Below are 144179 nucleotides of genomic sequence, written 5' to 3' on the forward strand. Positions count from 1 at the left end.
GGCTTCTTTACTAAGCATCTGAACTTTAGGTTGATCAGGGCCCTGTTTAGCTTTTGGCATTTCTTCCTTAACTTCTTGTTACTTCTTTGCCACAGGCCCAAATGTAACATGGTGTTATCATGAATCATCTTATCCAATTTGGCTTGCTCTTTCAACTTCTCATTTTCTTGCATGATATGTCGATTTAGAACCTCAATCTCAAAAATTTCCTGTTTTAAGGAGTGGACTTGTTGTTCTAAAGGCTGAACATTACTTGGGCCAGCGGCTGCTTGCTCCAATGTTTCCAGATAATTATACACTTTTTGCTGCTTCGGGTCCACTTCAGGTGACTTTTTGGGACTTGGTTCATAATCAAATTCAGATCCATGTTCATGCTCAAGTTCATGTTCAAACGGACTTTCCTCACGTGGAGGACTAGTCTCAATATGCTCATCGTGTGAAGGACTTTTCTCCAAGTCAGGACTTGCAGCACCTTTTTGGGGTGAGCTTAAGTCAATGAAGAATGACTGTTTACCCTTTGTGGCCCCTACTTTTCTATTTTGTAATCTGCTGCTCCTTCTTACAGAGGTACTCTGTTTTTCTTTTGGTGCTTTCTGCTGTTTTTCTTTTGGTACTTTTTGCTTCTGTTTTTCCTCCTTTTTGGAAAGGGCAGTTTTGTGAAGTTTGGCCATTCTTTGAGCTAAGGGTTGAGTGTCTTCCTCACTAGTATCCTCAGGAGTGAGGTGAGTTTCTTGGACTACAGATTTACCTTTATCTTGCTTTCGTTTCTTCTTCCCTTCTTTTCTTTTCTGAGCAATTTCTTGAGCAAGTTCTGAAAGAGTTTCAGAGATAATTCCTTGGGCTGCTTGGTTATCATCTTCAGTAAATCCAGGATCAATATCCTGTTCAGGAGGCTGTATATCAGTTTCCTCATCAAACTGGTCTTGAACAGTTTCCTCTTGGGCAGTTGTTTCAGGCATAGTAGTATCAGGAACAATAGTTTCTGTTTGGGCAGTGGTTTCTTGGTTAACCCCCTCTCCTCTTTTTCTTCTACTTCTTTTTGGCACTTGAGGGGATCCTCCAGAAGTTTCTCCTAATTCTTGAAAATGATTTCTTATGAGAAACCTCTCCCATGTGTCTCTTTTTTATTTTAATTGTTCCTCAACCAGCGATTTCACAAGACCGTGATGACATAAATGTGCTTCAACATTTCTAGGGTTCTTTTGGACCATTGCACACATCTTCTTAAGACTTGAAAATAGAAAGTAAGGGAGGTTAATATCATCTCCTAGAAAATGCATCATAACCTTTGCATGATAAACATATAAGACCCCAAATCTTCCTTCACAAGTGAAAAATTTCTGCACTAACAAGAGTAAAGTGGTCCACTCCTCCTTAACATAAGAAACAGGAATCCCTTTGGTGAAGATACTGGTGTCCATACCTGGGTTTTTTAGGATTCGTTTCCACTGCTGATCTTGAACTGCCCGGTTCTTAAACCACCTTTCTCCGGTCTGTGGAAGTGAGGTAGCTTGTGCTATGCTGCTTTCATTGACTGTGAATTGTAAGTCCCCTATCTCCACGTGACCATCTTTTTCTCTGAAGGACCTTGCAAAGGCCTTTGTCACCTCCCTATGGTAGCCTTTGAACTTCTGTACGCATTGTAACCAATTTGCCTTTTGTAATTCCTCCTTGACCTGAGGATAACCCTCCAAAAACTTTGAACCTTCCGGTTCTACCCTCAAAAGCTTCCCCATTGGCTCTTTACGGCTCTGTTCTATTTGAAACACGGCTTCAAAACGGCTTCACACAGTCAATTCACGGCTTTGGTTTCAGAACACGGCTTCAACAAGGGTTTTACACAATAAATTCACGGCTCTGTTCTGGAACACAGCTTCAACAAGGGTATTACACAGTGAATTCACGGCTCTGTTTTGGAACTCGGCTTTAAAATGGCCTTACACAGTGAATTTACGGCCTCAACACAGTGGATTATGGGTTCAACTTTGAATACGGCCGTAATAGACCTCCACTGGTGGTTAGAATTAGCGGAGAGGAAAAAAATAGAGTATGGTGAGTGGCAGCAACGTAGTAAGCACAGCATAACAGAGTGTGGTGAATGATAGCAGCGTAGATGGAATGAAACATGTGAGTGGAAATGGGAGTGAAATGAGCGTAAGAGGGTAGAAGGGTTATGGAATAACGAAATGACAACGGCTATGTCCTTAGATCTCGGTTTCTGAGTTACACTTGGCTGCGTGAGTTATGTCATCTAGAGACGTAGTACGTTAGGTTACGTCACCTAGGTACGAGATCTTAATGGAAGAAGCAGCCACAAGTGAAATTCAAAATCGTGGTAATTAAGGACTGATAGTTGTGGATGATACGTGAGTATATGGTTACATGACTGGTAATCATTACACTTAGTGGCAAGAAACATAACCTAGAGAACTTTGCATAACGAAATAACTGTAAGCTTAGGATTTGAACCATACCTCAGATTCCCGCTTAGATTTGCCTTTGATGACTTGCCACTAACCCTTCACTGATTTTTGCATGACTATTTTCCATTTGTTATTGATGACTACTGAGCTATAAAGAAATTTCAAACAGACTGTGTTGTTTTTTTTTATGCAGGTACAGAGAGCTGCAGAATCATTAGATGGCTGCAGAATCCTCAGATGGCTGTGGAATCTGCAGTAGTAGCCTCCGACTGCACAAAAGCAACTTTAGTTGTAAAAAAAATGACTTTATTGATGAGATGGAGTGTAGTGGGTGGATGGATGAATGAAAACAAATGAGGTGGAGTGAAAATGAATGAAATGGTGGTGATTGACGAAATGAGATGAAATAGGGGAAGAAAGAGAATTTTTTTCTTTAGAAAACATGAGGTGTCAGGTGACCCTGATTTTCACCTCAGGTTTTCTGTATGAGACTGCCAATCAGAGATTGGTTTTCAGGCTCATACATTTATTCTTTTTCCTTTTTTTCTTTTTTTTTCTTTTTTTTTCTTTTTTTTTTTCAAAAACCAAAGCTTTAGGCTGGTGGAGGAGAAGAACCCTTCTCCACCAGCCTGATTGCAGAATCTTCCTTGAACAATTTGACAAACTCTTCTTTTGAGAATGGCTTCTGGTAGATTTTCAAGCGGTGGCCATTCACAATGAGAGGAGTATGAAATTCATCGATAGTTTTTACTCAAACTGCTCCATTGCTGAAGACTTCATCAATCTCATATGGCCCAAGCCAATGAGTTTGAAACTTTCCTTTGAAGTCTTTGAATTTTGAATCAAACAATAGAGCCCAATCTCCTTTCTGAAACTTTCTTTCTTTGATATGACGATCATGCCATTTAGATCTTTGGTGCTGAACTAGATCGGTCCTTAGAATTGCATCTTGTCTTATTTCATCTAGCTCATTTAGCTGGTCCATTCTGTGTCTTTGAGCTTCTGAGAGGCTTATTCCCAACTGAACTGCCATCTTGAAGGTCTTGATTTGGAACTCAATAGGAAGCAGGACGTCCTTCCCATAAACAAGTTCATAGGGAGAATGTCCTGTGGTGTTCTTCCATGTAGTCCTATAGGCCCATAAGGCTTCAGGGAGCCTTTCCGCCCAATCGCTTCTATGAAGATGAACAGTCTTGGTGATAATTCCTTCAAGAACTTTATTGGTAGATTCCACTTGACCATTGGATTGCGGATGGTAGGGAGTAGATGTTCTGTGCTTGATCTTATATTCCTCCATCAGCTTCTTGTTACACTAAAAAATGTCACCATGGCTATTTACAGTTGGTATGGCTCTATCAACAGTCATACTACCCTCTTAAGCAAGTCTTATGCCTCTGCTATTCATGTCAAACTCCAAGAAAGAGAGAAAGTCTTTATAAATATGTTTATCTCTGGGTACGCAGGTTCTCTCAAACCTTGCCTGTGGGTACGCACCTATTGTTCATAAGGTCTGCGTCCAAGGACGCTCTGTATCTAAAGGGGCAGGTGCGTCCCTCTGAAAAGGATAAAATGCGCAAGTTTTATCTTCAAAAACTTACTTGTGGTCATTTCTAGAGCATTCTAGAAGGTTGTTTGACGTGTATTGAGCGCCTCCAGATGGTTCATGCACTCCTACCAAAGAGGAACTTATCCCATCAATAAGGGAGTGATCCCTTCCAAAGAGGGGACTATCCCATTGATGGTGGACCTGATTAACTTCCTCTTGAGCACTATAAATATAGGCTTTGGGCCAGAAGGAGAGAGGTTGAAAGCTATACATTTCTAAGGGTAAATGCTGCAGGAATTAGGACTCCCATTTAGAAGCTTGTGAGGAGAGATTGCCATCTTTACTTGTTCTATTTGGAAGTGGGTGAGCTTTGTCAAAGTAGAGGAAGACTCTTGTGGACCCTGGAAGGAGCTTGCACAACACCAAGGCTCAGGTTGTAATGGTTCCTTTTGATTACCTTTAATGCAAATTGGTCCATTCTTCTCAATAACTTGTTGTTTATGGGTTATTTCATGTACTCCTTGGTCTATATGTTGAATATGCTTTGTTTTATGTTATAATCAGGTGCTATTTAATTGTTTGACTGTTGGTGATTGCAGGTTTTGGAGAAAAGGAGGAGCTCATCTGAATCAACAAAGCTTGGACTTCTACAACAGCGTTTGGACAAAGGTAAGAATGAAACACTTGATTTCTCATATCATAATGTATGTTTAGAGAAGGATAGCTCCAGTTTGTTTTGTTTGTCATTAGAATGTCTTAGACTTCTAGGAAGGTTAGTTGTGTCCGCACCCTTGACTGATTCCGTGTGACACTTCTCCATCAAATTAGATGTAAATTGGCTGCCTTGATCTGTCACAATTTCCCTTGGGACACCAAAATGAGTGAAGCTATCCTCAAAAATAAATTGAACAACTGAATTTTCAATGGCAGAAGGCAATGCTTTTGCTTCTACCCACTTAGTAACATAATCAGTACAAACCAGTATATATTTCTTTTGCTTTGATGGTGGATTAATTGTTCCAACGAAATCTAGAGCCCATTTCTCAAAGGGTTCGATGCATACCTGAGGCTGTAGAGGCATTTCATTTGAAGGAGTTGGTTTCCCAACTCTTTGGCAGCTGTCACACCTTTTAACATACTGCTTTGCATCTTTAAAGAGAGAAGGCCAATAATATCCTAGAGAAAGGATTTTATAGGCTGTCCTCTTGTCCGCAAAGTGCCCGCCGCATGGTTCATCATGACATGCCTTAAGGATGTCAGGCATTTCATCTTCCCGAACACACCTTCTGATTATACAATCTGGCCCTGTTTTGAACAATTCATTAGAAATCCAAGAATAATGTGAACTCTCCCGAATGATTTTCCTTTTCTCATTAGGAAATAAGTGTAGAGGAAGTTTCCCTGTAACAAGATAATTAGCCATATCTGCATACCAAGGAGTCTTGGTAGTCACTGCAAACAAGTATTCATCTGGAAACTTATCTTCTACTAGAGAATCCTCATTAGTGTTTTGGATTCTAGACAAGAAATCAGCTACTGTGTTTTGCTTTCCAGGTCTATCTAACACAGTGATGTTGAATTCTTGCAAGAGTAAAAGCCATCTTGTAACTCTACCATTACTGACAGGTTTGTTCATTAAGTATCTTATGGCAGAGTGATCAGTGTGGACAAAGGTTTCATAGCCGGTTATGTAGCATCTAAACTTGTTGATTGCATGTACCACAGCTAAGAACTCTTTTTCTGTGACAGTATAATTTAACTCAGTAGGAGTCAAATTCTTACTTGTGTAATAAATGGCATAAGGGATCAAATCCTTTTGTCCCAAAACAGCTCCTAGAGCTGTATCTGAAGCATCAGTAGAGATGTGAAAAGGGATTTTCCTATTTGGTCCCCTTAGGATGGGTGCTTCAGATATTCTAGACTTTAAAGCTTCAAAGGCAGATTGACACTCAGGATCCCATTTAAACTCACAGTCCTTGGTAAGCAATTTGAAAAGAGGGGATGCTATCCTAGTGAAGTTTTCAATAAATCTTCTGTAATACCCAGTAAACCCAAGAAAACTTTTGACATCCTTTTGGCAATTTGGAACAGGTAACTTAGAGATGACTTCAACTTTGGATTTATCAACCTTGATCCCATCTCCTGAAATATGATGTCCTAAAAAAATCCCTTCAGTAAACATCATAAAACACTTTTCATGACTTAAAGAAAGATTTGTTTCCTTACATCTTACCAGTACTTTTTCCAAATTTTCCAAAGCTTCTTCAAATGTATTACCATAAACTGTGAAATCGTCCATGTATACCTCTACACAATCATGAATCATATTTGAAAAGATTCCTAATACAGCCCTTTGAAATGTAGTAGGTGCATTGCACAATCCAAAAGGGAGTACTCGGTAGGCAAAAGTTCCCCAAGGAAAAGTAAATGTGGTTTTGTCTTGATCTTCAGGTGCTACCTGAATTTGATTGTACCCACTAAAACCATCCAAGAATGAGAAATACTTTTTACCTGCTAAAGTGTCTAGTACCTGATCAATAAAAGGTAAAGGAAAATGATCCTTTAATGTTGCCTTGTTCAATTCTCGATAATCAATGCAAACTCTCCATTTACCATTCTTTTTGGGCACTATAACCAAGGGAGAAACCCATTGGCTATCTGAAATGGGGTAAATGAAGTTTACCTTGAGCAATTTCTGCAGTTCTTCTTTCACAATTTCCCTAAGGTTTGGATTCATCCTTCTTTGTGGTTGCCTAATAGGCCTGCTATTCTCTTCAATGTAGATGTGATGAATACAAGTCTTAGGATCGATTCCTTTCATGTCAGTGTATTCCCATGCAAAGGCAGTGGAATGTTTTTGCAACAGTTTAGTTAATTCTTCTTGTTGTGGTCTTCCCAAGTTTTTGTTAATGTTCAATGTTTTTCCTGGGAGGATTTCAACTGTAGAACTACCAAACTCTTCCATTGAGAAGAGAGACATTTGTCTAGAGGAGAGATATTCAATGTCTGCATCTATCTGAAAATGTTCAGAGTCATATTCTAAAGATACTTCAAAATTTTCTAATGTATTTAGAATTTGACTATCCTCATTGATCTCAGAGATGGTTAAAACTGGTTGTATAGTATCTTCATCCTCTACCCATTCATCTTCTCCTATTTCTGTTATAGCTTTTGCTGGGGGATACAAGTTGAACTTCTTGGTGGAATTACCATCTGATATATACATGTCTCTAGACCTACAGCTTATGAAAGCATCAGCTGTGGCCAGCCAAGGTCTTCCTAAAATAAGAGGATGTCCTCCTAGATTGTTCTTGGGAGTTAGAATCATAAAATCAACTGGATATTCCCAAGAATCTAGAGAGACTGGAATATCTTCTAATACACCATCAGGTTTAATGATTGATCTATCTGCAAGCTGCAGCAAAGTAGGTGTAAAGAGAAGGTTAGGAAGCTTTAACTGATCCATGGTCTGTCTACTCATGATGTTGATCGCGGCCCATAAGTCAATCAGAGTATTTGGGATTTCAACCCCATTAATATGAGTTTTGACAATAGGGCTACCTGGATCTACATACTTTTGCATGGTAATCTTACCCATCATTATGTCTGCAATTTTTCCAACTAGATGTATCCTTTTAGTATCTCTGGTTCTTTTTACTGTTTTCTTCAAACTCAACTCCTTTATTGTCTTCGCTAGAATGGGAATTTCCTTAATGGCTTGTAACAAGGGGATCTTGATACATACATTCTTCAATTCATCTAGGAAGTTATAGTCAGGCACCCATATCTGCTTTTCCACCCCTTTATCAATTTGCAATCTTTCAGGAAAGGGAGGTGTAGCTGCAGGTGTAGGTTGCTCAACTAGGGGAGTTGTAGAGATTGATTCTTTTTCTTTTTCTTTTTGGGTATTTTGGTTTTGAAGTGATACTTCAGAACCTTTATTGACTTTGAGAGATTCCTCCTCAGAAATGCTTGGTTGTTGAACACTTGTGGAAGGTTGATCTAGGATTCTACCTGATCTAAGTTGTACTTCATTAAGAGGAACAGCCATATAGGTAGGGAATGGTTGACCTTCCATCATGTAAGCATTTTGAGGGTTCCTATTATTTGGATTTGGTAATGGCTGAGAGGGAAGTTGATTAGATTTCTGCTGGGATTGAAGCGCTAATTGTGAATTTTGATTTTGTGGAGGAGTTTGTTGTTGTTGAGGGTATGGCAATGATAGTTGTTGACCTTGGTTTGGAAGTTGGGGAGCTTGCTGATTCTGAAATGATGGAGGATATTGATAGAATTGTCCAAATCTCCCATAAGGTTTTTGCATGCTTTGCATCCATGCTTGGAAAGCATTTTGAGGTTGAGGCCAAGGTTGTTGCCAAGGATTCAAACTTGGTTGGGATTGAGAATTCATAGAGTTGTTAAACCCTTGATTCTGTTGTCCTTGCCAAGGTCTCCTTGCAATAAAGCAGAGAGATTCAAGTGTATCTAGATCCTCTTGAAAGACTGCTTTGAGGCCAGGGATTGAAGGACAGTCCTTGGTCTCATGAGTTTCTGAGCAAATTACACATGTTTCTACAACGTGTGCATCTAAGGGACATTCCCTTAAAGCATGTTTCTTTCTACATTTCGGGCAAAAGATAGCCAAAGCCTCAGCTTCTACTTTTTGTTTATTGTGAATCTTAAGGGTATCAAGTTGTTCACTAAGACTCCCTAAGATGTCAGTTTTAAATTCATCAAGCATACTGCCGATTTCAGCCCTACTCACTGATCCTGTTGCAGATTTATTCGCCCTAAGGAGAGAAGGATCTCTAGGCCCTTTTTGAGTTTTTGATTTGCCCCTTGAGAGATGGATACAAAGTTCTGCTATGTCATTGAGAGAAAGTTGAGAAATATCCCCTTTCCCCATCATGTTTAAGATGTCTATCCATTCATCCCTGATGGCTTTTAATAAGAGGGCTTTTAAGGTCTCTTCATCCAAGGTGTTCATTTTTGCTCTTTTCAAGTTATATTGAAATCTTTCAAGTAAATCTTCTAGACTCTCATCTTCTTTTTGTACCATTTTAAAAACCTCGTCCTTGTGATTAGTAGGCATGCAGTAGTCTAAATACCTATCCAAAAATGTCTGTTTCATCTCATCCCAAGTCCTAATGGATTGAGTGAGTAACCCCATGAACCATTTCAAGGCTTGATCCTTCAGTGTTGAAGGGAACAACTTGAGTTTCTGAGAGTCCTCCAGGTAGTCATAAGTTCGACACACCACTTCAAACTCAAATAAGAATGTTTCAGGGTCCTCAGTCCTTAACCCATGGAAGTTAGGGAGGACAGATGGTGATATGTTTTTCATAGTGGCTCGGGAATCCTCATCAACAATGGGAAACCCAAATGAATTATCACCATTTCTATTTCCTCCTCCAATGGGACCTCTACCTCCATTATTGTTATTGTTATTTCCTCCTCCTCTACCTCTACCTCTACCTCTACCTCCTCCTTCTTCCTCTGCCATGATGATTCTCCTAGGGATTTCAAAATCTTCTGGTTCCTCTACAAAAGGTGAATGAGAAGAGATTTCTCCTTCTTCTTCAGATGATTCCAATTCCTCAATTACAATTGGTCTTCTTGTAGGAGAAAGAGAAGAGTCTCTTCCTGGTTCAAACTCAATAGCAGGTGTAGGAGAGTCAACTCTTGGCTCTTGAATTCCAGGAATTCTAGGACTAGGAGTTTCGGTTGGGGATAAGGGAGGTGTCTCTTGTCTATCCCTTGAAGCAGATGGACTTGTAAAAATTGAACTTCGAACTCTAGCTAAAAATCGTCCTCTAGAATCTCTAGCTCTATGCATGTCATTTTTATTTTTCCTTCAAGTCAAGTTAATAGTTCTTTTTCTGATCTTCTAGTTCACTCTAGGTGCAAGAAGAGAGCATACTTAAGAAACTACTAAATCAATAACTTTCTCCTTTCTGATCCTCCAGATCACTTTGAAGTGCAAGAGGAGAGCATACTTGGATAGGTTATTAACTTCTTTCCTTGAAATTTTTATATATTTTTTTCTCTAAGTATGGCTACTTAATTTCACTTCCCCGGCAATGGCGCCAAAATGTTTAGTCAATTTAGTGTTCCTAAATTGATGTCATTAATTGTCAACCCGGGGCTCGTAAGCTGATGAAGTGAGGGTGTACTATATGTACTTAAGCAACTTTCTTAGAGCTTTTGTCATTTGGGGGTTGTTTATGGTTAACTTATCTTCCTAAGATGGAGTGATGATTATAGACAGATGAGTGCAAGTGTGTGAAAAGTGAGTTCTAGATGAGTGAAAGTGTGTGATTGGTGATTTCTAATTACTTGTTGAATTTGTAAAGGAAAAGAACTTGAAAGAAATGAATAAATTGAAATGACTTGAAAGTAAATGACCACGTTCTAATGGCATTAGTCTCTATCCATATTGCTGCAAATAAAAAGAAACAAGAAAATCACTTCAAGGATTGATGATAATGGTTATCTCCTCCTAACTCCCTTCTTCTACCACATAGTACTGCATAAAACACGATTAGGAGGTAGTTGAAGACAAATCCAAGAATTGATAAAAACTCTAATTGACAAATTGTAACACTACTAAGCCTTTTCCATCTTACTGCTTCCTACATATGTGATTATGTGTAACAAGTGGAAAAAGTATTAGTATTACAAGCCAAGACTACTCAAAGACAAGCTGCAATTAATTAGTGTTCTGTTCTCTTGAAAGATAAGCCATTCATGATAAAGAGAGCATAAATTAGTTAGCATCCAGCTTGTAAAACTAAGCTAAAACTAATCTAGAAAACAGAGTAAAAAGGGTAGCATTATGAACAAGACAACTGCAACTACCATCAAATATTAAAGCAAACACAACACACTTAATCCCGGGTAAAAACCTGCAAAGAAGTAAATCTGATCAGTGAAAATAAAGGCTGTAGCAATGAAAAGAAATCAAGTTGTACATAACTTAAGAAAGGAAATTCTTTTTGTAAAATAAAGAAATTGCAGAAGTATAAACATAAAAATACTTTACAAGGCTAATACGAACAGGGGCCCTCCATTCATATCATCCACAAAAACTCAGATGCTCTTAAGTCTTCAAAACAGCACTGTTTCCATTACTTTATATGTAGAAATACATAATCAAAAAGTGCTGGAACAGCTCTTATAAAAACAAAGTTTATACACGTGCCAAAATTCTCACAAGTGCATAAGCTACAGCATCTCAAAGTTAACATAAGCGTACGCAGACGCAAGTATATATAGGCATCTGCAAGATGGCCTAATACGTAAACATAAAACAGAAAATAAACTGATTGTCATGCGTATTAAAGGTGCAGGTAACACGTCATAGGCTTCGTGGTCAAGCTGGAGGTCCTGGTCGATATGGGCAATGAATCTAACATTAGATCATGTCCCCCACAGCTTCCAAAACATGGACAAGTCACCTTTTCCACCGACGTGATCAAACAGCTTACGTATCCACGTTAAGCTGCCTTTATTTGACTGTAACTTGACCCCCTTTGACCGGAGGTACAAATGACATGGCCAGCTGAACTGATGGCACAGGAACCTCGAGCATGTATATTCCAACATGCCCATGTGGCTCGTTCTGCAAAATAGCACGTGGAACCTTGAAATCAACAAAATGGTTGTGGGATCATCAGATGGCTGCGGAATCAGCAGATGGCTGCGGAATCAGCAGAAGGCTGCGAAATGCCTGCAAATATGTCAAAAACTAAACAAAAAAATTACCCATTAGCAAAGCTCACTTGATCATGTTTAATGACAACTAATGTAATGATCTTGGTGGAAAATGAGGCAAAAGAGAGAGGAAAGTGATGAAAACAGTAGGTAATGATGGAGGATAAGGTGTAAAGTAGAGACTCTACAGTATTAACTAATCCGTTTCCAAATCCAGGAACAAATATGGTTGCTAGTGACAATGCTTCCCGATCCCAAGTACTTATGCTGTCCGTTTCGAAGCACCAAAATGATGCTTTGATATTGACAAGGAATAAAGATTACGGGAATCCATAGTTGTCAAACAATAAGGCTAAAGATCAACCTAGTAGTTCGACAACAACTTCAACCGAAGTTGTGCCACCCATCATTCCTGAGCTAATGATAAAGCTGCCAAAGGGAGTAGTACACAAATCGACATTTAATCCTCGTGCCAGAGCAGCACAACATTATAATATAGTAGGGGACTTGGCCTAATCGCCGTCCGCTATGTCGACACTTGAGGTACCGCAAAATTACCCCTCCCAAAAGCAAGCTTTATTATCAGAAATAGGTGGGATTGACCCAATGGATTCCAATCTTTTGGCCTTTTATCATAAAGGATATGACCCTCAATTACCAGCTCAACTAGCTTTCCTTATTCAAGTGAAATCCCTAAACAAAATTGTTCATCGAACAATTATTGATGAGGGGGCATCTACATGTATTATGTCGATGAGTTGCTGGAAAAATTTAGCCTCACCACCCTTGTCGAGATCGTCAACGACATTAAAAGCATTTGATGGACTACCATACACTCCATATGGGATTTTAAGTAACTTGCAAGTTGAACTGGGGGGAAAAATAGTAGAAATTGATGTTGAAGTAATCGATGGAAACCTCGATTACAACATCCTACTGGGAAGGCCCTGGATATATGCCATGGCCGCAGTTGTGTCGACCTACTTCAGGAAGATTGCATTTCCCTTCCAAGGAAGAATTACAATCGTTGACCAACAAACATTTCTCCCCAAAAGTTCACAAGTTATGGGAAGCATTCCAATGATCCATGGAAGCCGCCATACGCTTCAAAATATTAGAGTAGGCCTCCTAAAAGACCCTACCTTAATGGGTACTTTTGCCCTACCGCCTCAAAGTAATCTGGCGAAAGTGGCCACAGTGGAAACCTACAATATGAAATCTTCTATATCTAATGGATTCAGAAGATTCCTAAACATTTTGTTAGCATGGACCATCGCCATTTTAGAAATATTGTAGCAATCAATTTTATTGGCCTGGGGGGCAAACCCAAATCAACGCTCATCAAGTGTTTGAATAAATAGGTCTAAGGAATATGGCACCTCTTCAGATCCTTGGTCGCATGTACATTCTACAGATGAAGGAATCATTCAATCAATGATGATAGGAGAGGCACCATGGGAAGATTACCACCATCACTCCCATCTTCCGGATTACCACGAAGATTATTCCAGCAACCTTAATCATCCTTCAGTTTTTGAGTTTCTATCAAATACTGTAAATACCATGGATTTTGAGGATGGTTCTTATCTCGTGTCGACCTCGTTAAAAAATGAAACAAGGAGTCATGAGGATAGTTATTTTACTGTGTCAACCTCATTAATAAATGAAATGACTCCCATTCCAAATCGAGTCTTTGATTATGATATTGTAAAATCAAAGTCGAGTCTTTCGAAGATCTCGAAGGTAAACCTTCATTCCAACCACCGAGATGAATGCAATGAAGCTTGGGGGGCATGCACCTCGATTTGCGTTATTATGCTGGGGGCATGCAAACTTATCATGAGCAATGTTACCGTAGGGTTAAAGCTCATTAAAAAATAAACCTGCCACGAGCAGTGATACCGCAGGGTTAAAGCTCGTTAAAAAATAAACCCGCCTCGAGCAGTTTTAACGCGGAATTCAAGCTCGTTAAAAAATGAACATAAGCAATGAGCAAGTGTTTCCCCCAACGTTTAAGCTCATTAAAAAATGAACCAATTTCCGGTAAGTAACCATCGTGAATGTATTACTTCAACCTTTGAAGCCTTGGTCATGTTCTCATCATCACCTCCACTCTGTATTGGCCGATCATTCACCTCCACTTGATTGTTTAGCCCTTTTGAGGAACAGCTGTGAAGAGTGATCTTGGTAGCCATCCTTGTGACACTGCCATGATTGGAAAATTCCAAACCTTACTGGAATCAGCCGCTACCCGAATCTATCACTCGTTCCTCAAAAAACGAGTCTCCTTTAAGCTCTTTCCAACTGACTCATAAAATATGAAAAGATTGTCGAGCCATTGGCCTCTCCAGCTCATTAAAGTGACCGGAAGTGCTATCCCTCCTTTAGATTTTAATCTTTTTGGACCTGAGGGATTATTACACAAAAAGATCGAGTGCTTGTTTTGTTCGACTTGTTAAAATTACCAAAAATTCATCCCTTTTGTATTATTTTATATTTTTTTCAGACTTAAGGGATTAGATGACGAAAAAGGGTTTTTGGAGTTTCCTTTACGTCCATTTTCAGACTCTCTAAAATTGAAAAGGACTGAGTTATCTTTGTCGTTAAACTCGTTAAAACCTAATAGCGACAAACTTGTCCATAACAGACAAGAACGAGTTTCACTATTGCTAGGCTCGTTAAAACATAGCGATGGGTTTTCCCGAAGGGAAAATTATAGAACAAGCATATGTTATCCTCCTCAAGCTTGAAAAAAATAAAGAGGTACTGGTCAGGAATGACCGGGGAAATTTTGGGAAGAAAACTTGAAGAAACTTTGTTGGTAGTAAGTCGCTCTTGAACATGACACTTTCACTCCACATCCGAGTCGGGTTGGGTTGTTCCATTCACTGGTCACATCACCATGGTTCCATCACACCATCCACATTTGGGGTTAATGCTACCAATCCATCATGTTAGTGTCTCCGATATGTTCAAGAGAAGTCGCTCAGAGAATTCACCTGTGTCTCACCCACTATAATACATTTTCGCTCCATTCTTTCATGACCGCCACCCTGAACCGTATATCACCAAATCATTTTCACCTCCATTAAAATCATTTTCTCTGTTCTGTGTCATTGATGTGGGATTCACTAAGGCCCTCCTATGACAAATCGCTTCTTGTCGACATCAGCTCAGTATCCAAAAAGTCGATCTAGGAACAACCCTTTCAATACTTTGAAGCTTGCATGCCTCAATGGCAAGTTTCTCACTTCCAGTGATAGGTTTACATCAATGGCCTTCGACCGAAAGATTTTTCATGGTGTTTGACGCCAAGTACCTTATTCACACCACGTGAATTGTACTGCAGTACCTTGAGGATCATTATCATTATCGGTGATTCCTCTCACGCCTATTAACAACTTACATCATTGGTTGGTAATCAGGCGATGTCTTTACATGTTCGACCCCAGAACATCTCTCACATGGATCGACTTGTACTTAGAGTGAAGATCGAATGAGATTGAAGACCCCAGATCTAGTTTCATCCATCCGGGTTGCGATATATATTCAGTAAAATAAAGACATCAATTGTACATCATTGCTGCACATATAATCATCCAATCTAAGGGATGGTGGCTCTACCAGAATCATTAGTCTACACTCAGACGATTGTCTGTCCTATGTACATGAAAATGAATTTATAAAGCTGAGCATGGGAATGCCCACCTCAGCTAGATCATGAAAATATTATGAAGATAATGTATTGTATTGTATCTTATTACAGGTCGCCTTCCAGCTTGAAAAAACTTCGAATCCTCATGATAAAGCATTTCACCCGACATCAAAAGATTAACGACCTCATGCTTTAGGGGGCAACTATTATAGACATTTTTGGGCACTACAACCCCAATCATAAATTTCCATAAACTAAAGGATCCTAAGTCCCTAAAGGTGTTGTTTCACACCCTAAAAGAACAAGGTCAGCTGATTACATCATCTCCCAGAAGTTCTCCATGAAAAACTACTCAGAACTGGTCAAAACTGGATCATTTCACTTGCTCCATGGCCAGGGTGCGATGCATCCCACCTAATACACACGGGAAGTGTGATGCATGTTGAAAATCCCTTCTATGGGGTGCGATGAACGAGAAAAGACAAGTGGCGGAGACAGTTTGCGAGGTGGATGATCATGGAATTTTCCATAAACTTCCCCAGGACACTTGTCTCTCTAAGTTCACCCAGGGATGAGTAAGAGATCATCAATCTCCAAGTGGAATCAAGAACTATCAGAGAGAAGACACCAATAAAAAACCCAGAGCTGACTCACACCTCTGCAAATATCTATATACAGATCTCTCATCCCAGAGATCTGAAGGTTGGAGGCTGGAATTTTGTATCTTGTAAGGAAGTGTTGTTGGTTTCTTGGTGCAATATCATAGTGTTGGGTGATCTAAGCTTTTCATGAGGTGAAGAAGGGCTTACTTGCTGAGAGGATGATGCTAGGTCAGAACAATTGGTTGTAATTCTCTTGGCTCTTTCTTGATTATCAATAAAGCTATTCAAGTTTTCCTCCACATGTTTGTATGATTAATGTTTTATGCATTTGTGTGGTCAATGTACATATGATCCTATATTTTTTATGATAATAGATCTATGTTCTTGGATAGTATTATGCTGATTTGATTCTGCAGGTGCCCTGTGAAGCTGGGTGGATAAGGAAGCGAGTAGCAAAATATCTATCAGAAGAGAGAGGAATCAAACAAGGAACCAAGCGCAAGACAGAGGTTGGTCTCCTTTATTCTTCTCTCATCTATCTCTCATAAAGGAAAATGAAAGTAGTTTTAGTTTGCTTGTTTCTAAGGTAGCTACCAACCTTAGTGGGATTAGCAGCTCTGCATAGAACAAATGATTCTTTTTATAAATGTTGCAAATGTCTATCTAACACATAATTTGCCAATGAGTCAGTTAATGTGTTTAAGCTTCTGGAAATATGCTGATATTGAATAAAATCAAATTTCCTTTCCAAAATCTTGACCCTTAGGAACATGCGATAGATAGCTGGATTTCTGATGGAGTAGATACTAGTGAGTTGTAGTATGACGAGCTGTGAGTCTAGCCTGACGACAAGTCGGCGTATGCCATGTGTGATGGCATCAGAGAGAAGTTCTATCGACGTGCTATATTCAGCGATGTTATTCATTGATTGACCAATACATACACCTCTGAAACTTACCAACTCACCGCTTGGATCAAAAAAGGCCCAGGCCGCAGAAGATAGGTTTCGCGAACTACGACTTGCTCCGTCGGCATATCCAACAAAATATTCCAATAGGTTCAACATCTGTGACAAATGTAAATATTGGATCTACTTGACCAAAACGATTACCCTTAGCGAAAAAAAAAATGTAAGAAAAGCATATAGGTTACCATATTGATTATGCATAGTAACGCTTAAGGTACAACCCGTTATGGGGTTGCGCCAGTGGAATTCCATCGTAGTCCATTAACTCGTAGGCTCCTTTTGCTAATACACGTTTAACAATATAGGGGCCCATCCATAAAGACTTGAATTTACCTGCTCCCAATTTATCGGATTCTTGGTCGTAAAGTAAGACCAGGTCACCTTCTGAGAAGACACAGGGTTTGACATTCTTGTCGAACTGCGCCTTGACTCGTTTCTTATGGGCTTCGTTAGCCAAAGCAGCATCACTATGGGTTTCATCCAATTGGACTTTGACCGAAAGATTTTGCGTGGTGTTCGACACCAAGTCCTTTATTCACACCACGTGAATTGTACTGTAGTACCTTGAGGGTCATCATCATTATCGGTGATTCCTCTCGCGCCTATTAACAGCTTACATCATTGGCTGGTAATCAGATGATGTCTTTCCATTTTCGACTCCAGAACATCTCTCACATGGATTGACTTGTACTTAGAGTGAAGATCGAACGAGATTGAAGACCCCGGATCTAGTTTCATCCATCCGGGCTGCGATATATATTCAGGAAAATAAAGACATCAAATGTACATCATTGCTGCACAGATAATCATCCAATCTAAGGGATGATGGCTCTACCAGAATCATCAGTCTACACTCAGACGATTGTCTGTCTCATGTACATGAAAAATGAATTTATAAAGCTGAGCATGGGAATGCTCACCTCAGCTAGATCATGAAAATATTATGAAGATAATGTATTGTATTGTATCTTATTACAGGTCTCCTTCCAGCTTGAAAGAACTTCAGATCCTCATGATAAAGCATTTCACCCGACATCGACAAATTAACGACCTCATGCTTTAGGGGGCAACTGTTATAGACATTTTTGGGCACTGCAACCCCAATCATAAATGTAAATAAACCAAGGGCTCTTAAGTCCCTAAAAGTGTTGTTCCGACCCCTAAAAGAACAAGTTCAACTTATTACATCTTCTCCCAGAAGTTCTCCATGAAAAACTACTCAGAATTGGTCAAAACTGGACCATTTCACCTGCTCCATACGCAAAGTGTGTTGCATCCCACCTGAATACACACAGTAGGTGAGATTCATGTCAAAAAGCCCTTCTATGGGGTGCGATGAGCGAGAAGGGACAAATGGCAGGGTCAATCCGCAAGGTGGAGGAGCATGGAATCTTCCAAAAACTTCTCCTGTGACACTTGCCTATCTGAATTAGACCAGGGATGAGTAAGAGATCATCAATCTCCAAGTGGAATCAAGAACTATCAGAGAGAAGACACTAATCAAATCTCAAAATCTAACTAGACCCCCTTGTAAACATCTATATATGGATCCCTCATCCCGGAGATCCAGAGGCTGGAATTTTGTATCTTGTAAGGAAGTGTTGTTGGTTTCTTGGTGAAATATCATAGTGTTGGGTGATCTAAGCTTTTCATGAGGTGAAGAAGGGCTTACTTGCTGAGAGGATGATGATGGGTCAGAACAATCAGTTGTAATTCTCTTGGCTCTTTCTTGATTATCAATAAAGCTATTAAATTTTTCCTCCATACACTTGTGTGATTGATGTTTTATGCATTTGTGTGGTTAATATACATCTGATCCTATATTGCTTATGATAATAGATCTATGTTCTCGTATAGTGTTATGATGCTTTGATTCTACAGGTACTCTGTGAAGCTGGGTACACAAGAAAGAAAGTGGCAAAGGACTATCAGAAGAGAGAGGAATCAAGAAAGGAACCAAGCGCAAGACAGAGGTTGGTCTCCTTTATTCTTCTCTCATCTATCTCTCATAAAGGAAAATGAAAGTAGTTTTAGTTTGTTTGTTTCTAAGATAGCTACCAGCCTTAGTGGGATTAGCAGCTCTGTATAGACACTATTCCCGGTAACACTCATTCCATGCCACACCTGATAAGAAATACTTTCATGACTATGTTCAAGGAGATTTTGGACAAGTCTGTTTGGGTGATGATAAACCCTGCAAATTTTTTTGAATAGGTAAGGTTCTTGTAAAACGGCAACATGGAAACCAATGGCTACTAAAGGAGGTAAGGCATGTTCCAGATCTGAAGAAAAATCTGATTTCAACAGGGCAGTTAGGCAGTGAAGGAGCCCTGGTAATAGAAAAAGGTGAAAAGGTTGGTACATTGTATTTATGCAATGGTATTTCCAATCTGTTAATGCCTTAACTTCCAAAGGAGCAGATGCAACATTATGGCATCATAGGCTCAGACACATGAGTGAGAAGGGGATGAAGATCCGCCACTCAAGGAATTTGTTGCCAGGTTTGAAGAATGTTGATTTGGACTTCTATGAGAATTTCATTTATGGAAATAGAAGAGATTTAGATTTCTCAGAGTTGGGAAAGAAAATAAGAGCAAAAAATTAGAGCTTATGCATACAGATGTATGGGGACCTGCTCAGGTATCATCTCTTGGTGGCTCTCATTATTATGTTACTTTTATTGATGATGCAACTAGAAAAACTTGGATCTATTGTATTAAGAATAAATCTGATGTATTTGATACTTTCAAGAAATCAAAAGCATTGGTTGAGATTGAGACAGGAAAGAAATTTAAGTGTCTCAGATCAGACAATGCAGGTGAATATTGCAGCAACGAGTTTGATAGGTACTTTTTAGAGCATGGAATTCATAGAGAGAAGACAATTCCAAAAACACCACAATAAAATGGTGTGTCAGAAAGGATGAACAGAACAATCATGGAGTGTGCAAGGTGCATGAGATTGCATGCAGGATTTCCTTTACAATTTTGGGCAGATGTTGTAGATATTGTTGTTTATCTAATAAACAGAGGGCCTTCAAGTTCCTTGGATGGTGGTGTTCCAGAGGAAGCGTGGACAGGTAAAAAGGTAAACTACTCATTTTTAAAGCCTTTTGGTTGTACGGCCTTTGTCCATATTAATAAAGAAAATAGAACAAAGCTTGGGGCAAAATCAAAGAAATGTACCTTTATTGGATATGGTGTTAATGATTTTCGTTATCGTTTATATGATTATGAAAATCACAAAATCATTAGGAGCAAAGATGTAATATTCAATGAAAAGGTCTTGTATAAGAATCAGTTGCAGGAAAAGAAACAAGAAAAAGAAAACAAGGAATACACAGTTCTTGATGAGATCACTGAAAAAGTAAAGTGCCTGAAAATAATAATAATCAACAACCACCACAACAGCAACAGGAACCCCAAACTCCTGAAAGTGATGTTAGAAGATCTACCAGTATAATTAGAACCCCTGAACGATACTCTCCTTCATTATATTATTTATTGTTGACTGATTTTGGTGAACCTGAATGTTATGAAGAAGTAATGCAGGTTGAAAGCAAGAAGAAGTGGGAGCTAGCCATGGAAGAAGAGATGGACTCCTTAATGCATAACCAGACTTGGGACTTAGTCAGGTTTCCTGTAGGTAAAACTACATTGCAAAATAAATGCGTTTACAAGCTAAAGGAAGAAGATGGAGGAAAACAGAGGTACAAAGCTAGACTTGTGGTGAAGGGGTTTGCACAGAAGAAAGGTATTGATTTGGATGAAATATTTTCTCCTGTTGTTAAAATGACTTAAATTAGAACTATTCTAAGTCTAGTAGTAGCTGAAGATTTGAATCTTGAGCAATTATATGTAAAGACAACCTTTCTCCATGGGGATTTGGAGGAAGAGATATATATGCAGCAGCCACAATGATATGAGGTAAAAAGGAAGGAGAAACTAGTGTGTAGGTTGAAGAAGAGTTTGTATGGATTAAAACAGGCTCCAAGGCAATGGTATCTAAAATTTGACAAGTTTATGTCTAAACAAGGTTATACTAGATGTCACTCTAAACATTGTGTTTATCTGAAAGAGAAAAATGACGGCAGCTATATTATATTGTTATTGTATGTGGATGACATGCTTGTTGCAGGGTCTAACATGCAAGTAATAAATGTGCTCAAAATAACATTGGAAAATTAATTTGCAATGAAGGATTTGGGAGCCACAAAACAAATCCTTGGTATGAAAATAACTATAGACAGAAAAAATCACAAATTAACATTGTCTCAGAATGAGTACATAAAAAAGTTGTTGAAAATATTTAGTATGCACAATGCAAAACCAGTCAATACACCTTTCTCTACCCATTTTAAACTTAGTAAGGAAATGTGCCCAAAGACCCAAGAAGACATGGATTATATTTCTAAAGTTCCATATGCATCAATAGTTGGAAGCTTAATGTATGCAATAGTCTGCACAAGGCCTGATATTGCACATGCAGTGGGAGTTGTAAGCAAGTACATGAACAATCCAGGAAAGGAACATTGGATGGCAGTGAAATGGATTCTCAGATATTTGAAAGGTACCACAAATCATGAATTATGCTTTGGTGGTTCAAACATTTCTCTACAGGAATATGTTGATGTAGATATGGCAGGTGACAGAGATAACAGGAGGAGCACTACAAGATATGTATTTACTGTAGGTGGAACAGCTAACAGTTGGGTTTCAAAAATCCAAAGTGTTGTTGCACTTTCAACAATAGAAGTACAGTATGTTGCTACTATAGAGGCTAGTAAAGAAATGATTTGGTTACAAAGGTTTATGGGTGAATTGGGTAAGGTGCATGATATGGGTACATTATACAATGATAGCCAAGGTGCCATTCATCTTGAAAAGAACTCAGCATTTCATTCTAGGACTAAACACATATAGCTCAAGTACCATTTCATACGAACAATGTTGGAAGATGGAGAGTTGAAGTTGGAAAAGATACACACTAGCTAGAATCCTACAAATATGCTAACAAAAGTTGTAACGAGGGAGAAACTAAGAATATGCTCAGTTTCAATTGGTCTTCAAGTATGATGAAGAAGATGAAAAACAGCCAGGTCCAAAGAGGAACCATTGTCCAGCAAATGAAGCAGTGGTGGAGTTGCTATAATCAGTCTCCAAGTGGGAAATTGTTGGGTGTGGAGCCTCATTATCTTATGTATTCAAAGGTATCGCCACATTGGACCCTAGTTCAAAATGGGGTAGCAATGCCACCCGTAAAATATTTGCTACAGGGGGGGTCCGGGGGGGCGGCTACGACCTTTAGGGAGCCCCCCCCCCTAGCGAGGGGTTTCGGGGGCAACACCCCCAAAGATAAGAATAGATGTAAAATTGCCTTGTAAAAGTATAGTAATTTCTAGTCAATCTGGGCGTTCATTAGGTGGAGATCTGACGGTAGAAATAATGTTTAATTTAGGGTTTTTTGCCCTAGAAGGCAACCCCTAACTATATATGAGGGAATTGTATTGTGTCTATGTAGATCTGTATTCTGACTGAGAAAGAGAGAGGAGATTGAGGGTGAAGAGGGTGTTACAGCGGATCTGCTATAGGTTGTATCTCTTCAGTTTGCTGAATAATATAAAAGGAAGGATTGGTTGTTTCGCCGTGGACGTAGCCCAAACTGGGTGAACCTCGTATATCTTCGTCTCTCTTGTTTTATGTATTTTCTGTGTTTATATTTCTACAATATCTTATGTGTTCCATTGCTCGGTAATATATAATTTTCTAACAACTGGTATCAAAGCTGAAGGTCTTTTTTTTTGGTTGACAAACTCGCAGGAGAAAAGGATTCCTGGTTCGAGTGGGAGCAATGGCGGAAGATGGTAAGCTTAGGGTCAAGAAATTTAATGGTAAAGACTTCTTGCTGTGGAAGATGTAGATGGAAGATTATCTGTATTAGAAAGATCTATACCAACCATTGAGCGGAAAAACAAAGATGCCAATGGGTATGACAGATGAAGAATGGAACCTTCTCAATAGAAAGGCACCCGGAACAGTATGGTTGTGCCTCGTAGTGTCAGTCGCCTTCAACATTTCGAAGAAAACAACGATGGACGATTTGATTAAGGCATTGGAAAAAGTATATGAAAAACCCTCCACCTCAAATAACGTATTTCATATGAAGCGTTTATTTAATATGAAGATGTCAGAAGGTGGATCTGTTGTAAACCATTTAAATTATTTTAATATTGTTACAAGTCAGTTAAGTTCTGTAGGGGTAAACTTTGATGATGAAGTTAGAGCTCTGTTATTCTTGTGCTCATTGCCAGAAAGTTGGAATGGTTTAGTAATGGCCATTAGTAACTCTGTTTCTGGATCTAGTACTTTAAAGTTTGATGATGTTGTCAGTGCTATCCTTAGTGATGAAATGCAATGGAAAAGCTCGGGTAAGACATTGGGTAATGCTTTGAGTGCAAAGTCTAGCGGAAGAAAAATGGAAAGAGGAAAGAGCTCAGGATATCACGGTAAATCAAGGAAAGGCAGATCCAAGTCCAAATCAGGGATAGTCTACTGGAAATGTGAAAAGAATGGACACCTAAAGAAAGACTATAGATCTCGGAAGGGAAAAGAAGGAGATGCCCAGCAAGAAAACAATCATGAAGCAAATGTGATAGGTGAGGTGTTACAAGATGCTTTGATTCTTTCTTTCGAAAATATTATTGATTCCTGAGTGGTAGATTCAGTGGCCTCATTCCATGCCACACCTGATAAGAAATACTTTCATGACTATGTTCAAAGAGATTTTGGACAAGTCCGTTTGGGTGATGATAAACCCTGTAAAATTTTTGGAATAGGTAAGGTTCTTGTAAAACCGCAGAATGGTAACCAATGGCTACTAAAGGAGGTAAGGCATGTTCCAGATTTGAAGAAAAATCTGGTTTCAATAGGGCGGTTAGGTGGTGAAGGTTGTGTGACAACTTTCACAGATAAGGATTGGAAGGTCAGCAAAGGAGCCCTGGTAATAGAAAAAGGAGAAAAGGTTGGTACATTGTATTTATGCAATGGTATTACTAACTCTATTAATGTTTTAACTTCCAAAGGAGCAGATGCAACATTATGGCATCATAGGCTCGGACACATGAGTGAGAAGGGGATGAAGATCCTTCACTTAAGGAATTTTTTGCCGGGTTTGAAGAATGTTGATTTGGACTTCTGTGAGAATTGCATTTATGGAAAACAGAAGAGAGCCAAATTTCTCAAAGTTGGGAAAGAAAAGAAGTGCAAAAAATTATAGCTTGTGCATACAGATGTATGGGGACTTGCTCCGGTATCATCTCTTGGTGGCTCTCATTATTATGTTAATTTTATTGATGATGCAACTAGAAAAACTTGGATCTATTGTATTAAGAATAAATCTGATGTATTTGATACTTTCAAGAAATGGAATGATTTGGTTGAGCTTGAGACAAGAAATAAATTGAAGTGTCTCAGATCAGACAATGGAGGTGAATATTGTAGCAAGGAGTTTGATAGGTACTGTTCAGAGCATGGAATTCACAGAGAGAAGACAGTTCCAAAAACACCACAAGAAAATGGTGTGTTAGAAAGGATGAACAGAACAATCATGGAGCGTGCAAGGTATATGAGATTGCATGCAGGATTGCCTTTACAATTTTGGGTAGATGTTGTAGATACTGTTGTTTATCTAATAAACAGAGGGCCTTCAAGTTCCTTGGATAGTGGTGTGTTACACTAAAAAATGTCACCATGACTATTTGTAGTTAGTATGGCTCCATCAACTGTCATACTATCCTCCTTGGCAAGTCTCATGCCTCTGCTTTTCATGTCAAACTCCAAGAAAGAGAGAAAAGTCATTTAAAGTTAATTATCTCTGGGTACGCAATTTATCTCAGCCTTACCTGCGTGTACGCAACCCAAGTTCACAGTACCTGCGTACTTGTACGCTCTGTATGTAAAGGGGTGGGTGCATACCCCTCTAAAGGTCAAAAGGCGCGAGTTTCATCTTAAAAAAGTTACTTGTGGTCATTTCTAGAGCATTCTAGAAGCTTGTTTGACGTGTATTGAGCGCCTCCAGATGGTTCATGTATCCCTATGAAAGAGGAACTTATCCCATCAAGAGGGGAGCTAACCCATCCAAAGAGGGGCTTATCCCATTGATGGTGGACCTGATTAACTTCCTCTAGAGCACTATGAATATAGGCATTGGGCCAGAGGGAGGAGAGGTTGAAAGTTGAACATTCCTAAGGGTAGATGCTGCTGGAATTAGGACTTCCTTGTAGAAGCTTGTGAGGAGAGATTCCCATCCTTTCTTGTTTCATTTGGAAGTGGGTGAGCTGATCAAAGTAAAGGAGAACTCTTGTTGGACCCTGGGAGGGACCCGCGCAACACCAAGGCTCAGGTTGTAATGGTTTCTTTTGTTTCCTATTAATACAAATAAGTCCATTCTTCTCAACAATTTGTTATTTATAAGTTGTTTCATATACTCCTTGGTCTGTATGTTAAATATGTTTTATTTTATGAGATATTCAGGTGTTATTTAATCATTTGATTGTTAGTGAATGCAGGTTTCGATGAGAAGGAGGAGCTCATTCGGATCGACGAGGCTGGACTACTACAACAGCGTTGGACTACAGGTAGGATCTAAACACTTGATTTCTTATATGGTAAATGCATATTTAGAGAAGGATTGTTCTTAATTGTTTTGTTTGTCACTGGAAAGCCTTAAGCTTCTAGGGAGGTTGGTTTTGTCCGCAAAATCGACTCTTTCCGCATGACAAAATGGCGACTCCGCTGGGGAACTCCATTGATGTGAATGATTTTTCCTTTGTCTGAAACTTTGATCTGAGAAAAGTCTTTTTCTTTCTGGTTTTTGCTTGTCTGACTGTGTGTTTGGGTGGCTTAGCTTAGGGTTAAATTAGATTTTAGTTTTTCTTGATTTTGCTAGAAGTACGCAGCCTCTGCTTTAAGCACAGTGCGTACTTGTACGCACTACAGCTTTGTGCACAGAGAAAACACGCACCTGTGTAAACAGGTTGCCTGCGTACCCTGTCAAAATTGAGAAAATTTCAATTTTCTCCTTTTTGCCTCTTAGATTTTGTTTTAAAGTTGTTTTTACCACCCAGATCCACTGGTTACCTGCCAGAGATCTTCATCTAAACTTGCTTCATCAGTGTCAAGTGTTTTAGTGGAATTCGTAGAGGTTCTAGCCTTAGGGTTTGATTTTTGCATTGGTCTTGTAGTGATTTTGGCTTTAGAAGTCGTAAAACCTTGGATCTCCCTGGTATTTGCAGTCTTCTTAGGAGTCGGACCTTTCATAGAATCTACCCTTGTGAGACACCTACCTTTGTTTTGTCTCTTTGCTGAATCTCGAAAAAGTTTGTTGATTGAACTGTGAATTTCATTTTACGAAAAAGAACAAAATATTTTATGTTTTTTTTTGGCTAGTTTTTGATTCTGCATTGACTAGTCCTTAGTTAAATCACGACTGAGTAAAACATCCTGGGATCATACTTTGTAGGTTTTGGCCTCATTAGATTTGCTTATTAGGTGAATTTCTTTTGATTTGCTTTTAAGTAGCTTTGGTTTGATTGTCATAGATTTATAAAGGTTTGCTTTTTTATTTTTAAATGCTTTGTTAAGTAGGAAAAAATCCAAAAATCTCTTTTGAAAGAAAAGTTTGCTTAGGTAGCATTTGAGTCTTTGAAAAGAAAAGGAATTTTCGTGAAATAATTAGTGGTCATGTGTTGTATGTTTTGAAAAGATAAAGAGATTGTTTCTTTGATTTTCATTGCCAAGAAAGTTGTCTTTATATCAATTTTGCATTCTCCAACTCTCTTAGCTAGGGAATTCATTGAAAAAGGAAAATTAGTATAAATCATCCTAAGTGCATCTTTTTAGTGGTTTGAGTCGAGTCTACACACCATCAGTTTCATCTCCGCTACCTTTTGTCTTAAAGAAAAGCCATAAAAATTAACGCTTAAAGTAAAATCAACTTAGTAACTTTTTATTTACTAGGGCTCTGAAACACCAATATAGATCAGGCTAGTGTCTTGGAGTAGGAGAGTAATTAACTCTCTAAGACAGTAAAACCAAACAAGTAGCTTATCTTGTGGTAGGATAAATCCAATTGTTTCATTTGTACTCTGGGAAAGCTCCTCTTAAAGGAGAAGCACGAGACCGTGTCCGAACCAATGAGGGGATCAATCCTCCTTCATTGGGAAAGATGCCAGATACGCACGTATTACAAACGGTAAACCTCGGATTATTGTCGAGGAGCCTGGGGTCACTTGTCGGTAAACCTTGGATTATTGTCAAGGAGCCGGCAAGGGGATTGAGCTTGTTACTCTGCCCTTGCGTGCTATCGGGTCGTAGACTATTCCCCCAGGTATATTTGTTGCTGTTGGTAACCTTAGTGACCATTATCTTTAGGATTCTACCCGAGGTGACGGTGGAGGGAAGATCCCACTGTACCTGGAGCAGACGTCGGCTAGACTCACTTGGATTTTCCGGGGGGTTCACTTCACTCGAGATGGTTAAAGTGGAGGAACTTGTGCCGGTCTATTCATTAAGCAGGTTTCCGGGGATACTGTTCCACCCACCACTTCTGTACTGAATTCGGCGATGTTGGGATTCATCACCAACTAGTGTTTTCAGTCCGGAAGGCTACTGTTTGTGTATGGTTTGACGCCCTAGATTCTTTAGGCGTGTGATTCAAATTTGTTTGGTTCTTTAGAGACTTTAGGTGGTTTGCTTTGAGATTTTACTTTGTTTGCGTGTGCAGTAGTTAAAAGTTTTTAACTGTGGCGGAATTACCGAGACAGTCCTGTAGACTTCGGGGCCAGTCTCCTGAGATTGTTATCGTGGCCGATTTGTTGAGGAAGTCCCGTAGACTTCGGGGTGAGCCTCCTCAAGACGTCTCGAGTCATTACGAAGGTTTGAAATTCCTTGTAACTCCTCCTAGTGGCAGTAAAGTAGGTTCACCTGAAGAAGGAGAGTCTTCGTTGGTAGTCCATCCAGATTACCAAAGTCTAGAAACAGGTTATAATCCTGAAGCTGTTGCAGTTTCCGAGCTTGCTGGTAGTTTTTCATCTACTAGTGATATAGGCGAAGAACCTAAAATATCTGAACCTGTTACTCCAACTTCTAGTGTTCCTGATTCACCTAGGGTAGAAAGAGTCATCACCGAAAATCTTCCTTCTGGTTTGATAGCTATTGAAGAACTTGCTCCAGAAGAAGAAGTAGGCGTCCCTATTCCTGAAGATCAACCTACCATTGATCTAAGGGAGCGTGAATCCATTTTTTACAGTCCACCTAGAAGTACTACTTGGTATCTTTCGTTAACTAATTACTTATACAACTCAGGGATAAGTTTTTCTCCACCTCGTACTCTTTATCCACCCAGAGGTATTTATACTCTTGTAAATATGTCTAGTCAGTCATCCGTGTTTACTCAACCTCCTGAATCTTTCTTGTATGGTGGTCCTTCTGTCCCTGCTGGGTATCAGTCACTTTCTGGTACTTTTGCAGGAGCATCTCCTCAACCCATTGGACATGGGTCATTAGCTGGAAACAATGGTAATAAACCATTGGGCGTAGGAGACATTTATATGATGTCAGGTTCAATTCCCGGTTCTCAACCTCAAGGTGGTCAATTACCGCCTGGGGGGCAGGCTCAATTAATGCCTGGGGGGCAACCTCAAGGTACACAACTTGCGTCTGGGGGGCAACCTCAAGGACAGTATGTACCCATGGTACAGTATATTCCTCAAGGTCAACCCCAGCCTCAATATGTACCCCAGGGTCAACCTCAGTATCAATTTATGCCTCAAGGTCAACCCCAGTATCAGTACTTACCTCAAGGGTATGTACCCCAAGGTCAGTACTCGAGTCAAGGTTATCAGCCACCTCAAGGTCAATCTTATGTTCAAGGTACGGGAAATGTACCTTTCAATTATCAATCCTACCCTCAATCCGGTTATGGATCTCAATATCCTCAACCTGTCATGGGTCAATACCCCGGAATGAACATAGTGTGGGATCCATCGCAAGTTCAACAAGTGTTGCAGCCAAGCATACAGTTGTCACCTCAAACTGGACAACCTATGGTTTCTGGTCCATCCCAGCAACCAGTCCAGTCTAATGTTCAAACTTCTGTACCTTCGGTAGTTACTCAGTCGCCAATTGCACCTAGTACTCCATCTCAAACGACTGCTGCAACTACCGCAACATCTGTTTCTTCCACCACACTTACTTCTGGCGTATCAACAGCTCCGGTTTCTACTGTCTCTGCCACTACTCTGCAGACATCTTTACCCTTGTCTGGATCTACGATTCAAACTACGGTTCAGATGCCTGTGGGGCAGCCAGGTTTAAGTACGATTGTCACTACTCAACCACAATTTGTTTATCAACCGTACCAGGGACAGTACCAATACGGGCCTGCTGTCCAACAACCAGTTTACCAGTATCAACCATATCCTGGGTACACTTATCAAAAACCACAGCAACCCCAGTACGGTCCGGTTAATCCTGGTTTTCTGGGAGGATACAATATCCTGAATGCGATTCCTGTTCCAAGTTATCCTGGATATCCTCCTCCTGGGACTGGTCTTGTGACCCAGAGTTTTAGGGATCCTAATCGGCAATTGTCGTTTATCGCAACTTTGGATTTACCAGACTTGACGCGCCTAACGAATGATCCAATAAATTATCTTCCGTTCTGGCCGCCAATGCCAAATAAGTTGCCCAGTGATATACCTAAGTTCGAAGGTAAGTCTGGAGAGGATCCATCAAATCACGTGATGACTTACCACTTCTGGTGTGCTTCAAATTCCATCTCGGATGATTCCATCCGTTTACGTCTTTTTCAGCGTACGCTCTTTAGTCTCGCGGCCAAGTGGTACATTGAGTTACCACGGGCCTCTTTTTATAATTTTAGTCAGTTAGCTACCTCGTTCTTAACACATTTTCAGTTGCCGGTCAGATATGATAATGGCACCGAGTTATTAACTTCATTAAAACAGTCGACGTCCACTTATATTTCCGACCATATTCATGAATGGAGACGTCGAAGGCGATTAGTGAAAGTTTTTATCCCGGACCAAATCTTAGCTGAATGGTTTGTTAAATCATTATTACCGAAGATTACTGAAGATGTAGCTAAGGTCGGAGTAGTTACTGAAGAGCAAGTGATTGCTCAAGTGCAGTACCTTGACTTAGTTTATACTCAGTCGGGTACGTTACACGAAAAGATCCCAGATCTTCCAAAGTCAAATCAAATTGTTGTTGCTCCTTCGGGATCTCATGCCGCTGATGGCATGATTGGTACGGTCAATACTAAAAGCAAGAAGAAGTCTTCAAAGAATCCTTCACCCATTATCACCCTACTAGACTCCCCGACAGGAGAATCTTCTTTTGAAGTCTTCGCTGATATTCACGCTGTAGATTCATCTACGGCTAAATCAAAAAATGGTGGGAAGAAGAAAGGCAAGAAGAAGAATAAAGCAGAAAAAAATCCAAAGGAGAAAACAGAAAAGTCGGAAACCAATGACGAAAAGCGCAAGCCCCATTATCCTTGTCTTATTTGTGAAGAAGATCATTTTACAAGAGATTGCCCTCATCAGGCCGAGGTTGCGAAACTCGTCAAAGGTTCCCAAATTCCTGTTGTCTTGAAGGACCCATTCCCCAAAGATAGCAAAATGATAGGTTCTTCCTCGAGTGTCGTTGAAGAACCCATATTGATGATGTCTCATGTAAGGATTGCGACTCGGTCACACGATTATGGTAGTAAAAGTCCTGTTGATGGATCGAAAGAAGCAGAATCTTCTCAGTCAAATCCATCAACCTCAGCTCCCGGTTCCGATCCACTACAGATCGAGAAACCTAACCCTGACTTAGTAATTAAACTGCCCGCCAAGGGTGTACTTCGAAGGTCTGCTTTTAATCCACATGCGAGAGTGGCCCAGAATTACAACATTGTTGAGGATTTAGTTGTTTCACCCTCAGGAATGTCGGCTTTAGAAGTGCTGCAATCATGTCCAGCACAACGAAAATTACTTTTTTCGGCTATAGGAGTTGTTGATGTTCAGGACCCGAACCTGATAATATTTGATCTAGAAAATAGTACACCGCGTTTACCTCATCAGATGGCTTTCTAGATTCCAGTGATAGTAAAAAACAGGCCTATTCATCGGACTGTAATTGATGAGGGAGCTTCCACGTGTATTATGTCGATACAGTGTTGGAGATCGCTTGGTTCTCCATCACTAAATCAATCCCCGACAATTCTTAAGGCCTTTGATGGCTGTGGGTTCCATCCGTTTGGCATTCTACAGGATTTGCCTATAGGGGTTGAAGGAAAAACCGTTAGTCTAGATGTGGAGGTGGTTGATGCCCCTCTAGACTACAACCTTCTCTTGGGTCGAAGTTGGTCTTACGCTATGACAGCGGTCGTCTCATCGGTCTTCAAAGTAATAAAATTTCCACATAATGGCAAGATCGTGACCATAGACCAGCTGGATTACTTTTCATCTGACCCAGCCTCTTCAGAGAGTATCCAGCATGTCGGTAAAACCACTATCCCTTATAAGGATGTTGGTGTAGGATTAGTTAAAGATGCCGGTTTACTAGGAACTTTTCCTTTTCCTCCAATCAACGCCGTGTCTTCGTTTGCATCCATTCATATGATTACATCAAATACCATTGTTTACGACGATCCTTGGATCTTTCCTTCCGAATCTGAAATAGACTCATTTGGTAATGCTATGCCTTTGAGTCCATATGAAATTGCTTATGAAGCCATTCATTCTTTTACCGACTCGCGTTCAACCAAAATCGACCAAATGAATGTGGTCCATGAGGAATCACTTCTCACTTCAACCTCGGAATTAATAGTGTTTCCCGAAGTTGTGTCATCTGACGAACAACTTTGTGAAGTCCTGTGTGTAGATGATTTACCATGGGAAGATCTCCATCATAGATCTTCGTTTTTGCCCGAGGATGATCGTTTTGAAAATGATTTCTCATCAGTTTTTACAGCTGAATATGTCAAGGAAGCTCAGAGTCCAATGAAACATCCTGATTCAGAGCTGAATTTGGTAAACATCTCTCGCACTGTTCCCATTGACATTTCAGTCAAGCCCGGAATCATTGAAAACATTCATATAGGTGCCTCGTGTTCAGATGACGAAATTCAGACATACAAGGCCCTATTTCAAGAATTCTGTGACGTGTTTGCCTGGTCCTATGAGGAAATGCCAGGAATTGATCCCGCAATTGTTGTCCATGAGATTAAGACTTACCCGGATGCTAAACCCGTCCGGCAACGTTTGCGTCAGATTCACCCACGAAAAGCGGCTGCAATTAAGGCAGAAGTTGAGAAGCTGTTGAAAGCAGGTTTCATTTATCCGATCTCGTTAACGGATTGGGTATCGAATATTGTTCTGGTTAACAAAAAACAGGGAACAATAAGAATATGTATCGACTATAGGGATATCAATCGTGCTTGTCCCAAGGACAACTATCCAACACCCTATATCGATCAAATAATTGATGATTGTGCCGGCAATGAAATATTTTCCTTTATGGATGGTTTTCCCGGTTACAATCAAATCAATATTCTACCTGTCGATCAACCAAAAACGGCTTTCATTTGTCCATGGGGGACATTTGCTTATTGCAAATTACCTTTTGGGCTTAAGAATGCCGGAGCCACTTTTCAAAGGGCGATGTCTTATGCGTTTCATGACATCAAACACATTGTGCAACCGTACCTCGATGATTTGCCTGCTCATTCATTACATCGAGCTGATCACCTTGTTCATTTACGAGCAATCTTCATGAGGTGTAGGCATTATCGTATACGTTTGAACCCACACAAATGTGTCTTCTGTATAGAAGTGGGACGATTTTTGGGATTTGTAGTTTCAAAAGCCGGCATTCGCGTCGATCCCTCGAAGGTTGAAGCTATCATCAAATTGCCTCCTCCTTCGAGTCTTCAGAAACTCCAAAGTTTGCAGGGGAAAGCAAACTTTCTACGCCGATTCATTCCTAACTACACCAAGGTTACAAAAGGTTTTACATGGTTGTTGAAACAGAATGCTCAATTCTCTTGGGATGAGATAGCTCAACAATCTTTTGATGCACTTAAACACGTGTTGACCCATGCACCGTTGTTGCATCCTCCCAACTACAACCAAGACTACTTTTTGTACCTCGCTGCCTCTCATTCCACTATCAAGTGTTTGATCGCAAGATGCACGCACCACCAGCTCCTCTCCACCCTATAATTGTCGTTGGTCCTTTTGCCAAATGGGGTATTGACTTTATTACATGTAACCCTCACTCAGCCGGGGGGCATGCGTATATCATCCTTGCGGTTGATTAATTTACTAAGTGGGCCGAGGCGATGCCTACATTCGAGGCAGACAGCAAGACAGCTACAATTTTCATATTCAATCACATTATTGCTAGGTTTGGTGTCCCACAAGCGATAATCACTGACTATGGGCGCGATTTTCGAAACATTATGATGACAGAACTTACAGGCCAGCTTGGTTTGCGTCACGATAGCTCAACTCCTTATTATCCACAAGCCAACGGTCTGGTTGAGTCCATCAACAAAGTTTTGGTTATCATGATCCGACGAATCATTGGGATTCATCGGTCGAATTGGCACAACATGTTATTTTCCGCGCTTTGGGCATACCGAACTTTAGTGAAAACATCAACAGGGTTCACTCCTTTCCAACTAGTTTATGGTTTGGAAGCTGTGTTGCCCATTGAATGCGAAATCCCATCACTTCAAATGGCTGTCGAATTACTTCCAGCTACTTCCAAAGAGGAGAAGCGTTTAGTATACTTAGCTCAATTAGATGAGACTCGACGCGATGCTGCACTGGCAATCGAGACTCATGCAAAATGAATGAAAGCTCAGTATGATTGAAATGTGACCCCTCGAAATTTTTCGGAAGGAGACCTAGTGCTATTGTATGATCAAGCTAACGATAAATTAGGTGCTGGAAAATTCGTTCCTATGTGGCATGGGCCCTACATTGTTAAGCGAAAGCTAGCAAAAGGGGCCTATGAGCTGGTTGACTTTGACGGGGACTCTTTGGGTAAACCCAGAAATGGACTTTACCTAAAGAGGTACTATGCTTAAATGATGGGTGTGAAGATTTTTAGGTTAGTTAGGTTAATTTTTCTTTCTAGCCGGTATGTTTGTTAGTTTAGACAGTGTGCTTAGCTTAGAAAGTGTGTTTTTCGTCGTTATTCTGTTTATCTTGGTTTTACCCTTGATGATTGCAGATGTCGATGCCTCTCCAAACGTACATTGGATTTTCTGATGGTGCTTGTCGTAATACACGGAATATCTCTTCCGCAGCTTGGGTTATTTATTTGCCCTCTGACGAGTTAGTTTCTATGCATGGGGTGAGCCTCAGTCAAACAACAAACAACATTGCAGAATATAGTGCAGTGATTGAGTCATTATCTGAATCCATTTCATTTGGGATTCGGAGTTTGATAGTGAGGTTAGATTCTGAACTCGTTGTATTACAGCTTAATAGAGTTTATGCCATTAGAAATCCAGTGTTATTAAGGTTATTTTTGAGAGTGCGTCTCTTGGAACGTGAGTTTGATTACATAGAATATCAACATATTCCAAGGTCTTTAAATACATTAGCAGATGCAATTGCTTCTCGAATGTTAGACAGACATTTGCAATAATCATACATGTAAATTTAAAAACATTAACATTTAATCACACATGTTTAACAAGATAAGCTGGTAATAATGATATATATAGATAGGAGTGGGTCAAAAATACATCGTCTTCGATCATAGGTTGCAAAACACCTTATGATCGGCAAAAATGATAAGTACAAAAAACCAAAATGTCACATGTGTCTACAAAGTGACCATCCAATCACTGGTGGTGCTCCCTATACGACACCACTGCATGGGCTACCCTACACAAGAACCTCCTAAAAGGTCCTGGGACTGCGACTACATAGCGCTGAAGTCTGATAGGAATATCATCTATAGTAGTCTCTGGTATATTTTCCGTCAGACGCTCTAGGTCTTGTTCCAACTCAGCTAAGGTCTCTGCAGCCACGTCCTGTGGGACCGGTGCCGGTGCAACTGATTATCTCCTCTCAAAAGGTCGGAGATTGGCTAGACGCCCTGGACCTACATCTGCATTTTGAAAATTTTTACTGTCAATTTTGAGACGATATATAAAAACTAAAAAATATAGATAATCTAAAAAACACTTGTGAAAAATGAAGTACCTCCGTCGTCCCATTGTTCTCCCTGTGGAAGAACCATGTCCGGATCACCGCGAAAATCCACTCCGGCATAAGGAAAATCCTGGATCGCAAAGACCTGGTCCTCCAACTAGTGAAAGTAACCCGCAGGAAATCCGACAACTCTCGCTCCCTCATCAGGATGTCGGGCCATCACCGCAACCCATCGCATCAACTTTGGCTCCCGAGGAGGCCCAACCTCAATAGTGAGGTGCTGTGGGATCAGCATCGGAACTCTCTCTAGGGCAAAGCTCACAACTAAAGGGCCATACCCAAAGGTCTTTAATTGTCCATTCTTTGCCCTAGTCAGTGGACCCTTCATATTGGCCAACACAGCGTCGCACCAGTTGAAAATGGTGCCTCGGAAGCAATCAATAGCCATCCGCATCTGGGATCCAGTAGCAATGTGCAAAGCGGCAGCCCCGCAAAGTCTAGTAACTGTAAAGGCAATTACCATAAGTTCAGGTCGGGATATGTATTTGATTTCTATCCCCTTCTCCTGGTTCTGATTATTGCACCACTCTAGCCGGAGACTAGCAAGGGATTGGCCACCCGGCCTAGTCCCGAATAGAGATAGTTTCTCGCCCCTATTAGGCAAACCAGTGAGAAAATATATGTCTGAGGGCTCTATCTCGAGCTGGTGCCCTCCGATGTAAAAACATTGATCTTGAACGTTCCACCTTTCAACCAACCACTCTAAGAATCGCACCTAGGCCCTCATTCCAGGTATGGCCCAGTATTTGTAGAGACCGCATGCCTTCAAAGCATCAATGGAAGTTTGATGATCTATTGTGGCCAAATCGACATATTCGTGTTCTCTTTCGCGCCAATCAAGCATGGTGGGCAATCTACACACCAGAAAACATCCATTAGAATTCACTAAATCAAAAGTTAATGGTTCAAATTTGAGATTTGGGGGTTTGAAAATGCTTTGCACGGAGTACGCACCCCACGTTCAGAAACAGAGTGTGGGTACGCAACTGCTCTGAAGGTAGGTTGCATACACCTGCCATTTTCCCAATGGAGAAAATGTCGGGGTGCGCAGGTCACCCATGGGGCACCTGCGTATCCCGAAAAGCGGATCTTGAAACCCCAAAGCCCCCAAAAAATCAAACTAGGGCCTAAAATGAAATTCTAAACGGATGAAAACAAAGAGGAGGATGTTGTGAAATACCTGAAAGAGACGGCGCTCGATTCTGACGGTCGGATTCTCCACAAAATCCACGGGAAGTTTCTTGCCAAAAGCCCTTTTCTCTCCCTCAACAGTAAAATGGTAAAAATGACATGGTAAAAGGTCTTTTTATAGGTTTTTTGGATAAATGAATGCTAAGTTTGTTTATTTTTCACCATGGAAGGATATTTTTCAATGTATTTTTGCCTATCTTAAACAGGTATGAGTAATGTGTTGTTTTTGTGCAGGACAAAAGGACTTTCAGGGAAAATTATCATTTTTCACGAACCAAAACATCAGAGTCATCTTTTAAGCCCTTTTCTGACTCCTGAAACATGAAAAGATTGCCGAGCGTTTCTTTACACTTGTTAAAACGGAATTAAAAGACGGTCCCCTTATAGCCCTTTTCTGACCGTAAAAACAGGAAAAGATTGCCGGGTTTTTGTCATTTCAAACTCGATACTGGAAATAAAATGACGTGTCCTTGATCGCCTTTTACTTTTCAGGTCAAAGACACTAACTATGAAAGTACTCCTTGGTCGCAAGATTTAGCGGTTCTCTCAAGTATTATTTTATACTTTTTCAAGCTTGGGAGACACAAATTTACGAAAAAGTTCAACCCTGGAGTCTTCTTTAGTTTTTTCAGACTCTCTAAAATTGAAAAACGCTGAGTTTCTCCTATACTGGACTCGTTAAAATTTCATAGTAAAGGATCTATTCGATTACAAACAGGAACGGACCACTCCTTCTTAGGGCTCGAATCTAAACTAAGTTGGACTCATCCGAAGGATGAGCTTATAATCAAGCATATGTTATCCTCCTCAAGCTTGTAAAAAATAAAGAGGTACTTGCCAGAAATGGTGGGGGAAAAGAGAGAAAAATGAGCCTATTTGTTATCCTTTGTCACAAAAAAACCTTATTACCACTCTTGAACACGACACTTTTCATTCACCTGGGTTGGGAAATCCTTTGTCTTAAAGTTGATTAAACCACTTTGAAAGTCTTCAACCGTTTCTGGGTATTAACTTTGGGTCAATTGTCGCCAAGCCATCTGTCATGTCGTTATGTGTTCAAAAGGTCTCTGCAAATAAACCATTCATATGCAAAATACTTGTCATCCATTTTGACCATCCCTGAGTCAGTCCTTACAGCAACATTTCTTCAACTTGAACTATGATTTCATGTTGTGGGCTTGCCTACAACGGGTCGCTTTCTATCGACATCAGCACATTATCTAGAGAGATGACTTAGAAATCGTCAGTACCTTGAAGTCTGCATGCATCAATGGCAGGTTTCTCGCCTTTGATGACAGTTTACATCATTGACTTTCGATCGAAGGATTCCGTGACATGTTCGACATCAACCCATTCATTCGCATCTCATGGATTGTACTGGGTACTTTGAGAACCATTGACATCACTGGTGGTCTCTCTCACACTTGTTAACAGTTTACATCATTGACTGGTAATCAAGTGGTTTCTACCATGTTCGACATCAACTCATTTATTCGCATGGATAGAATCGTACCAATTCGGGAAGTAGAAATGAAGACCCTGGATCTAGTTTCCACCATCCAGGCTGCAAGGAGTTTTGTATTCATTATATAGTAGAATAATCATAAACAGATGGCTGCGTCCATACTGTGTCTACATGTGTCTATGATTGTGATGTACTGCAAAATCATTCCTGTATCAGAGCAGTAGTTATATTGTTAGTTAAAGTTTTCAATCTGAGTATGGGAATGCCTACCTCAGCGATGATATCATCTTATATATGTATTTTGTGTTGAATATTTGCAGGTTCTAACTAGGCTCTCCACAAGATAATCCTTGAAATGATAAAGTACTTCACCCTTCCTAGATGATATAAAACCCTAATCTACTACAGGCTTCGCAATTTAGGGGGCAATCTGTTACACTAAAAAATGTCACCATGACTATTTGTAGTTAGTATTGCTCCATCAATTGTCATACTATCCTCCATGGCAAGTCTCATGCCTCTTCTTGTCATGTCAAACTCCAAGAAAGAGAGAAAAGTCATTTAAAGTCAATTATCTCTGGGTACGCAGTTTCTCTCAGCCTTACCTGCGTGTACGCAACCCAAGTTCACAGTACCTGCGTACTTGTACGCTCTGTATGTAAAGGGGTGGGTGCGTACCCCTGTAAAGGTCAAAAGGCGCGAGTTTCATCTTAAAAAGGTTACTTGTGGTCATTTCTAGAGCATTCTAGAAGCTTGTTTGACGTGTATTGAGCGCCTTCAGATGGTTCATGTATCCCTATGAAAGAGGAACTTATCCCATCAAGAGGGGAGCTAACCCATCCAAAGAGGGGCTTATCCCATTGATGGTGGACCTGATTAACTTCCTCTAGAGCACTATAAATAAAGGCATTGGGCCAGAGGGAGGAGAGGTTGAAAGCTGAACATTCCTAAGGGTAGATGCTATTGGAATTAGGACTTCCTTGTAGAAGCTTGTGAGGAAAGATTCCCATCCTTTCTTGTTTCATTTGGAAGTGGGTGAGCTGATCAAAGTAAAGTAGAACTCTTGTTGGACCCTGGGAGGGACCTGCGCAACACCAAGGCTCAGGTTGTAATGGTTTCTTTTGTTTCCTATTAATACAAATAAGTCCATTCTTCTCAACAATTTGTTATTTATGAGTTGTTTCATATACTCCTTGGTCTGTATGTTAAATATGTTTTATTTTATGAGATATTCAGGTGCTATTTAATCGTTTGATTGTTAGTGAATGCAGGTTTCGAAGAGAAGGAAGAGCTCATCCGGATCGACGAGGCTGGACTACTACAACAGCGTTGGACTGCAGGTAGGATCTAAACACTTGATTTCTTATATGGTAAATGCATATTTAGAGAAGGATTGTTCTTAATTGTTTTGTTTGTCACTAGAAAGCCTTAAGCTTCTAGGAGGTTGGTTTTGTCCGCAAAATCGACTCTTTCCGCATGACATGGTGTTCCAGAGGAAGCATGGACATGTAAAAAGGTAAACTAGTCCTTTTTAAAGCCTTTTGGTTGTGAGGACTTTGTCCATATTAATAAAGAAAATAGAACAAAGCTTGAGGAAAAATCAAAGAAATGTACCTTTATTGGATATGGTGTTAATGATTTTGGTTATCGTTTATATGATTATGAAAATCACAAAATCATTAGGAGCAGAGATGTAATATTCAATGAAAAGGTCTTGTATAAGAATCAGTTACAGGAAAATAAACAAGGAATACACAGTTCTTGATGAGATTACTGAAAAAGTAAAGGTGCATGAAAATAATAATAATCAACAACCACAACAACAACAACCACCACAATAGCAATAGGCACCCCAAACACCTGAAAGTGGTGTTAGAATATCTACAAAGATAAGTAGACCCCCTGAACGATACTCTCCTTCATTATATTATTTATTGTTGACTGATTTTGGTGAACCTAAATGTTATGAAGAAGCAATGTAGGTTGAAAGCAGGAAGAAGTGGGAGCTAGCCATGGAAGAAGAGATGGACTCCTTAATGCATAACCAGACTTGGGACTTAGTCAGGTTGCCTGCAGGTAAAACTACATTGCAAAATAAATTATTTTACAGGTTGAAGGAAGAAGGTGGAGGAAAACAGAGGTATAAATCTAGACTTGTGGCGAAGGGGTTTGTGTTAGATACATATATCAATAGGTTTCATTTTTCATGATTGGCATGGGAAGTGCCAATATGATCTACTTTGGTAAGGCAAAGATCTCATATTCTGATAGAGGACACACATGTGCATTTGGCTGATGTTGTTATACTTCTCAATGGGTGATCCAACAGCCTAAGCTGGGTCATGCCATGTTTCAATTTTTGTTGTAGATTAGAGAAAGAAATCTGTCCAAACAGTTTAATCTTGGCAGATAAAATAGCTAGGTAGAGAATTAAGGTTCCCAACTGCTTAACCTGGGGCCTTGGAAGAAATAAGGGTAGCCTTAGATAGATGATCAAAATAAAAGCCAATGAAAAGAAAAGACACATAAGGGTCTGCAAGTTCAAGTGCACCCTCCAAGAAGAAACAAAAAAAAAATGCTAGGCAAAGTAGCTAGGTAAGTAGATGGGGTCGCAGAAGTGGTATTCCTTTCAATTGAGTGTGTGATAACATGTTCACAAAGGCAAACCAGTGGATGCAAAGTCTCCTCTTATACATCATGTGCAGCAAAGCAAAGGAGCATGTCTAACTTCCCATTTTCCCCTTTGTTCACATCCGTTTGCTAACATCCCTTAAGCAGCCAAGATTCATGAAAGAGTTTGAGGTTTTATACTGGTTCTTATGCCTTTAAAAGCCACATTTCCTGTGTAAAAATATTTTCATTTTGATCTACTCCTTTTTTTTTTTTCTAGGTTAAGACTAAACTAAGTACCCACGGGGAATTGAACCAGTGACCTATCGCAAGGAGTGCCTTAACAGTGCACCCATTCACCGTCAATCCAAAGCCCCGTGGGCCATTTTGATCTACTCTTAAAAGCTAAGTGGTTTTCAAATAAACTTAGTGATTTCACTCCTCATTTACCTCTTTTATCCATATTAACCCTTAACTCTACTATCTAAATCCCCTATGTCCCCCTTTCCCTACTATAATAACACTATGGTGTATAAATCCCAGCATTATCTAAATATCCTCCCTTTAGCACTATAGCTAAATAAGTTGTCAAGGGAGACATTAGTCCACCAGGGACTATGGTCAACCCTGTCATGGGATTGCTCTGACCTCAGGTTGGAGTGACAGCCTCCCCCTAAGCCATCACCTCACCTCTACCCAATAAATTCCACAAGAACCCCCTTTCCTCTGCTTAAACCCACTCTCTAACCCCTTTTTCCCCCTTTTCAGATTAACCCTTGCCCCGAAAATACACAAAAAACCCTTAACCCTAAAGTTTTCCGCCTAAAGTATTAAATTGAATATTTTAAAAAAAAGGCTAGCGGGACCCCCCAACCTGCACGATCCGTCGGAAGGCCCGCCAGCCGTCGATCCTCTGCCACCCACGATCCAACGGTGGGCGGGCATTTACAGATCTCGATCTGCCGCCCTTTAGCATCCGGGGAACAGCGGTATTAGGGCCCGTACCCAAGACGCGTGTCAAGCGCTGGGGTTGTTCGGAGCCCCCCTCCCCGATACCGCTTATCACCAAAGGCGGTGCGGGGAGACCGCTTACCGCCTCCCCGTTACCGCCCATCCAGCGCACGTCACCCTCACGCCATCCTGACGTCATGTCCCTTCCACCCGCCCCCGCGCCCCGTGGCCCTCCACGCGGCCCTGCCGCCACATCCGCCTGCCACCTCGTCCAGGCACGCTGGCCTCCAGCTCAGCGTCCACGTCACCCGTACCCGGGCCCGCCATGACGTCATGCTGACGTCATCGGCGGAAAGGCGCCAATTACTTATTTTTGCCAAATTGGTCGTTATAAACACCCAAAATAGCCGTTTTGTGTCATTTTCAAGCGAATTGCAAAGAACTCTTGTCGCTGCCTCACCACCAACTCGCTTCCGGACCTCCAAATTCGAAATTTCGACCGTGCCAACTCATCAAATCAACTACCACAAAGCCTTCACGGTTCGGCCCGCAGGCTTGTCGAGCGTTTATCCAGGTATTCACCGTAAATCTCATGTTTTGCCCCATGCATGCCATTTCTCTGCTAATTCACCATTGAACACTTGTCAAAATCCTAAATTCAACTCTGTCTGCTACCTGAAAGTCAACTAAAGTAACCTACATTGCCTCTGCATTATAATTCGGCATTGAAACAGTCGACCCACGCACCTAGAACCATAAAATTGTCCTCAAGGTGCTCGGCATTGTTCCCTTTTGCCGAGTACAGGCCAGCTGCAAATTAACCAAAATAAATCCTGCACACCCTCTGCAAATCATTCCTAACAATTCACAACCCCTGTGAATTTACTAAAACCTGCAGAAACAAGCCGGCCTCTTTCACTGTGAAGAAGAGTTCAAGCATTGTCAACATTGAGGCTATCACTGAACTCTGAGGAGCCTTGCAAACCACTGCACTTACATTATTCACAATCAGATTATACAATGGCTGCCCCTGCACCCACAGCTCTCAATGTTACTCCTTTAAATGCACCAAACAAAGACCTGGAGGCCTTGCCTCTTGTTGACAGGGACTCCCTTATTGAAGACTTTGTGGGTAACAGGGACTTCATGCAGACCTTCAGGCAATTGAGAGAAGACTATTTGAATGGCAAGGACACCTATGGGATATGGGAGTCAAACCTACCATACTACTGCCTCCCCTCTGTCAATGTTTTCCCTCAGATTGTGCGCCTATGTGCTGAAAACTATGATGTACAGCAAAGAGCCATTAAGTCTCCATCTGGGAGCATCCTATTTCACATCAATCCTGAATCCATTAATAAAATGCTCCACTTTGACCAGACTGAGCTGCTATTTCCCTTTTCCATGAATTATCTGCTGGATGTTGCTGCCAAAATGACTAATGAGGAGATTCAGAATGTCACCAGGACATTCATGAAACCTGAATGCTAGCCTGCAGGGCCACCTCCCTATATGGATGTCTCCTTTACAGAAACAGGCAGACTATTGTTAGATATGATCTCTTATGTGCTGGGGTACAGAACCAGTGAACATGTGGAGGGAACAATGTTGGTTTTGTTATCCGTTTATAGTCCAGGCCAGCCCCCTGCCCGTAAGTTTAACTTTGCTAAGTTCATAGCTAACAAAATTCATGATCAGTTGAGCAAAGTGGACAGACAGGGTGTCTTCAAGTACTCCTCTTACATCTACCATCTTTTCATGTATTATCAGTCCCAGGTTTTTCCATGCTACATCAAAAAGCTGGATTATAGAGGGGAAAGAAGATCTGTCATCTTCTGGACATCTGTCTATCACCTGGTCCAAAATTCACCCTATTCCTATTGTGAGTTTATTGACCAGTTTGTATACCCTGTCTCCTGCTTGTTGATGAGGGCTCCTCCTCCCAGAATATCAACTAAAATACAGAAAGCTTTGCAGCTTTCCAAGAAGTCCAAAATAGGTGATTGGTACCTATATGAGGATCATACAGTCATCAGAGTGTATGGCTGTGAGCTTTGTCCATTCAGGCTCCCAAAATATGTGCCTATGAGGATATTTGCCCTTGAGTATTATAGGCAGCTGATTCAGTCTGACCTTACCCACTTCCACAGCTCCAAAAATAAAGCCCACCTCAAGTTCAAACATCAGCTGGGCCCTTTCATCATGAATAAAAAGGAAGGTTGGGAAGAGGCTGACCAGATCCTCAAAAAAAGATACCAGCTGTCATATAGTTTTCGGTGGGTCCATTATGACCCTGAAGGCTTCATTTCTACTAGGAGAGTCAAGTACAGGCTAGTAGGCATTAAGCATTGCAGTTATCCCCATATTGAAAAATATGCCAACCAGCAGGAATGGCTACAGGATTCTATAGTTGACAAATTAACTGAAGAAGAAATGATGATAAAGAATGTCAAGGAATTAGAAAAGACTCTTGACCTAGACTCTGTGCAGCAAGTACCCTTCAAACGGCCTCATTCAGCAGGAGAAGGGACCTCGACCTCAAGGACTGCACCAGCCACACAAGCATCTTCTACAGCAGCACCAGGCTTAGACAAAGGAAAAGGAATAATGGGTGTTGAAGAGGAAGCAGTGAAAGAGAAGGCTACCCCTTCAACTGAGCAGCAAATTGAACAGCAAAATGAGCTGCAGAGGGAGGAGAAAACAGAACAGCAGCAAGAGCACACTCCTCCTCCACAAACTGAGGCACTAATAGCACCAATTTTGCAGACCCCAACACATGAGGAGAGGGGTACTAAAAGAGACAGAGAAGAGTCCACTCCTATTAGTGAACCCTCCCATCAGCCAGAGACCAAAAGGCAAAGGGCTGACTCCCCAGAAGTTGAAGACATCACTGATGAATTCCTTGACAGTTCAAGGAAAGACAAGGAGGGCAGCCAGCACACAGGTACCAGCTCATTCCAACAGGAGCCAGGCTTGCAACTTGGTTTGGAGGTGTCATCCTCTTCTCAGCAAAGCAAAAAGCCTAAAAGCACCAAGGCTTCTTTCAAAGAAATAAAGGCTCAGAATGTGCTGCTGAGGGGTGAGGTCTACAAGCAATTCATAGATGCTACACCCGCCCAGCAAGAGAGATTAATGTCTGTATATGACATTAAAGAAGAAAAAATGATATTTAGTCATTTCAAACCTACAAAACCTCAGCCTACATCAGCTGCAGATTTTGTGAAAACAAGGGTGGAGGTCTTGGCCAAAGACATCCATCCCATGGACCAAATAGAACTCCACAAGCAAGCTGGAGAAATGGTTTATGCAACCTTGGTGGAGAGGGCAACTATGGCCCATGAGCTGAAAGAATCCCTAAAGAATACCAACACACAGTTGGATTTTGAGAGAATGTCCTCTCTGGCCAAAGATAACAGAATAAAATCTTTGGAGGACATCATCATTGATCTTGGACATGATCCTAGTGATCCAAAGGGTGTGAAGGCCCTCATGAAGAAGAAAGATGATGACCTGAATGCATTGAAGAAGAGGTTGAAGCTGCAGCCCACAGAGCACCCTCAAACAGCAGAACTTCAAAAGAAAAAACAGGCTGAGGACCAACTAGACCTCCTAATGCAGCAAGACCAGAGGATCAGGGAATTGGAGAAAGAGCTAGAAGGAGCACTACAAGATAAACAGGGAGAATCCACATCCCAAGCTCCTCCAACAACTTCAACAACAGCAACAACTACAGGGGCAGCAGTGGCCCCCACATCAGAAGCAGCAGGAACAACAACGGCCCCAGATGCCAGTGCAAGCATAGAAGAATTAACTAATGCCATCAAGGAAATGGAGCTCCAGGCAAATGAGATAAAGAAGGCCAAGGAAAAATTGGCAGAACTGGATGCCAAGTATGACAAATCAAAGGTAACTGTAGCAGAACAGGGCAGAGAAATAAAGGCCCTAAAGGACAAAATAAAGGCCCTGGAGAAGGAGCTAAATCTGGAAAGTGCCATGGCCGACATAAAAAGAATTTTATGGGGTAAGATTGGCCAAACTATCACCAAACAATGGAAATCCATCAAAACAATCCATGAGCAAATGGATTTGATTGGCCAAGCACAGACAGAAATCCAGAGGGCCAAAACAGTGCTGGGAAACAGACCTGAGCAGGCAAACAGACTGATAGATTTTTTGAACGGGCAAGACAAAGAGGAGCTGGCAGCCATTGGCATCAACAACAGAACAGAGGCCATCCTCACAGCTAAAAAGGTGCTAACTCTCAGAAATTATGTGCAAACTGTGGAGAGAAAATGCTATGAAATACAGGCTGAGGTGGAGGAGTATAAACTCAAAATGGGGATGCTGCAAGCAAAGGGACTGCCCAGCCTACTAAGCAGCACAGGAAGATTGATCACCAGAGATCAATTTACCAACAGGATGGCTACTTATATTGAAAATCAAATCACTGCATCTGGCAGTACTCCTGAGCAAACAGGGCCTCCAACAGGACAGAGCTTGTACACTAAACTTGAAGGCCTATTCTTGATTGAAAATGAGGCAAACCACCTGTTTGAAAATCCTCCTAACTTTTGGCGGTATACAGAGGCCGATGAGACCTTAATAAAAATTTGGAAACATCAAATGCCTAAGGAGGATTGGTGGCAGGCAATGCTCCAGATTTTGCCATGGTAGTTTCAGTCATTCTGCCACTGCCAGCTCCAAGTCACTAGAAGACAAACAGCAGAAAAGGGTTAGCATTTAAAAGCAGCTAAAAAATGACTCATCACATAGACGATGACAGCTAGCCAAAATTTGAACAGCGCATCTCCAACCGACTCTAACAACCATAAAGTCCAAATATCTTCTGACTATTTTGACAGCTGAAGCATTAAGGAATTACTGCAGCATTCACTCCTTCAGCTACTGCATTCCGGAAATTAGCATATCATAAATGAGATATTAACTCATTCGTTGATATTTTTGATGTAAATTTTGTATATAAACTCCCCTGAGTAACTCATAAGGGGTTGGTAATTTTCTCTATGAGACAAATGTATTTGACACTTTCAGAATTATCTAATACAAAGGGCTGGAAGAGCTCAGTGATTTCCTGAAACATCTGATGTCATATTGATTCCATGCGTACTGGTGCAGAATTCCTTTGCTGTCTGATGGAATAATAAGTCTTTCTCAAACTCTGCTTTGTCTTCTTATGTTTATCAATACACACTCATGTTTTACTGAACTAGCAGTATAGTAAAAGAATAGTGATGGACATGTTTTGATGACACCTAGTGCTCAATCTTTACTGTTGTATATGTTTTCTTCAGAATTAGCCATGAACATGAATTCTTAATTGCTCATGTTTCGCTGATTCCATAAATATGAATGTTATTTAGAAATTCTTTACTGCTTCTAGATTAACATTCTCACTGTTTTCTCCATGATCATTTAAGTGAAAGATTCTTAATTTCCTTTCCTTACCTAAAACACATCACATCTAATTACAGCATCACATCATTATTTCTCAGACACTAAACTGGCTCTGCACCATTACCACTGTATCAAAGCAGCATATCAAAGAACTAAATGACCACTGACTCCATTGCCCAATGGACTAGAACACCCTGGAAAATGCATAAGTATATTGACTAAAATTATCACCCAACAAAGACCTTAAACAAACCTGAACTCATAGCTAGCCTAAAATCATTTCAAAATAGAGACAAATCATAAAGAGAGAGCCCTCTCTGATTACAGTTTGGCTAGAAACTGTGGTCCAAAGATTGGTTAGTGGTTACCCCGGCCGTATTCCCTTAGAGTCAAAGGGAACAACCTGGGTGTTAACATAAATGGCGACTCCACTGGGAACTTCTTAGGATTTTCCAATTTCTATACATCTCTCAAAGTTGCAAATCAAGCCTGAAATCAGTCAGGAGGCCTTCAAAGCTGTTTCTGTGTCACATTGACAGCTTTAGGGAAGAGATTTTTCAGTGAATCTTCATCTCAGCTTTGAAATATATATAGCCATTCCAAAATCTTTATCCAGTCCTTGAAGATATAAAAACTTCCTATAAAATCCTAAAAAACAGTTAGAAGCTGGCTCCCAAGAAAAATCCACGGCATACCAGGGAAAATCCTGACCCTAATCCACCCATCATTGTTGATAATCCAAATACCATCCTTAGAAACATTAGGAGGCAGCAAAGGCAGGAGCAGCCTGCCGATCTAACCTCAGATTCAGATCATCCCAGACTTATCTCTACTCCATGCAAGGTCCTTTTCCGGTCTACCCCTAGTTCCCCTAGTTCACCATCCACATCTCAAAGTCCTCCTCTCACATCTTCATCCACTGCACATATCCCCTTGACCAACACTCTAGGTTCACCCTTACTTATCACCCCAGTGGTACCCACTGTTCCTATTATCCCAGCTACCCCTGTTAATCCTCCAAACCCTGTAAATATGGCTAACAGATATGCACCCTTGCAGATACCAGCTAATGTTGCAGCTCTACCCCAAGATTACCAAACCAAAATCTCATATTTTGACTCCAATGGCCCTCTGACAGTTGTCCAGCATGCTAAGAGGATGCAAGACCATTTTTGAGACCTATGAAATAGATGATGACAGTGTCAGGATGAGGATGTTTGTTCAAAGCCTAATTGGCGATGTAAGAACTTGGTTTAGGTCCCTGAATGCAAATTCCATCACAACTCCTGATGAACTGTATCAAGCCTTTAATAGCAGATGGGAAAAGAAGAAGGATCCTCTGCACATACTTGGGGAATATGACACTATCAAAAGAGGTCCCCAAGAGACTGTTTTGGAGTATTGTGCAAGATTTAACAATGTATATAACGCGATCCCACAAAATTTAAGACCTCCTCCTGATTTAGCTTTGTACAAATTCCCTGATGGTTTTGACCCTGACATGGCCTATCAGTTGAAAGAAAGAGATCCTCAATCCTTTGCAGAGGCCCAAAGGGTTGCTGTTACAATGGAAGCCAACCTAATTGCCAAAAGAAACAGGGCAAGGTTGGAAAAGAGGATTGTTTTCAAAGAGGAACCCTCTGCCTTTGATCAAAAGTTAGATGCAATACTCAATGGAATGAAGAGATTAGGTGATAGAGTGGAATCGGTTGAGAGAAAATCATCATGGGAAGCACCACAGAACAACCCTCCTAGGAATCCAAATTTTAGGAGAACTAGAAACCCAGGCATTGGCAAAGCCAGTGCTGATCAAGACATAAGACCCCCTTTCCAAGAAAATTATGTAGAAACTTCCACATCAACAGAGCCCAATGAAGATCCTGAGATCAATTTAATAGGTCTAGATGGTGAAAGTCAAGTTTTCTTAACACAAGAAGATCATGAGGATGATGAAATCAAACTGTTCCAAACTAAATCAGGTGAATCCTTGACTTTAAACAAGGCTATGACACTGCTGTTTATGAAGTCCATAAACAATACAAGCTGAGGAGCAGAACTGTGAATGTAAACCAGCCTGAAAAGATAAAGGATAATCAGCAGCCTGAAAGAGTCATAGTCACAGAGCTTAATGACAAAATAAATTCACCTACAGAAGAAGTGATTATTGAAGAGATCACTGAACCACTGTCCTTAAAACAGCAGCCTGTGGCCACTTCACCTTCTCAACCTAATTTAAAGGTTACTCCCCAAGAGATGAGTAAAAGAGGCAAGTCCAAAAGTCAAGATAAAAATGAAGAAGAAGATTTAATGAACAAGGAAAGGACTGTTATCCATAACCCCAAGACCCAATCTGAAAAACCCTTTGACCTAGAAACTGAAATTGGCAAACTAAAAGTAGCAATCCCTCTCTCAAAACTAGCCAAGCATGACATCTATAAACTACAAATCAAGAAGTCACTGCAACTCACTAGCAACAAAGATGACGTAAATGTGTTGGATGACACCCCAAAATTACTGTTCGGACCAGAAGTGGATGGAAAAACGGTAGTCACAGGGGTGTTACCTTTCTATGTCAGCTTACATATTCATGATAAAATATTACATAATGCAATGTTTGACTCAGGTGCCTCTCACAATCTCATGCCAAAAGCAGTCATGGAAAGATTGAATCTAGACATAACAAGACCATACAAGGACCTGTTTTCCTTTGACTCCAGCCAAGTCAAGTGTTTAGGTCTCATAAAAGACTTATGTGTGTCTCTGGTTCAATACCCAAACAAGACAATCCTAATGGATGTGGTTGTTGCTGATATCCCACCTAAGTATGGGATGCTGTTATCAAGATCATGGGGAGCTAAACTCCAAGGTTCCTTACAATTAGACATGTCATATGCCACCATCTCTGTTTTTGGGCAACCAAAAATACTATACAGAGAAACACTCATGAAATACATGGTCAGCAGTGAAGAAAAGCCTCAAAACTTTCCCATATATGTTGTCCATTCAGACATAGACTCATACATTCTCTTCAATAACAGCACAACTCCCTCAAAAGGTGAGGTTGAAACCAAGATACTCATACAGGAGGAAGACTCAAATGAAAGAATTATCACCCATGAAACAACAGTCAATCAAACACTAGATACTGCTGCTATTCTAAATATCAAGCATACCCAATCAAAGCATGAAACTGTCCTAGAAGAGAAGCTAGAGAAAAAACCACAACTTCTACTCACATTGCCAGCCCATGAACAGATCATTAAATCTCCTTCCCAACAGGATATTCTATGGTTCCTTGAATTTGATGGCTCAGTCAACAAGTTAGGGGTAGGAGCTGGAGTTTGGGTACACAACAAAGAAAATAGTCATGCAGAAGGCAGAGCCTATAGATTGAACTTCAGATGTACTAATAATATGGCAAAATATGAAGCTCTCTTACTAGGTCTCAAACTAGTAAAGTCCCTACAAGCTATAAAAGTTTCAATCCTAGGAGATTCAGACCTAGTTATCCAACAAGTCAAGGGTAATTTTGTCACCAATGACAAAAGACTGAGGTCTTATAGGTCTGCTGCTGCTGAATTGTTAAACTCATTTACTGAATTTCAGATCACCAAAGTTCCTAGGACTCAAAAACTTCATGCTCATAGCTTGGCCACATTTGCAAGTACCTGCAAGCTACCTTTTGAGCCCCACCACTACTTTACAGCTGAGATAAAACACAGACCATCTGTCCCAAACAATGTTAAAGATTGGCAAGTGTTTGATGATGACATGCAAATAAACAATTTCTTGACTTTGCAGCAAGAATTTTCAGGACTAAGTATTGACAATGATAGAGCAAGTCAATCACAAATACATGATAGAGCAAGTCAATCACAAATACAGTATGAAAAGGACAATAAAGCAATATCACCTAAAACAGCTAACCAAATGCTACATCCTACAATTTTTAACAAAGACAACATACTAGAAATTCAACAAATTGATTGTGAAGAGACAGCTGATGATGAAGCTGAAGTTATACAATTGAAGGACAATTTTCTTCCCACTGGCTTAGCTCCTTTAGAAGACATTTTCGATTCCAATGATGTCCCCAGCAAACCAAAAATGCAGCCCCTCAACACTACCATAGAAGAGTGCAACATTGGGACTGCTGAACAACCCAAAATCATAAAGTTGTCTGCTGCATTACCCCCTGATCAAAAGCCTAAATACATTGACCTTTTCAAGGAGTTCCAGGATGTCTTTGCCTGGAGTTATGAGGATTTAAAATCCTATGACACCTCTGTAATTCAACACACCATCCCTCTCAAGCCAGATCAAAAACCTTTCAAACAAAAACTCAGGAGAATCAATCCTATGCTTCTCCCAGCAATGGAACAAGAAGTACAAAAGATGTTTAAAGCTGGCATCATAGCACCAATCAGATTCTCTGATTGGATTTCAAACTTAGTCCCTACAAGAAAGAAAACTAGTGAGATAAGACTTTGTGTTGATCTAAGGAACTTGAATCAAGTATCCTTGAAAGACAATTACCCCTTACCCAAGATGGATCACATCTTGCAGAGAGTAGTGGGGGCCTCAAGAATTTCTTTACTTGATGGATTCTCAGGTTTCAACCAGATCTTAGTTCATCCTGATGATCAGGACAAAACAGCATTCACAACCCCATGGGGAACCTTCAAATATGTTAAAATGCCTTTTGGGTTGAAAAATGCAGGGGCCACATTCCAAAGAGCAATGGATATTGCTTTTGCTAAAGAGATTCACGACTTCCTTGTCATTTATTTAGATGACCTCACACCTTTTTCCAAGTCTGACCAAGAACATTTGAAACATCTAAGACAAATATTTATAACTTGTAGAAAATATGGAATTTCCTTAAATCCCAAGAAATCCCTGTTTGGATTGGAGGAAGGCAAACTGTTGGGTCACATCATTTCTAAAGATGGCATTAGGATTGACCCAGACAGAATCCAAGCCATCTTACAAATGCCTCATCCAAGAAATGTGAAGGAATTACAAGCCTTTTTGGGAAAAATCAACTTCCTAAGAAGATTCATCCCAAATCTGGCCGAATTAAGCAGACTGCTCAATAACATGCTTAAAAAGGATTCAAAAGTAAAATGGTCAGTAGAAGCAAGTCAAGCCTTTGAAGGAATAAAGGTGGCCCTCACCCAAACTCCAGTTCTAACAAATCCACAATTTGACAGGGAATTTATCATATTTTCCTTTGCCTCCCAACACACAATTGTTGTTGTTTTATTGCAGAAAGATGACCAAGGAAATGAGAAACCCATTGCTTTCTTTAGTAAAGCTCTTAGAGATGCACCCCTGAAATACCAGATCATGGAAAAACAAGCATATGCTTTGGTCAAAGCTATTAAAGACTTTAGGATTTACATCCTATACTCCCATGTTGTAGCCTATGTACCAAGCCCAATTGTGAAAGACATACTTACTCAAGAAAACTTAGAAGATAGAAGAGGAAAATGGATTGCCAACATTTTGGAATTTGATATTGAAATAAAACCTACAAAACTGATAAAAGGGCAGGGCTTGGCCAAATTAATGTCTGAAACAAATTTCCAAGACTTGGACATCAACCAACTGGACAGTGAACCGGAGCTGGCGACTCCAAAGATCAATGTAGACTTTGAACAATTCCCCTGGTATTCTGATATCTGTTATGTGTTACAAAACCTGTGTGCTCCCCCAGGACTGTCCAAAACTAAATGTAGGTTTGTGAAAATGAAAGCCTCAAGATTCTGTGTTATGAATGGCAATTTGCTTTGGAAAAATCATGAGGGTATCTTATTGAACTGCTTAATTGAAAATGAGACTAACAAAATCAAGGAAGAATTTCATGCAGGTGACTGTGGTGGACACTTGTATTGGAAGTCCACTGTAGATAAAATACTGAGGGCTGGTTACTATTGGCCCACTTTGTTCTCTGATGTTAAAATTTTTACTACTTCCTGTCATAAATGTCAAATATTTGAGGGAAAAATAAAGTTGCCGCCACTTCCTCTAAGGCCTATTGCAACAGAAAGACCTTTTCAGCAATGGGGCTTGGATTTCATTGGAGAAATTCATCCCTCATCTTCAGGCCAACATAGATGGATCCTCACAGCCACAGACTACTTTACCAAATGGGTTGAGGCCATCCCATGTAGACAGGAAAATGATTCCACTATCATTCAGTTCTTGGAGAATAACATATTGTCTAGATTTGGCTGCCCCAACAAGATAATAACAGACAATGTTGCTGCTTTTAGATCCAAGAATATGGTCAATTTCTGCCACAAATTTCAGATCACTTTGGGCCACTCCACTGCTTACTACCCTCAAGGGAATGGCCTAGCTGAATCATCAAATAAAAGCCTGGTGAACATCATAAAGAAAGTGTTGGAAGAAAATAAAAAGAATTGGCATAAAAAACTATTAAATGCCTTATGGGCAGATAGGCTAACAACCAAGAGATCAATAGGGGTCAGCCCATATGAGTTAGTCTATGGACTAGAAGCCAAATTTCCTTCTTCACTAGGGGTTCCTGTTATGAAACTTCTTCAAGAAAGCCAAGCTGAACCAAATGATATGCAAAGGAGGGTGAATCAAATTATATGTCTGCAGCAAACTAGAGATCAAGTGTATAACAGAGTGCAAATCCTACAAGAGAAGCTGAAGAAAGCTTTTGACAGAAGAACAAAGGCTGAAGATTTCAACATGGGTGACAAGGTCCTCAAGTGGGATTCAAGAAGGGAGGATAAAGGTAAACATGGTAAATTTGATTCCCTTTGGAGAGGACCTTTTGTCATTCAAGCATTACAGGGAAATAACACTTATTTTTTGGAGAATTTGGATGGCACTAACCTAGGTGAAGGTCCTGTAAATGGCAGGATGTTGAAGCACTATTTTGATCACTTTCCATCCACATAACAGGGTCTTTCCTTCTGTACATAAACAGCTGTATATATTTTTCCTTTTTATCATATAAATAGCTCAGTTGGACAATGCTGCTGTAGACAAGCAGAAAGGGGATTAATCTTTCAGAAATTCCACAGAGGTTGTATCCTCCAATTTTGAAGTACAAGAAGAGAATTTTCAAGTTTTGGTAAAACAGATCAAGGGCCAAGGCATTCTGACCTGCTGTTCTTGATCTTTCAAGAAGAAAAACCATCCCCAAGTGGAGCCACTGTTAGATACCTATATCAATAGGTTTCATTTTTCATGATTGGCATGGGAAGTGTCAATATGATCTACTTTGGTAAGGCAAAGATCTCATATTCTGATAGAGGACACACATGTGCATTTGGCTGATGCTGTTATACTTCTCAATGGGTGATCCAACAGCCTAAGCTGGGTCATGCCATGTTTCAATTTTTGTTGTAGATTAGAGAAAGAAATCTGTCCAAACAGTTTAATCTTGGCAGATAAAATAGCTAGGTAGAGAATTAAGGTTCCCAACTGCTTAACCTAGGGCCTTGGAAGAAATAAGGGTAGCCTTAGATAGATGATCAAAAGAAAAGCCAATGAAAAGAAAAGGCACATAAGGGTCTGCAAGTTCAAGTGCACCCTCCAAGAAGAAAAAAAAAAAAAAATGCTAGGCAAAGTAGCTGGGTAAGTAGATGGGGTCGCAGAAGTGGTATTCCTTTCAATTGAGTGTGTGATAACCTGTTCACAAAGGAAAACCAGTGGATGCAAAGTCTCCTCTTATACATCATGTGCAGCAAAGCAAAGGAGCATGTCTAACCTCCCATTTTCCCCTTTGTTCACATCCGTTTGCTAACATCCCTTAAGCAGCCAAGATTCATGAAAGAGTTTGAGGTTTTATACTGGTTCTTATGCCTTTAAAAGTCACATTTCCTGTGTAAAAATCTTTTCATTTTGATCTACTCTTAAAAGCTAAGTGGTTTTCAAATAAACTTAGTGATTTCACTCCTCATTTACCTCTTTTATCCATATTAACCCTTAACTCTACTATCTAAATCCCCTATGTCCCCCTTTCCCTACTATAATAACACTATGGTGTATAAATCCCAGCATTATCTAAATATCCTCCCTTTAGCACTATAGCTAAATAAGTTGTCAAGGGAGACATTACTCCACCAGGGACTATGGTCAACCCTGTCATGGGATTGCTCTAACCTCAGGTTGGAGTGACAGCCTCCCCCTAAGCCATCACCTCACCTCTACCCAATAAATTCCACAAGAACCCCCTTTTCTCTGCTTAAACCCACTCTCTAACCCCTTTTTCCCCCTTTTCAGATTAACCCTTGCCTAAAAAATACACAAAAAACCCTTAACCCTAAAGTTTTCCGCCTAAAGTATTAAATTGAATATTTTAAAAGAAAGGCTAGCGGGACCCCCCAACCTGCACGATCCGTCGGAAGGCCCGCCAGCCGTCGATCCTCTGCCACCCACGATCCAACGGTGGGCGGGCATTTACAGATCTCGATCTGCCGCCCTTTAGCGTCCGGGGAACAGCGGTATTAGGGCCCGTACCCAAGACGCGTGTCAAGCGCTGGGGTTGTTCGGAGCCCCCCTCCCCGATACCGCTTATCACCAAAGGCGGTGCGGGGAGACCGCTTACCGCCTCCCCGTTACCGCCCATCCGGCGCACGTCACCCTCACGCCATCCTGACGTCATGTCCCTTCCGCCCGCCCCCGCGCCCCGTGGCCCTCCACGCGGCCCTGCCGCCACATCCGCCTGCCACCTCGTCCAGGCACGCTGGCCTCCAGCTCAGCGACCACATCACCCGTACCCGGGCCCGCCGTGACGTCATGTTGACGTCATCGGTGGAAAGGCGCCAATTACTTATTTTTGCCAAATTGGTCGTTATAAACGCCCAAAATAGCCGTTTTGTGTCATTTTCAAGCGAATTGCAAAGAACTCTTGTCGCTGCCTCACCACCAACTCACTTCCGGACCTCCAAATTTGAAATTTCGACCGTGCCAACTCATCAAATCAACTACCACAAAGCCTTCACGGTTCGGCCCGCAGGCTTGTCGAGCGTTTATCCAGGTATTCACCGTAAATCTCATGTTTTGCCCCATGCATGCCATTTCTCTGCTAATTCACCATTGAACACTTGTCAAAATCCTAAATTCAACTCTGTCTGCTACCTGAAAGTCAACTAAAGTAACCTACATTGCCTCTGCATTATAATTCGGCATTGAAACAGTCGACCCACGCACCTAGAACCATAAAATTGTCCTCAAGGTGCTCGGCATTGTTCCCTTTTGCCGAGTACAGGCCAGCTGCAAATTAACCAAAATAAATCCTGCACACCCTCTGCAAATCATTCCTAACAATTCACAACCCCTGTGAATTTACTAAAACCTGCAGAAACAAGCCGGCCTCTTTCACTGTGGAGAAGAATTCAAGCATTATCAACATTGAGGCTATCACTGAACTCTGAGGAGCCTTGCAAACCACTGCACTTACATTATTCACAATCAGATTATACAATGGCTGCCCCTGCACCCACAGCTCTCAATGTTACTCCTTTAAATGCACCAAACAAAGACCTGGAGGCCTTGCCTCTTATTGACAGGGACTCCCTTATTGAAGACTTTGTGGGTAATAGGGACTTCATGCAGACCTTCAGGCAATTGAGAGAAGACTATTTGAATGGCAAGGATACCTATGGGATATGGGAGTCAAACCTACCATACTACTGCCTCCCCTCTGTCAATGTTTTCCCTCAGATTGTGCGCCTATGTGCTGAAAACTATGATGTACAGCAGAGAGCCATTAAGTCTCCATCTGGGAGCATCCTATTTCACATCAATCCTGAGTCCATTAATAAAATGCTCCACTTTGACCAGACTGAGCTGCTATTTCCCTTTTCCATGAATTATCTGCTGGATGTTGCTGCCAAAATGACTAATGAGGAGATTCAGAATGTCACCAGGACATTCATGAAACCTGAATGCCAGCCTGCAGGGCCACCTCCCTATATGGATGTCTCCTTTACAGAAACAGGTAGACTATTGTTAGATATGATCTCTTATGTGCTGGGGTACAAAACCAGTGAGCATGTGGAGGGAACAATGTTGGTTTTGTTATCCATTTATAGTCCAGGCCAGCCCCCTACCCGCAAGTTTAACTTTGCTAAGTTCATAGCTAACAAAATTCATGATCAGTTGAGCAAAGTGGACAGACAGGGTGTCTTCAAGTACTCCTCTTACATCTACCATATTTTCATGTATTATCGGTCCCAAGTTTTTCCATGCTACATCAAAAAGCTGGATTATAGAGGGGAAAGAAGATCTGTCATCTTCTGGACATCTGTCTATCACCTGGTCCAAAATTCACCCTATTCCTATTGTGAGTTTATTGACCAGTTTGTATACCCTGTCTCCTGCTTGTTGATGAGGGCTCCTCCTCCCAGAATATCAACTGAAATACAGAAAGCTTTGCAGCTTTCCAAGAAGTCCAAAATAGGTGATTGGTACCTATATGAGGATCATACAGTCATCAGAGTGTATGGCTGTGAGCTTTGTCCATTCAGGCTCCCAAAATATGTGCCTATGAGGATATTTGCCCTTGAGTATTATAGGCAGCTGATTCAGTCTGACCTTACCCACTTCCACAGCTCCAAAAAGAAAGCCCACCTCAAGTTCAAACATCAGCTGGGCCCTTTCATCATGAATAAAAAGGAAGGTTGGGAAGAGGCTGACCAGATCCTCAAAAATAGATACCAGTTGTCATATAGTTTTCGGTGGGTCCATTATGACCCTGAAGGCTTCATTTCTACTAGGAGAGTCAAGTACAGGCTAGTAGGCATTAAGCATTGCAGTTATCCCCATATTGAAAAATATGCCAACCAGCAGGAATGGCTACAGGATTCTATAGTTGACAAATTAACTGAAGAAGAAATGATGATAAAGAATGTCAAGGAATTAGAAAAGACTCTTGACCTAGACTCTGTGCAGCAGGTACCCTTCGAACGGCCTCATTGAGCGGAGAAGGGACCTTGACCTCAAGGACTGCACCAGCCACACAAGCATCTTCTACAGCAGCACCAGGCTTAGACAAAGGAAAAGGAATAATGGGTGCTGAAGAGGAAGCAGTGAAAGAGAAGGTTGCCCCTTCAACTGAGCAGCAAACTGAACAGCAAAATGAGCTGCAGAGGGAGGAGAAAACAGAACAGCAGCAAGAGCAAACTCCTCCTCCACAAACTGAGGCACTAATAGCACCAATTTTGCAGACCCTAGCACATGAGGAGAGGGGTACTAAAAGAGACAGAGAAGAGTCCACTCCTATTAGTGGACCCTCCCATCAGCCAGAGACCAAAAGGCAAAGGGCTGACTCCCCAGAAGTTGAAGACATCACTGATGAATTCCTTGACAGTTCAAGGAAAGACAAGGAGGGCAGCCAGCACACAGGTACCAGCTCATTCCAACAGGAGCCAGGCTTGCAACTTGGTTTGGAGGTGTCATCCTCTTCTCAGCAAAGCAAAAAGCCTAAAAGCACCAAGGCTTCTTTCAAAGAAATAAAGGCTCAGAATGAGCTGCTGAGGGGTGAGGTCTACAAGCAATTCATAGATGCTACACCAGCCCAGCAAGAGAGATTAATGTCTGTATATGACATTAAAGAAGAAAAAATGATATTTAGTCATTTCAAACCTACAAAACCTCAGCCTACATCAGCTGCAGATTTTGTGAAAACAAGGGTGGAGGTCTTGGCCAAAGACATCCATCTCATGGACCAAATAGAACTCCACAAGCAAGCTGGAGAAATGGTTTATGCAACCTTGGTGGAGAGGGCAACTATGGCCCATGAGCTGAAAGAATCCCTAAAGAATACCAACACACAGTTGGATTTTGAGAGAATGTCCTCTCTGGCCAAAGATAACAGAATAAAATCTTTGGAGGACATCATCATTGATCTTGGACATGATCCTAGTGATCCAAAGGGTGTGAAGGCCCTCATGAAGGAGAAAGATGATGACCTGAATGCATTGAAGAAGAGGTTGAAGCTGCAACCCATAGAGCACCCTCAAACAGCAGAACTTCAAAAGCAAAAATAGGCTGAGGACCAACTAGACCTCCTAATGCAGCAAGATCAAAGAATCAGGGAATTGGAGAAAGAGCTAGAAGGAGCACTACAAGATAAACAGTGAGAATCCACATCCCAAGCTCCTCCAACAACTTCAACAACAACAACAAATACAGGGGCAGCAGTGGCCCCCACATCAGAAGTAGCAGGAACAACAACGGCCCCAGATGCCAGTGCAAGCATGGAAGAATTAACTAATGCCATCAAGGAAATGGAGCTCCAGGCAAATGAGATAAAGAAGGCCAAGGAAAAATTGGCAGAACTGGATGCCAAGTATGACAAATCAAAGGTAACTGTAGCAGAACAGGGCAGAGAAATAAAGGCCCTGGAGAAGGAGCTATATCTGGAAAGTGCCATGGCATACATAAAAAGAATTTTATGGGGTAAGATTGGAAAAACTATCACCAAACAATGGAAATCCATCAAAACAATCCATGAGCAAATGGATTTGATTGGCCAAGCACAGACAGGAATCCAGAGGGCCAAAATAGTGCTGGGAAACAAACCTGAGCAGACAAACAGACTGATAGATTTTTTGAACGGGCAAGACAAAGAGGAGCTGGCAGCCATTGGCATCAACAACAGAACAAAGGCCATCCTCACAGCTAAAAAGGTGCTAACTCTCAGAAATTATGTGCAAACTGTGGAGAGAAAATGCTATGAAATACAGGCTGAGGTGGAGGAGTATAAACTCAAAATGGGGATGCTGCAAGCAAAGGGACTGCCCAGCCTACTAAGCAGCACAGGAAGATTGATCACCAGAGATCAATTTACCAACAGGATGGCTACTTATATTGAAAATCAAATCACTGCATCTGGCAGTACTCCTGAGCAAACAGGGCCTCCAACAGGACAGAGCTTGTACACTAAACTTGAAGGCCTATTCTTCATTGAAAATGAGGCAAACCATCTGTTTGAAACTCCTCCTAACTTTTGGCGGTATACAGAGGCCGATGAGACCTTAATAAAAATTCGGAGACATCAAATGCCTAAGGAGGATTGGTGGCAGGCAATGCTCCAGATTTTGCCACGGTAGCTTCAGTCATTCGGCCACTGCCAGCTCCAGGTCACTAGAAGACAAACAGCAGAAAAGGGTTAGCATTTAAAAGCAGCTAAAAAGTGACTCATCACATAGACGATGACAGCTAGCCAAGTTTTGAACAGCGCATCTCCAACCGACTCTAACAGCCATAAAGTCCAAATATCTTCTGACTATTTTGACAGCTGAAGCATTAAGGAATTACTGCAGCATTCACTCCTTCAGCTACTGCATTCCAGAGATTAGCATATCATAAATGAGATATTAACTCATTCGTTGATATTTTTGATGTAAATTTTGTATATAAACTCCCCTGAGTAACTCATAAGGGGTTGGTAATTTTCTCTATGAGACAAATGTATTTGACACTTTCAGAATTATCTAATACAAAGGGCTGGAAGAGCTCAGTGATTTCCTGAAACATCTGATGTCATATTGATGCCATGCGTACTGGTGCAGAATTCCTTTGCTGTCTGATGGAATAATAAGTCTTTCTCAAACTCTGTTTTGTCTTCTTATGTTTATCAATACACACTCATGTTTTACTAAACTAGCAGTATAGTAAAAGAATAGTGCTGGACATGTTTTGATGACACCTAGTGCTCAATCTTTACTGTTGTATATGTTTTCTTCAGAATTAGCCATGAACATGAATTCTTAATTGCTCATGTTTCGCTGATTCCATAAATATGAATGTTATTTAGAAATTCTTTACTGCTTCTAGATTAACATTCTCACTGTTTTCTCCATGATCATTTAAGTGAAAGATTCTTAATTGCCTTTCCTTACCTGAAACACATCACATCATTATTTCTCAGACACTAAACTGGCTCTGCAGCATTACCACTGTATCAAAGCAGCATATCAAAGAACTAAAGGACCACTGACTCCATTGCCCAATGGACTAGAACACCCTGGAAAATGCATAAGTATCTTGACTAAAATTATCATCCAACAAAGACCTTAAACAAACCTGAACTCATAGCTAGCCTAAAATCATTTCAAAACAGAGACAAATCATAAAGAGAGAGCCCTCTCTGATTACAGTTTGGCTAGAAACTGTGGTCCAAAGATTGGTTAGTGGTTACCCCGGCCGTATTCCCTTAGAGTCAAAGGGAACAACCTGGGTGTTAACAGTTTGCACAGAAAAAGGTATTGATTTTGATGAAATATTTTCTCCTGTTGTTAAAATGACTTCAATCAAAACTATTCTAAGTCTAGTAGCGGCTGAAGATTTACATCTTAAGCAATTAGATGTAAAGACAACCTTTCTCCATGGGGATTTGGAGGAAGAGATATATATGCAGCAACCACAAGGATATAAGGTAAAAACGAAGGAGAAACTAGTGTGTAGGTTGAAGAAGAGCTTGTATGGATTAAAACGGGCTCCAAGGCAGTGGTATCTAAAATTTGACAAGTTTATGTCTGAACAAGTTTATACTAGATGTCACTCTGATCATTTTGTTTATCTGAAAAAGAAAAATGATGGTAGCTATATTGTATTGTTATTGTATGTGGATGAAATGCTTGTTGCAGGGTCTAACATGCAGGAAATAAATGTGCTCAAAAGAAAATTGGAAAATTCATTTGCAATGAAGGATTTGGGAGCCGCAAAACAAATCCTTGGTATGAAAATAACTATAGACAGAAAAATCACAAATTAACATTGTCTCAGAATGAGTACATACAAAATTGGTTGAAAATATTTAATATGCACAATGCAAAACTAGTCAGTACACCTTTTGCTAGCCATTTTAAACTTAGTAAGGAAATGTGCCCAAAGAATAATACATGCATTATATGTCTAAAGTTCCATATGAATCAGCAGTTGGAAGCTTAATGTATGCAATGGTCTACACGAGGCTTCATATTGCACATGTAGTGGGAGTTGTAAGCAGTTACATGAACAATCTAGGAAAGGAACATTGGATGGCAGTGAAATGAATTCTCAGATTTTTGAGAGGTACCACAAATCAAGCATTATGCTTTGGTGATTCAAACATTTCTCTACAGGGATATGTTGATGCAGATATGGCAGGTGACAGAGATAACAGGAGGATCACTACAGGATATGTATTTACTATAGGTGGCACAGCTGTCAGTTGGATTTCAAAAATCCAAAGTGTTGTTGCACTTTCAACAACAGAAGCAGAGTATGTTGATGCTACAGAGGCTAGTAAAGAAATGATTTGGTTACAAAGGTTTATGGGTGAATTGGGTAAGGAGCATGATATGGGCACGTTAGACAGTGATAGCCAAGGTGCCATTCATCTTGCAAAGAACTCAGCATTTCATTCTAGGACTAAACATATACAGCTCAAGTACCATTTCATACGATCAGTGTTGGAAGATGGAGAGTTGAAGTTCGACAAGATACACACTAGCCAGAATCCTGCAGATATGCTAACAAAAGTTGTAACCAGGGACAAACTAAGAATATGATCAGTTTCAATTGGTCTTCAAGTATGATGAAGAAGATGAGAAATAGCCAGGTCCAAAGAGGAGTCATTGTCCATCAAATGAAGCAGCGATGGAGTTGCTATAATCACTCTCCAAGTGGGAGATTGTTGGGTGTGGAGCCTAATTATTTTCTATATTCAAAGGTATCGCCACATTGGACCCCAGTTCGGAATGGGGTGGCAACACTGCCCATAAAATATTTGCTGCAGGGGGGGTCCAGGGGGGGGCAGCTACGACCTTTGGGGAGCCCCCCCCCCCCTGGAAGGGGGTTTTGGGTGCTGCGCCCCCAAAGCTAAGAATAGATGTAAAATTGCCTTGTAAAAGTATAGTAATTTCTAGTCAATTTGGGTCGTTCATTACGCGGAGAGCTAACGGTAAAATTTATGTTTAATTTAGGGTTTTTTTCCCTACAAGGCAACCCCTCACTATATATGAGGGAATTGTTTTACGTCTATCTAGATCTATATTCTGAGTGAGAAGGAGAGAGGAGATTGAGAGCGAAGAGGGTGTTACAACATATCTGTTGTAGGTTGTATCTCTTCAGTTTGCTGGATAATATAAAAGGAAGGACTGGTTGTTTCTCCGTGTACGTAGCCCAAACTGGGTGAACCACGTATATCTGTGTCTCTCTTGTTTTATGCATTTTCTTTGTTTATATTTCTGCAATATCTTATGTGTTCCATTGCTCTGTAATATATAATTTTCTAACAACTGGTATCAGAGCCGAAGGTCTTTTTTCTTGGCTGACAAACTCACAGGAGAGAAGGATTCCTAGTTCGAGTGGGAGCAATGGCGGAAGATGGTAAGTTTAGGGTCGAGAAATTTAATGGCCAAAACTTCTCACCGTGGAATATGTAGATGGAAGATTATCTGTATCAGAAAGATTTGTACCTACCATTGGGCGGAAAAACAAACATTCCAATGGGTATGACAGATGAATAATGGAACCTTCTGTTATCACTAAGGTTGTTCCCTACCTCCTGAAGGGAATACGACCGAGGTAACCACTAACCAATCTTTTAGCTGCAGGTCCTAGCCTACCTGCAACCAAAGGGGGCTCTCTCTTTTTATTTTAGCTTTGTTTTTTAAGTATTTTAGGCTAATTATGATGTACATGTTTTTGTTTTAATTTTTTTGGATGGTGATTTCAGGCAGAGCTGGGATGCAAATCTAAATAGCCTGTTCCATTGGGCGGATGGAGTCAATGATGATGTACTGCTGAAAGTGTTTCTTGGGGAATGGTAATACTACAGAGCAAGATAGGCAGTTATGGAACAATTTTCAAATCTGAAATTTGATGGAATGAAATCAAGGAATGAAAGGAAATCAAGAATCTTTCATTATGCTGGCAGAGGGAAAGTGTATGAATATTATTCAGGAGCAATTAAGAATTCCTAAATAGTATTCAAAATGAAGGAATTAGTGCAAACATGAGCATTTAAGAATTCATATTTATGACTAATTCTGAAGAAAACATAGTTAATAGCAGAGATTGAACACAGGGTGCATTTAAACAAATCCTGGGCTATTCTTTCTTCTCTGTTACCAAGATTATGGAACATATATGAAATTTGCAAACATAGAAAACATAAAACACAGTTTAGAATAACTTATTGTTCCATTGAATGACACAGGAATTCTGTAGCAGGTCCCAAAACATCATTTGCACTTTCAGACGGTGCAGAAACCATGAACTTCAACAGCCATTTGTATTAGAAAGTCTCAAAAATTACAGCGCAGTCTAGAAAGAAAATCACCAACCCCAAATACATTCTATGGGGAGGTATTTATACAAAAATGAGATACAAAATATCTTGCAGATAAGTCTTCATGCAATAACTTTCTTTACCAACTCTTCAAAGAAGTAAATGAAAGAAATAAATGTTGTAGTAATTGTTGGTGTGCTAGCTGTCCACTTTGTCAGAGATATTTAACTTTTTGGACTAACTGAGTCGGCTGAAGCTGCGTCTTTAATCTGCGGTTCCTGTGTTTGCTGTCCTGGTGCTTTGCTGTGTCACTGCTTTGCTGTCCTGGCCTTGGCATCCATACTTGGTCTTTTATTAATGAGCTGCAGTCATAATTTGACCCTTTCTTTCTGTTGTTTTTACTCTTTAACAGGTGGCCCATGTATCCAAATTTGCTGACCTGTAGCTGGTTAAAAATCTGAAGCTGATCAAAAAGGGAACAGAAATCAAATTACCTGGGTAGAATTTCCAGCATTGCCTGCCACCTCTGTACGCAGATGATGTCTTTCTATCTTTATGAGTGTTTCGTCAGCTTCAGTGTATCTGTAAAAGTTGGGTTGAACCTCAAATAGGTGATTTATCTCATGTTCAATGTAGTACATATTTTCTAGTTTGTCATAAAGAGTCTATCTAGAGGGAGTCCCTGTTTCTTCTGAGGTACTTGAGGATGCTGTAATCTGATTTGAAACATAATTATTCATCCTGGTAGTATATTGTTCATGGGTCAGTAGTCTTCCAACGCTGGTTAATAGGCTGGGAAATCCTCTACTCTGCAATGCTGCAAGCTTTAGCTTGAAATCATCTATTTCTGCCTGCATTTCCTGGCACTTTCTTTCTAGAGTTTGCACAAAATTTCTTAGGGTCAGCACCCTTTCTGCTGTCAGAATAGTATCTATCCTGCTACTGATATCTAATGCTTCCAACTCCTCTTTGGTATGAGTTTTCAGGAAGTGAATCATTTTATTGGCCTGCTCAGGCATATTTCCCAATGCTACTCTAGCCCTTTGAGTCTCAAACTGAGCTAGGCCTATCAATTCTATCTATTCATGTATGGCCTAAATCGATCGCCATTGGTCAGTGATTGACTGGCCAATTTTGGCCCACAAAATCTTCTTGATTTCAGCTAGAGTTTTGTCTAAAGTAAGCTCCTTCTCTAAGGATTTTATTTTGTTTTCCAAGGCTTTTATTTCTCTTTGTTTCTCAGCCACTATCATCTTGGACTTGTCATAGCTTGCCTCCAGCTTGGCCAACTTTTCTTTGGCCTTTTTCACCTCTGTCACCTGAACTTCTAGCTCTTTGACTGCTTTCATCATTTCTTCCATGCTCATGCTAGATTTTGGTGTTGTTGTTGTTACTACTGTAGCATCTGTAGTTGATCTAGTTGTGGTGGATGCTGGGATAACAGGAGGGATTGCTGCTGCTTTTGTGGGAGAAACAGTGGCAACAGTTGGAGCTATTTGAGGTGGCTGGGAGGTCGACTCTCCCTGCTTGCCTTGCAATTCCCTTTCCAATTCTTCCTCCATCTGAATTATTCTTTGGTTCATCTTCATTAGTAGATCCATGGTATCTTCTCCTTCCTTTTCTTGTACAAGTTCTGCAGTTTAAGGGTGCATAGTTGCAGGCATCCTCAATTGCTTTCTCAGTGTAGAAATATCTTCCTATTTTTCCTTTATGAGGGCCTGGATGGCTTTAGCATCCTTCTTAGGATCATGTCCTAGTTCCACAATGATTTCATCCAATGTCTTTATTCTATTATCTTTGGTAGAGGAAGACATTCTTTCAAATCCAATTGAGTGTTTGTGTTTTTCAATGATTCCTTCAGTTGATGAGCCAGCATGGCCTTGTCTGCTAGGGTGGCATAGACCATCTCACCTGTTTGCTTGTGCAACTCTATTTGGTCCATCGAGTGTATGTCCTTGGAGAGGACTTCTAAGCTTGTCTTTATATAGTCTGCAGCTTTATGGGGTTGTGGTATCTTAGGCTTTAAATGACTCAGAATCATCTTTTCCTCCTTAAAGTCATAGGCTGCCATTAATCTCTGTTGTTTGGAGGGTGTTTCCTTGAGGAATTGATCATATAGCTGTACTCTTAACAATTCATTATGAGCCTTGATTTCCATGAAATTTGCTTTGATGCCAGGCGGTTGCTTGCTTTGTTGCCTTGAGGAAGAGACCTCCATACCATGCTGCCTCTCTTGCTCTTGCTAGAATGAGCTAGTAGGTGTTTGCTGGCTAGTTTCTCTTCCACTCCTCAGGCTCTCATTGGCTTCTTCAGTAATTTCTTCCTCAACTTGAGGATCAACTCTTTGTCTTTTGGCTTCTGGTTGCTGGATTGACCCACTTGGAGGTGTGGTCTCTTCCCTATCCCGCTTTTTACCTCTTTCCTCATTAAGAGGAGTCTGTAAAGCTGGCACCTGTAGTGCTTCAGTTTGCTGTGGAGGGGCCTGCCCTTGACTCTGCTCCTTTGAGGTGTTAGGCTGTTCTATCACTGTTTCTTGCTTTGCATCCATCACCTCCTTGCCTTTTGATGTACCTGTTGCTGGTGTAGATCTTTCTTGGGCAGCTTGTGAAGCTGCAGCAGTAGATGTGCCTTCTCTAACTTGTTGTGGCAGTTTGATTATTACCTGCTCAAAAGAATCCAAGTCAAGAGTCTTTTCCAAATCTTTTACATTTTGCTCCATAATTTCTTCTTGGGTGAATTCCTCAACTAGTGTCCCTGCCACCCACTCATCTTGGTTGGCAAACTGTTCAATCTGTGGGATTTTACAATGCTCATAGGCTGACAGCCTATATTTTATTTTTCTGGCATTAATAAAGCCATCTGGGTCATAAGGGACCCACCAAAAACTCCTCTTTAACTTGAGTTTCTCCCCCAATATTTGATCAGCATCTTGCCAACCTTCTTTCTTGTTCATGACAAAGGGGCCTAGTTGGTCTTCGAATTTCAGGCGAGCCTTTTTCTTGGCACTATGAAATGAGTTAAATCTGAATTGATGAGTTTCCTATAATACTCCAAGGCAAACAGTCTCATTGGCACATATCTTGGGAGCCTGTAGGGACAGAGCTCACAGCCATAGATCCTAATGACAGTGTGATTCTGGTAAAAGTACCAGTCACCTATTTTGTAGTTCTTTGAAAGCTGTAATATTTTCTGCATGTCATAGGATAACCTAGCAGGACGAGTTCTCTTCAGGAGACAAGAAACTGGATAGACAAACAGGTCAATGAACTCATAGTAAGAGTAAGGGGAATTGTGGACTTCATGAAAGGCTGAGGTCTAGAAAATCACAGACCTTTTTTCTCCTTTAGAGTCCAATATTTTGATGGGGAATTAGAAGCAGTCTGGCTGATAATACATGAACAAATGATAGATATAGGATGAATATTTCAAGACTCCCTCCCTATCCAGTTTCACTAGTTGGTCATGTATCTTATTGGAGATAAATTTGGCATAATTGTACTTGACAGCAGGGGGTTGTCCTGGGGTGAATGCAGACAACATGACGAGTATAGTTTCATCAATATGCTCACTTGTTTTGAAAACTAGTACATAGGATATCATATCAACTAGCAACTTGCCCACTTCATTAAAGCACACATAAACAAGGGAGGTGGCCCTGTAGGCTGGCGGTCTGCTCTCATAAATACTTTGGCAATTCAGGCTATCTCAGAGCTGGAAAGTTTAGGGCCTTCATCAAGCAGGAATTTCATAGAGAGAGGGACCAGAAGCTGAGTTTGCTTGAAGTTTAGCATTTGGTTGATTGAATCAGGAGTTATTTGGAAGAGGGTGCTCCCAGATGGAGACTTGACTGCTCTTTGAGATGGGTCATAGTTTTCACAGTAGAGGCGAATAATTTCAGGGAAAATATTGACAGAAGGGAGGAAGTAGATGGGCAAGTTTGATTCCCAAATGCCATAAATATCACTGTTGTTCAGGTAATTGTTTCTCAGCTGACAGAAGGTCTGCAAGTGGTTTCTGTCACCAACCAAATCTTGAATTAGGTGGTCCCTATCAGCTAAAGGTAATGCTTCAAGTTCCTTATGAGGTGCATTGAGAGGAGTGATGTTCAAGGCTGCTGGAGTGGCCATGTTGAATGCTCTGTGTCTGTAATCTGGAACTTGGATTGGTGTAACAACTGAACAGTAAAAATTGTCTCTGAAGCTTTGTAAGGGAGCTAGCAGACTAGACTTTGATATAGATGTGGCCCCACTGTGTAAATTTTTATGGTAAAAGAGAAAATTCTGCAGAATTCGGACAGGTTTTTAAATGAATTCACTGGATTGATAGGCTCTGTGGGTATACTGCAGAGGGAATGGGAATGTTTTTTAGCCAAATGAGTGAAATTCTGCGGAGGATTTTGACAAAGGGAGTGAATGCATGGGCAGTTTGCAAACTCTGCCGGCGAAAACGACCTTAAAATGCATTTTAATAGTGAATTGGCAAATTTTCCGGGTTGCTCTTGAACAGGGGGTCAACCAGTGAGTTTATAGGTGGAATTTCAGGTGCCGGAGTGCTTTTAGTTTGAATTCGAGCTCCTCAGTCAATTTTAATGGTGAAATTTCTAAAAAACAGGGTTTATGGGTCAACTGTGGGTAAATACCTATTTTTATGGCACAGAGGACAGCTAGCAGGGGTGCCTCGAGCTGTGGAGTCAAGCTACAGAGCCAGGATCGCAAGGTGATGGACTGTGCAGGTTGGTGGCCGATTTGAACGTAAAATCGCATGCAAGTTCTTCGCCAGCATAACAATAGAAAATAAGCCAAAATAGTCGTTTTCATGACTTTTTATTTAATTTTGGACATTTTAGCGCTTTTGGCGCTTTTCGGGGATGACGTCAGCATGACGTATTTTTGGCGCGTAGTGGGTACGGAGAGTGACGTGGCATGTGACACGGTGGCGGGCGCTGATGTCAGTGGGTGATGTGGCAATGGTACAGAGCAGCGGCGGGCCGACGTGTACGCAACGTCATATGGTGACGGGGACCCAACGTCATCGGGAAGGTGGTGGGCGGTTTTCGGTTTTCCCCGCACCGCTTTTGGCCCGGGGTGGTATTGCAGAGGGGGGCTTTGATCACGCCGGGAGATTGACGCATGGCGAGGGTACGGCAGCAATACCGCCCATCCCCCGGACGCTAATCTTTGGTGGATCAGGGCATGCGATATTGTCGCCCACCATTGGATGCTGGGCTCTGGATCGGACGACGATCGGGTGAGGATGGACGGCGAGCAGCTTTGGACGTGGGACCACCTATTATTTAAATGTTTACAACGCGCTGGGGGGTGATAAACTTTGGGTTGTGGCATGTTATATGGCTTATACGGGGTAGACATGGTTATTATTTTAACCAAATGTTAAACTAAACCCGTTATATATATGCGCGTGGGGTTATAGTATGGTTTAGGAGGGGGGGTTAACACAGTTATTTATTCAACCTAGCGCTAAATAAACTCCGAAGGTTTATACGTGGAAGGGTTAATACCAATGCCCCAAATGGACCTAGTATTCCCCTAACTTTGTATTGTATGGCTATAGTGCCAAGGGGTGGGGATATTTACATTTTTTGTGTTTTTATATAGTTTTTCTTTTGTAAAAATAGGGATGGGAAAATGATTTTAGGGAGCTAAATAATAAAATTAGAGGTTAATATGGCCTTATGAATTGAAATTGCATGAGTGAGTCCTAAGCTTATAGAGTAAAAACTTAGGCATAGGGAAATGAAAGGAACATGGAATGATGATTTTTACACAAGAAATGTGGCTTCTTTCCACTAAGTAAACTCAGATTTCAACTTAGAATTTCTCACAAAATGAAGTGAAACTGGACTATTGGGCAGATCCCAAGGTCCCTGAGGGGATGTTAGTAAAAGATTTCTGGGGGAATGATGGGGAATTAGTCATGCTTCCATTGTTATGCAACCAAACAACTGCCATGGTCCTTGTGTCATTGATGAAATAAATCTTTCTTGATAAGACAAAAAATGACCACAAACTTGCTTCTGCAACCTCAAACTGCCTACCCAGCCTAATACACCTAACATTTTTTCTTCCTTTGGATTGGGTGCACTTGGACTAGAAAACCCTGATTGTCCTCTTTTCTTTTGACTGCCCTCCTCTCTAAATTTACCCTTATCTCTTCCAAGGGCCTAGATTAAGCAGTTGGGCTCCTTAATTTCTCTACCTATCTACTCATCTGCCAAGCTTAAACTGTTTGGACAGATATTCATTCTCTATTCTACAACAACAAATTTAAATATGGAGTGGTCCAGATTGAACTGTTGGGCCATCCATCAAGTGTGATAAACAACAGTATTTTCACATTGTGAACTTGCAAATAAGATAGCAGTGGCATTTTGATTGGCCACTTTCCTGGTCTTTTGGTTTGGGGTTCATTTCTATTATTCTTTCTGACCAATTCATTTTCTTGCCCTTTGATTATTCTTTTAGGGCATACCCTCTTTTCATTTTTTAATTTTCTTCTTTTGTTTACAAAATATGGAACCATTGCAGCATGCAAGGATGAACATATTTGGCACTTCCATAGTCAATCATGAAAAATGAAACCTATTGGTATAGGAACCTAACACCTTCTCGATAGAAAGGCACTCAAAACAGTACGGTTGTGCCTCACAACATCGGTTGCCTTCAACATTTCGAAGGAAAAAACGACAGAGGGTTTGGTTAAGGCATTGGAAAAACTATATGAAAAACCCTTAGCCTCAAATAAGTTATTTCTTATGAAGCGTTTATTTAATATGAAGATGTCAGAAGGTGGATTTGTTGCAGACCATTTAAATTATTTTAATACTGTTACAAGTCAGTTAAGTTCTGTAGGGGTAAACTTTGATGATGAAGTTAGAGCTCTGTTATTCTTGTGCTCATTGCCAGAAAGTTGGAATGGTTTAGTAATGGCCATTAGTAACTCTGTTTCTAGATCTAGTACTTTAAAGTTTGATGATGTTGTCGGTGCTATCCTTAGCAAGGAAATGCGACGAAAAAACTCCGGTGAGACATCGGGTAATGCTTTGAGTGCAGAGTCTAGGGAAAGAAAAATGGAAAGAGGAAAGAGCTAAGGATATCACAGTAAATCAAGGAAAGGCATATCCAAGTCCAGATCGGGGATAGTTTGCTGGAAATGTGGAAAGAAAGGACACCTAGAGAAAGAATGTAGATCTCGGAAGGGAAAAGAAGGAGGTGCACAGCCAGAAAAAATTCATGAAGCAAATGTGATAGGTGAGGTGTTACAAGATGCTTTGATTCTTTCTTTCGAAAATATTACTGATTCCCGGATGGTAGATTCAGGGGCCTCATTCCTTTCCACACCTGATAAGAAATACTTTCATGACTATGTTCACAGAGATTTTGGACAAGTTCGTTTGGGTGATGATAAACCCTTTAAAATTTTTGGAATAGGTAAGGCTCTTGTAAAATAGCATAATGGAAACCAATGGCTACTAAAGGAGGTAAGGCATGTTCCAGATCTGAAGAAAATTTTGATTTGAACAGAGAAATTAGGCGGTGAAGGTTGTTTGACAACTTTCACTGATGAAGCTTGGAATGTCACCAAAGGAGCCCTAGTAATAGCAAAAGGCAAAACGGTTGGTTCATTGTATTTATGCAATGGTATTTCTAACTCTGTTAATGCTTTAACTTCCAAAGGAGTAGATGCAGCATTATGGCATCATAGGCTCGGACACATGAGTGAGAAGGGGATGGAGATCCTTCACTCAAGGAATTTGTTGTCAGGTTGGAAGAATGTTGATTTGGACTTCTATGAGAATTTCATTTATGGAAAATAGAAGAGAGTCAGATTTCTTAGAGTTGGGAAAGAAAAGAAGAGCGAAAAATTAGAGCTTGTGCATACAGATGTATGGGGACCTGCTCAAGTATCATCTCTTGGTGGCTCTCGTTATTATGTTACTTTTATTGATGATGAAACTAGAAAAACTTGGATCTATTGTATTAAGAATAAATCTAATGTATTTGATACTTTCAAGAAATGGAAAGCTTTGGTTGAGATTGAGACAAGAAATAAATTGAAGTGTCTTAGATCAGACAATGGAGGTGAATATCGCAACAATGATTTTGATAGGTACTGTTTAGAGTATGGACTTCGCAGAGAGAAGACAGTTCCAAAAACACCAAAAGAAAATGGTGTGTTAGAAAGGATGAACAGAACAATCATGGAGCATGCAAGGTGCATGAGATTGCATGCAGGATTGCCTTTACAATTTTGGGCAGATGCTGTAGATACTGTTGTTTATCTAATAAACAAAGAGCCTTCAAGTTCCTTGGATGGTGGTGTTCCAGAGGAAGCATGGTTAGGTAAAAAGGTAAACTACTCCTTTTTAAAGCCTTTTGGTTGTGAGGCCTTTGTCCATATTAATAAATTTTATAGAACAAAGCTTAAGGCAAAATCAAAGAAATGTACCTTTATTGGATATGGTGTTAATGATTTTGGTTATCGTTTATATGATTATGAAAATCACAAAATCATTAGGAGCAGAGATGTAATATTCAATGAAAAGGTCTTGTATAATAATAAGTTGCAGGGAAAGAAACAAGAAAAAGAAAACAAGGAGTACACAGTTCTTGATGAGATCACTGAAAAAGTAAAGGTGCCTAAAAATAATAATAATCAACAACCACAACAATAGCAACCACCACAACAGCAACAGGCACCCCAAACACCTGAAAGTGGCGTTAGAATATCTACCAGGATACGTAGACCCCCTGAACGATACTCTCCTTCATTATATTATTTATTGTTGATTGATTCTGGTGAACCTGAATGTTATGAAGAAGCAATGCAGGTTGAAAGCAGGAAGAAGTGGGAGCTAGCCATGGAAGAAGAGATAGACTCCTTAATGCATAACCAGACTTGGGACTTAGTTAGGTTTCCTCCCGGTAAAACTACATTGCAGAATAAATGGGTTTACAGGCTGAAGGAAGAAGATGGAGGAAAACAGAGGTACAAAGCTAGACTTGTGGTGAAGGGGTTTGCACAGAAGAAAGGTATTGATTTGGATGAAATATTTTCTCATGTTGTTAAAATGACTTCAATCGGAACTATTCTAAGTCTAGTAGAAGCTGAAGATTTGCGTCTTGAGCAATTAGATGTAAATACAACCTTTCTCCATGGGGATTTGGAGGAAGAGATATATATGCAGCAGCCATAAGGATATGAGTTAAAAAGGAAGGAGAAACTAGTGTGCGGGTTGAAGAAGAGTTTGTATGGATTAAAATATGCTCCAAGGTAGTGGTATCTAAAATTTGACAAGTTTATGTCTGAACAAGGTTATACTAGATGTCACTCTGATCATTGCATTTATTTGAAAAAGAAAAATGATGGCAGCTATATTATATTGTTATTGTATGTGGATGACATGCTTGTTGCAGGGTCTAACATACAGAAAATAAATGTGCTCAAAAGAAAATTGGCAAATTCATTTGCAATGAAGGATTTGGGAGCTCCAAAACAAATCCTTGGTATGAGAATAACTAGAGATAGAAAAAATCACAAATTAACATTGTCTCAGAATGAGTACATAAACAAGTTGTTGAAAAGATTTAATATGCACAATGCAAAACTAGTTTGTAAACCTTTTGCTAGCCATTTTAAACTTACTAAGGAAATGTGCCCAAAGACCCAAGAATACATGGATTATATGTCTAAAGGTCCATATGCATCAGCAGTTGGAAGCTTAATGTATGCAATGGTCTGCACAAGGTCTAATATTGCACATGCAGTGGGAGTTGTAAGCAGGTACATGAATAATCCAGGAAAGGAACATTAGATGGCAGTGAAATGGATTCTCAAATATTCGAAAGGTACTGCAAATCAAGCATTATGCTTTGGTGGTTCAAACACTTCTCTACATGGATATGTTGATGCAGATATGGTAGGTGGCAGAGATAATAGGAGGAGCACTACAGGATATGTATTTATTGTAGGTGGAACAGATGTCAATTGGGTTTCAAAAATCCAAAGTGTTGTTGCACTTTCAACAAGAAAAGCAGAGTATGTTGCTGCTATAGAGGCTAGTAAAGAAATGATTTGGTTACAAAGGTTTATGGGTGAATTGAGTAAGGTGCATGATATGGGCACATTATACAATGATAGCCAAGGTGTCCTTCATCTTGCAAAGAACTCAGAATTTCATTCTAGGACTAAACACATATAGTTCAAGTACCATTTCATACGATCAGTGTTGGAAGATGGAGAGTTGAAGTTGGAAAAGATACACACTAGCCAAAATCCTGCAAATATGCTAACAAAAGTTGTAACCAGTGAGAAACTGAGAATATGCTCAGTTTCAATTGGTCTTCAAGTATGATGAAGAAAATGAGAAACAACCAGGTCCAAAGAGGAGTCATTGTCGAGCAACTGAAGCAGCGATGGAGTTGCTATAATCAGTCTCCAAGTGGGATATTGTTGGGTGTAGAGCCTGATTATATTCTGTATTCAAAGGTATCGCCACATTGGACCCTAGTTCGGAATGGGGCAACAACGCTGCCCATAAAATATTCGCTGTAGGGGGCGTCCAGGGGGTGGTGGCTATGAACTTTTGGGAGCCCCCCTCCCTAGTAGGGGTTTTTGGGGGCAATGCCCTCAAAGCTAAGAATAGATGTAAAATTGCCTTGTAAAAGTATAGTAATTTCTAGTCAATCTGGGCCGTTCATTAGGCAGAGATCTGACGGTAAAAGTTATGTTTAATTTAGTGTTTTTTCCCTAGAAGGCAACCCCTCACTATATATGAGGAAATTGTATTGCTTCTATGTAGATCTGTATTCTGAGTGAGAAAGAGGGAGGAGATTGAGAGCGAAGAGGGTGTTACAGCGGATCTGCTGTAGGTTGTATCTCTTCATTTTGCTGGATAATATAAAAGGAAGGACTGGTTGTTTCTCCGTGTACGTAGCCCAAACTGGGTGAACCACGTATATCTGTGTCTCTCTTGTTTTGTGTGTTTTTTGTGTTTACATTTCTACAATATCTTATGTGTTCCATTGCTCCGTAAAATATAATTTTCTAAAAACTGGTATCAGAGCCGAAGGTCTTTGTTTTTTGCTGACAAACTCACAAGTGAGAAGGATTCCAGGTTCAAGTGGGAGTAATGGCGGAAGATGGTAATTTTAGAGTCGAGAAATTTAATGGCCAAAAATTCTCGCTCTGGAAGATGCAAATGGAAGATTATCTTTGTCAAAAAGATATTTATATAGCATTGGGCGGAAAAACAAAGATGCCAACGAGTATGACAGATGAAGAATGGAACCTTCTCGATAGAAAGGCACTCGAAATAGTATGGTTTTGCCTCGCAGCATCGGTCACCTTCAACATTTTGAAGGAAATAGTGATGGAGGGTTTGATTAAGGCATTGGCGAAACTATATGAAAAACCGTCACCCTCAAATAAGTTATTTCTTATGAAGCATTTATTTAATATGAAGATGTCAGAAGGTGGATCTGTTGTAGACCATTTAAATGATTTTAATATCATTACAAGTCAATTAAGTTCTGTAGGGGTAAACTTTGATGATGAAGTTAGAGCTCTGTTATTCTTGTGCTCATTGCCAAAAAGTTGGAATGGTTTAGAAATGGCCATTAGTAACTCTGTTTCTAGATCTAGTGCTTTAAAGTTTGATGATGTTGTCAGTGCTATGCTTAGCAACGAAATGCAACGGAAATGCTCCGGTGAGACTTCGGGTAATGCTTTGAGTGCAGAGTCTAGGGGAAGAAAAATGGAAAGAGGAAAGAGCTCAAGATATCACAGTAAATCAAGGAAAGGCAGATGTAAGTCTAGATCGGGGATAGTCTGCTGGAAATGTGGAAGAAAGGACACCTAAAGAAACACTGTAGATCTCGGAAAGGAAAAGAAGGAGATGCACAACAAGAAAACAATCATGAAGCAAATGTGACAGGTGAGGTGTTACAAGATGCTTTGATTCTTTCTTTCGAAAATATTACTACTTCCTAGGTGGTAGATTCAGGGGCCTCATTCCATGCCACACCTGATAAGAAATACTTTCATGACTACATTCAAGGAGATTTTGGACAAGTCCGTTTGGGTGATGATAAACATTGCAAAAGTTTTGGAATAGGTAAGGTTCTTGTAAAATAGCAGAATGGAAACCAATGGCTACTAAAGGAGGTAAGGCATGTTCCAGATCTGAAGAAAAATCTAATTTCAACAGGGCAGTTAGGTGGTGAAGGTTGTGTGACAAATTTCATAGATAAAGCTTGGAAGGTCACCAAAGGAGCCCTGGTAATAGCAAAAGGCGAAAAGGTTGGTACATTGGATTTATGCAATGGTATTTCTAACTCTGTTAATGCTTTAACTTCCAAAGGAGCAGATGCAGTGTTATGGCATCATAGGCTCGGACACGAGTGATAAGGGGATGAAGATACTTCACTCAAGGAATTTGTTGCCAGGTTTGAAGAATGTTGATTTGGACTTCTATGAGAATTGCATTTATTGAAAACAGAAGAGAGTCAGGTTTCTCAGAGTTGGGAAAGAAAAGAAGAGCGAAAAATTAGAGCTTGTGCATATAGATGTATGGGGACCTGCTCAGGTATCATCTCTTGGTGGCTCTCGTTATTATGTTACTTTTATTGATGATGCAACTAGAAAAACATGGATCTATTGTATTAAGAATAAATCTGATGTATTTGATACTTTCAAGAAATGGAAAGCTTTGGCTGAGATTGAGACAGGAAAGAAACTGAAGTGTCTCTAATCAGACAATGGAGGTGAATATTGCAACAATGAGTTTGATAGGTACTGTTTAGAGCATGGAATTCCCAGAGAGAAGACAATTCCAAAAACACCACAAGAAAATGGTGTGTCAGAAAGGATGAATAGAACAATCATGGAGCGTGCAAGGTGCATGAGATTACATGCAAGATTGCCTTTAGAATTTTGGGCAGATGTTGTAGATACTATTGTTTATCTAATAAACAGAGGATCTTCAAGTTCCTTGGATGGTGGTGTTCTAGAGGAAGCATGGACAGGTAAAAAGGTAAACTACTCCTTTTTAAAGCCTTTTGGTTGTGAGGCCTTTGTCCATATTAATAAAGAAAATAGAACAAAGCTTGAGGAAAAATCAAAGAAATGTACCTTTATTGGATTTGGTGTTAATGATTTTGGTTATTGTTTATATGATTATGAAAATCACAAAATCGTTAGGAGCAGAGATGTAATATTCAATGAAAAGGTCTTGTATAAGAATCAGTTGCGGGAAAAGGATCAAGAAAAAGAAAACAAGGAATACACAGTTCTTGATGAGATCACTGGAAAAGTAAAGGTGCCTGAAAATAATAATAATCAACAACCACAACAACAACAGCCACCACAATAGCAACAGGCACCCCACACACCTGAAAGTGGTGTTAGAAGATCTACCAGGATAAGTAGAACCCCAGAACGATACTCTCCTTCATTATATTATTTATTGTTGACTGATTCTGGTGAGCCTGAATGCTATGAAGAAGCAATGCAGGTTGAAAGCAGGAAGAAGTGGGAGCTAGCCATGGAAGAAGAGATGGACTCCTTAATGCATAACTAGACTTGGGACTTAGTCAGGTTGCCTCAAGGTAAAACTACATTGCAGAATAAATGGGTTTACAGGATGAAGGAAGAAGATGGAGGAAAACAGAGGTACAAAGCTAGACTTGTGGTGAAGGGGTTTGCACAGAAGAAAGGTATTGATTTTGATGAAATATTTTCTCCTGTTGTTAAAATGACTTCAATCAGAACTATTCTAAGTCTAGTAGCAGCTGAAAATTTCCATCTTGAGAAATTAGATGTAAAGACAACCTTTCTCCATGGGGATTTGGAGGAAGAGATATATATGCAGCAGCCACAAGGATATGAGGTAAAAGGAAGGAGAAACTAGTGTGCAGGTTGAAGAAGAGCTTGTATGGATTAAAACAGGTTCTAATGCAGTGGTATCTAAAATTTGACAAGTTTATATCTGAACAAGGTTATACTATATGTCACTCTGATCATTGTGTTTATTTGAAAAAGCAAAATGATGGCAGCTATATTATATTGTTATTGTATGTGGATGACATGCTTGTTATAGGGTCTAACATGCAGGAAATAAATGTGCTCAAAAGAAAATTGGTAAATTCATTTGCAGTGAAGGATTTGGGAGCTGCAAAACAAATCCTTGGTATGAGAATAACTAGAGATAGAAAAAACCACAAATTAACGTTGTCTTGGAATGAGTACATAAAAAAGTTGTTGAAAAGATTTAATATGCACAATGCAAAACCAATCAGTACACCTTTTGCTATCCATTTTAAACTTAGTAAGGAAATGTGCCCAAAGGCCCAAGAAGACATGGATTATATGTCTAAAGTTCCATTTGCATCAGCAGTTGGAAGCTTAATGTATGCAATGGTCTGCACAAGGCCTGATATTGCACATGCAGTGGGAGTTGTAAGTAGGTACATGAACAATCCAGGAAAGGAACATTGGATGGCAGTGAAATGGATTCTCAGATATTTGAAAGGTACCACAAATCAAGCATTATGCTTTGGTGGTTCAAACATTTCTCTACAGGGATATGTTGATGCGGATATGGCAGGTGACTGAGATAACAGGAGGAGCACTACAGGATATGTATTTACTGTAGGTGGAATAGCTATCAATTGGATTTCAAAAATCCAAAGTGTTGTTGCACTTTCAACAACAGAGGCAGAGTATGTTGCTGCTACAGAGGCTAGTAAAGAAATGATTTGGTTACAAAGGTTTATGGGTGAATTGGGTAAGGAGCATGATATGGGCACGTTATACAGTGATAGCCAAGGCACCATTCATCTTGCAAGGAACTCAGCATTTCATTCTAGGACTAAACACATACAGCTCAAGTACCATTTCATACGATCAGTGTTGGAAAATGGAGAGTTGAAGTTGGAAAAGATACACACTAGCCAGAATCCTGCAGATATGCTAACAAAAGTTGTAACCAGGGAGAAATTGAGAATATGCTCAGTTTCAATTGGTCTTCAAGTATGATGAAGAATATGAGAAACAACCAGGTCCAAAGAGGATTCATTATCCAACAAATGAAGCAGTGGTGGAGTTGCTATAATCAATCTCCAAGTGGGAGATTGTTGGGTGTGGAGCCTGATTATTTTTTGTATTCAAAGGTATCGCCAAATTGGACCCCAATTCGAAATGGGGTGGCAACACTGCCCATAAAATATTCGCTGCAGAGGGGGTCCAGGGCGTGGTGGCTACGACCTTTGGGGAGCCCCCCCCTGGCGGGGGGTTTGGGAGGCAGCGCCCCCGAAGCTAAGAATAGATGTAAAATTGCCTTGTAAAAGTATATTAATTTCTAGTCAATCTGGGCTGTTCATTAGGCAGAGATCTGATGGTAGAAGTTATGTTTAATTTAGGGTTTTTTGCCCTAGAAGGAAACCCCTCACTATATATGAGGGAATTGTATTGCGTCTATTTAGATCTATATTCTGAGTGAGAAAGAGAGAGGAGATTGAGAGCGAAGAGGGTGTTACAGCGAATATGTTGTAGGTTGTATCTCTTCAGTTTGTTGGATAATATAAAAGGAAGGACTGGTTGTTTCTCCGTGGACGTAGCCCAAACTAGGTGAACCATGTATATCTATGTCTCTCTTGTTTTATGCATTTTCTGTGTTTATATTTATGCAATATATTATGTGTTCCATTGCTCCGTAATATATAATTTTCTAACACAAGTGTGATGATGATGATCTCTCACAGTGGGAGAGATCTAAATTCCAATGACCCTCTATCTAATTTGAATTAGCCTAATAGCCCCTACAATCATGAAATAATGTGTGAATAACATGTCCTTGGTGATAAGCCCACCAAGTAGCTCATAAATGAAGAATAAGCCATCCAATGTGAGCAAAAATGATGAAACCATGGTGTAGAAGGGTGATTGGAAGGCCAAAATGAGTCCTTAGCTACATAATGAGGGCGAGGGCTCCATGAGTGATGAACAAGGGGTTGGCCCCTCAATCTCTATCAAAATGATCATGTGGTTCTCCAAAGTGGATCTGGGGCATAATGGTCTCATGGGTCCGCTGATGAAAATTAATCCTATAGACTGCTCCAAGTAAGGGCATGGAGTATGGTGCTTTTCCTCCCATCTCTCAATGATGAGACAAACCTCCTTTGCACCACAGATCAACTACCAAACCATGTATATAATGCTATGCTGACTAGGTGTTTCTGGGAAAACTAGTGTCCATTCAGAGCTGTTAGTCCCACTAAGACGGGTAGCTATCTTAGAAACAAACAATTCAAAGTAACTTGTGTTTTCCTTTATGAGAGATAGATGAGAGAGAAGCAGAGAGTACCAACCTCAGTATTTCTCTTGGCTCCTTGCTTGTTTCCTCTCTCCTTTGATAGAGCTTCGCCACTCCTTTCTCACTTATCCTGCTTCAAAGAACTCTTGTAGAGTCAAAGCAGCAAAACACCATCAAAGCATAGAGATCTACAACCATAAACAATGTAGAATCAAATGTACATTAACCATATAAATGCATACACAAATACAAGATTCAGAAATATACAAGTATATGGAGGAAAACTTAAATAGATTTATTGATAGAAGTAGTAGAAGAGAGGATTACAACCCATTTGTCTGATCCAGCGCCATCATCCCAGCATGAAAGCCCTCTTCACCTCATGGAAAGCTAGATCACCCAACAATACAATGTCTCAAGGAGAAACCAACAGCACTTCCTTACAAATTACAAAATTCCAGCCTCTGGATCTCTAGGATGAGGGATCCATATATAGATATTTGTTGGGGAGTGAATCAGCTTCTGGGATTTTGATTAGTGTCATTTCACTGATAGTTCTTGGTTCCACTTGGAGATTTCATGATCTCTTACTCATCCCTGGGCGAATTAAGAGAGGCAAGTGTCATATGAGCAGTTTCTAGAAGATTCTCTGAGTTTCCACCTAGAAAACTGCCTCTTCCATTTGTCTTCTCTCGCTCATCGCACCCTACAAAAGGGCCTTTTAGTATGCATCTCACCCTTTATGTGTAGCAAGTGAGATGCATCGCACCCTCAGCATGGAGCAGTATGTATGGTCTAGTTTTGACTAGTTCTAAGCAGTTTTTTAGGGAGAACTTCTAGGAAATGATGTAATCAGTTGACCTTGATCCTTTAGGGTATGAAACAACACTTTTAGGGGTTTGATATCCCTTGGTTTATCAACATATGTGATTGGGGTTGCAGTGCCCAAATATGTCTATAACACTAGGGGCACTGTTTGTCCAAGCACATCATCTCGCATATAATGTGGGGCAATAAAGAAGACGTTGAAGGTGATGAGAGTACCCATAAGATGAGACAATCCTATATCACATGATGGAGTCCCATGGCTTTCAACACATGCCCTACTAATGTCAATATGATCTTCTGGCGGGCTTGGGCTCCAATTAAGTTTCCCAACCCATGATAAAAACACATGTGAATATACGTGTTCTCAGCTTCAAGTACAATAATTCATTAGTGCATCTAAGTGAATCAAGCTTGTTAGTCCAAGGTACAAATGAAACTTCATAATGGTTTTCCCTTCCAAATTTGGGGCTTTGAGGATGTAATGGTGTTACCTCCATAGGTAGGAGTGGCTAATAAACAACCCTATTATATGTTCCTAGCCTCTAAAGGGAAATAAATCTCCAAGGTACATCCTTCAAGTGGTAGGTGTCAAGTGGATAATGATGAGGTGGATTGGGACATAGGGGTCTCAAGGCCAAATTCCATGGGCTCGAGTATGGTAATGATGAGGGATGTCCACATATTTGGGTGTATGAATGTAGGAGGGAGAAATCATGGTACATGAGTTACCTCAGCCTTTGTTTTCCACCCTTCTACATTTTCTTTTTTCCTTTTATTGAATTTTATTTTATTTTACTTCTCGGGGTTCCAGTGGATGAGAACATGTTGTCTATGATATAAAAATGATTACCCCCTTAAGGTGGGGAAATTCATCACCCACCAGGGGTTGGGACATGCATGGGTTCCTTAATGATGCAGGGGGAAGACATAGGGGCCCTAGGAACTAGGCTGATGGCCCTAATGATAAGGAGTAGAGCTCATGTTTGGCATTTTCCCATGTGCTAATTTTATTGTCCCAACCATATTTTTAATTTTGTGGTATTATTTCCTTTTGTATGTGGCCATGATTTTATCTTTTTTTGTAACTGCATCAACCTCTGAGACATCATTTCAAACCTGACCCAAACATGTGGAAAAGAGGATGGGAGTATAAGAGCCTTGTGGACCCAGAGAGGGAAGATGATGAAATAGGGCATGTAATATGTGGAGGGGAGTGAAAAATTTGGAACAAGAAAATTGGATTGCACTACCAAAATTGATGTTTCCCAAGTAGTGACCATCCTGAAGCTAAAATCCAATACGGGAGATCCCATGGGAAGAGAGTTGAGGATTATCCCCCCATTTAAGGTGAGGGAACAAGACTACGGTCAAAACCATTGCTTCTTCCAAGTCACCCAATAAACCATACCTAAGTGAGCCCAAGAAAAACAAGCATAAGAACCCATTTGCACAATGAAATACATACCTTTAGGATTGGACGACCCACCTTCAAACATATTCTCTCGATAGATGGGTGAGGAGATATACGACTGGCTCAAGGAGTAGAGATAAATTGGCACATTTCAACTACACTGGTGGCTATCAGGGCTACTAGCTGCTAACTGAAGATAAATATGGGAGAAAAATTCTTTTGTGGGGTCACCCACAGGTGGTGGGTAACATCTGGCTCCAACTGAGACATGAGCATTCTATAGAGTGCAAAAACCATGTACTCGAATGGGGAGGTCATGAGAACACCAACAATCCTCTAGGATTGTAGACTTGTCATCTTGCACATCACAAACAATCATTGGAAGCATATGTCCTGAGTGTACTTTAATCACCCATGTTTTCATCAAATAATAAAATCATACAAAGAATAAATATATTCTCAAATGCATCTATTCAAGCATGAGAACATGATATCATGATGTTAGCGATGTAAAAATCAATATGCAATGTTACTATATCATGTGGGTTATATTATGAAAATGATAAGTATAATCATGTAGCCAATGTAACCAACATATTATAAGATCAATATAATTCTTGATATCCTTATGATCAATCATGAGATAAACCAAAGAGTAAGCATGACAATCATGACCCTCGTGTGCTAGGTCACAAGGGTGGGACATGGGAAAATAATATGACCATGAATCATGGAGAGGGGTCATGGGAAAGGGAAAGAAAATGAATCAGGCCAGACCCATCGGGCCATTCCCTCAACCCTAAATACGGAAAATTCAATGATCAAATCCAACAATATCATCTTAAAATCTTCATGCTTGATGCTCTTAGGCTCATGTTGAAAAGGGTATGAGAAAGAAGAATCACTATAACAAGGTCTCTTCCTGCTAGAATCATACTGAAAATGGATTATATGCGTAATAGCCTTCATCCTGTTGGTAGTTACATCATATCTTGGGAAAAACCACAAATAATCTCCTTTGAGCATGTTTTCTCCTAAGATGCACACCTAGATTAATGTGGGAAAAGTACCTAATCCCATCAGATGTGGTCTTTAAGGAGAAACACTTAGGGAAGCAGTCGTCACCAATTCCCAACTCTCCCCATTTGGTTTCTCTCCTAGCTAAACCAAGGGGGGTGGCCCCTAAAGATGATACTAAATGAAAAATTGTTGGGTCCCTATAATACTAGTGATTACCCCATTACTATTGTAGTTATACCCCTCATTTATATTGTTGTGCCCCCATTTCCCCCATATTGTTATTAATGTGCCCATAGAATCCCTCTATTGTTATTTTTGTGGCTTTATATTATTATTGTTAGGTCGGCTGGATTATATTGTGACTCCTTAGACTCCTATATATAGAAAGGAGGTTTTGTCATTTGTATCATCCAAGAATTGTTCATTTATGTAATGTAAAGGAGGTTGCCCCCTCGAAGAGGCTGAATTCTAAGGCGTTGATCTATCTTTTCTATCTTTTCTTGAGCTGGTTTCATAACATTTGGTATCAGAGCTTTGGATTCTAGGGTTTCGCTGCTCCAAACAGGTCATCGTGGCATTTTCGCTATAACTTTTTTCTGTGATGTTTCAGAAGTCGCAAAAAAAACCCATTTGAGAAGAAATCGCGTTGAACCTTGGGTCCGAATTTCAGAGCTTTTCGCGCGATATTTTGGGAGATATGATCTGAGGAAGTTGGTCTTTTTGCAGACTCCTGAATTACATTCAAAACAGGTGACCTGGGGAAAATCGTCATAACTTTCTTTCTGAGCATCAGATTGAAATTTCGTAAGAAGGTACAGAAAGAGGACGGACTGTAGTTTTCTTTTATATATTTTTCAGAGTCAAAGGTTGAAACAGTGACACGTGGCACTTCATACAAGTTCGCTCTACTGAACTAGTCTATAATCAGGTCATTGCGGGAGATTGTGCATAACTCTTTCTTGGAGAATCCAATTTGGATCAGACTAGTGGCATTGGAAAGAGAACATAGAAGGCTACTACAGATCACAATTTCAGAACTGGATGATTCGAAATTACAGAGATACATCAGATTCAATATCAGGCTTCTACAAAGTAAAAAAAGGTGTGTAGTTTTTTTTTTTTTTTTTTTGCATAAGCTTGGTTTGAAGGAATTCAAAGGGCATAGTAAAGCATTATTATCGGTAACTGATGCCCCGAGGAAAGAAAATGCAAACACCTAGTAAGGAACCTGAAAGCTCTAGCATGACTCATGAAGAAGAGGAAGAAATGCTACATGATATATCAAAATTACAAGAACAAGTGCAACAAATGTCACGCTCACAAAAGCTAACAGATGCTAAGATAAATGGCGTGGAATCTAAGATAAAGGGCATGGAAGCTAAGATGGATGATCTGAAGACAAATTTGAGGATAGATTTGAAGACAGACATGGCTGATTTGAAGACATATTTGACAAATTTTCTACAAGAAATAATTACTAATGGTGAAAAGGTTGTAAAGGAAACTCATGATGTGAACAAAAGAAATGTTAATCATGATTCCATAGACTCTAATGTTGGATCGAAGACCCACCATATTCCAAAAATCGATATGAGGAAGTTTGATGGCAAGGATCCCGCCACATGGATATTACAGATGGAGCAGTTCTTCGATCTCAATAATGTGCAAAACACACAAAAGGTACGTATGGCAACTTTATATTTGGAACCAAATCAGTTTGTATGGTATCAATGGCTTTGCTCTCGTAAACAATTTATCACTTGGGCAATTTTTACGGAAGAATTGATAGCACATTATGAGGATACAAAAAGCAACACTTTTTTTAGCCAATTGATAAGTCTCAAACAAAAGGGTTCAATAATGGAGCACATTGAGGAGTTCCAAAAATTGAACATAAGGGTAAAAGATATTCCAGAGGAGCATAGGATTGATGTGTTCATAGGGTCTTTAAAGGATAATATCCAACATGATGTTCGCCTTTGGGAACCTGATTCATTAGAGAAGGCATTCAGGTTAGCAAGAAAAATGGAAAGCAAAATTATGGCAACCAGGAAGCATACCACTCACAACTATAAAGACGGAAGTGTTGTTGCCCCTAGTCTTCCACAACCTATAAGGTTGACACCACAACAATTGGAAGAAAAAAGAGCAAAAGGGCTTTGTTACAGTTGTGATAGCAAATACACTAAAGGTCATAAGTGTGCTGAGAAGAAATTATTCTACATAGATTGTGAAGAGGAAGAAGAAAAGGAGCAAGAAAGGTCAAAAGAAGAGGATATACTCCAGGAACAAAGCCTAGATGAAGAACAAATAAATCCGACCATATCTTGTAATGCATTGGCGGGAATTACCACTCCTCAAACCATCAAGATAGAAGGACAAATCAAGAAGAAAAAGGTAATAGTGTTGATTGATTCAGGAAGCACCCACAATTTTATTCATTGTAGGGTAGCAAAAGAATTGAATTGCTTCCTATATCCAGCACCAGAGTGTCAAGTGATGATTGCAAATGGAGGAACAATAAATTGCTCTGGAAAGTGCCATAATATCAAGCTATCCATGGGAGAATATGTATTGACTAGCCCAATGCTTTCCATTCCAATGGGAGGTGCTGATGTTGTACTAGGAGTCCAATGGCTACAATCCTTGGGTACAATAGCTTTTAATTTTCAAGAACTTTTCATCAAATTTTCTACGGAAGGAAAGGAAGTTGAATTAAGGGGTATTGCAGGGAAACCAGGAAAGATAATCAGCTCTAATGGTATGACAAAGCTTCTAAAAAAGGAGCAAAGAGGTGTAATTGCACAATTATGTTCGCTAGATGTTTCCACATTGGAATCATCTATTTCTCCAGATCTCCAAAAAGTCCTGGACAATCATTCCAAGGTATTTGAGACTCCCAAAGGTCTCCCACCTATGCGTGATCATGATCATGCTATTCATCTGATTCCAGGAAGTGTTCCTCCAAACATCAGGCCGTACAGATATCCCTATGTCCAAAAAAGTGAAATTGAACGTATGGTTGCAGAAATGCTAGAGGCTGGTATAATTCAACCGAGTCAAAGTTCTTTCTCTGCTCCAGTAGTATTGGTGCACAAGAAGGATGGATCATGGCGCATGTGTCCGGATTATAGGGAGCTCAACAAGCTCACTATTAAAGATAAGTTCCCCATTCCTGTCATTGATGAATTACTGGATGAATTGCATGGATCAATTTACTTCACCAAGTTGGATCTTCGTTCAGGATATCATCAAATCAGAATGAAGATTGAAGACATTCCGAAAACGGCATTTAGAACTCATGAGGGTCATTATGAATTTTTGGTCATGCCTTTTGGCCTTACCAATGCACCTTCAACATTTCAAGGTTTGATGAATTCAATTTTCAAACCATTCCTTAGAAAATTTGTGTTAGTATTTTTTGATGATATACTAATCTACAGCAAGTCTTGGAAGGATCATGTTGAACATGTTGACAAGGTGCTACAACTATTGGAGGAGAAACAATTATATGCAAAAAGATCCAAATGTTTCTTTGGAGTCCAGGAGGTGGAATATTTGGGTCATATTGTATCTCATGAAGGAGTTAAGGTAGACCCTAGCAAAATTAAAGCCATTAAGGAATGGAAAATCCCCACATCCATAAAGCATCTGCAGGATTTCTTGGGTTGACAGGGTATTATCGCAAGTTTGTTAAGAATTATGGGAGAATAGCAGCACCTCTAACAACATTATTGAAGAAAGATGCATTTTCATGGACTCCGGAAGCAACAAAGGCCTTTGAACATCTTAAAGAGGCAATGTGCCAAGCACCGGTCTTAGCTACACCGGACTTCACAAAAACCTTTATTGTGGAATGTGATGCTTCAGGAAATGGAATTGGTGTTGTTCTAATGCAAGATGAAAGACCCATTGCTTTTGAAAGTCGTCCAATCAAGGGAAAGTTTTTAAGCAAAGCTATTTATGAGAAGGAAATGTTGGCAATACTCCATGCACTTAAGAAATGGCGACCCTACCTAATGGGAAGACACTTCAAGGTAAAAACGGATCATGATAGCCTTAAATACTTTTTAGAACAAAGATTATCCTCTGAAGAGCAACAAAAGTGGGTCACAAAGATGTTGGGTTATGACTTTGAAATCATCTACAAAAAAGGGAAGCAAAATGTGGTGGCAGATGCACTCTCAAGAAAGGATGAGGATGTGGAAGCATTGTTGTGTGCCATTTCTATTATCCAACCAGATTGGATAAATGAAGCAAGGGAGGAATGGAAGAATGACGAAGAAGTGTGGGCACTTATTCGAAAGCTACAACAAGATTCCAGTACGTCTGATACATTTAGCTGGAAAAATGATTCGTTATGGTACAAAGATCGCTTATACCTCTGTAAGAATTCCCAGCTAAAACAAAAGATTCTTATGGAATTGCACACTTCTCCCTTAGGAGGGCACTCAGGATTTTTAAAAACTTACCACAGGGTTAAGAAGGAATTTTTTTGGGATGGCCTTAAATCAGATATTCAAAAGTTTGTGGCAGAATGTTTGGTTTGCCAACAAAATAAAGTTGAAACAATTAAGACACCGGGTCTATTACAACCTTTATCCATTCCAAGCCAACGTTGGGAGGAGGTTTCAATGGATTTTATCACAGGTTTACCCAAGTCTGAGGGAAAGAGTGTCATCATGGTGGTAGTTGACAGACTTACCAAGTATGCACACTTTTGTGCATTATCACATCCATTTAAAGCCAGTACAGTTTCTACTGCATTTATGGAAACAATTCAAAAGCTACATGGAAACCCAAAGATTATTGTAAGTGACAGAGATCCCATTTTCACTGGAAATTTTTGGACAAAATTATTTTCTTGTCTTGGTACTCAGTTAGCTCATAGCTCATCTTATCATCCTCAATCTGATGGGCAAACTGAGATAGTAAACAAATGTTTGGAAGGATATCTTCGTTGCTTTGTATCTGATAAACAGACACAATGGGTCAAATGGTTGCCTCTGGCTGAATGGTGGTATAACACTTCCTTCCATACAGCAACAAAAATGACCCCATTTATGGCACTTTATGGGTATCAACCACCATCCATCACATCATATTTAAGAGAAAATTCTAAGGTTCAGGCAGTGGAACATCACATCGAACATCAACAACAAGTCCTCCAACTCTTAAAGGATAACCTCGTGTTGGCACAGAATAGAATGAAACAACAGGCAGATCAACATCGCAGTGAAAGAAGTTTTGATGTAGGTGATTGGGTATTCCTACGGCTACAACCATATAAGCAAATGTCCCTAAAGCAAGCTAAGAAGGATAATAAATTATCACCAAAGTATTATGGTCCGTACAAGGTGTTGCAAAAGATTGGTACTATGGCATACAAATTGGAGCTTCCTGCAGCTTCTCGATTGCACCCAGTTTTCCATGTTTCATGTTTAAAGAAGGTTATAGGCGACAAGCTCCCAGTTCAAACAATATTGCCAGAACTTGACGAGGAAGGAAAAATTATATTGGAACCGGAAGCAGTCATAAAAACAAGAACTCGACAGCTACGAAATCGATCAATTTCAAAGTATCTTATCAAGTGGAAGAACTTATCCGCTGAAGATTCCACATGGGAGGATGAGAATTTTATGCAAAAGTATCCAGAACTACTCAAGCGTTGAGGACAACACTTTTTTGAAGGAGAGGGGCATGTTGGGTCCCTATAATACTAGTGATTACCCCATTATTATTGTAGTTATACCCCTTATTTATATTGTTGTGCCCCCATTGCCCCCATATTGTTATTAATGTGCCCATAGAATCCCTCTATTGTTATTTTTGTGGCTTTATATTATTATTGTTAGGTCGGCTGGATTATATTGTGACTCCTTAGACTCCTATATATAGAAAGGAGGTTTTGTCATTTGTATCATCCAAGAATTGTTCATTTATGTAATGCAAAGGAGGTTGCCCCCTCGAAGAGGCTGAATTCTAAGGCATTGATCTATCTTTTCTATCTTTTCTTGAGTTGGTTTCATAACATTTGGTATCAGAGCTTTGGATTCTAGGGTTTCGCTGCTCCAAATAGGTCATCGTGGCATTTTCGCTATAACTCTTTTTCTGTGACGTTTCAGAAGTCGCAAAAAAAACCCATTTGAGAAGAAATCGCGCTGAACCTTGGGTCCGAATTTCAGAGTTTTTCACAAGAATAGGCAAGACAATGACCATTCAGTATAACTTAAATATAAATATTAATTAACAAGTATGAATGTTAATGAGAATGTAAATATTAATAAGGTAGTTCAATGAAATTGATATAGATTTATGCAGGAACAAAATGAAATACAAATTTAAACATAAACACAGAGCTGCAATGAAAAATGAACTTCAATTAATTAATGACAAATAATGAAAAATGTTTACATGTAGAATGGGCTCAAGCAATGGTATTTTATCTATGAGAAGAGATGTGATGGCTACATGCCTTCTGAACTGTGTTAAAATGACACTCAGAGGCCTTTGTATTATTGAGAAACAATGGAAAACTATAAACATCTAAAAAACTAACCCGGGGAGATGAAGCTCCAAAATTTTGTGGGCCCCATTGGGATTAATTGGGCCAACTTCCCAAGGTTGGAACTTGGGCATATGATCTTTTTTTGTCATGCATTATACCTTGTTAAAAAATCTATCTAAGGAAAACAAATTTTCTTGGCAAGCCCCTGCTTTTTGAGTAACGAGATTGGTGTGTTTTCCAAAAAACGCCAATTAAGGCCTCAAAACAACTCTGGAAGTTCAAGACCTGAAAAAATGCCAAAAATAGAAAGTTGTGCTAGAATTAAAGAAGCTAAAAGGAAACAATGTTGGGGGTCCAAGTAAATATTTGGGTGGCCACCAATATCCACCTGGTTCATTCCTCCCCCCTTAGGAAGCAATGATCCCCATTACGTTGGGAGCCTCCATGAGATGGGGAAACTTTTGTTGAATTTGGTCCTTTGTGAGCCACTTGCCTTGGTGCAAGAGCTGGCCAAACATGATAACCCAATATGGTTGGATCCTATGTTGGTGAGTGTTCCTGATATATGTGTCCATGATCCGAACATTTGTGTCTTGTTCAATGCAGTCTGAGTCGAGCTCTATTGGTGTTAGATACTCACCAACATTTGATGTGTCTAGCAAGTGCTCTTCCCAACTCTTGCTGAAGATGAGGATGTCGTCCATATATACAACCATGAACAAGTTGGTGAAGGGTGACAAGATGTCATCCATCAGTCTCATAAAATTTGCATATGCATTTTTCAACCTGAAAGGCATGATCAACCACTCAAAAAGGCCTTCCTTGGATTTGAATGTGGTCTTCCATACATTTGTGGGTTCTAATTGAAGCTGGTGACAGCCAGACTTCAAATCAATATTGTTGAAGTACTTGGCCTCCTTGATCTGGTCAAGAAGGTCATCAATCTGTGGGATTGGGTACCTATTCCTGACAGTGATTTTATTTAGTGCCAAATAATCAAATCAAAGACTTCAGGTCCAATCCTTATTTTGTACAAGTACAATTGGGCTCCCACAAGGTGAAGAACTTGTTTGGATGTTCCCTTTTTGTAGGAACTCCTAGATCTGCCACTTTATTTATTTGTTTTATATAAGAGAGCAATGGTATATTGGCCCATTGGGTAGAGGTACTCTTGGATTCAAATCAATTGAATGCTTTACCTGATAGTGTAAAGGCACATCTGTGGGTGAGGAGAATATGTCCTTGTATTCTTCCACAACCTTATCCACCTACTTCTGTTGCGTGGAGGAACCCTTCCCTAGGGCCATGGATGTGGCCACAATCTTCCCCTTACTTTGAAAGAAAATAAAAAATAAAACAAATTTCCCAGTCTAAGAGATGATATTACTTCATTGCTTAGAAAAGATCAAAGAAATGGCAATAGACAAGGCTACCTCTGGTATCATGTATAACTTACTAGCCAAAGTAATAATAATAGTGCAAGGCGTAGACTCATACACAACATGACACTTCCACAAGTATGGTTGGCCTAATAATACATTACAAACTTCAAGGGACCAACATCACACAATACCTCATCTGTGAAGGACTTGATGTTGTAGGGTAGGTGACACTACCGGCTAACACGAAGATATCTCCATTGGTGGAGCCATCCAATGGTGTATGACTGTGGTTGTGGTGTTGTCAGTAGGCCTAAACACTTCATGACCTCAACTAATATGAGTTTCTTTTGGCTCCCGTTGTTGATAATGAACTGCAATGGAGAACCCTTCACCTACATATGTGAGTGGAAGAGACACTTCTCCTCCTTTGGATCTTTGGGCTCAATCTTCTGGAAATTGGTAGTGGCAACGGTGGCACTAGGCTCTGCATTGATAATTTGGTTCCCCTTGTCGAGTTTTGACTTAGAGTCAAAACATGCATCTTCCTCTAAAGTTTTCATCTTGACCACTAGTGACTACTTGAGGTGACACTGATTTGTGTTGTTAGTGGGGCCCTTGTGGAACTCACACCATTTTATTATGTCCTTCATCTTCGTGGTGCTATTCTTTGCTTGAGGTTTCAATGGGTTGTCCAGGGTCACCCCACCTTGGCTCTGTCCTTTTTTCTACAATCTGTAAGTGCCTTTTCCATACTTCAGATTCACAATTCCAAAGTCTCACTTCTTCTATTTAAATTTATGCTTGATCTTGACAGCATATCAGTATGCAACACCAAGTGAGGAGATGTCCAAGAACTCCATATTTGCCTAGATGTATTTATGCGGATATTTGTGGTACTTGAGTACTAGATGTCTCTTAGAATACTTGATACCCAACTTCATGCGAAGGGTATGAAAAATATTTTTGAACTTCAGCATGGCTTGGCCCTTTTCTACCTTAGTATGGCCCATTTTATGTATTTATCTTCATAACTACCGACATGGTAATATTGTTCCTTGATGATGCCTCCAAAATAATTCCAAGTGGGTGAAACTGAAAATAGTGAGGGTGCAAATGAAATACAAATTTAAATAGCAACATAGAGAAACAATGAAAACTAAATTTCAATTAATTAATAACAAATACTAAAACTATTTACATGCAGAATAGAAATAAACTAGCTCAGGTGATGGTAGCCTATATCTAAGAATATATGTGATGGCTACATGCCTTCTACATTGTGCGACAATGAGGCTTAAAGGCCTTTTTATTATTGAGAAATAATGGAAAACCCTAAACATCCAAAAAACTAACCCTAGGAGTTGAAGCCCAATAGTTTGTGGGTCCCATTGGGATTAGTTTGAACGCCAACCTCCTAGGCTCATAATTTGAGCATATGATCTTTGTTTGGAGTGCATGATATCACATTAGAAAGATCTATTCGAGGAGAAAAAAATTTCTCTGCAAACCCTTAGACCATGTGTTGTGGGCTCAATGCAGTTTCTAAAACAAATGCCATTTAGGGCCTCAAAACGGCTTCAGAAAGTCAAGAACCGAAAAACTACTAAAAATAGAAAGTTGTGTTAGAAACAATGTGGAAGGTCCAAGTGAAATAGTTGGGTGGCCACCAACATACAATTGGATTAGAAATCAACAAGATATCCAACAAGATAAATATGAGAGACCAATGCCTTTAGATAATGTTCAAAGATAAATTATGATACTTGCAAATAAAAAAATGATCTTTAAAGTAACAAGAATAGCAAATCTGCAAAACAATTGTTGGTGAATCAAAACCACAAGAGATTATATGCAATTTAGAGATATGAGCAATAAGATAAAAATGACTTTTGCAATAGAAGAAAGTTTGTACGTGAAAAGAGATGCTAAATTAAGGTATAACATTAAGATACAATTATCATGAGCACATGAAATTGAAATAAGCGAGTACAAGAATATATAATGTTTGCAAGTGAATGATAAGCCCACAATCCAAATTGTACAATAATCGATTGATATGCAAAATATAAAAAAAAAATGTTATTAGTGAGTGTATGAAACAAGTGATCTTAGTAAATTTTAATTAAATGCCTAATCTAAGGTTGAACTTCCCCTTAATTCCTCCAACTTGGTAAGGACTGAAGTTGTTGCAAAAAGGCTAAGGCCTTATTAATGATACCCCCTTAGAACTTGAATACAACCTGTGTGCCTTCATTTCTACAAGGGCTCAGCCACAAGAGAACTGTGAGGTCACACGTTTTAACCTTTGCTCCAAACTAAAATATATGTGAATTGAATGACAATTAGGGAAGGTTGTCCTAAATGTCTATCAACCAAGCTTATGCTTGGAGGTAAATTTTAGAGAGTGAAAATTAGATATTTAAGTTAAGCAAGTGCTTCAAATGAGATTATAGATCCAACAAAATGCTTCAAAATATGAAATGCTTTAGATATGCTAATAGTAAATAACACTTCACTTAAATTATAAAATGAGATGTGTGTTTAGAGTGCTTATATGGTCAACAAAGCAAGATAAATTCTTGATAAAACAAATGTGAATTTCTCAAGAGAAGCAAATGACAATTAGATCAAGAATTACTCAAATGAAGAATGCGAATTAGATCAAGAAACTAGAGAAGCTACTCTAGTGCAAATGAGATCAAGACAAGAGCTACCCAAGTGAAAATTAAAGCAAGATGGATCTAAAACAAATAGATCAAGTTGTTAACCAAATTACTTAAATAAATCAAAGAAAACTATAATGATGAGTGATTTAGAACTACTTGCAAAATAAGAATTAAGAACTAGATCTAGAAATTAGATAATACATGAAAATAAACTAATCTAGCAACTTAGTAATAAAAAAGTCAACAAAATCTCCTACCAAATGAGGAGATGGAATACCATGGGGAAAAATCCCAGGCTCCCTCAAGGGAAAGATGTTCTTAATTATTATGATTACAAGAGAAACCCTCTTAGATAAGTGTGAGGATTTTGAAACCTTAAAGACGGTTCACAAGAAATATAGAGTTTTGAAAACCAAAACCCCTCTTCAAGATACACTTATGCAATGAGGAATTTTACAATAATTATGGAAATTATTTACAATGGAAATTTGCTCAACAAATCAAGTAACTCCTCCAAAACATCTTCGCTTTCCATTCAAAATATTTTGCTTAAGCTCCAATGCCCAAGAAAAAGGGAGATTTCGCACGAGAGAAAGAAATATCCTCTCTTATGCTTGTGGCTAAGAGAGAAGGCTTCAAAAAATTTAAGGAATATTTCCCTAAAAAAATAATCTTGATTCACAAGCTTCAAATGATAGATCTCTTCAAAACTGAGCTTGAAAAAAACCCTCAAACCCTAGCCATCTAGGACTGAAAGGTACACCTGTGAAATGGAGAGGTTTTATCCATGAGCAAGGTGGATTTTAACTTCCAGAAAACTTATTTCCTTAATTTTCAAAGCATCCACCAAAAAAATGTTTCAAGACAATTTTCCAGGCCCAAATATCGTCCCTCAACTAGATCTACGCAAACATTAAGCAAGAAATTTCAAATATATAGATATAAAAAAAAAAAATTTATATACAAGAGGGTTAGTAATATATATATATATATATATATATATATATATATATATATATATATATATATATATATATATATACATATATATATATATATATATACATATATATATATATATATACATATATATATATATATATATATACATATATATATATACACAAAATTTACAAATTTGCTATCCAAAAGAGTGTTAATACAAATCCGCTCTTGGGAACAAAAATTATAACTCTTAATTAGTTAGATCTAACAAATAATGCTCATGAATTAAAATAGATTTGAAGAACTTTTGATAAGATTTACGAACTATGGCAAATAAACCCCCTTCAAAATATATCTCATGATAATCCTTCGAGAAAAATCTATATGGGTTCTTCCACTTATATGCTTGAGATTTGGATGTTTTAATCAAAAATGTCCCTAAACACTCAATATCTGATTCATAAAAAATATTTCTACACACTTCCGAAAAATATTTGTTAGATCCACCAAATATTAGATGGCACAATGAAAAAAAATACTAGTGGTCTAACCAAATACCCATTAATGCTTCCAGATCTATAGTGTTTCTCTAATCCAAATATTAATTAAAAAATACCAATAATATATTAATAAATTCAAATCATGGAAAATGGAAATAACAATTTAGATTAACCCAAATCGAACATTGAGCATAAACGAATCCGAAAAATATTACCATAAGAGATAGAATAATAACCCCACACAACATTGCCCCCAACGAATTTCTTTATTATTCAGGAAAATCCAATACAAAAATGTAACAGAGCTTCAATAGCCAAGAGCTCGATTACATCCTCTCACAATGAGAGAGAAAAAGCTCAATTTATAGATAAATAAGAGATGAGAGCCTCCTAAGTGGAAAACGCGTAGGTCTAAGGTGTTACTCATCTTTGACCACAAGAAAATCGATTTTCTAGAAGCTCCTGCATAAAGGACGTTTTTCCCTGGAAGAGTGGCATGGAGACTGGAGAATTAATTCCGAGTGGCTTGGACCATTTAAAAATAATTTCCATCGTTTTTTCCTAAAAAAATCCCATTCAATCTAACAAACTCGGACCATTCTTCTTAAAAAATTCGATTTGCTAGGACCATGGCTTCTTTTCTAGATCATCGAATTTCCTTGGTGATTTTCTTTGTTTGATTTGTGGAGATTCCTTCACTTTTTGACTTGACGTCTTTTTTGGGAAGGTCTATTTCATTTTTCTATTTGGAGATAATTTTTATTTTCTCTCATTTTAGTGTCAGTGATTTTTGGCTAATTAGTTGTTACGTTTTTGCCAAAAAAATGGAATATGAGAGGTAAATACACATTTTTTGACCCTCAAAGTGTGTCTAAATAGAAATTTGAGGTATTGAGGTCTAATTTTGAGTACTCATCCCCCTACAAATTCTATAGACAACACTTTTACATTTTACATCAAATAATTACTAAAAATCTCGACCAGTGAGAAATTTAATAATTAAAAACTAACGCTTTGAAACAACCAAAATCTATGAAACTTTAGATATGATCTAGTATGTTAATATACATTGGCTTTATACACTAGGAATCACTTAAGACTTTACTATCAAACCTCACTCTAGCTTTGGGGGATATTTGGGAGAAAACTAATTATTTAGTGTTGAGAAACACAAATAATTAGCTACGGGAAAAAACTCCCTAGAGTGTAAACTCTCTAGCCAAATCCTAAGCTACCTATATGTGTTACATGACTCACTTTTCATCCTACTAGAATCATTTTTACAATATCCCTGTAGGGCTGCAGAATTTGGAATACAAATTATGGACAATTTGCTGAATGATGATGATGAAGTTTTGAAATTCTAATTGTTTTGACAATGATGGAATGCTCAAAGTGCACTTTAATCATGGAGTAGTTGACAAGTTTTCAGATGTACACTTGCATGGTCAGCATCTAGATCCACATGGGGACATATACTTTCATGAAAGCGCGTGAGAATCCAGAATTTGCATCCAAGTTACACAAAGTACATTAAGTAGCATCCATTCACAAATATATCCAGAAATCATCATATAAAATCAAGTACTGGAATAGAAACTATTCTAACATATTGAAAAAAAAAAACTACTCTAGTAACATGAAATAAAAACTTATCTAAGAACATGAAATATAAATGCTAAAATGAAATCTATTCTAATAACCATAATGACAAGGAGAAGGGTTATAAATACAATATAGAGGATGCCCCATTAGGTCAGATGTTATCGATAAAGTTCATTTTGAGAACTTGTTGACTCATAGGCAGATCCATGGGTTGTTTCTTCTATGTGCCTTATCAAATCATGAATATTTTGGGACATTGACTCATCCTAATGCTAAGCTATATATGGCCATCAGATCTATCAAGCTTCTTCATTTTCCTTTATTGATTTCTGCCTAACTGAGGCTTGACCTTGTTTTTCACTGATAATTTATCTTTATATTAACTTTATTTTTCTTCTTAGTTAGTAGCAATGGCGATGACAATGCAATTTCTGCCAACCCTTATGCCTTATCTTGAAAACACTCTAATGGAAGACTTGAAATACCTAAGCTTTTGGTGACATCCCTAACTTCTTCATTTTGAATCTGTTTTGTCAAGGATGGTGCATCAATCCCACAAGTATTAAGACTATGATCGTTTTGTGGATTTCTCCCAATATCAATAAATTGATTTTCCTTAGTTTTGTTTCTAGTCATGCCACTTTGAATTAACCTTTTTACAATGGGACAAGTGACCTCCACATGAAATTCATCACAATGTTTACAATAAGGCGGAACTTTCTTCACCATATTGGTAGTCCCTAGTGGGTTGGGAGGCTTATGATCCTTTGAAGGCTCATTTTTCTTCTTCCATATTTCATATGGCATAGGCTGGAACTTCTATACCTATAAGCTTTCCATTTCAACCACTCTATTCTGCATGGCGCTTATTTCCTTGGCATGATTTGCTAGTAATTGTGTTTTTTTTACTTCCATGGCTTTCATTACTTGTGTTTGATCTATTTCCATATTCTTAATCTTTTGCATCCATTCCTTGATGGGATCACTCTCAGTTTATTTAACTTCTCTTTTATCTCCATATTTCTCATCAAAGGCATTAATAATTGATCTTAAAGAATCAAAATTGTTAGCAGGTAACGTTGTGAAGCATCCTCATCTAAGGAGAGAATGAAAAGTCTCATCTTAACATTCTCATGGTTAGGATTATGGAACCAATTGCTCACACAAAGGTTGAAATTCCTAAGGTGAGTTTTGGCACTAACGATGTTGTTACCTAGAAACGAAGGCAACTCTTCGATGGCTTCATCTAGAATAGCATTCAGATAACCATTAATGTTAGCGAAATTACAAAGGGCGAACAAGTCATCCATGATGTCTTTACCAACCCAACCTTACAAAGGAAAATGGATATAAGAGATAACCTCCTGTCCAAGATTAGCAAGAAGTCCTTCTAGAGTAATTTCTTATGGAAAATGAAGCAAGTGGAGTCGCCACTTGAACAAGAATCTAACTCTAAAAATAAAAAATGCAAGAACCGAAATTTACTCGTATTTTGAGAACAAGAGGACTTATACCCGACAACAGTGGAAAAAAATGACGTCACCTAAGATGCACACCAAGATTAATGTGAGAAAAGTCCTTAATCCCACTAGGCCTGGTCTTTAAGCGCAACACTCAGGGTTGTAACCTATTTCCAAATCTCTTCGTTTAGGTTCTCTCCTAGCTAAATCAAGGGGGGTGGCCCCTAAAGATGATACTAAAGGAAAACATTTTAAGGATAACAACATCTAAGAGATTATAGGCATGTCAATCACCATTCAATATAAGTTGAATATAAGTATTAATTGACAAGTATGAATGTTAATGAGCTTGTAAATATTAATAAGATATATTCAATGAAATCGAAAAGATAAATATGAGAGACCAGTGCCTTTAGATAATGTTCAAAGATAAATTATGATACTTGCAAATAAAAAAAATGATCTTTAAAGTTACAAGAATAGCAAAGCTGCAAAACGATTGTTAGTGAATCAAAACCATAATAGATTATATGTAATTTAGAGATATGAGCAACAAGATAAAAATGAATCTTGCAATAGAAGAAAGCTTGTATTAGATATCATTTTTGGGATTCAACTGCGTTAAGTAAGTCATTCAAACGTATGACCATTTCCATGAGAGGTAGTCGTAACTGACTAATTTCTCATGATTTTTGAATAGTTCACTTAGCACTCATTGCATCGGGTGATGCTCACAGTGAACTATTCAAAAATCATGAGAAATTAGTCAGTTACGACTACCTCTCATGGAAATGGTCATACGTTTGAATGACTTACTTAACGCAGTTGAATCCCAAAAATGATATCTAATATAATGCATTGCGTAATCCCCCATACAAAAAAGAAAGCTTGTACTTGAAAAGAGATGCTCAAGTAAGATATAACATTAAGAGACAATTATCATTAGCACATGAAAATGAAATGAGCGAGTACAAGCATATTTAAGTTTGCAAGTGAACAATAAGCCCACAATCCAAATTGTATAATAACCAATTGATATGCAAAATGAAAAATGTTATTAGTGAGTATGAAACAAGTGGTCTTGGTAAATTTTAATTAAATGCTTAATCTAAGATTGAACTTCCCCTCAATTCCACCAACTTGGTAAGGACTGAGGTTGTTGCAATAAGGCTAAGAAAGAAGGCTAAGGTCTTATTAACGACAACCCCTTAGGACTTCAATACAACCTGTGTGCCTTCATTCCTACAAGGGCTCGGCCACAAGAAAACTGGGAGGTCACAAGTTTTAACCTTTGCTCCAAACTCAATTATAAGTGACTTGAATGACAGTTAGGGAAGACTGTCCTAAATATATATTAACCAAGCTTATGCTTGGAGGTAAATTTTAGAGAGTTCAAATTAGATATTACTTTAAACAAGTGCTTTAAATGAGATTATAGATCCAACAAAAATGCTTCAAAATGTGAAATTCTTTAGATATGTCAATAGTAAATACCACTTCACATAAATGATCAAATTAGATGTGCATTTATAGTGTTTGGATGATCGATAAAGCAAGATAAATTCCTAATAAAACAAATGTGATTTGCTAAAGAGAAGAAAATGACAATTAAATCTAGAATTAATCAAATGAAGAATGTGAATTAGAGAGAGAAACTAGAGAACCTACTTCAATGAAAATGAGATCAAAACAAGAGCTACTCAAGTGTAAATTGAAGCAAGCTAGATCTAAAACAATTATATCAAGTAGTTAACCAAAACACTTAATGAAATCAAAGCAAACTAAAATGATGAGTGATTTAGAACTACTTGTAAAATGAGAATTATGAACTAGATCTAGAAATTAGATAATACATGAAACTAAACTAATCTAGCAAGTTAGTGATCAACAAGTCAAGAAGATCTCCTACCAATTTTTATGAGGAGATGTGATACCGTGGGGAAAAACCCCAAACTCCCTCAAGGAAGAGACGTTTATAATTATTGCGATTACAAGAGAGACCCTCTTAGAGAAGAGTGAGGGTTTTGAAACCTTAAAAAGGGTTTACAAGAAATATGGAGCTTTGAAAACCAAAACCTCTCCTCAAGATATACTTATGCAAATGAGGAATTTTACAATGATTATGGCAATGATTTACAATGGAAATTTCCTCAACAAATCAAGTAACTCCTCCAACAGATCTTCGCTTTCCCTTCAAGATATTTTGCTTAAGCTCCAATGTCCAAGAAAAAGGGAGATTTCACACAAGAGGAAGAGATATCCTCTCCTATGTTTGCGGCTAAGAGAGAAGGATTCAAAAAATTAAAGGGCATTTTTCCCAAAAAATTAATCTTGATTTACAAGCTTCAAATGATAGATCTCTTCAAAAATGAGCTCGAAAAAAACCCCTCAAACCCTATTTGTCTAGGATTTTAAGGTAGATATGCAAAATGGAGAGGTTTTATCCACGAGCAAGGTGGATTTTAACTTCCAAAACAATTATTTCCCTAATTTTCAAAGCATTCACCTACAAAAAAAATTGTTTCAAGGCAATTTTCCAAGCCCAAAACCTCGTCTCTTAGCCAGATTTGTGCAAACATTAAGCAAGAAAATCCAAATATAGAGATATAAAAGAAATACAATTTACATACAAGATGATTAGTAATATATACAAAAAATATTTACAAAGTTTACAAATTTTGTATACCAAAGAGTGTGAGTACAACCCCACTCTTAGGAAACCAAAAATATAGCTCTAAATTAGCTAAATCTAACAAAATATGTTCATGAATTAAAATAGACCTGAAGAATTTTTTATGAGATTTGTGAACTATGGCAAAGAAACCCCCTTTAAAATATATTTCATGATAAGACTTTGAGAAAAATCTATATGGGTTCTTGCACTTCTATGCTTGAGAGTTGGTTGGTTCAACCGAAAACGTCCCCGAACACTCAAGATCTGATTCATAAAAAATATTTCTACACACTTCCAAAAAATATTTGTTATATGCACAAGGGATTAGATGACACAACAAAAAGGAAGGCTAGTGGTCCAAGCAAAATCCCACCAATGTTTCTAGATCTACATTGCTTTTCTAATCTAAATGTCAATGCAAGATACCTATACATTAATAAATCCAAATCCTGGAAAATGGAAATAACAATTTAAATTAACCCAGGTAGAACATTAAGCATAAGTGGATCATAAAAATATTACCATAGGACATAAAAGAATAACACCACACAACATTTCCCTCAAAGATTTTCTTTATTATTCATAAAAATCTAGTACAAAAATGTAGCAAAGCTTCAATAGCCAAGAGATCGATTACATCCTCTCACAATGAAAGAGAAAAATATAAATTTATAGAAAAATGAGAGATATGATCCTCCCCAAGTGGAAAATGGCTAGGTCCAAGGTGCTACTCGTCTTTACCCACAAGAAAATTGATTTCTCTAGAAGCCCCTGTGTAGATCCTAAGGAAGAGGGGATGTTTTTCCCTGGAAGAGTGGTTTGGAGAGTGGAGAATTAATTCCGGATTCGTTTGGACCACTTAAAAATAATTTCCATCCCTTTTCCTCGAAAAATTCCCATTCAATCTAACAAACTCAAACCATTCCTCTGCAAAATTGATTTGCTGGGACCATGGCTTCATTTCTGGACCATTGAATTTCCTTGGTGATTTTCTTTGCTTGATTTGTGGGGATTCCTTCACTTTTTTACTTGACTTCTTTCTTGGGAAGGTCCACAACATTTTTTAATTAATTTTCCACATAGAGAATATTTATTTTCTCTCATTTTATTTTTTGAGTAATTTTTGGCTATTTAATTGCTAATATTTTGCCAAAAAATGGATAAAATAGAATATAATGGGTAAATACACATTTTGTTACCCTTGAAATATGTCTATATGGAAAGTTAAGGTGTTGAGGTCTAATTTCGAGTATTCATATCACATACAACTTTTATAAACAACACTTTTTACATTTTACATCAAATAATTATTAAAAATCCTGACTAGTGGGAAATTTTAATAATTAAAATAGACACTTTTACGCAACCAAGTTCTGCAAAAATTTAGACATGATTTAGTATGGTAGTATGCATCGACTTTATACAGTAAGACACACCTAAGAATTTACCATCAAGATTCACTCCAACTTTGGGGGATATTTGGGAGAAAAACTTAACTAATTATTTAGTGTTGAGAAACACAAATAATTAGCTAAGGAAAAAAAATTGCCTAGAGTGAAAACTATAGAAAAATCTTAAGTTATTTAGATGTGTTACATGACTCACTTTTCATCATACTAGAATCATTTTTACAATATCCCCACAAGGTTGCAGAATTTGGAATACAAAATGTTGACGATCTATTGAACGATGATAATGAAGTTCTGAAATTTTCATTGTTCTGACAATGATGGAATGCTCAAAGTGCACTTTTATCATTGAGTAGTTGACAAGTTTTCAAATGTACATTTGAGTGGTCAACAGAGTCGAGAAATCAACCCCTTTGAGTGGTATACTTTTACTCACCCTTTTACCCTATTCTTTTTATCCATTTCACGTCAATAGTGGTTAATCGATATCTTGAAACACACAGGTATACCTCTTGTCATGTATTTATGGATTATTTGTCAATGAAGCATAGTCGTAGGGGATTATTACCTAAGTGACTTTCTAATTCAATTATTTCTGCAAATTTGAAGGGAGAATGACTAGGACCGTGATTCATTGGATGATATCGTCAAAGTTGGTAGCGCTATCCTTGGATATTGGCTGCAATGGTGAATTAATGCTTCGATTGACACACTATTATCTTTTACATTGTGTTTCATTCTGAAACCATCGTGTAATTGAAGGCAAACATTGTCGTAATTCTAGGAGCTGTATTATTGACAAATTGTACAAAGTAGAGTTGCGGGCTATGAAAGTTATGGTTGTTAAGAATCATTAAGGTTATATGAGAAATACTCTAACTTTGAGTCTGTAACAGCATAATTGTAATATTTCTTTAATTAATGACATTTTGATCTTCTGAGCATGTCATGATTCATTGATCTCGCCACAGGCCTGATCAAGGAGTTGGGCCCACTCTCATGACCAGGTGATGGTGGATTAGATGTGTGTTAGGTTTATTTCCGTGAGTTTATTATTGTTGTGAATGTTTGTAAATGTGTTGTTGTGACTCTTAAGTGTTATTACTCTTATTGATGTTACAGTTATTACTTGTTGTTACTCTTATTTGTTGTTACACATTGATGAATTTATAATTAATGTTCAATGTTGGGTAGGGAAACTGTGGCCTACACATATAGTGAACGATAGCCTTGAAATAACTGGTAGAACCCCGAGTTGACAATTAAATGTGGATTGGGTGAATTGCATGATTCATACTTGGACACGAACATTTTGGCGTCATTGTCAGGGAGGCTATCAAAGGCACGAAAGTAAAACCAGTATTGACCATATGACTGATCTCTCATCCTAGGGAAGGAATCTTACACCTTTCTCCAGGTCCTAAGTATTAGATCGTTTGGTTGTTTTGTTCCTTGATTTTCTTATTTTTGTAGGATTATTCTCTCATCTTGGGGAAGGAAGTTTTTACCACCTTGCTCTAGGTCTAGAGCTTTATATTGTTTTTTTCTTCTTTCATAATTATTTCTCTCTCATCTTGGGAAGGGAAGTTTTATTTTTTTGCCCTGTTTCAGGTCCTGAGCTTGATTTTTGTGATTTTTTTATTTTATTTCTCTTGTTTTCTTTAGGGGCCACTCTCTCATCCTGGGGAGGAAAGTTCTTATCCTCCTCTAGGTCTTAAGATTTTAATTTGTTTGAATGTTTCCCTTTTATTTCCTAATTGTATGAACAGAGACACCAATAAAAGGGGCAGAGGGAGACCCTTGAAAAGAAAAGGGGTTGATTTGGGCAAAAAAACTTACATCCAAGAGATCATCTCAAGGGTTGAGTCTGGAGCATCGTCACGAGTTGCTGCTAGGGTAAGATCTCATATGAGATTTGGAGGACAATCAGTTTCACAACCAGAACCTCCTCCAATAGCAGAAGTAAAATTCGGGGAAGAAGTAGCAAGCAAAGGATATGCGGCACTGCATATTGCAAGTTCAAAGGAAGACGATTTGAGGGAATTCTTCGCACCATTTGATCAATGGAGTGTTGTTAAACAACTTCCATCACCTGTTATAGAACAGCCAGAGCCATAACCTATTGAAATTCCAAGTGAGTATTGGCAGATATTCATGGCTCCTATAACTTCAATTGAATTTCCAATTGGAGATATTAGATGTGATGCTCCTATGAAGCCTATTCCTTTGACAGCACTACCTAATTTCCATGGTCTTACTTCTGAGGATCCTCACACATTCCTTTTTGAATTCGACATTGTTTACGGGAGTATGCTTACATTTATGATGCTCATAAATTGAAGATATTCCCCACTAATTTGAAGGGCACGACTTTGAGATGGTTTATGGGTTTAGGAGGAAAATCTATTGCTACATGGTATGATATGAAGACGGTTTTCCTTGAGAAATATTAGGACTATTGCAAATCTCGGGATGTAAAGGAAGAAATTTTTAAGATTATGCAGAAAGAGGATGAGAATATCAAAGATTTTGTGGAACGTTTTTAGCGTAGTTTGCAAAGATCAAGCCATAGTGACTTGGATAATAATATATTGAAGATCATTCTTCTCAAAGAACTGAGGGAAAAATATTTGGAGCTATTGAACGTAGTAGGGAAAGGAGATATATCAAGGAAGAATTTAATACCATCTGTGAATTATGCATCAAGTGTTCACGAGGGTTTGTGTCACACCCCTACACCTGCGGTAGTCTTCCAACTGCTTGTAGCAAGGTGCGGCACCACCGAACGCTTTCTTTTCACCAATACTAACATTCGTGGACTACGCATACTTTCACATTAACATTACTTAGCTTGTGTTTCGCAACCAAGTAAACTTGCAATTAACCTTTATACTTGATGAAGCCCATACTCATTCATTATCATTATGAAATTATAACAAGAACATCAACAATTGCAACAAGTATAAAGGGGAGGGGCAACTCCCCGTAATGTGAGTCTGCCCGAAAATATATTAAGAATATCAGTTTTATAATATACAAGTGTGCCTTGCCAAACCAAGTCTCACACTTAACCAAATATTACAAAGAGAGGCAACCCTGCCTTTTACAATACATGTGCACCTCTTGCACGAAGGGTGGTGCTCACCCGAGCCACCTAGATACCCCTGCCAAGTCCTGCACAAATCTGCACATCCACCGCACCCCGGGCACACCTTGCCCACTCTTCGACCGACTCAAGACAACCTCCAAGTGCACCTTCAAGTAGAGTGCATGAGATATGCACAGCTCCACTTATTTCTGTGCACTTCTAGTTTACCCCTTGACTCTTATGCGTAGAAGAGATGAGAGAATGTGATGATCAAATGAGCTCTAAGGCTCTCACATATATATCCATCCTAGCGTGGGTTTACATGGGGTGTGCAGCCCCTTGGCCAACCCCCAAAGCCATCAACAAGCGCCCACAAGACTCTTCTTCAAGTCGGCTTGTACGCTCTCATAACCATTGTATAAGTTTCGCTCCACACTTAGCCACATTTCTAAGTGTCGTGCCTTTCGTCGCATTTTGTTCACGGTATCGTCGCATTTCTTCCACAGCACCGTCGCACTTGCATTTGTCGCACGCCTGTCGTGTGCCCATTGTGCGCCTACACGCCCGTGCCCTCGTGCACGGCGACTTCGCCCGGCGCCCGTCGCACAATTGCCCAGAGGCCTTACAGTTTGGGAGACGGAGGCAGGGAATCCAAACTCTCGAAACATCCAGCGGTGGAGTTACAAAGGTTGAAATTGGGAATTTGATGGAAAACCTAAGAACCAATATCCTAAGCACATTATCATCGCAACTAGATGTGTTGTAGGCGAAGCAGAAGCAAATGGAAGTAGAGAAGGCTATGTCTATTTTCTTCCCTCAATGCAGGAAGAAGCACCCGTTGAAGGAATGTCCATTAAATTCTGTGGAGACTTGTGCAATATGTGAATAGAGTCATTCCACTAGAACTTTCTCATCTCTTCCTAGATTGAAGGCAGTCTTTCAGGGAACAAATGAAGAAGCAAACCAACTTTATTTTATGGGATCAAGGAAACCATGGCAACCACGACTGTCGAACATGAATCAAGGTATGCCTCAAGACCTGTCTCAGTATTTTAATAATATGAATTTTGGGCGAAAGTGTGTACCTTTTTCACCTTCTTAGCCACAATCTTACCAATATCTAATGCCCTGGAAACCCTGGTATCCTCAATCTAGTCTAAATTATTCATGGTCCCAGAATTGGCGTGGACCTCCTCCTCCTCCTTCAAGAAAATTATCCCAACCTACGACACAATAGCAGCTACAATTTCTTGCCAATGCACCCACTAGTAATCCTCCTCTTCATCCTCAAATGCTTGTCCAACCCAATCCAAATCCAAATAATAGAGGGGCTCAATAGGTTCAGACACTCAACCTCCCTACATAAAGTATTTCCAATATGGAATGTAATGAATTAAATCTTCGATCTGGTCAGGTGGTCAATACTCAAACTTCAATTATAATTGTTGAGCATACTAATGATGAAGTATCAGAACTAGAACAAAGAATGATAGGGGATGAGTGTTATCGGGAAATCTAATGTCCACTCGGAGCTGCTAGTCCCACTAAGACTGGTAGCTATCTTAGAAACGAACAAACTAAAACTACTTTCGTTTTCCTTTATGAGAAGTAGATAAGAGGGGAATGAAGAACAACAACCTCAGTCTTGTGCTTGGTTCCTTGCTCGGTTCCTCTCCCTTGTGACAGATCCTTTCCGCTTCTCCTTCGTCTACCCAGCTTCAAAGAGCACCTGTGGAATCAAAGCAACATAATACTATCGAAGAACAGAGATCTATAATCATAAACAATATAGGACCAGATATATATTGACCACACAAATTCATATATCATCAAACATACAAGAATGTGGAGGAAAACTTGAATAGCTTTATTAATATCAAGAATAGCAGAGAGGATTACAACCAATTGTTTTGACCCAGTGTCATCCTCCAGCATGAAAGCCCTTCTTTCACCTCATGAAAATCTTAGATCACCCAACGCTATGATATTCCACTAAGAAACCAACAACACTTCCTTACAAGATACAAAATTCCAACCTATGGATCTCTGGGATGAGGGATCCATATATAAATGATTGTATGGGGGTGAGTCAGCTTCTGGGATTTTGATTAGTGTCCTCTCTCTGATAGTTCTTGATTCCACTTGGAGATTGATGATCTCCTACTCATCCCTGGGCGAATTCAGAGAGGCAAGTGTCATAGGAGAAGTTTCTGGAAGATTCCATGATCATCCACCTCGCAAACTGTCTCTGCCATTTGTCCACTCTCACCCATCGCACCCTATAGAATGGATTTTCAGTATGCATCGCACCTTTTCACTACGCAGGTGAGATGCATCGCACCCTCTGCACTGGGTAGTCTGTATGGTCCAGCTTTGACCAGTTCTGAGCAATTTTCTGTGGAGAAATTTTGGGAGATGATGTAATCAGCTGACCTTCTTCTTTTAGGGTGTGAAGCAACACTTTTAGGGACTTAGGAGCCCTTGGTTTATGGACATGTTTGATTGGGGTTGCAGTGCCCCAAAAATGTCTATAACAGTTGCCCCCTAAAGCATGAGTTTGTTAATCTTTTGATGTTGGGTGAAATGCTTTATCATGACGATCCGAAGTTTTCTCGAGCTGGAAGGCGACCTGTAATAAGACACAATACAATACATTATCTTCATAATATTTTTCATGATCTAGCTGAGGCAGGCATTCCCATGCTCAGCTTTATAAATTCATTTTCATGTACATAAGACAAACAACCATCTGTGTGGCAGACTGATGATTCTGATAGAGTCATCATCCTTTGGTTCGAATGATCATCTATGTAGCAACAATGTACATTTGATGTTTTTATGTTCCTGAATATATCGCAGCCCGGATGGATGAAACTAGATCTGGGGTCTTCAAACTCGTTCAATCTTCACTCGAAGTACAAGTCGATCCATGTGAAAGATGTTATGGAGTCGAACATGGAAAGACATCGCCTGATTACCAGCCAATGATATAAGTTGTTAATAGGCGTGAGAGGAATCATCGATAATGATGATGACCCTCAAGGTACTACAATACAATTCGTGTGGTGTGAAAAGGGACTTGGCGTCGAACACCACATAAAATATTTCGGTCAAAGGCCAATGATGTAAACTTGTCACCGGAAGTGAGAAACTTTCCATTGCGACATGCAAGCTTCAAAGTACTGAAAGGGTTGTTCCTAAGTCGACTTCTTCAACAAGAAGCGACCCGTCGTAGGAGGGCCTTAATGAATCCCATATCTACGAATGGAACAGAGTAAATGATTTTGGAGGTGAAAACAATCTAATGATACAGGGTTCAGGGTGGCGGTCATGAAAGAATGGAGCGTGAATGTATTGCAGCGAATGAGACACAGGTGAATTCTCTGAGCGACTTCTCTTGAACATACCAGCGAAACTGACATGGATTGGTAGCGTTAACCCTAAATATGGATGGTGCGGTGGAGCAATGGTGATATAACTGGTGAACAGAACAACCCAACCCGACTCGAATGCGGAGCGAAAGTGTCATGTTCAATTGCGACTTGCTACCAATAAAGTTTCTTCAAGTTTTCTTCCCAATTTTTCCCCAGTCATTGCTGACCAGTACCTCTTTATTTTTATCAAGCTTGAGGAGGATAACATATGCTTTTTCTATAATTTTCCCTTCAGGCAAACCCGTCACTATGTTTTAACGAGCCTAGTGACAGTGAAACTCGTTCTTGTCTGTATGGACAAGTTTGTCGCTATTCGGTTTTAATGAGTTTAACGACAAAGATAACTCGGTCCTTTTCAATTTTAGAGAGTCTGAAAGGGACGTAAAGGAAACTCCAATAATCCTTTTTCGTCATATAATCCCTTAAGTCCGAAAAAGTATAAAATAATACGAAAGGGATGAATTTTCGATAATTTTAACGAGCCGAACAAAACAAGTGCTCGATCTTTTTGTGTAATAATCCCTCAGGTCCAAAAAAATTAAAATCTAGACGAGGGATAGCACTTCCGGTAGCTTTAACGAGCCGGAGAGGCCAATTGCTCAGAAATATTTTCATATTTTACGAGTCAGATGAAAAGAGCTTAAAGGAGACTCCTTTTTTGAGGAACGAGTGATAATTTTAGGTAGCAGCTAATTCCAGGTAAGGTTTGGAATTTTCCAATCATGGTAGTGTCACAAGGATGGCTAACAGGGTCACTCTTCGCAGATGTTCCTCAAAAGGGGTAAACAATCCAATGGAGGTGAATGATTAGCTAAAACAGAGTGGAGGTGATGGTAAGAACACGACCAGTGCTCAAAAGCTGATGATAATGCATTCACAATGGTTATTTACCGGAAATTGCTTCATTTTTTAATGAGCTTAAACTCTAGGGGAACGTTTACTCATTGCTAAGGTTTAATTTTTAATGAGCTTGAACTTCGCATAAAAACTGCTCGTGATAATGGTGATCGATTTAATTTCACTGCTAACCACTTTGTTCCTTCAAAGGTTGTACTGCCTGTCCAATTTCTTCATCAAACCGATTAGAAATGAACAATAAATGTTTTCAAAATTGAGCTAAAACACTAATATTTTACTCGAATTACGTGAAAAGTAATTTAAAAGTGGTTTTTACCCCTCATTTTACCATTTCATTCGAACTTTGGTTTGTTGGAGCTCTGGAGGTGCTTTTCCCCCTTGATTTTCACCAGTTGATTCCGGGAGATTCTGTGGATGATTCTCGGCGTCGTCTAGACCAGGTAGGAGCTAAACCTGAGCTCTTCAGTTGCATTCCTTCCTTTTTGAATTCTATGCATGTTTCCCTGTTTTTCTGAGCCTCTGGGGTTTGAAAAATTTTCCCTGGCTCCATCGCACCCTTCCTATATCGAAAGGTGTGATGCATACTAGCTTGGCTATTGGCCAGTCAGTATGCATCTCACCCAGTACACTGTTGGGGGGCGATGGGCGTGAGAAGGGAAATTTTTGCACTATTTTCTCATGGAATTTTTTCTTGTTTTTTGCCAAATCAGGACCCTAACTCTTCTCTTGCTTGTTTTGTAGAGATTTATCGGAGCAAAATGGTTGTTACATGGCGAGAACATGAGCATGAAGAAGTGGACATGCTTGCTTTACATGATCCGGTTACGGTAACTGCACTGCGGAACTGTGGCATGTTCAAGTTTTTCCGCATCTCTAGCATGAGGCAACAAATCAACTTGTTGCAATATCTTCTCGATGCATGGGATCCTACCAACCAGGTGTTTCAGATCAGAGGCAAATCTATCCCCTTGACTGTCGTGGACATCTATTTTTTGACCGGTTTATCGAGGCGTGGTGCCCCTCTTTCATTATCAGGTTCCGCCCGTGGGGGCGAATCCGTGAGAGATTATATTCACTGGTATTGCAGAGAGGGATCTCAGCCGAGTAGGGACAGCAAGATCAACATCCGAGATGTCAATGATCGGTCCTTGAGGACCATTCTGTTCACTTTTGCTAGACTGGCTGGTAGTGTGGCTCTTCACGTGGCTAACAGGTCTTATATGCAGTACGCCTTGGAATGCCTTGAACCAAAGGTGTTCAACTGGTGTGACGCAGTACTCCCTATGATGAAAGAACAACTGACCAAGGTAAAAAGTGGAAAATCCAAGAACTTCGGCTATGGTTCTATTTTGACCGCTTTTGCCTTGGAAAAGATCCCACTGATGCAGCCGCAGTACATTTCACTTGGCTTACCTCCACCGACTGAGCCATGGATGTAGAGATGGGTCAACCTTATGGCCCGACATGCTGGTCAGTCCCAGGTTTCCTTTTCTGATACCTTCTTCGAGTGGTTCAACCGCTAGGAGATGGTTTTTTCCAAGTATCCATATGCTGGTATGGATTTCCAGGGTGACCCGGATTTGGCATTGTCGGCTGGTGAGCAGTGGAGTGCTATCGGTAAATTCTCTGACCACATCTCTGTTTACCATTTCTTTTTATAATGTTCTTGTGCTTTCCTCTATCAGGACTAATCAAAACTCATGTTCTCATGCAGATATTGGACCAGTTCGGCCAGTAGTACATCTGAGAGTACCAGCTGCCGCTCCAGCAGGAGAGGCTGTGGGGAGGGCTATCCTTCGCGACCTTGATGTGGCCGAGACTCTTTCAGCATTGCAGGATCAGATCAAAGGCCTCACTCTCAGTATTCCAGACGTGAGGACCGACGAGCTGCCTCTGAGGTTGCAGCGACATACCACTGGTGTGCCGAGTCGATGGACTAGGCTTTTACGCATGATTGCACAGGCGGTGACTTGTTATCACCAGCATCATTAGACTAGGGTGCCCCCCAGCATTTTGAGTTTTGGGTCATTTGACCGATTTTGTCCTGGTTACAGAACATTATGTATGAACCATAAATAGTTATATATATATTTTTTATTTTTGGAGCTTTATTTTGGTTGAGTTACATGATCTTGATGCAAATATTTGATGAAATGCTTCTTTTATAAATGTTGCAAATGTCTATCTAACACATAATTTTCCAATGAGTCTGTTAATTTGTTTAAGTTTCTGGAAATATGCTAATATTGAATAGAATCAAATTGCCTTTCCAAAATCTTGACCCTTAGGAACATGCGATAGATAGTTGGATTCCGTACGGAGTAGATACCAGTGAGTTGTAGGATGATAAGTTGTGAGTCTAGCCTAACGACGAGTCGACGTATGCCATGCGTAATTGCATCAGAGAGGAGCCCTATCAACGCGTTTTATTCAGCAATATTGTTTGTTGACTGACCAATACATACCCCTCTGAAACTCACTAACTCACCACTTGGATCGAAGATGGCCCAGGCCGTAGAAGATAGGTTCCGCGAACTACGAATCGCTCCGCTGGCATATCCAAAAATGATTCCAATAGGTCCGACATCTGCAACAAACATAAAAGCGGATCACTTAACCAAAACAAATATCCTTAGCGAAAACAAAAATGTAACAAAAGCATAGGGGTCACTATCTTGAGTCCAGCATAGTAACGCTTAAGGTACAACCCATTACGAAGTTGCGCTAGTGGAATCCCATCATAATCTACTAACTTGTAGGCTCATTTTGCTAATACACATTTAACAATATAGGGGCCCATCCATAAGGACTTGAACTTACCCTCTCCCAATTTATTGGATTCATGGTCGTAAAGTAAGACTAGGTCACCTTCTGAGAAGACACGAGGTTTGACATTCTTGTCGAACTGCGCCTTGACTCGTATCTTATGGGCTTAGTTAGCCAGAGCGGCATCACGACGGGTTTCATCCAATTGGATTAGTTCCAAGAAATGAGCCTCCTCTTCTGAAGTTCTGGGGAGAAGGTCAACCGCGAGTTTGAGGGACGAGATTTCACACTGAACTAGTAAGATTGCTTCTAGGCCATACACCAGTTGAAAGGGTGTAAACCCAGTTTCATTCCTCACCAATGTCCGGTATTCCCACAAGGTTGAGTACAATGTAGAAATTTTGAATAATTTAACACATATTCAATGGAGATTATCCTGATCATGTACTATTGTGGAATACATACACAATACATAAGCTCTTCTACGTTGATCATCAATATAGCAGCATCAATAATAATAAAACATCAAGAACATTCACACATTAACACAGTATGTAACCCGGGGAAAGCATCTCGCTAAAAACCCCAACTATCCGTATATTAATGATTGAGACCATGTAACATTACAAACTACAATGCTTATCACAAGCAATTCAGTACCAGCTCCACCTGTTACACACAATACAACTAAGATCTGATCTCCGAATCTATTCCACTGCTTGCCTGCCTCCACTGCTCAATACCTGCTCAAGAATTTATGAGAATGGTTTACCAAACTCGTATTTCACCTCCAAAGAATCACTCACACTATGTAAGACGTGAGCAGAGGCTATAATACTGGGCAAATACATGAGCAAACTCATTGGCATACTCAATCCCTTGATTGTGCAAATCCTCGTGCACAACTATAGTCACAATTGATAGCAATCTGATTCTCTAACACCTGTCCCTGTAGAACTGAACATGCACTGACATGCAACTGAGTTAACTGATGTATTCTATAGTTGTATTATGAGTTAATAATTAGTTTAACAACTCATCATTAGTCTATTTGTAGTTAGACTAACTACAACTAGTTTAACCAAGTCAAACTGAACACAACTCCATCAACTCCACCAAACTCAACTAATTGAGTTCTAACTGAAGTCATGCATGCAATAACTCAACTGACTCATAAGAAAAGCGTACTTCCTTTTGACATCTGCATGGGCCAAATCTGTAGCTCAAACTGAAGTGCTCCAAGAGAATAAGATCAAGTTTATAGTCCAAATATTATTATGAGACAATAATATTTGACTTTTCTATTTTGGACAACCAGTCTAAAAATAGACTTTGATCACTCTTGCTGTGATCACTCCTACTGTGGTCACTCCTACTGTGATCACTCCTGCTATGGTCACTCCTGCTGTGATCATCCCTGCTAGGATCCAAAAATAGAACTTGTGCCATAATTTTCCTGCGGGCCCACTTAGTGAAGGCGACTCTTTTCACTAAGCTCCATCATCTTTTTGCAATATCAACACTCCCTCTCGACAAGATATGGATTATCAGCAACCCCTATCCTGCCTCGGTGGTACTTGAATTTGCTCCTGGTGAGAGCCTTCGTCAGAATATTAGCATCCTGATCCTCCATTGGAATGTATGAAAACAACATGATCCTCCGCTGCACACAATCTCTGATATGATGGTACCTGATGTCAATATGCTTAGATCTATCATGAAATACAATATTAGTCGAGAGTTTAATGCAACTTTGGTTATCACAGTAAATCACAGTAGGATCCAAATGAGAACCAAACAAACCAACCAAGATCTTCCTCATCCATATAGCCTCGCATGCAGCCAAACTTGCTACCATATACTCGGCCTTTGCTGAACTGAGTGCCACGGATCTCTACTTCTTGCTGTACCAAGAAACTGTTGTCGATCCAATACTGAAGACCCCTCCTGATGTGCTCTTTCTGTCCATTGGGCTCCCTACCCAATCTGCATCTGTGAAGCCACATAGCTTCACCTCATCCTCCTATCTGTACCACAAACCATTTCCCGATGTGCCTCTAAAATAATGCAATACATGCTTGCTCGCCTTCCAAAAGAGCTTGGTAGGCTTAACCATAGCTTGTGAAAACTAGTTAACTGCATAGCATATATCAGGTCGTGTATTGACCAAATACATCAGCGACCCGACCAACTGTCGATAAACAGTGGCATCCATTTCTTCTCCCGAAGTGGCATCCTCCTTCCTCCAACCTCCAGGAAGAGGAGTATCAACAGGCTTGCAGCCATGCATGTTGAACTTCTCTAGTATCTCCCGAGCATACTTTCCCTGAGAAACAAACAGTCCACCACTACGTTGCCATATTTCCAATCCTAGGAAATAGTGAAGGAGGCCCAAATCCTTCATCTCAAACTCTGTAGCAAGATCTTTCTTGCATGACAGTATCAACAGCTCATCACCTGTTAGAATCAAATCATAAACATACAATACAATGATAAGCAACTTACCCTCCACCACAATCTGGTATAGGTTAGGATCCACCTCGCTCTTGGAGAATCCAAGTCCTGTGAAATAGTTGTCATCCATGTGTACCAAGCACGTGGTGCTTGCTTCAACCCATACAATGCTCTCTTGAGCCTGCACACATGCGACTCGCTGCTGAAGACCTCAAAGCCTTCAGGCTGCTTAATGTACACCTCCTCCTCAATGACTCCTTTGAGGAACGCAGTCTTCACATCCATCTGATGAATGTGCCATCCCATCTGCATTGAGAGAGCAAGAATCGTCTGTATGGAAGAATACCTTGCGACAGGTGCAAAGGTCTCCTCATAATTGATCCCCTCTATCTGTGAAAAGCCTCGGGCAACAAATCTTGCCTTGTACTTCTCTACACTCCCGTCAACTGCCTGCTTAACTTTGTAGATCCATCTCGAACCCACCACTGATTTCCCTTCCGGTCTAGGAACAATCTCCCATGCACTGTTTCTGACAATAGAATCATACTTTTCCACCATGGCGTCTACCCATGCGGGATCCTCCACAGCTTCCCCAAAAGAGGATGGCTCAGTCACAACACAATTGCTCATAAGAGCCATGTATCCAATGTACTGATCAGGTGACTGTCTCTGCCTGCATTGGGCTGTAGGTGGTCCTACAACTTTCTCTGCATCTTGAGCCAGTCGCTTAGCTTCTGTCAAGCGCTTTTGCCCTCTGATGGTTGGCGTTGCATGAGTGGTCTCTTCCACTCCATGAACCTCGTCCTGTGGCTGATCCACATCCTGAAGCTCATCCTTAGGAACTAATAGCTCCTCATATGCTTGCAAGTGTAGCTCCCTCTCAAGCGAACATTTCATGGCTTTCTCCTCCTGAAATTTTATATCTCGTCACACGACAGTTTTACCACTGTCTGGCAAATACACATGATAGTTGTGGGGCGTATCAATGTACCCCACAAATATCCCAACCTCTGCGGTTGGCTCCAACGTCTTCTTGGCATCCTTCATCACATGCATGTAAACGTTAGCACCAAAAATCCTCAAATGAGGAAGATCAGGCTTCTTACCAGAATAAGCCTCCTTGGGTGTACTCATGCCAAGTATCCTATGAGGACAACGGTTTTGCACATAAAATGCTATATTGCATGCTTCCACCCACAAGTGAAGGGGTAGGCCCTGATCATGCAACATTACCCGTGCAACACCCACAATCATTCTGTTCTTCCACTCAGCTACTCCATTCTGTTGTGGGTTATGGGGAGCTATGAGCTCTCTACGAATCCCTTCTGCCTTGCAGAAATCCTTGAACTCATCCGAGATGTATTCACCACCATTATCGCTCCTAAGAGCCTTCACCTTCTTCCCCAACTCCTTCTCGACCAGTGCTTTGAATTCATAGAACTTTGAATATGTCTCGCTCTTCTTCTGCATGAAGAAGATCCAGCACTTACGAGAGAAATCATCAACAAAAATTACATAATACCTGTGTTTTTCTATCGAAGCAACTGAGAAAGGTCCACACACGTCTGTGTGAATTCTCTCAAGGATCGTCGTGGCGCGACTATCCTTCTCATGAAAGGTGGCTTTCAAAAACTTCCCCAAAGTACACCCCTTGCACTGATCTGACTACACAAGTGTGCCTTTAGGAAGCCCTGTAGTGATCTGCTGCAGTATCTTCAAGGCTCCATGGTGAAGGTGACCCAATCTCCTATGCCACAACTCGCCATCATCCTGGCTCACCAATCCTTCTACCTTGCCTGCCATCACTGCGCATACATCTACAAGCAACTGATAAAGGTTCCTCACTCGAACCCCTATCTTCCGGGTCTCACCAGTTGTCTTGCTGCACAAGAAAGCCTTTCCCTCACTGAAAACAACATCATACCCCTTGTCTTCTAACATCGCCACTGAGATAAGGTTCTTCTTCAATCCTGGAACATGCATGACTTCCTTCAATACGAAGGGTTTACCAGACTCCCTCTCAAGGAAATGGTGCTGATACCGGTCGCACTGTATCTACCTTCATCGCCCATCTCAATGTGCACTCCAAGATCTTTGTCCTCCAGATCAGAGAAAAAATCTCTATCTCCCGTCATGTGAAAAGACACACCACTGTCTAAGAACCACACCGATCCCATCGCACTTGAAACCAAGCATGCGATCAATGAAAAATCAAACTCAAACTATGAGGCTAGAGCCTCTCCTGCTGAAGATCCAGCAACCTGCTTGTTCTTCTTGTTCTGCGGACAATTAGTGGCATAGTGTCCGTGCTGGTGAAAGTGAAAACACTTCACCTTGGACATATCCTTCTTCTTGCCTTTCACACCAGACCCAAAAGCTTTCTTGCTCTTCCCTTTCTTTGCTTTGGCAGCCAAAGCACAATTCTCTTCATCAGCTCCCTTTGACGAATATCGTCCCTGGTACTCCACTTGATCTCCTCCTGCACAAGATCTGACCATAGTCTTTCCCATCCTGGAAATTTCTCCCGACCATTGACAAAGTCCTGATAGGAATGCCAACTCTTCAGCCGACCAAGGAGAACCAACCTCACCAAGTCCTCATCATCGACAGTAACCCCCACACTTCCCAGCTCATCTCGACACTGAGTGAACTTCGTGAGATACTTGGGCATACTGTCACCCTTCTCGCATTTGATGTTTCTGAGTTTATCTTTGAGCGCCAGCTTCCTCTAATTGCTCTTGCTTTGGAATAATTCTGTTAATGATTTCCACATCAAATATGGGGTAGCCTTTACATGGAGGCTAGACACAATGTGATCCTTCACACCCTCCAACAGAATCCTTCGACAATTTGCGGTCTTCTTTTGCCAAGCATCAGCTTGAGTAGCATCAGTAGGTTTTGGGACATCCATATCTATGAACTCCTTCAGCCCGTTATCATCCAATACTACCTCCATCCTGTCCTTCCATGAAATATAGTTTGAGCTACCCTCAAGAGCATACTCCAATCGCAATCCATTGAAAGACATTGTTGCGTTGCCACCAAGAAAACACTGTTGCAAATTCGAATTCCACCAGCAACCAACTCAACCGCCTCGGATCTAAGATTCATGAGAAGACAATATTTCTCGTACAGAGATTGACTGTATGGGAATTTACCGGATATCTCACCTTCCAAAGGAAGGATGAATCCAGAGGCTACCTGGCCCGATTACAGACTCTGCCTGAAGAAATAAAATGTAAACACTTCCTGAATAGTAGATCTGATGATCAACAGTTCAGATACCATGTAGAAATTTTGAATAATTTAACACATATTCAATGGAGATTATCCTGATCATGTACTATTGCGGAATACATACACAATACATAAGCTCCTCTATGTTGATCATCAATATAGCAGCATCAATAACAATAAAACATCAAAAGCATTCACACATTAACACAGTATGTAACCCGGGGAAAGAATCTCGCTAAAAACCCCAACTATCTGTATATTAAGGATTGAGACCATGTAACATTAAAAAGTACAATTCTTATCACAAGAAATCCAGTACCAGCTCCACCTGTTACACACAATACAGCTAAGATCTAATCTCCAAATCTATTCCACTACTTTCCTGCCTCCACTGCTCAATACCTGCTCAAGAATTTATGAGAATGGTTTACCAAACTCGTATTTCACCTCCAAAGAATCACTCACACTATGTAAGATGTGAGCAGAGGCTATAATACTGGGCAAATACATGAGCAAACTCATTGGCATACTCAATCCCTTGATTGTGCAAATCCTCATGCACAACTATAGTCACAACTGATAGCAATCTGATTCTCTAACACCTCTCCCTGTTGAACTGAACATGCATTGACATGCAACTGAGTTAACTGATGTATTCTATAGTTGTATTATGAGTTAATAATTAGTTTAACAACTTATCATTAGTCTATTTGTAGTTAGACTAACTACAACTAATTTAACCAAGTCAAACTGAACACAACTCCATCAACTCCACAATCAACTCCACCAAACTCAACTGATTGAGTTCTAACTGAAGTCATGCATGCAACAAATCAACTGACTCATAAGAAAAGTGTACTTCCTTCTGACAGTTGCATGGGCCACATCTGTAGCTCAAACTGAAGTGCTCCAAGAGAATAAGATCAAGTTTATAGTCCAAATATTACTATGAGACAATAATATTTGACTTTTCTATTTTGGACAACCAGTCTAAAAATAGACTTTGATCACTCCTGCTGTGATCACTCCTGCTGTGGTAACTCCTAATGTGATCACTCCTGCTGTGGTCACTCCTGCTGTGACCATCCCTGCTGGGATCCAAGAATAGAACTTGCGCCATAATTTGCCTGCGGGCCCACTTAGTGAAGGCGACTCTTTTCACTAAGCTCAATCATCTTGTTGCAATCTCAACATACAAGATTAGGTGCCAACTCCTTTTATGGACTCCAATCATCCTTTGCAGCATCCGCTTCAGGACCTTGTTGATTGCCTCAACTTTTCCGTTGGCCTGCGGATAATACGGAGTAGAGCTGTTGTGGGACAACCCTAATTTGGCAGCCAATTCAACCATCATGTGATTGCGAAAATGTGATCCATGATCTGTGACTATGGCCTGTGGAACGCCGAATCTGGAGACTACATGATTGAAAAAGAAGAGGGCAGTCGTTTCGCCGCTATTGTTTAATGTGGGCATCGCCTCAGCTCATTTGGTAAAATAGTCTACTGCGACTATGATATACCCATGCCCCCCCGGTCGAGGTGGGGTTACATGTCATGAAATCTATGCCCCATTTGGAAAATGGCCCAACAACAACTACTGGTTGCAGAGGTGTGGGTGGTATTCTGGTTTTTCGATCAAATATTTGACATGCATGGCAACTTCTGACTGCGGTTATGCAATCTTTTAACATTTTTGGCCAGAACTATCCTGCTCGTAAAATCTTTTGCACTGTAGCATAACCAAATTGATGCCCCCCACACGCACTTGAATGGAAATCATTCAGGACTTTTTCGGCCTCCTCGTGGGTGAGGCACCTCCTCAAAACTGTTCGACACCACGATGGTAAAGTGTATCACCGACGATCATGTAGTCTTTTTCTTGGTATCGAATGTATCGTTGTTCCGAGCGGGAGGTATTAGACCTATATGTTTGGGTTTGGAGATAGATTATTATGTCTCCATACCATGGATTACTTGAAGACATCAGAAACAAAGATTCATCCACGATTGCTTCTTCTAATGTTGCATCATTGAACGACGATGGGAGATCGCATAGTAACTCTGCGAAACCAGGGATTTCTTCGATTTGGATTTTATAAATTCTAGATCAAACTCTTGTAGAATTGCTATCCATTTTGAATATTTTCCCCCCAGCAACTGTCGCGACAATATATAAGTCATGCGGTTGCAATTTGACAGAATGGTAGTTTTTCGAAAGAGGACATAGTGTCAAAATCTCTGTATCACTTGAACAGCTGCGAGAGCTAGCTTTTCAATGTAGGAATACCTGCTTTCTGTATCATTTAAGTTTCTACTCAAATAATAGATAGGATGTTCAATTCCATTGTCTTCTTGAACTAAAACCATTGCGATGGTCGTATGAGCTACAGCCAGATACAGGTTAAAGTCTTTTTGATAATCAGGAGCGTACATTAATGATGCTTTTATTAGGGATTCCTTTTAAGCATCAAAGGAAGCTTGTGCGACCTAATCCCAGACGAAGGGTACTTCTTTTTTCAATAGACGAGTATAACCTTTAGCAAGTTCGGCATAATTTGGAATGAACCTCCTCAGAAAGTTTGCTTTCCCTTGGAGTTTTTGAATCTAAAGCAAATTTGAAGGTGGAGGCAAATTGATGATTGCCTGAACCTTACATGGGTCGAGATGAATCCCGTCCTTTGAGACCACCAAACCAAGTAAACGACTAGAACTGACACAGAACACACATTTGTGTGGATTGAGTCGTATCTTGTAGTGTCGGCAACGTAGAAATATCGCTCTCAAATGCTGCGGATGATCAATCTGCTTTCGCGAATGAGCCAGAAGATCATCGAGATATGGTTGAACGATGTTTTTGATGTCATGGAAGGCATAATTCATTGCCCTCTGAAATGTTTCCCCTGCATTTTTTAAACCAAATGGTAGCTTGCGATATGCAAATGTGCCCCATGGACAAATAAATGCAGTCTTTGACTGGTCTTGTGGGCGGATATTTATTTTATTATACCTGGAAAATCCATCCATAAATGAAAAGATTTCACATCCGGTGCATTCAACAATTATCTGGTCAATGAAGGGTGTAGGGTAGTTGTCTTTCGGACAAGCTTGTTTACATCCCTATAATCGACGCACACTCTAATTTTTCCTTGTTTTTTCATTACAAGAACAATATTCGATACCCAATCGGTTAGAGGAATCGGGTAAATAAAACCAGCATGGAGAAGTTTTTCAACTTCTACCTTGATGGCAGCAGCTTTCTTGGGGTGCACCTGTCGTAGCCGTTGTCGTACCGATTTGAGATCTGGATACATCTTAATTTCGTGTTCAACTATTCTCGAGTCAATGCATGGCATTTCATCATACGACCAAGCAAAGACATCTCTGAATTCGTGAAAAAGAGCGTTATATATTTCCAGTTTTGAAGGAGAACAAGATTTGCCAACATGAATATTCTCTACAACATATGTTTTGGTCGAGATATTTATGGTGATAGTCTCTTCAATATTGGACAAGTTTCACTTAGAATCCACCGTGTTTACAGTATTTGATAGAAAATCAAAAACCGAGGGATGATGAAGGTCACTACGAGTATCTTCTTTGTAATCCAGAAGATGGGAACGATGGTGGTAATCTTCCCATGGTGCCCCATCAATCATCATTGACTGAACAATTCCTTCGTCTGTATAATGTACTTGCGACCAAGGATCTGAAGGGGTACCATATTCTTTAGACCTATCTATCCAAATGCTTGATGAGCGTTGATTTGGGTTTGCGTCCCATGCTGAAAACATTGATTGCTACAAGATTTCCATTGGGCTTGGAGGCAATACCTTCAGATGATCCATGTTAATATCGCTTTCAGAGATCTTTTGAATAGAATATATCATATTGCAGGCTCCCACTGTTGCCACTTCCGCCAGATTGATTAGAGGCGGTAAGGCAAAAGTTCCCATTAATATAGGGTCTTTTAGTAGGCCTACTCCAATATTTTGAAGCGAATGAGGGCTTCCGTGGATCATCGGAATGCTTCCCGTAACTTGTGAACTATTGGGGAGAAATGTCTGTTGGTCGAAGATTGTAATTCCTCCTTGAAAGGGAAATGCAATCTTCCTGAAGTAGGTCGACACAATGGCTGCCATAGCATATATCCAGGGCCTTCCCAGTAGGATGTTGTAATCGAGGTTTCTGTCAATTACTTCAACATCTATTTCTACTGTTTTTCCCCCCAGTTCGACTTGCAAGTTACTTAAAATCCAATATGGGGTGTATGTTCGTCCATCAAATGCTTTTAATGTTGTCGAAGATCGTGACAAGGGTGGAGATCCTAAAGTTTTCCAGCAACTTGACATGATGCATGTAGATGCCCCCTCATCAATAATTGTTCGATGAACAGTTTTGTTGAGGGCTTTCACTTGAATAAGGAAAGCTAGTTGAGCTGGTAACTGAGGGTCATATCCTTTATGATTAAAGGACACAAGATTGTAATCCGTTGGGTCAATCCCACCTATCACTGATAATAAAGCCTGCTTTTGAGAGGGGAAATTTTGCAGTACCTCAAGTGTCGACATAGCGGATGGCGATTGGGCCAGATCTTCCACTATATTATAATGTTGTGCTGCTCTGGCATGAGGATTAAATGTCTATTTGTGTACTGCTCCCTTTGGTGGCTCTATCATTAGTTCAGGAATGATGGGTGGCACAACTCCGGTCGAGGTTGTTGTTGAACTACTAGGTTGATCATTGGCCTTGTTGTCCGACAGCTGTGGATTCTCGTAATCTTTATTCCTTTTCGATATCAAAGCATCATTTTTCTGCTTCGAAACCAACAACATTAGCACTTGGGACAAGAAAGCATTATCACTAGTACCAGATTTGTTCCTAGATTTGGAAACAAATCAATCAATACTGCCAAGGTTTTCGAATTCTTGAAGAATTTTCTAAGCTCAGCTTTATATAGACACTTTCTTGTCCAATGATCCTCATCACATATAAGGCATGGATGATTTGGTTTCCTATCTCTAGAAGGGTTTGTAGAAGATTTTTCAGGGGACGACTCCTCTTGTTTTTCCTTCTTCCCTTTCTTTTTCTTCTTGCCTCTTGGTTGCTTGGTTTCTTTGCATTTGTCAGTCGATACAGCATTTACTTCCGAGGCGAGAAGTTCTTCATTTTCATTTTGACCTGAAACCGTACAGGCCTTCTTCGACTTAGCCTTTATGGTTTTCGTGTTGGTCATTCCTATCATGCCATCCCCAGCATGAGAGTCTTTGTTTGATTTAGGAGAGGGAGGAACGGAAAATTCCGGTCTAGGAGCATCAGGGATTTTATTGTAGAGCATGCCAAACTGAGTATAGATTAAATCTAAATATTGTGCACGAGCAATTACTTTCTCTTAGTGACGACTCCTCCCTTTGCCACATCTTCTGTAATAGAAGGTAACTACGACTTAATAAACCATTTCGTCAACTGTTGACCAAGAACATATGTTTTTACCATTCTACGACAACGTCGCCACTCATAAATATGATCGGATATGTGAGTGGCCGTCGTTTGTTTGAAATTGGTAAGAAGCTATGTTCCCGTTTCGTACCTTATGGGTAACTGAAAATGGGTTAAAAAGGTTATGGCTAGGGTACTGAAGTTACCAAACGAAGCTCTAGGTAATTCGATATACCATTTTGCTGCCGAACCAGTTAAAGTTCGCTGAAAAAGGCGAAGCCTGATCGAATCATCATTTAGAGTGTTAGATGAACACCACAGGTGAAAGGTCATCACATGATTCGACGGGTCTTCACCCAGATTTCCATTAAATTTAGGAATATCTGATAGAAGTTTATGAGGAATCGCTGGCCACCAAGTAAACGATTGCATCGTTTGTTAGCCGGTTTAGATCTGGTAACTCTAAAGTTGCCACGAAGGGCAACTGTTGATTCAGGTTCAGCGAAGCATACCCAGGATAAGATGGGATTGCCTAAGCAGTGGGTCTTTGCATACCAACATAGTGAATTTGATGCTGATAACTTTGATAAGGTTGATGGGCATAACCATTAATGGTTAATGTTGTCCATTTTGAATCTACAGCTGCCCATTACTTGCAAAGACTTGGTTCTCATATCCTTGGTAAACTTGTTGGAATTGTGGTTGTTGATATTGCACCAGCCATGGTTGTGAGACCATGTGTTGTTGTCCAATACTGGATGTTTGACCGAGATGAGGGTTAATGGTACCCGTTTGAGCCTGGGTCACTCCAGTTAAGGAGCCACTTACTGATGATTGTGGTGGCGTCGCAGGGACAAGGGGTTGTTGGATTGCGACCTGAGAGACTTGAGGTTGGCATACAACAAGTAACGCTTGTACTTATGACACCGTCACAATAACCGATGTAGTGGGGATATTTGACATAGGCATACTTTGTTGCATTGAGTATACAACTCTTGGTTGTTGAGGCAGTATTGGTATCCAACCAATCGATGTAATTCCAGCATAACCTAAATTTTGTTGCGAACCCTCATATGTTTGACCTCCCTGAGGAAACAATGAAAGGGTATATTGCCCCCCATACGGTGGTAGTCCAGTGCTTAATGGAATGATTTGCCTTTGAAGACTGGATTTCCCAAATTGACACTGCGAAGGATCAATTTGTTGAGACTCAACATAAGAGATTCCAGATATTGTTCCGAACGAACAAACGGGAACAAACCATACTGTCGAAACAGCCTCTAGACAGATTCCATCCAGCGATTGGGAGCTAGTTGCGACAGATGGTACGCCAACGAACATTGTCGGAGTGGCAGCAGGAAGTTCTGCGACTGCTGTGTCAGATGACACAGTCCTAGATGTCGACGGTTGTTTAAACATATCTAGTCTATCAAAAAGGTTTCCTAGCGATTCTACAGGAACTTCCAATAACATTAGACTAATTTCTGATGAAGAAGGATATAGAGTGATCCCAACTCCAAATTGCGATGGAGTACTAGATGGTGGATCCTCCACAATCTCTTCTATAGCAATCAAACCAGGTGGAAGAGGTAGACCGTCAAGTCCGTAAAATATTTCCGGTGCCGAAGAAGGTATAGATTCTGTAGCGATTGATGTTTGGGGAATCACACCTTCCGAATCAGCTATAGATTGAGTCGGTTCAGGTATACTAGGATCAGTTCTACTGTCCTCTAGTGGCTACGAAACTTCTTCTATGAAGGCAGGGGTACCAGAAATGTTTGGAGTAACCAAAGTCTCCGAGGGTGTCGGAACACTTATCCCAACCAGAACATGGGATTTTGAGCTGATTAAACGAGTTTGCTTTGTCCAGAATAGTTTTGATTCTGAGGACAAAGACGGTTGACTCGTAAGTCTCCATGAACAACGGGGTTTCAATTGAATTTCTTCCATGATTGCGGATTACTCGATCAACTAAAAATAAAGGGTAAAATGTTTCCGAAATAAATGAATTTTAGACGCTTTGACACAACTTGTTTTTTCAATTTTTAAGAGTTGAGAAAAAACAAAAGATGACTCTAGTCGCCTTCGGTTTTTAATGAGCCTGAAGTGACAAGTGCTCAGATGGACCTTTTCCTTTAAGGAGTCTGAAAAGGAATGAAAGATACTACTCTGGAAATTTAGACAAAGGGATTACCAAACCAATCGCAAAAATGTAGAATACTTTTTATGGTACGGCAGTCAATCTTCCCGAATGTTGTGTTCAGTGCATTGCGATCGATAGGGCGGCAGACACGGCTTCCTATGGATAAAGGATATAGCCTATTGTGGTCTCCCAATATATACTCAATGGTACGTGGGAGAACAAGTCCGTACTGGCACTTGTCGTCTCAAAGAGGAGGAATCACCCAACCAACAGTGAAAGTGACAGTTACCAGGCTTTACAACGCCAGAATACGTCTCTAGCCTAGACTTCTAGATGTTGTGCGTTAGGTTCCAAAGCATTTTTGTGTTCATTGAATTTATTTTACAGTTGATCTTTCTTAAGAAATTTTCCTTTCAGGTTCACCGTGTGATGTAGATATAATTCCTAAAATGCAATCTAAGATAATAAACAATCGTTTAATCTTCTTTTTGCAATGAAAATCCTAGCTACTAAAGAAAGAGAGATGATATTATTTCAACATAGAGCAGAGAGCACACACTAGATGCACTGTCCTAAATCAAACCAACAAGCAGTCTAAATGCAAATGCACATGCATGTATTTGTTTTCAGCTTTCTTAATGTGTGAATGACAAGAAGAATTCTAAGTACAAATCTGAATTATCGTTTCAAAGCGACAGTACTAACAAATTTCTTTTCAAAAACGAAAGGAATATAATGATGACCCCTTGCTATTTTGAATTGAAAACTACTTTCGACACTTGAAAAATTAGTAATTCAAATCAAATACAAGAGTAACTATATAATTGATCATCAAGAACAATATAATTCTTTTCTTTGACTGAAAACGACACTTGTGACACTTTCAAATCAAAAGACGATAGTTCGATTATGCTACTTTTTGTAAAAGAGCACTGTAAATGGTGCAAAATACATAAAATCATTCACAATTCTTTGTACTATGGAGGTGGAATGATGGAAAGGAATGGAGTTTCCACAGTGGTATACTGATCACAGAAAGCAAAACTCTTGAATAAAGTTGAAGAGAGTGAACACAAAAACCAAAATCTGAGATCAGAAGAGGTCTTGTCTTATCAGCACACCTGTAACACAAGGAAAGTGCAATGCAGCGCACCTACTACACACGGGCGGTGTGATGCATCCAGATTCCCAAGAGGAGAAGGTGCGATCTAGGGACGAGACTTCAACTGGGTTCCTGGTCATAGTTTTCAGCTCAGTTCAGGGATTTAGGCTGAGCAAGTGATGTACATTAAATAGAAATCACAGGGGCTGATCTAATGAGGTTACTAGATCCACCACTAGGGCAATTAGAAGGTTTGCAAATCGATTGTTCAGTTTATAAATAAAACTCAGAGATAAACTGAAGTAGAATTGATCTACTTTGCACTTGCATAGCAAATGCAGTTCGAAGGCTAGCTGGGTTGACTTTAGGCTCCACCTGTAAGTTTATAAAACAAAAAAATATAGACAAACAAACAATCTATTCGCTCCCCAGCGGAGTCACCATTTTGTTATCGGGAAATCTAGTGTCCACTTGGAGCTATTAGTCCCACTAAGACTGGTAGCTATCTTAGAAACAAACAAACTAAAATTACTTTCGTTTTCCTTTATGAGAAGTAGATAAGAGGGGAATGAAGAACACCAACCTACCAACCTCAGTCGTGCACTTGGTTCCTTGTTGGGTTCCTCTCCCTTATGACAGATCCTTGCCTCTTCTCCTTCATCTACCTAGCTTTAAAGAGCACCTGTGGAATCAAAGCAGCATAATACTATCGAAGAATAGAGATCTACAATCATAAACAATATAGGACCAAATATATATTGACCACAGAAATGCATATATCATTAGACATACAAGAATGTGGAGGAAAACTTGAATAGCTTTATTAATATCAAGAATAGCAGAGAGGATTACAACTAATTGTTCTGACCCAATGTCATCCTCTAGCATGAAAGCCCTTCTTTCACCTCATGAAAATCTTAGATCGCCCAACACTATGATATTCCACCAAGAAACCAACAACACTTCCTTACAAGATACAAAATTCCAGCCTCTGGATCTCTGGGATGAGGGATCCATATATAGATGATTGTAGGGGGGTGAGTCAGCTTCTGGGATTTTGATTAGTGTCCTCCCTCTGATAGTTCTTGATTCCACTTGGAGATTGATGATCTCCTACTCATCCTTGGGCGAATTCAGAGAGGCAAGTATCATAGGAAAAGTTTCTGGAAGATTCCATGATCATCCACCTTGCAAACTGTCTCTGCGATTTTTCCAATCTCGCCTATCGCACCCTATAGAAGGGCTTTTCAGTATGCATCACACCCTTTTCACTGGGCAGGTGAGATGCATTGCACCCTCTGCACTGGGCAGTCTGTATGGTCTAGCTTTGACCAGTTCTGAGCAGTTTTCTATGGAGAACTTCTGGGAGATGATGTAATCAGCTAACCTTGTTCTTTTAGGGTGTGAAGCAACACTTTTAGGGACTTAGGAGCCATTGGTTTATGGACATGTTTGATTAGGGTTGCAATGCCCAAAAATGTCTATAACAATGAGCCATCACAAATTCCTATAAAGCAACAAACCCCTTCATGAACTATTGTTACTAGAGGATGTCAGATTGGTCCACCTTATCCGGAAATATTATCTTTGAGTAAACAAAGTCCTCATCTTGAATTTGACTTTTTAGGGGAATTGCAAAATTTATTCATTAAAATTCCATTACCCCAGGATATGAAGGACATACTGATTTATGCTATGACAATTAAACAATATTGTTCTAAGAAACTTGGCAGAAAACCAAAGGACCCACTTACTATTCATGTCATGAGTAAATTATCAGATATAATGTTGGGGATATCCATACCTGTCAAATATGGGGATCCTGGGAATATGATTCTCATAGTGCAGATTAATGGGGTGGATATCCCAAATGTACTGGTAGATTTTGGGGCAACAATTAATGTTATAACCTCTGCAATTATGATTACCTTGGGTTTGCGGAACCTTAAACCAACTCCCAGCGTCCTAGAATTGGAAGATTGGTCTACTGTTAGACTGGTAGGGAAGCTGGAAGATATCACTATTTCAATAGACTCGTGGAAGTACTGTGTTGACCTTTTGGTTTTACATACTCAATCCCCAGTCGGTGGTCATCCTTTGATTTTAGGAAGAGCTTGGCTCGCAAACGCATATGCTTACATTTGGTGTCAGTCTGGAAACATGCTAATATCCAAAGGGAAGTTACAAAGAACTTATCCTTTACCCCCTTGTAGAACCAAGTTCATCAAATAAACTTGAATTTACCTTGATTCAAAAGTCTCTACCTACCAAAGAGCCTGAATATGAGAATGAAGAAATTAGACCCATCCTTACCATCAACGAGGCTCTCTATTTTAAAGATGAAATGAAGGATGATGCCATTAGCACCTTTCTCAGCAATCCCGACTCTGTTTTTTATTCAACCCGTCAACTATTAGAAACTGTCATGAGCTACAATGTTCAGGAAGATATTGAGCCAGAAACAGAAGTAGAAAACATTCCTGAAATTATACCTCATAATAGTGTTCCTGTAGAAATTGAACCAGGGAAAACATTGAATATTAATCTTGACCTTTCACACTCCCAATCCAAACAACTGCTGAAAGTCCTTCGGGAGCATAAAGAAGCTTTTGCTTGGGAGTATACCGATATGAAAGGCATCCTTGCTGATTTATGTACTCATCACATATACATTAAAGAGGAATGTCAACCTATTAGGAAGCCACAAATAAGAATGAATCATGCCTCAAAAAGCATTGTCAAAGATGAATTATAGAAGCTATTAGATGTGGGTTTTATTTATCCGATATCAGACAATCAATGGGTTTCCCCACTGGTCATTGTTCCTAAGAAGAATGGAAAGTGGAAGATCTGCATTGATTACAGGGAACTAAACAAAGCAACTCAGAAAGACCATTTTCCCTTACCATTTATTGACCAAGTCCTTGATACATTAGCTGGGAAGGAGTTTTTCTCCTTTCTGGATGGATTTAGCAGATACAATCATATACAAATAGCTCTTGAGGATCAGGACAAAACTACCTTCATATGCCCTTGGGGAACCTTTACCTACCAAGTCCTTCCATTTAGCCTCTGTAACGCACATGCTACCTTTCAAAGGGCACTATTATGAAATTTTTCTAATCTATTTAATGATAGTGTTGAGTTTACATGTACGACTTCACCCCATATGGGGATTCCTTTACAGAATCATTCAAAAACTTAGAGAAAGTACTTGAAAGATGGATAGAGGGCTATCTCTTTTACATAGGATCTAGTCAACAAATCCAGTACTACATAAGTGGAGATTAAATCTATGATGTCCTAAAAGCTACTCAAGATGGCCCCTGTGGGGGACATTTTGCAGATAAGAAGGAAGGTCATAAGGTGTTACAAATGGGATACTATTGGCCTTCTATTTTTCATGATGCAAGGAAATATGTTAGAGGTGCGATAGTTTCCAACGAAAGGGTCAGTCTAGTCAGGTAGATGAAATGTCGTTACAACCCCAACTAGCTCTTAAGCCCTTTGAAAATTGGGCTATCGATTTCATTGGGCCATTTAATCCACCTTCATAGCAGAAACTTCACATTCTGGTTTGCACGGATTAGGTGACAAAGTGGGTAGAGGCCAAGGCTGTTGTGAAAGCAACATAACATGTTGTCTAGGACTTTTTATTTGAAGGAATTCTTGCACGGTACGGAGGTCTTAGAGAGATAGTTTCAGATGGAGGGGCACAGTTTACATCACATCTGATAGCAGGACTTATGAAAAAGTATGGAATCAAGCATAGAGTATCATCTCCATATTATCCTCAGGCGAATGGTCAAGTCAAAAGCACAAACAAGGTACTAGAGAATATTCTTACAAATATTGTAGCGAACCATTGCCAAAATTGGATTGAAAATATTCATGAGACACTGTGGGAATATAGAACGACATAGCAAAACACAACAGGGTTTTCACCATATGAGCTTGTCTATGTAAAATCCCCTTTGTTTCCAATGGAATTCGAAATTAATACGCTCAGGACAACCCTTGCAGTAGGTTTAGATCATTCAGAGGCCCAGAAACATCGACTGGGACAACTGAATGAGTTGGATGAAATTCATTTGGTAGCTATCCGGAATACTGTTGCAATCTAGTAGCAAAGAACTAAATGGCATGATAAATTTATTACGAAAAAGGTGTTTCAACGAGGAAATTAGGCATTTCTCTATGATTCTCGGTTCAGGGATTTTAAGGGAAAACTCTGCTCCAAGTGGATGTGACCATATGAAGTTGACACGGTGTTCGACAATGGGACTGTTAGACCTATAACAATTGATGAGGCACATACTCCTTTGATCGTGAATGAACATCGCCTCATATTATATTACCGTCCAAATTCAAGAGACTCCTTTATTAAATATCTCTCTTATAACTCTGGTTGTGAAGTTATTAGTGCAAGGAATTCCTCCTCTGCACTCCTGATCTAATATATATATATATATATATATATATATATATAATAAAATGGTGTTACGAACTTATCAATCTTTTTCTTGCAGGTACCTCACTGGCGTTGTTACTCCTCTGGTGTTGTTACTCTAATGATGGCAATTTTGTCTAAGTACTTCACTGGTGTTGTTACTCCTCTGATGTTGTTACTCTGATCGTGGTGATTTTGACTAAGTACTTCACTGGTGTTGTTACTAAGTCGTGATTTCCTCTAAGTACTCCAATGATGTTACTCCATTGCAATTTTTGTATAAGTACCTCGGTGTTGTTACTACTCCGTTGTTGTTACTCCTTCAGTGTTGTTACTCGATTGCAATTTTGATTAAGTGTTCATGTAGTGTTGTTACTCCTCGAGTGTTGTTACTCCCCCAATGTTGTTACTCATCAGGTATTGTTACTCCCTCCGATGTTATTACTCCTCCGCTATTGTTACTCTATCAAGGTAATTTTCCAGGTACGCCCCCGATTGACTTTGTGGATTTCATTAATGATTCATGTGACATGACTTGATATGACCCTAGACGGTCATCCCTCAGTTGGGGGTGTTATAGGACAAATTGACCTCCTAATCAACTTAGAGGAGAAAGACAAGATGACTGAAAGAATGACCACAGTTGCAGGCCCAGAATCCACACTAACGCTCTTTGTACACTAACAACCTTCTTTATAAAGCTTGTTTACAAGCATAAACGAGCGTTAGTCAACCTGCTAACTCTTGTTGTTAGACCAGGGGGAGCGTTAGTGAACTTTAGTGATGCTCAAGTGGTTATGCCAACGAATTTGCCATTAAATATCTAGATATTATTTCCCTAAATTTGTGCAAGAAAAGCAGGGAAACTCCAAAAATCAAGATATTTGGAGAAATTCTATTTCAGAAACATAGGCAAATGGGAAAAAGCTGGTAAACAAGGCAAGCTCATGGTTTTTACCCAAATGAACTATAGGTGGAGTTGGGCAGCCCTAAATAGATTTCTATATAAGCAACAAGAGGGCCATTGCACAAGGGTCGGAGAATTTAGAAGGATAGTACATGGTGCTATTGTGATATTGTCATATTCTTGAAGGAGCTAGCTGAAAGAAGGAGAGAGAGAGAGAGAGAGAGGAAGAAGGGATAAGGAAGGCTGTTACAACAGGGTTGTTGTAATAACTCTTCTATTCTAAATATAGGACTGCAGTTGTGTTCCCTACTCGAAGTTTCGGTGATATTGTGCATTTATTTGTTCATTCTGATGCTTGTTGTGTTGAGTAGATAAGTTACACATTTATACATGTTTTTTATGGATTCTTACATTAATTGTCAGAAGTATATGTTGTGATTGGTTTGCTTCGTTCTTTTGTGTAGGAATCATCTTAGAGCCGGTCAGGAGGAGTTCTTCTTACCGCACAAATATCCCCAAGCAAATCTAGAAAGAACCAAAGGTGATCCTTTTTCCATATCCTATCAATATATGTTAGATAGATGAACATGTGTGTAACAGGTACCTTTTGTAGATAACCTTATGGTCTGCCAAAAGTCCCGGGAAGACTTTCGAGGGTAGTCTTCATCCCATTCATTTTACCCCATAGCAGAATTGGTGACTCCGTTGGGGACTATACATTTAGTTATCGGTTATCCAGACTCTTCTCAGATCTCTTCTCTCTTCTATGAGCTTCCCGCTTCTTCATATCCTTCTCTGATCCACCATCTAACTTGTTGCGTCCTGCAAAGTTGCTTTCTCTTCATAAACTGATCCCAAAAGCCCACTTTTTGAGCTCTTTGCCTCACTAATGCAGGTTGTTGGTATACACAGAGGTTTATAAAGATCTTTGGCTGTGCACAGGGTGCATTAGTGGCCAAACTAAAGCTCTGTTTACACACAGACAGAGCGTTAGTCTCCCATTTCCACGTTTTTCAAGAGATTTTGTGGAACAAAAGGGGGGGAACTTGTCCCAAGGGCTAAATTAAGATCTGCAACAGTATCATGCTAACAAATTTTGTGTCTTAAATTTTATTTTTTAAGAAAATGCTTTAGTTTTTCTCTCATAAAAGAAATTTTTGTTGAAAGAAAAGCTAATAAACTATACATCTCCTTCTGTCAAATTAGTTGTAGGCTACTTTTTTTTGTTTCAGTAGTTGTTAGGGAATATTGAGAAAATGAACTTTCGATTTTGCAGAGTGTTGAATGACTTTAGATGCACTGGTGAATCCATGAATATGTGAAATAATACATGTGTAGAATAAGACTTGTTTGCATAAGAAATTGAAAAAAATAAATTTCAAAGCATTGTTATGCACGGTTTATCGAGTCGAGAGTCTCATCATATTCATACATAAACACCCCCTTCGAAGACAAATAAGAAAGTATATTAAAATTTACACTAAAATCAATCAGATGCTCTTTTTGAGCAAACCAACATTAGATAGATTAGGACCTTGGGATAAGAAAGTGAGTCAACTAACCAAGGTTGAAAATCAAAATAGTGTTGATAAAGAGTGAAAAATCATTCTACACTCATATTACCGGGACCACTCCACTAACAACGGAGCTAAATACGAGAAAACATCGGATTGTAATCAAAGGTAGCCCACCTTCTTTTACAACTCCTTTGGGCATTCTGTGTAACGGGGGTCCCTTCAGGGATTTTGGAACTGGGTCGGGGACTCAGGTATCCTGCCCACATAGCACGCTGTCTACGACTATGTCACCCCTGGTAATGTCTGTGATTTGAGGTATCTCTAGTGGCCAATACTTCTAGGTACTTACCTAAGGTCACTGGAATGGGCTGTCGTGGTACCTCAAACGGATGGATCTACTTTGTCTTCATTTTTTGGGAGGGTGCTCTTCTTCACGCGATTACTTGGCACCTCAATCTAAGGTTCGAGCGAAGCTCAAAAGTAAACGTAACCATACATTTGGCCATCCTTTTTTGTTACTCATTGAGAGACTGGGTTTCATCTCCAGTAATCGGTGTTTATCAGACGAGGTAATTTCACTTTGTTTGTTGATTGTCATATTTAGTGTATTTTTTTTTTTTAGGTACCTGAGTGCTATCGTTTTTGAGACTTAAAGAATATCACCTTAAAATTTATCTGATAAAATTTACCAGTCATTGTGGCTACATCCGGCCCTCACCGTCAATCTAGATAGTTGTTAGGACTTCCTCCACTCACTGTGGAGGATCTGCCGAGATCCACTGACTCGGATTCCTCATCTTCGAGGAATCAGTCTCCTAAATCGAACACAGGATTTGTCTGGACAACCAACAATTCTAGTTTGCCAGAGGATTTCTTCACGGAAGGATTTCTTCCTCATTTTAACACTCCACTTACAGATCTGTCAGAACCTATCATTGCTCTTGTCGTACTAGTACTTCACTCTTCACTAGGAGGAACTCTCCCATCTATTCAATCGACACCTCAAGGGTTGTGGAATTATAGAGAAACTGTGATTCCTCTACCACTTCCACAGTCAACGGTAATCACAAAACTCGCAATGTGGAACCCCGCAATCCCATTTGTCCCAAGTACTGCAACTCACATAACACCCCCTATCAGCGAAACCCAGCAGATGCCAGGTTCCACTCCTATGGTGCGCCAAAGCATACCTTCGACTAGTGCCACATATGGTGCTCCATATAACACTCAATGTGGCACTATGGGCGCAGTTCCAGTTTACCAACAATAAGGTCGGCCGCCAATGTATGGTTCCAACCCCCAGATTTAGATATCTGGGGCGGTTCCCAATATTCGCATGCCGGCAGGAATGTCACATTTCCCCTGCCATTCTCAGGCATGCATGGATAGTCGTTGATTGACATGAGTGTTCCCTCTGTCAATCAAATCCATATGGTTAGTTCTGTGTCGATTGGGAATCCACAAGGGATACCCACCCAATCTATGGGGGCACCCTACTCACAAACTCAGATGAGTTAAGGGGGAACTGCTTATACTGGGGGCAACTGCATACCCCAGTATCAAAATCCTCATGGGAATCCACTCTACAAAATCGTACCACAAAGAAACTACTACACCATGCAACCCATGTACACCATGGGGAACCAAACAATGCAAGGATCACAGAGGTCCTCAGGTCATTCGTCATCACCATGGTCAGAGTCGGGGGCACTGTTATAGACATTTTTGGGCACTGCAACCCCAATCATAAATGTCCATAAACCAAGGGCTCTTAAGTCCCTAAAAGTGTTGTTCCAACCCAGAAAAGAACAAGGTCAGCTGATTACATCATCTCCCATAAGTTCTCCATGAAAAACTACTCAGAACTGGTCAAAATTGGACCATCTCACCTGCTCCATGGTCAAAGTGCATTGCATCCCACCTAAATGCACACAAGAGGTGCGATGCATACTTAAAAGCCCTTCTATGGGGTGCAATGGGCGAGAGTGGACAAATGGCAGGGTCAATCTGCAAGGTGGAGGATCATGGAATCTTCTAGAAACTTCTCCTGTGACACTTGCCTCTCTGCATTCGCCGAGGGATGAGTAAGAGATCATCAATCTCCAAGTGGAATCAAGAACTATCAGAGAGAGGACACTAATCAAATCTCAAAAGCTGACCCACCCCCTTGCAAACATCTATATATGGATCCCTCATCCCAGAGATCCGGAAGCTGGAATTTTGTTTCTTGTAAGGAAGTGCTGCTGGTTTCTTGGTGTAACATCATAGTGTTGGGTGATGTAAGCTTTTCATGAGGTGAAGAAGGGCTTTCTTGCTGAGAGGATGACGTTGGGTCAGAACAATTGGTTGTAATCCTCTCGGCTATTCTTGATTATTAATAAAGCTATTCGAGTTTTCCTCCACATTATTGTATGATCGATGATATATGCATTTGTGTGGTCAATATATATCTCGTCCTATATTGTTTATGATAGTAGATCTCTGTTCTTGGATAGTGTTATGATGCTTTGATTCTATAGGTACTCTTTGAAACTGGGTAAACGAGGAAGCAAGTGGCAACAATCTATCAGAAGGGAGAGGAATCAAGCAAGGAACCAAGCGCAAGACAGGGGTTAGTCTTCTTCTTTCCCCTCTTATCTACCTCTCATAAAGCAAAACGAAAGTGGTTTTAGTTTGTTTGTTTCTAAAGTAGCTACCAGCCTTAGTGGGACTAGCAGCTCTGCATAGACACTAGATTTCCCGATAACAAAATGGCGACTCCGCTGGGAGTGAATAGATTGTTTGTGTGTCTATATTTGTTTGCTTTATAAACTTACAGACGGAGCTTGTGTTAGAAAAGTATATATTATGGAGCAATGGAACACATAAAATATTGCAGAAATATAAACACAGAAAACACATAAAACAAGAGAGACACAGATATACGTGGTTCACCCAGTTTGGGCTACGTCCACCCCGAATAGCCAGTCCTTCCTTTCTATTATCCAGCAAAATGAAGAGACACAACCTACAGCAGATCCACTGTAATATTCTTTATTTTTTCTCACAGTCTCACCTCTCTATTTCCCGCTCATAGAATACACATCTATCACACAACCTCAAAATACAATTCCCTCATACAAAGAGAGGGGTTGCCTTCTAGGGAAAAAAACCCTAAACTAAACATAAGTTCTACCATCAGATCATTCGCCTAATGAACGGCCCAGATTGACTAGAAATTACTATACTTTTACAAGGCAATTTTATAGTTGTTTTTAGCTTCGCTGGCAGCGCCCCCGAAATCCCCCGCCAGGGGGGGGGCTCCCAAAGGTCGCAGCCGCCCCCCCCTGGACCCCCCTACAGCGAATATTTTACAGGTGGCGTTGCCACCCCCATTTCGAACTGGGGTCCAATGTGGCGATACCTTTGAATATAGAAGATAATCAGGCTCCACACCCAACAATCTCCCACTTGGAGACTGATTGTAGCAACTCCACCACTGCTCCATTTGCTGGACAATGACTCCTCTTTGGACCTGGCTGTTTCTCATCTTCATCGTCATCCTTGAAGACCAATTGAAACTGAGCATATTCTCAGTTTCTCCCTGGTTACAACTTTTGTTAGCATATCTGCAGGATTCTGTGTATCTTTTCCAGCTTCAACTCTCCATCTTCCAACATTGATCATATGAAATGGTACTTGAGCTGTATGTGTTTAGTCCTGGAATGAAATTTTGAGTTCTTTGCAAGATGAATGGAACTTTGGCTATCACTGTATAACGTGCCCATATCATGCTCCTTACCCAATTCACCCATAAACCTTTGTAACTAAATCATTTCTTTACTAGCCTCTATGGCAGCAACATACTCTGCTTCTATTGTTGAAAGTGCAACAACACTTTGGATTTTTGAAACCCAACTGACAGCTATTCCTCCAACAGTAAATACATATCCTGTAGTGCTCCTCCTGTTATCTCTGTCACCTGCCATATCTGCATCAACATATCCTTGTAGGGAGATGTTTGAACCACCAAAGCATAATGCTTGATTTGTGGTACCTTTCAAATATATGAGAATCCATTTCACTGTCGTCCAATGTTCCTTTCCTAGATTGTTCATGTACCTGCTTACAAATCCCACTACATGTGCAATATCAGGCCTTGTGCAAACCATTGCATACATTAAGCTTCCAACTGCTGATGCATATGGAACTTTAGACATATAATCCATGTCTTCTTGGGTCTTTGGGCACATTTCCTTGCTAAGTTTGAAATGGCTAGAAAAAGGTGTACTAACTAGTTTTTCATTGTGCATGTTAAATCTTTTCAACACCTTTTTTATGTACTCATTTTGAGACAATGTTAATTTACGATTTTTCCTGTCTCTAGTTATTCTCATACCAAGGATTTGTTTTGCAGCTCCCAAATCCTTCATTGCAAATGAATTTGCCAATTTTCTTTTGAGCACATTTATTTCCTGCATGTTAGATCCTGCAACAAGCATGTCATCTACATACAATAACAATATAATATAGTTGCCATCATTTTTCTTTTTCAAATAAACACAATGATTAGAGTGACATCTAGTATAACCTTGTTCAGCCATAAACTTGTCAAATTTTAGATACCACTGCCTTGGACCCTGTTTTAAGACATACAAGCTCTTCTTCAACCTGCACACTAGTTTCTCCTTCCCTTTCACCTCATATCCTTGTGGCTGCTGCATATATATCTCTTCCTCCAAATCCCCATGGAGAAAGGTTGTCTTTATATCTAACTGCTCAAGATGAAAATCTTCAGCTGCTACAAGACTTAAAATAGTTCTGATTGAAGTCATTTTAGCAACAGGAGAAAATATTTCATCAAAATCAATACCTTTCTTCTGTGCAAACCCCTTCACCACAAGTCTAGCTTTATACCTCTATTTTCCTCCATCTTCTTCCTTCAGCCTGTAAACCCATTTATTCCTCAATGTAGTTTTTCCTACAGGCAACCTGACTAAATCCCAAGTCTGGTTATGCATTAAGGAGTCCATCTCTTCTTCCATGGCTACCTCCCACTTCTTCCTGCTTTCAACCTGCATTGCTTCTTCATAACATTCGGGTTCACTGGAATCAGTCAACAATAAATAATATAATGAAGGAGAGTATCGTTCAGGGGGTCTACTTATCCTGGTAGATCTTCTAACACCAATTTCAGGTGTTTGGGGTGCCTGTTGTTGTTGTGGTGGTTGCTGTTGTTGTGGTTGTTGATTATTATTATTTTCAGGCACCTTTACTTTTTCAGTGATTTCATCAAGAACTGCGTTCCTTGTTTTCCTTTTCCTGTTTCTTTTCCTGCAACTGATTCTTATACAAGACCTTTTCACTGAATATTACATCTCTGCTCCTAATGATTTTGTGATTTTCGTAATCATATAAGCGATAACCAAAATCATTAACACCATATCCAATAAAGGTACATTTCTTTGACTTTGTCTCAAGCTTTGTTCTATTTTCTTTATCAATATGGACAAAGGCCTCACAACCAAAAGGCTTTAAAATAGAGTAGTTTACCTTTTTACCTGTCCATGCTTCCTCTGGAACACCACCATTCAAGGAACTTGAAGGCCCTTTGTTTATTAGATAAATAGCAGTATCTACAGCATCTACCCAAAACTGTAAAGGCAATCCTGCATGCAATCTCATGCACCTTGCACGCTCCATGATTGTTCTGCTCATCCTTTCTGACATACCATTTTCTTGTGGTGTTCTTGGAACTGTCTTCTCTCTGCGAATTCCATGCTCTGAGCAGTACCTATCAAACTCTTTGTTGCAATATTCACCTCTTGCAATATTCCATGCTCTGATACCAGTTGTTAAGAAATTTACTGCATAACATAAATAATTACTGAGAGGAATAAATATAAAAATAGCCAGCAACAACCATAAACACATAAGCACAAATGTTTATCCAGGAAAACCCCAAATCCGGGGAAAAACCCAACCTAATAAGATCTTATTAGTGTTGGCCAAAACCTTGGCCAATCCGACCAAGTGAGCCTTCATCGCTCACCTCCAGGTCTTGCATTACAATGAATTCCTTCCAGCCTTTTATAAGCTCCATTACATATAATACCATGGGCAGAATACTATGGGTGCACAATACCATGTGCCCCAAAACCATCACAGTTTAACCTGGTCAACTTTGACTCTATCTTGAGTCAAGTTTACCTAACAATTCCCCTCTTAAACTTGACTTGGGGTTCCTTGACTAACTCCAACAAAACCTGCTAAGTGAGACAATTCCACTCACTCTAGCTCTTACCCCCCTCAGAGTTTTTACCTGGGGTATTGTTAATCCGACATCGCCCCTATCACCTAGGTCTAGCCCAGACTTTACCGGTGATCACCGAGGGGTACACATGCCTTACCAGGTCTTACAGTAGTATGCCCATTTACATGCAATAATTTTGACTTCACTAACTTTTTTTTTGTTTATTGTTGCTGTGATTCTGATCCATCCTCTCTCAATTTGATGTGCTCAAAAACTTCTATCAAACTGCTCCAACTGGGAGCCCTCATAGATTCTAGCACCGGCGATCCCTGGCTAACACTATCTTCCGCACATTCTCCCTGAGGTTCTTCTGCGTAAGATTGTTCCACCATTATTTTCAGACCCAGATTTGTAAAAGAAAGGCTGCATTGATCTCATGAGGCACTATAAACCCTTAGTATCAAAGAATCCCTTTGAAGCCAATATCTAGCTCTGATACCAGTTGTTAGAAAATTATATATTATGGAGCAATGAAACACATAAAATATTACAGAAATATAAACACAGAAAACGCATAAAAAAAGAGAGACACAGATATACGTGGTTCACCCAGTTTGGGCTACGTCCACCCCGAACAACCAGTCCTTCCTTTCTATTATCCAGCAAAATGAAGAGACACAACCTACAGTAGATCCGCTGTAATATCCTCTGTTTTCTCTCACAGTCTCACCTCTCTATTTCTCGCTCACAGAATACACATCTATCACACAGCCTCAAAATACAATGCCTCATACAAAGAGAGGGGTTTCCTTCTAGGGAAAAAACCCTAAACTAAACATAAGTTCTACCGTCAGATCATCCGCCTAATGAACGACCCAGATTGACTAGAAATTACTATACTTTTAGAAGTCAATTTTACAGTTGTTTTTAGCTTCGGGGACAGCGCCCCCGAAACCCCCCACCAGGGGGGGGGCTCCCAAAGGTCGCAGCCGCCCCCCCCTGGACCCCCCCTACAGTGAATATTTTACGGGCGGTGTTTCCGCCCCCATTTCGAACTGGGTTCCAATGTGGCGATACCTTTGAATATAGAAGATAATCAAGCTCCACACCCAACAGCTTGAAGTCAAGCCAGCTAGCCTTCGAACTGCATTTGCTATGCAAGTGCAAAGTAGATCAATGCTGCTTCAGTCTATCTCCGGGTTTTGTTTATGAACTGAACAATCGATTTACAAGCTCTCTAATTTCCCTTGTGGTGGCTCTAGTAACCTCCTTAGATCTACCCCTGTGATTTATTTACTGATTACCACTTGCTCGGCCAAAACCCCTGAACTGTGCTGCAAACTATGATCAAGAACTGGATCAAAAGTCTCGCACTGTACCATCGCACCCTCTCTTCAAGGATATTAGTATGCATCGCACTTCCCGTGTGCTGTAGGTGGGATGCATACTAGAATCCCTGTGTAACAGGTGCGCTGATCAGAAAGGGCTAATTTTTCCTTCAGACTTTGGTTTTTTCACTCTTTTCAGCTCTATTCAAGAGTTTTGTTGTCTATAGTCAGTATACCTCTGTTGGAAACCCCCTTCCTTGCCATTATTCCACCTCTATTGTGCAAATAATTACAAATGTTTTTATGTATTGTGATCCATGTTTAGTTCTCTTTTACAAAGAAGTAGCGTAATTGAACTGTCGTTTCTTGATTTGGAAGTGTCACAAGTGTCGTTTTCATTCATAGAAGAGAATCTGATTGTTCTTGATAGTCGATTACACTGTTACTCTTGTATTTGATTTGAATTAGTAGTTTTTCAAGTGTCTAAAGCAAGTTTTCAATTCCAAATAACGAAGTGTCGTCATTGTCTTCATTTTGTCTTGAAAAGAAGCTTGTTAGTAATGTCACTTTGAAAAATAATTCAGATTTGCGCTTAGCTTTCTTTTTATCATTCACACATTAAGAAGGCTGAAAACAAATACATGCATGTGCATTTGCATTTGGACTATTTTTTGGTTTGATTTATGACAGTGCATATAGTGTGTGCTCTCTGCTCTATGTTGAAAGAATATCATCTCTCTTTCCTTAGTAGCTAGGATTTTCATTGCAAAAAAGAAGATTAAACGATTATTTATCATCTTAGATTTAATTTTAGGAGTTGCATATCTACATCACGCGGTGAACCTAAAAGGAAAATTTCTTAAGCAAGATCAACTGTAAAATAAATTTAATGAATCTAAAAACGCTTTGGAACTTAACGCACAACATTTATAAGTCTAGGCTAGAGACGTATTCCAGCGTTGTAAAGCCTGGTAACTGTTGTTTTCATTGCCGGTTGGGTGATTCCTCCACTTTGAGATGATAAGTGCCAATACGGACTTGTGCTCCCACGTACCGTCAAGTATATATTGGGAGACCACAATAGGCTTTATCCTTTATCCATAGGAAGCCGTGTCTACCCCCCTATCGATCGCAATGCACTGAACACAACATTCGGGAAGATTGACTGTCGTACCGTAAAAAGTATTATGAAATTTTGCAATTGGTTTCGTAATCCCTCTATCTAGATTTCCAGAGTAGTCTCTTTCGTTCCTTTTCAGACTCCTTAAAGGAAAAGGTCCATCTGAGCACTTGTCACTTCAAGCTCATTAAAAATCGAAGGCGACTAGAGTCATCTTTTGTTTTTTCTCGACTCTTAAAAATTGAAAAAACAAGTTGTGTCAAAGCGTCTAAAATTTATTTTAATCAGAATAAACATCACCTTTCCTACGTTGGTCTTAGGTTGAGAAAAATGGAGTCCACCAACCAAGGATTTCCCCTTGGAGGAAATCCTAGTCCTTTCTCCTCTTAGGGAGATGTTGGTGCACCCCATATGGCCACATTGTCGCTCCCAGGATTGACAATCGGCTTGCTCGTATGGCTCTTCTTGACCTCTGTCGTTCAGAACACCGTGATTCCTGAACAATCAAGTTAGCAATTAGACGATACTAAAGTTACCCCCCAACCTTCTACTTCATCCAATTCTCCCTCTCCTCCTTCCTCTTCGCTTGATAAAGTTGGTAAAGCCATAAATCAAGTAACTGAGAAGAAGAAGGAGAACAAGAAGAAAGAGAAGAAGAAGAAGGAGCCAAAGGCGAAAAGGGGAAACCACGCATCATCTAGCGAAAATCCACACACTGCACCGTCCAAGCCTAAATCGCCATGTGTCATTTTCAAAGGAGACCACTATCATCGAGATTGTCCTTGCATCCCTCGGATCTTAAGGAACTGGTCTCCTCGTTTGCACAATCCGGTGTCATCAACCTCTGATGATCATGCTGAAAATACACCGTCAACTAGTGAAAGTGAAGCCCCTGGAAAAAAAGGAAAATGTAAATTTCCTTGTAAACTGTGTGAAGGAAATCACACCGTCCACCGTTGTCCCTTCTTAGACGAGGCTAAAAGAGTTTTGGATGACCGTCTGGTTTCACTGTTACGGCTTCTTCCTGGATATAAGAAGCTCTTGCCGAGTCTGTCACCAGTTGAAAATCCGGCTGACACGCCATTGTGGTTGGCTGAAGCGTCTATCATTGAAGACGAACCCTCTGAATCCACACTAGACGAAAGTCAAAAGGTCGAGGCGGTAGTTGACCCGGTCTTGACTTCAGAAGGTCCATCTTCAGAAGATACAATCACCGGAGAGAACAAGAACGACACCGTCCAAATTCTCTTCGTAAGCACAGACT

The sequence above is a fragment of the Pinus tabuliformis genome, chromosome 6 (assembly GCF_031772625.1).
Source record: "Pinus tabuliformis cultivar Carrire ecotype Pingquan chromosome 6, CPIR1, whole genome shotgun sequence".
Classification (NCBI taxonomy): domain Eukaryota; kingdom Viridiplantae; phylum Streptophyta; class Pinopsida; order Pinales; family Pinaceae; genus Pinus; species Pinus tabuliformis.